General features: G+C 39.3%; 7 protein-coding genes across 11 annotated transcripts; 3 read left to right on the top strand and 4 right to left on the bottom strand.

Annotated features, from left to right (window-relative positions):
* Positions 1-8,485: 8,485 nt before the first annotated feature.
* On the bottom strand, positions 8,486-13,701 carry LOC109402583 (uncharacterized). Its single transcript, XM_019675277.3, has 2 exons — positions 13,214-13,701; positions 8,486-9,506 (listed from the first exon to the last, which is right to left on the bottom strand). The coding sequence occupies exons 1-2, from the start codon at positions 13,559-13,561 to the stop codon at positions 8,574-8,576; spliced, it is 1,281 nt and encodes a 426-aa protein (XP_019530822.2). The 5' UTR covers positions 13,562-13,701; the 3' UTR covers positions 8,486-8,573.
* Positions 13,702-13,718: 17 nt separating this feature from the next.
* On the top strand, positions 13,719-16,727 carry LOC109402578 (pre-mRNA-processing factor 40 homolog A). The gene is made up of 3 exons (XM_019675264.3): positions 13,719-15,907; positions 15,977-16,228; positions 16,297-16,727. Exons 1-3 carry the CDS (start codon positions 13,877-13,879, stop codon positions 16,516-16,518), a joined length of 2,505 nt encoding a protein of 834 aa, XP_019530809.2. The 5' UTR covers positions 13,719-13,876; the 3' UTR covers positions 16,519-16,727.
* A 7,821-nt stretch (positions 16,728-24,548) lies between these two features.
* On the bottom strand, positions 24,549-26,844 carry LOC109402575 (uncharacterized). Its single transcript, XM_019675249.3, has 2 exons — positions 26,559-26,844; positions 24,549-26,121 (listed from the first exon to the last, which is right to left on the bottom strand). The coding sequence occupies exons 1-2, from the start codon at positions 26,679-26,681 to the stop codon at positions 24,691-24,693; spliced, it is 1,554 nt and encodes a 517-aa protein (XP_019530794.2). The 5' UTR covers positions 26,682-26,844; the 3' UTR covers positions 24,549-24,690.
* A 9,657-nt stretch (positions 26,845-36,501) lies between these two features.
* Positions 36,502-69,919, top strand: LOC109416792 (palmitoyltransferase ZDHHC23-B). 4 transcript variants are annotated; one of them, XM_029864178.2, is made up of 5 exons: positions 36,502-36,921; positions 53,052-53,300; positions 59,323-59,892; positions 68,487-68,562; positions 68,634-69,919. In XM_029864178.2, exons 1-5 carry the CDS (start codon positions 36,749-36,751, stop codon positions 68,739-68,741), a joined length of 1,176 nt encoding a protein of 391 aa, XP_029720038.1. In that variant the 5' UTR covers positions 36,502-36,748; the 3' UTR covers positions 68,742-69,919. The 4 variants fall into 4 exon arrangements, with proteins under 4 accessions (XP_029720038.1, XP_029720039.1, XP_029720040.1 ...); XM_029864179.2 differs by having other exon boundaries at positions 36,503-36,649; XM_029864180.2 differs by lacking the exon at positions 36,502-36,921 and adding an exon at positions 42,289-42,686.
* An 884-nt stretch (positions 69,920-70,803) lies between these two features.
* Positions 70,804-77,832, bottom strand: LOC109416793 (E3 ubiquitin-protein ligase siah-1). Its single transcript, XM_019690853.3, has 3 exons — positions 77,691-77,832; positions 77,197-77,384; positions 70,804-71,472 (listed from the first exon to the last, which is right to left on the bottom strand). Exons 1-3 carry the CDS (start codon positions 77,814-77,816, stop codon positions 70,833-70,835), a joined length of 954 nt encoding a protein of 317 aa, XP_019546398.2. The 5' UTR covers positions 77,817-77,832; the 3' UTR covers positions 70,804-70,832.
* Positions 77,833-78,003: 171 nt separating this feature from the next.
* On the top strand, positions 78,004-94,163 carry LOC109402527 (calponin homology domain-containing protein DDB_G0272472). 2 transcript variants are annotated; one of them, XM_062849364.1, is made up of 4 exons: positions 78,004-78,127; positions 89,866-91,885; positions 91,946-92,100; positions 92,168-94,163. In XM_062849364.1, exons 2-4 carry the CDS (start codon positions 89,873-89,875, stop codon positions 92,313-92,315), a joined length of 2,316 nt encoding a protein of 771 aa, XP_062705348.1. In that variant the 5' UTR covers positions 78,004-78,127; positions 89,866-89,872; the 3' UTR covers positions 92,316-94,163. The 2 variants fall into 2 exon arrangements, with proteins under 2 accessions (XP_062705348.1, XP_019530771.2); XM_019675226.3 differs by lacking the exon at positions 78,004-78,127 and adding an exon at positions 84,407-84,914.
* A 1,717-nt stretch (positions 94,164-95,880) lies between these two features.
* LOC109402519 (lactosylceramide 4-alpha-galactosyltransferase) lies at positions 95,881-107,795 on the bottom strand. The gene is made up of 2 exons (XM_029864182.2): positions 106,669-107,795; positions 95,881-98,334 (listed from the first exon to the last, which is right to left on the bottom strand). The coding sequence occupies exons 1-2, from the start codon at positions 107,367-107,369 to the stop codon at positions 97,971-97,973; spliced, it is 1,065 nt and encodes a 354-aa protein (XP_029720042.1). The 5' UTR covers positions 107,370-107,795; the 3' UTR covers positions 95,881-97,970.
* Positions 107,796-135,827: the final 28,032 nt, after the last annotated feature.

The raw sequence follows: 135,827 nt of genomic DNA on the forward strand, positions 1-135,827 counted from the left end.
TCAAGCAGCTGTACCATAACCGTGACAATTTGGCAAGTATAGATCAAATTTCATAGTGCTGAGTTGCAAAAAGATATTTAAAATCCACGTGCGTCGTGTTTTCGGCAGTTTTGTGCTCTTCGTCACGGGAGGTTTTTAGAAACCTATTGAACTCAAAGTTGGCCTCAAATCCTTCCAAAGTAAGCTGAATGTTATGGCAATGTTTCAGGCATTTTGGCCGATAAAAACCCCCCACGACGGAGATGACAAACCTACCAATAATATCCAACGTCACCCTATTAGGTATTCAAAATAAGTCATGTTTAGAAGTGCACCACGAATGAAACTTTTTATATTTAGAATTATGAGTCAAAATGTTTAATATTCGATGGGCTAAACGTGCTTTGAACTAAGTTTTCATAAGAAATCAGTGAATAAAAAAGTATTAGAGAAAGTAGGCCTCGCCGCGATCGAACGTGAATTTGTTTTGTCTGTCACGGTTTTTCGCTCTCCCGTTTTTTGTGGTTTTTGTGATAATTTGGCTAGAGCTACGCCATTCGGAAGTTTTAAGCATATGATTTCCGGAATCCGTTTGGCACATTTGTTGTGTTGCAGTTTTGAAGATCTTACCGTCAAATTGAAGATTTTCGTGTTGTAATTGTGGCCGGAAATACTTGATATCGTTATTCCGCTAGTGACTGATTTGGTTAAACGTCGCGAACAAGCGGACACCCACTTTTCATGCCGCATCGTGTGCTTTTGCCAATGCTGTTAAGCTTTATATTCTTGGTGTTGAAATTTTAATTCAGAACAGTGTGTTAGTGCAATGACTTGTAGTCTTGTGCTATCCAGAAAACATTGAGAACATTCTTGCAACAACTATGTGTGCGGGTGTTGATCGTTTTTATGGCGTGACATTTTTCAAGCAGTTAGCAGCATACCGCATCAAGAGGAACCTGGCTCAGACGATCATCATATGGATATAAAACGACAAACTTGGTGAGGACGTTTCATGCTTCATTTTTATTCTATTGTATATTGTATATGGGTCATTCCACACCAAGTGTACACACCGCGTGTTATCGACCATCACGGATTTTGACCAAATTTTGTTGGAATGTTTGTTCAAATGGAGGAAGAAAAAATCCAAATTTTGGTGCCGATCGGATCACCCCTCGGCCCGTGGCAGCACCCCTCGTCTTTGCCAATACAAGAAAAATCCAAGTTTTCCCTTCCTTTTCTCAATTTTTAGCTTTGAAACTATAACATATACACATTTGTGACCTTCGGCTTTTTTGAAGAAAATTGTTGGAGGAATCCAGGAAAAATATTATTTTTTCGATACAGTGTTGCCAAACATATTATTTTTCAATTTTAAAATTTAAAATCGATTTTTCGTCGAATGAGTATATTTTGATTTAAAAAAATTTGATTCCATCGTGTTTATCAGACATTTTCCAATCGAAAAAGCTTAACTCCCCGAGGTCTTTTTGGCCGTTCTAGAGATACAGCGTTTTTAAGCTTGAAAACCGTTTTTCTCTAATATATAAAATAAGTCAAATTTACAAGTTTCGCTAAGAAAACATTATTCGACACAATTTAAAGGTGATTTGGGCTGTTATAGACCAAAGAGAATAGAAAACCATGTCAAAATAATAATATGACAGTGTTGCCAGTTTATCAATTATGGATTTATTAAAATGGATAACAATAAATTGCTAGTCATGTATGACAGTGTTGCCAGTTCATCAATATGGGTATGTTCTGATAAAATAATTAAACTCTGGAAGCGCATATTCAAAACGATTGAGTCATTACATTTATTTAATCGAAAAATTCTTGTTTCAGATATTCAAACCATGCCCTCTGATTTCTTCCCTTTACGCACAGATTTCTTCACAGTCTTCACAGTCTTGTTCCGCTGCACCTTGTGTGTGTTTTTTCTCGCTACTATTCTGAAAGTTGACTCCGAAGCTGTGCTGGAAACTGTTTTCATTACGATTGAATCGGCACCAGAAGGAGCTGCGGCATGCATAGCTCTTATACCAGGAATAGGTAATGCTGCTTCAAAACGTTCCTTCAATATCTCCTTCTCTTCCTTGCATTCCGCAGCAGTAACAAACATAACATTTAGTCGGCAATTCTCTAATGCCCAATCGTAAAGTTGTTTGGGCGTCTGGATAGTTACACCTTGCAAGCTCGCCCGCGTTGCTAGCCTCTTCAACGTGCCACCCAATCCGTCGCTCGGTCCTTTTCCATGTGCAGTAGCGAAATAATGCCACTCTGCGGGAACTTCAAAATCCTTCTCGTGAAACAGCAAATTGATCATGTTGAATCTATTTTTATACTGCGACACAGCACCATCGGAAAAGTAAATAATTTTTGTCAACTTCGGAATTTGTCGTTTAACGAACTGGATGAAGTAACGCTGAAACACGTGCTATGTGGTGGTGTTATGCTCCAGTGTATCGGATATGATGACACAGTTAAGAGGTACAACAATTCCATCCTGCAACATATAAGCCGCAAACGGATGTATGGTAGCTTGGCTATTATTGTAGTGTACTGATTGTACGCTGTCTTGATAAACAAACGAAAAATTTTCTGAAAAATCTGCAACAACCAATAGTTCACCTTCGGAAAGGTGGTCTCGCTTGTTTTTGAAAAATTGTGATTGCAGTTTTGATACATAGTCGTGTTTGCGAACATCGGAAATACTGTCGAAAAACTCATCTACAAAAGGTTCTATGTCCGAAACCAAGGTCTCCAGACTGCACCTCTCTTGTTGCGACCAGTGTTTGTAATTGACCTCACTGATTCCATTGTCATCCATACAGTAATGGCCAAAATTATAGGCAGTGATGGTGATACGATGTTTAGGTTGATAAATCTCCCTTTGAAATAGCTTTATTCAAATGCAATAATTTTGGTATTATTGTTTATTGATCACAAAATATAATTGCAATGTTTTCAACATGAGATGAAACTTAACGAAAGAGAACGAATTTAAATCTTGAATTTGGTCGAAAATTGTCTGGCCAAAATTATAGGCACTTAAGACCTTCTTAAGAAAGTTTGATGTTCTATCTCAGACGTTAATAATAAAAATCATCAGGATTCTCAAATATTCTGTTTAGCAGAACTGTTAGTACGGTTTAGAATCGAGATCACTAATTTATGAGTTTATTTTTTGGTGTGTTTTATAAAATGTCCATGACAGGTATATCGAGATTCTTGTGATTTCTAGTTTATACATTTGAAGTTAACAGTAAACGTCCTCCAACCGTGTCTAAATGATTTTAAGTTTGGATAAGTGGGCAACCCATCCAGAATTGGGACTCCTAGGCTTTGTAATGGATTAGTTTTGATTGTGTGGCATTAAAATTTATTATTTTGAATAGTGAGGCGAAGCGTTGGCTTGTTCGAAATACCTGTAGCCATCATTACGACCAAAGTTTTAATTGAGATATTTCTTGCGAACATTGAAAATAATTCTGACATACCAAATGGCATTCAGTCTACCTTTCTATGAAACGGGCAGTCCAGCTTTTATTGAAGAATTGCAGTCTTACACACTGTTAGTATCCAGTCCACCTTGTCGTTGTAAGTTTTACAGCTACTCAAAAAAGCGGTGTCCAGTTCGATACAGCAAACAAATTACCATCGCCTCGAATGGAGCCAAAAACATGTCTATTGGAACAAAATACAATGGTATCATGTTGTTTGATTGATTGATTTTATTGCTTTTGAGGAAATTCACTGGAATATGGGGTGTCTGTTAGTTGGCGAGTAGAATAACGCCATATACCACTTAGCATCCAAACACGATTGCAAAGAGGTGGAGTAGTAATAGTGTGTGGGGATATATTTTCTGCACAAGATATTGATCCCCTGAATTTATATAAGGGTATGCTGAATGCCAAACGATATATCATCACCCTATCTATTGTCTAGGATAAACATTTTGATGAAAACTTTAGTTATAATGGTGATAAATGGTACTTCCAGCAAGACAATGATTCATATAACAAGTTGAAATATCAATTCTTTAGTTTCAAAGCTATGAATTTCCTGTCTCAGCTTAATCGCCAACTAGCCTAGACAACAACCGTATTGAGAACATATGAAGAATATTGATCATCAGTTGTAAAATTATCAAACTAAAAATTGCCAGGTACTCGTTGGAGCATTCATAGGTATTTGATCAAAATACACCAAACGCCAATGGCCTAAACTAGTGATCCCGATTCCAAACCGTGTCAAAAGAACATTGAAAGCTCGTGGAAGTATTATGACCTCGATTTTAAGTAGTTACAGAAATAAGATATCACACTGTCTTTAGCAGGTTCACATAGTGCCTATAATTTTGGCCAGGTAGTTTTTGACCAATTTCAATATTTTGATTTTATTTTCTTCATTGATAATCGTTCGAAGTAAGAAACGTTGTATTGTTATTACGTAGTCAATAAACAATAATACAAAAATTATTGCATTTGAATAAAGCTATCTCAAAGGGAGATTCATCAACCTAAAAATCGTATCATCACCACTGCCTATAATTTTGGCCAGTACTGTATATGACCAAATAAGGTCCTTCAAAGAACTGGTATCACCACATGACGGGATTTCGCATTTGTTTAAGAAGCATGCTTCTACCGGCGGATCGCAAAGACAGCGCTTCAGCATGTCTCTATAGGATTCAAACAATCTGACTCCATCAATCTCTATCTGATCAAAGTGCCCCCCAACAAATTTTAATCTGAAATTTTCGTGAATCACACACACGCACACCGTGTGTGTGCCTGCTGCACCCGCCAACACGCACTCTGGTGGTCGGAGCTCCGCAAATTTGGAAAACCCAATTTTATCTTCCGGAAACTTTTCTTTGAAGAGAGCAAACACTTCCTTCAAATTTGCCAGGATCAAACGCTTCTGCTTCAAAACGCGAGCTCCTTGTCCTCGAACACTTACGCAATCCTTCTTTCCGGCCAACTCTTTGCTGATATCCGCTTCCCGATAAAAGGTTTGCACTTTTTCTATAACCTCAGTAGATATTCGATTCCCTCTCCTTAAATCTGGCGAACAGAGAATTCCCTTTTCTTTCACGCAACTTTTCATATTGCGAACTAATCGTTCTGAACAGTTGAACTCACCTGTAAATAAGTAAAACTTATAACATAAAGGACATTTTATCGGACGTTAAACAGTATGGCATACTTTGAATTTTCCTGACACTCCATGACTGAGGCAACACCGATAAAATTCGCATCTTCTCATTAGGATCGTTGCTCAACTCGAATTTCTCCTTTAGTTGATGTATGATTTCGTTGCCAGGGTCTTCATGAAGGTCTGATTCGTCAAATGTGTTGCTTTGTGGCTTCACAACTGAATCAAACAGGTCTTTCAGTGCACATTGCGCTCGAGAGAACAAATCTTCTGGAAATTTCTTCAATCGAAGAACGTTGTTTTTCTTAATGGGTGTTTGATTAAGCAAGCTCAGCACACTATTTAATTTTCGAAGATTTTCTTCTAGATTTATATTATAGTCATTTCCGGAATTATCAGTTGGCTCTCTTGTATCAGCTTTGTAATGAAAAATCAATAACAAGATCAATAAACAGGAAAACATGTTTTGATTATCCAGAACCAGCAATATGTAGTATTTAGTATCTTACCTGTTTCGGGGAATCGTGTCGACAAATTTGCAGCCATTTTTTTCACAGATTCATAACATTTGAGGCATAGTTTGCGACCTTCAACCACTTTTGGAGCAAACAAATTGTACTGATCGTGAAACGATGCTGTAACTGTTTTCAGTAGCTTTCGACGAACTTTGGAGTGTAAATCCAATGGATTGCAGCAAACCTTTTCTGATAATGAATACAATCTGCCGTACTGATCAGCGTGGCGTTTACAAACATTCTTCAAATCTGTTACACCAGAACGTAGCTTAAAGAGAGTCCATTGACGAGAAGAAAAATGCTTAAATGTACTTAATATTTTTCCTACGCACTGTTGATTCGAAAACACTCCTATTGAACAGCTCATTTTCACAGCAATCCACGCGATTGGCAAACACCTCTTAACGCAGCCAAGGTTAACACCGGGAAGGATAAACAAACACGAAAAATGGCCTACTGAGATTTCACTGTCAGGAACTGTCAATGTAAACACACTGAAAACAAAAGAAACTAAAATTAAGTACTTTTAAACTCACTTGAGGAGTTCTCTTTTGCATTCTCTCTCATTCGCTCTCTTCTTGTTGTCAGAGAGAAAAGAGCAAAACAACCAACTTTGACAGTTTGATGCGACAGATGCGATTATTATTATAATTAATTGTTTTCAATTTCTACAATGCCAGTTTTGTCAAAAGAAAAAAAACATGCACACCATATGATAACTAACGAGGCTCAGTGTTTCCACATTTAATAAAATTCTAATAAATCCATAACTGATGAACTGGCAACACTGTCGTATTTTGTTTGCATAGTTTTTTTTATTTTCCTTGGTCTAAATCAGCCCAAATTACCTTTAATTTGCTTCAAATTTTGTTTTCTTCGAGAAATTTGTAAATTACACGTGGTTTTATAAAAAAAAAACAGCTTTTAAAATCTTAAAATCGCTGTATCTCTGGAACGGCCAAAAAGACCTCGGGGAGTTAAGCTTTTTCGATTGGAAAATGTCTGATAAACACGATGGAATCAAAATTTTTGAAATCAAAATATACTCATTCGACGAAAAATTGGTTTCAAATTTTAAAATTGAAAAATAACATGTTTGGCAACACTGTTTCGAAAAAATAATATTTTTCCTGGATTCCTCCAACAATTTTCTTCAAAAAAGCCGAAGGTCACAAATGTGTATATGTTATAGTTTCAAAGCTATAAATTAAGAAAAGGAAGGAAAAACTTGGATTTTTCTTGTATTGGCAAAGACGAGGGGTGCTGCCACGGGCCGAGGGGTGATCCGATCGGCACCAAAATTTGGATTTTTTCTTCCTCCATTTGAACAAATATTCCAACAAAATTTGGTCAAAACCCGTGATGGTCGATAACACGTTTCCACTTTTTCTCTGTCACTTCATATGGAATGACCCATATTGAACCATATAATTTAAAATATCTCGGAGCGTTTGGTACGGTATGTCCACGCATCCTTCCTCCCCTGTAGATTCGAGAAGTCATTCGATGTTAAACGAAAGTTTATTATAGTCGAAGAATTTCAAAGAATCATCTTTGCGGTAAACGCTACGCAGTAGGCCTGGCCGCTTTGACGCTTGTGTCATATTTTTGATATGCTGCAAGCATCAATACTGACAAGAAAAATAATTGGGCGTAATCTAACCCGATTATTTTCCAGGATGCTTTCTTGTACTGGCTGCGTATGCGTTAGATTAGATTAGATTAGATTAGAAATCAGTGAATAAAAAAGTATTAGAAGATTTTTTTGAGTGTTTGTTTGTAAATCTTTTCCATCCGTGATCAAACTTTTTTTTACAATTTTATCGTTCCTGTACATGTTTCTTAAAAAATATTTTCTGCCGTTTCAAAGATTTATTTATGAAGCATGTGAAGAAACCCAAACTCTGCAATTTGCGGCTTAAGCCTGGCTTAGCGCTGCTAAGCCACCTCAGAGCACCGCTTAAAATAAGCCACACTTAACGTAAACCGTAGCTTTATTAAACCGGGTTCAGTGGTTAAGCCGAGGTGAAGAAATTGAAAAAAAGTTAAGCCCGGCTTAAAATTTTGCTAAGCCTGGTTTAAAATTTAAGCCCGGGTGAAGAAATCGGCCCTAAGTGATAAAGCCCTTTTATCTGAATGTTCATTAGAATATGAGTGCCTCTTGGGCTATCGATTAGAATCAGACGCGCCAACTTGGTCAAATTATTGGGGGGGCAAAGCCTGTTTTTTCCGATTTTTTGTATGAGAAAATTAAAAATTCGTCAAATATTGGGGGGGGGGCAAACCTATGCTTGCCCCCCCCTAAGTTGGCGCCTATGATTAGAATGCTGTGCAATATAGATTAGTGATTAGTTCATACTCGAGCCTTCAACTGTATAGACGGTGTTCTTTTATTATCCGAAACCTTAAACATTTCAATTTGTATGCGTGCCCCCCTTTTCAGACATGAGAGAGATCTCACACCCTACTAAGAACTTTCCCCGGCCCCATAAACCCCATAAAGTTTCCGAGTCAGACAGACAGAAATTCATTTTTATATAGATACTATTATAGATTGCAAACCACAGGTCAGACTCCATTCTCTGAAAATTAAAACATTGAAATGCTAACGGTGAGCGAGCAGATCGACGAGAGTGCATCAGAACTGTTCAGTGGTTCTCAACAAAAATGGCAAACGCTTGCTGTTGAATAGTTTGCAATGCGAAGGGCGATGCAAAGTCTGAATCAGTAACTCTGAACAGAATAATATTGCTTGTTCTTGGGTAAAGTATAAAATTTAAGAAAATTATATTTTTGGCTTTCGAATGAAAATAATAAAATCTACATGCCATATGTGAATTTATTTGCATTTTCTTCACTAGCGTAACAAATAGACAAACAGATACGTACCAGAGATACCAGATGGCTCCATCTTTAAGACACAGTCTCGTCATTTTCCGTCGCAATTGCTACATCCATCGGTTCCAGATCGATAGGTTCTGTTTTCACTTCTGTAGTCTTAACCAGTGATGAATCGATTGTTTGGTCGGCCGGAGACCGAGTAGCACTATTCGGTTCATCACTAGTCTTAACTTTCAATTTTCGTCGTCTTCTCGCCGGTCCTCTTTGGGCCACCGTGCTCCCCAGTACTTCTCCGATACTGTAGGCCTCCTGGGGTTCTGTTATGCCCACCATGTGCTCCCTCAATGTGCTGGTTCTGGTGTGGTTCATAGTGTTCTGATGGCGTACGAAGTTGAATTTTATATAATTCTTATAGCCACAGTCCTCGCACGTATACAGGGTTCTGGGTTTTCTTCTACGTCGAGTCGACGGATTCGGTGCGGGCGGTTCAATGTACTGTAGTATTTGTTTCACTACATGCAACGGTCGCTTGGAAATTGTTTTACTAAACTCGGTGTGATTTTTAGTTCGTTGATGTCGTTTAAAGTTGAACCACGCCTGTGACATGTACCCGCAATCTTTACAGGTATATATAGAAGCTGTAGAAGATTTGTGGCGCCCTTTTCGCGATTTGACGACTCTTTTATTTGAATGTTCTACTGGTAATAAAGAATCCACCAGAAAGGCCGGCAGGGTAGCTTCCACGAACGGGGCTTCTAATTGCAGTACTTCTTCCTTAATAGCGACGTCCGGAAGGATGGATTCTTCCGGAGCTAAAACTTGAGGATCGATACTGTTTTCCAGTGGGTCTTCCGGGTTGTGATAGTGGCTAGTTAAGCTACTTTCGATCATTTGACGAAACTCGCTCTCCGATTGGTAAGTCAATTTACGGAAAAGAAATGCCGAAGTGAGGGATGTGAAACACAAATCACATATCTGCTGCGGAAGACTATCTCCGATTGATACCTGAAGGAACAGTGAGATATCCATATGTATGTAGAAATTAGAGGATTCAGAAATTGATTTCAATAATAATATGTAGTAAGTGATACTAGGTAGTAGTAAAGGGTAGAAGCAAAAACCACATCTTGAAAATTTTATAGAATACAGGGGAAATTACCTATTCTCGGCTGTTTTGTTCTCTTCGTCTTGGGGGGTTTTTTGAACCCTATTGAACTCAGAGTTGGCTTCAAATCCTTCCCAACTAAGCTGAATGATATGGCGAAGTTTCAGGCAATTTGGTTGACAAAAACCCCCCATGACAAAGAGAACAAACCTGCCGATAATACCCAATGTCATCCTAGGTAGCTTATAAAATTTCCTTTCAAAAAACATTTTTTTTTGGAATTTTTCCGGACTTAGGGGAACGGGGGGTAAGACGCCCACGTTAAGGAAGAGTCCAATTTTGACCACGAAACACTTCATTATACACACTTTTTTGACACAAGTATGAAGCATCAACATGTTTCCTTCCAAGTGGAAGAAATCATGAACCAGTTTTATGTTTTACTACTCAAAAATTGAAATTTGAAAAAAAAGTTTGATTTTCAGCATTTTAGTTTTAATGCGGGGTAAAACGCGCCACTAGCTACAGCTATCGCCAGGATGCCAAATTGTGCACACATACTTGCGAGCATGGTTTATTGTCGAGTTTTGATGTTCGTGAACGGTATACAGTAGGCCTGTCCAGCTTTTCAAAAATGTTCTCTGATTCTCAAGTCCACCCCCATATTTTGATTGGCATCCTAGAAGAAGTAACTGGTCAAAATTTCAGCCAAATCCATTGAAATTAAAAGGTGCATCAAATCAATTTTGTGTTTTTCGACTATTTTTGAACTTCAAAAAATCATAACTACACTAAAACTTGTCAAAACTTAATTCTTTAGGCAGAAATTGAAAGCTATACTTGTTTACTACATTTTCTCCAAACAACGTGTGCCAATAAAATTGAAGGAAACATATGTAATTATCACATTTGTAATCAGAAAAACCTTAAAAAGTTGATTTTTTGACAGATTTCGTTCTAGAACACCCTAATATACGTAATAAGTTGGATTTTTCAAAACGGCATCATATTCTCCAATGTTTTTTGGTTATTTGCTTCTTTGATTTTAATGCTGTAGAAGTTGAGCAAAAAAATATTAAAATTCGGGAACTACAACTACAACTACAAAATGTGGCCTAAAAACTAGCTTTTCGGGGGCAATCACGCTTTGGCGCGAAATTGTACTGAACGTAGTAGCTTTGCTTCCTTGTACAGGGGATACTCAAAATAACTGGGACAGGCAAAATTTTCACTTTTCAAAAAATGTTCAACTCGCTGTAACTTTTCGAAAAGGGCATCAAATATTCCCAAATTTTTACTGAAAGCTCATCAACTAGTTGTGTATCAGTGGTCAAAATTTGGGAAGGATCTTTCTACACAAAGTTATAAAGGTTCTAGAAAAAGGTATAATTATCCGATAGCCAATTTTGAGCTGCTATATCTCCAGATTCAATAAACCGAATGCAATGAAATTTTGATCATTTATGACTTAAATAATGAACTTTGAAAAACAGTTGACTTAATTTGAAATGATTAATAAGAAAAAAAAAAAGTTATGGCGATTTCATTTATTCCATGGTTTTTCAGTAAATTTATCTATTTTTCATATGCATCCCATTACTTTTTCAATTTAATGAAGGCTATTTGGTTGCTTTTCTTTGAAACATAAATACATTCAATTCAATTTGAGGGAATTTGAATGAACGATAATTACTATCTCGAATTTTGAAACGATGATGAAGTTTTGGAAAATTTGGTGTTATATTAGAAAAATAATCTAATCGAAATAATTTTCTTTCGTGTACAGAATTTTAAAATTTTCATGTAAACAAATCAAATTACATTTGGTAAAAAGCAATATTTTGCATGAGTCGTTGAAATGGATGTTAATTGACCAATTTACCTTTTGATTGCTCGAAAAAAATATTTCCATGCTTAATGGCTGACAGTCAAGAAAGCCCAAAATCGCATATTTTGCCCTATAAATAGAGGTATAGCTCAAAATTGTGACGTGCTGGAGCAAATCTGAGCTCGGATTCGGATTCAGCGGCCCAAAATCTGTCAGAGACACATAAGTTTGCTCTTGAGACAAAAAAATGTTGTGCTGTGTAATTGATTTTTGAATAGGTTCCCAGGCACCAAAATTCATGAAAATTTGGATTTCGGCTCAGTTTGCATGCAGATTCAGAATATGGGATTACCGCTAAAAAGCCAATACTGGCTGTGTTGTGCAAGCACTAAGAATAGAATAGAATATAGAGGCTTGCATCAAAAACATAACCTCATCGAATTCCCATACGATTTGTAAACATTGCCCTCAAATTTTTTTTGAGGGCAAGGACGGCTTTATGGACCGACGCCGAAGGAAAGAAAGAGAAGGAGACAGTGATGACGTCAGCGTGCAAGCGCTCATTTAGATATATATGTGAACGCTACCTATGAAAAAAAAAAATCAATCATTCTAAGAATCTTCGTACCAATTTGTACAATAATAATAAAAATCCACTAATCATAAACTCTCGCGTTTAGTATCTAGGCGTATCTACAATTGATTGATGCACCAAGCGGTAAGAAGAAGAATTTTGACATCCAAGCGGTGTGCCGTTTACATCCATCGACCAATCAGCGACGAGGATCTAATCGACGGCACACCGCTTGGATGTCAAAACTTCTTCTTCTTTTCGCTTGGTGCATCAATCAATGATCGATTTCTCTTCATCAATTCTAGATTGAGTTTAAATAAGGGCGAAAGTAACATGAGAGAGTTCTCCTCATCGACTCTCTCTTCTGCAAATTAAAGTGACAAGATTATTTTTTCTTTGGATTATTCCGGGAAATACGACCAATGATCTTTCAGTGTTTTTTTTGTGAAGGACGATTAGGACCAGCACCTAAAACAACAAAAATGGTTTTCCGGCCAAGGGAACGTTCAAAAATTACGTCCAACATTTGGGGGAGGGGGGGGGGTCTAGAAAAGTGTGACAGTACGTGTATTGGGTATAGGGAAATTGCGTGACAGAGGGGGGAGGGGGGGTCTAGAAATCCCGAAAAACGATGGACGTAATTTTTGAATCTTCCCCAAGTAATAATTCGACACTGATTTTTCATTTGGGCCTAACTAACATTTTCGAGTTTTCTTCATCGATCCTCTCTTTGTGTTATCACAGAATGTGTATTGAGTTTTCCAAAGATTTTATGGTTGAAATGCGAAGAAGACGACTACATGTTGCTATAGAAACGAAAAGAATAATGATTTTGTTTGTTTTGATCAAGTTATGAGCGAAAGAGAGAGTCGACGAAGAGAAATCGATCAAGTCAGTTAGGCCCTTATGAAAAATCATTGTCGAATTATTACCCAAAGAGAAAATCGATGAAGAGAAATCGATCATTGATTATTAAATAAATACAGTTACTGTAAAATAAGCAGCCAAGTGCATAATAAGAGGCCCGTATCCCCTATTGATATGTTTACTTCTACCCAAATGAAGTACTAGAACACCCCAATGATTTTGCTTCGAGCATCAAGTAAATATTTTATAAAATGGTATTTCTTTGAAATTTTCTAGATTTCTCTGTGTCGGTATCTAGTAATAATAATAATATTAAACATTTTTCACATTTCACTCACCTCCTGTTGGGTACAATAAACGATCATATCGTCTATGCGGACGCTACTGATCTGGGAGACAGCCGAGAGTTCGAACTTTAGGAACTCTCCCGACCGTGAGCAAATTCGACAGAAATCTTCCATCCTGGTAGATCCGATGTCCATTTTTCTGTTACCTATGGGTACGGTCCACACTTCTAGCTTCGTCTTGATGCCTACAAGTTGTTGAAGTACAATATTTTCCACTAATTTAATCACTAATTTTTTTTGCAAAGCACTTCTACCACTGTTCACGTGAAAATAAAACTTACGCGTTTGCAAACAAAACATTCGTGCGAGATCTGTCATTTTCGGATGCTCGCATAACATTTGAAATAAACCAAAATGTGAAAAGTGCCCAATGAAAGTGCGGTGTAATCCGATGAAATCTAGTACCTCGCCAAGGGGAAAGATACCGGGTACCTAAAATCGAGTCACTCTCGTGACAGCAAACCGACGCGAGTGAAAAGCAAAACGTCACAAACGTCAAACCGCCGCGCATCCACACACTGCTTGCTTGCTTGCTTGTGTCGCGCTTGGTGGAAAAGTAGTGAAAAAATCGGTCCGACGCGTTTTAGGGAGATTTTTCCTTCTATTTTTCGGCGGAAAATTGCAGCCAAAAGTGGCATTAGTTAGTCGGTCGTAATGTCGGTTCCGCCGGTTGCCGGAATGCAGCACTTTCCGCCGGCGATGGTACCGTTCAGTGTTCCACCGCCCGGGTTCGGTGCCCCTGATGGGGCTGCAGCGGTGGCGGCGGCTCTACCCGCGATGATTCCGCTGGTTGCCGCCGGAGGGATGATCAGTGAGTGGACCGAGCACAAGGCTCCGGACGGTCGAGTGTACTACTACAACAGTGTGACCAAGCAGAGTTTGTGGGAAAAACCGGACGAACTGAAATCTCCGGCGGAAAAGCTGTTGTCCCAGTGCCCCTGGAAGGAACATCGATCGGATCAGGGTAAGGTCTACTACCACAATATCAACACGAAGGAATCGCAATGGGTGGCGCCGCCGGAGTACTTGGAGCTGAAGGAGAAAGTGGATGCGGAAAAGGCGGCCGCCGATGCGGCGAAGGCAGCTGCTTTGAAGACGGTGGCGGCGGTATCAGGAGGAATACCGATGATGATTCCACCGGTGGTAATGCCGGCAGTGATGTCTCCAGCGCTGGCGGCCAGCGAATCGGTTACTTCACTGGCATCGCTTACGGGAGTTACTCCCGGATCGGCGGAGAATTCCTCATCGGCGCTGGACCAGGCAATGGCGGCGACGTTAGCCGCGATAGAAGTTCCAGAAGATCCCGAGCCAAAGAAGGAGGAAGCGGAGGAGGAGAAGCCACCGGTTGAAGAGGAACCAGTTATTGAGTTTAAAGACAAGAAGGAGGCCATTGAGGCGTTCAAGGAGTTCCTCAAAGAGAAGAACATCCCCTCCAGTGCGAACTGGGAACAATGCGTGAAGATTGTTCAGAAAGATCCCAAGTTCAACGTGTTCAAGAAGCTGCAGGAGAAAAAGCAAGCATTTAACGCCTATAAAACGCAGAAGCAAAAGGACGAAAAGGAGGAACAGCGTCTGAAGGTGAAAAAGTCCAAGGAGGAATTGGAAAAGTTCCTCATGTCCTCGGACAAAATGAACTCTACTCTGAAATACTACCGCTGCGATGAGCTGTTTGCCAATCTGGACGTGTGGAAAACAGTTCCGGAGCAGGATCGCCGGGACATCTACGAGGATTGCATATTCAACCTGTCGAAACGAGAGAAGGAAGAAGCAAGAGTTCTCAAGAAGCGAAATATGCGTGTTTTGGGCGAGCTCCTGGAAGCGATGACTTCGGTCACCTATCAAACAACTTGGTCCGAAGCGCAGGTGATGCTCCTGGAGAATTCGTCTTTTAAAAATGACGTCAACTTGCTCGGCATGGACAAGGAAGACGCCCTCATAGTATTCGAAGAACACATTCGCACCTTAGAGCGCGAAGAAGACGAAGAGAAGGAACGGGAGAAAAAGCGTCTCAAGCGACAGCAGCGCAAGAACCGGGATCAATTCCTCGCCCTCCTAGACACCTTGCATGAGGAAGGTAAATTGACTTCCATGTCCCTTTGGGTGGAACTCTATCCGATCATCTCCGCGGATTTGCGATTTTCCGCCATGCTCGGCCAGATCGGTTCCACCCCGCTCGATTTGTTCAAATTCTACGTGGAGAATCTGAAAGCTCGCTTCCACGACGAAAAGAAGATCATCAAGGAGATCCTCAAGGAAAAGGAGTTCTTCGTGCAATCCATTACGACGTTCGAAGATTTTGCCACCGTCGTGTGCGAGGACAAGCGCTCGGCCACCCTGGATGCCGGCAACGTCAAGCTCACGTACAACTCCCTGCTGGAAAAGGCCGAAGCGGCCGAGAAGGAACGCCTCAAAGAGGAAACCCGTCGCATCCGGAAGATGGAGAACGAACTCAAAGGCATTTGGATCGAGGCTGGTCTCTCCGCGGTGGACAGTTGGGAAACGGCTCAGAAGTTGGTGCTCGATCTGGAGGTGTACGATGCCTATGAGAAGGAAGACAAGGTGGAACGACTGTGGGAGGAATTCATCAAGGAGGCGGAAGACTCCTGCAGCCATCACCATTCGCGGTCGAAGAAGTCCAAGAAAAACCGGAAGCACAAGAAGAAGTCCCGATCGTCTTCAAAATCGGTAAGTTTATAGGCACGTCAAAATCGAATTTTAGTCTGGTCATTCTACAATATCATGTTTCCCCTCCAGGAATCGGACGCTTCGGAGCCGGAATATGAGAAACCCTCGAAGAAAAAGCGCAAGTCCAGATCCCGATCACGCACCAAGACGTCGGAATCGGAAAGCGACCAACAAAGTGAGCGCGAGCGGAAGCGCAAGAAGAAGAAAAAGCACCGCAAGCATTCGCCTTCGCCGTCCTACGACGAGGGTGCCCTTGTGGAAGCCAAGAACGGTCGCGGAACTCCTTCACGTTCTCCTTCGCCGGAGGTCGAACGGAAGAAGGTAAGCCGGTTTAGCTAGTTGTCCCAGTGTCAGTGTCCCATATTCTAGTTCTTCCTCCCTTCCCGCAGAAAAAGAAAGACAAAAAGAAGAAGGAAAAACGCCGGTCCCGCTCGGTAAGCAGTAACCGCCATCGGACGCCGGAGAATGGTGGTGGCGGCGGCGGCGGCCGTAACGGTGGTGCATCCGCTTCGCCCAAGATTTCCGACGACGCAGCCCTGTCCGAATCGGAGCTGGAATCGCAACGGGCAGCCCTTTTGGCCCAGCTGAACGAACAGATGATAGACGAGTGATCCTTGTGGGACCCGGTCGGTGCGTTCCGGACCGGACTGGGCAGAGGTGGACGATGAACGATTCTTCAATTGTATCAGAACAGCTTTGATGGATGAATAATTATGGAGCGAGCTGCTGCTGAAGCAACGCAAGTAGCAAGTAAGTGTATCTCTATGATCCTAGCCAATAGAAAGGGATTACGATTATAAGGATATTATTGAAGGTAAGAGCAGAAATGCGTTTGGACTTTGGCTGAAACAATCCGAACGTTCGTTATTTGTATTGATAATTGTGTAGAATATAACAAAATCCAGAAAATCAAAGCTGTAAATTTCATATAGTTTTGGTCTTCTATTTGGCATATAAAATAAGCGTCGGCAATCGAGCAGTTATGGGTTGAACTGAAGTCCAGTGACTATACTTTGTTTGATTCATTGTCATGAATTACTTCACGCATTTCTCTAACGGATAAAATATTAATACTAGGCGACTTCAATTTTAGTTCAGTTGCATGGTGCTACAGCTCTTCGGGTTATTTCTACCCCAACCTTAGTCGATCCTTGCAGAATCCTCTTCAGAAACAGCTCTGGGATGACTTTAGCACAGCTGAACTTAAGCTTTGTATTGCTCCTTAGTGCGTTTCATTGTTGAATATGCAGCTGTCGTTTTGGACCCTTATTACAGGTGTAGCGTTCTTCAAATCGAAAGAATCCAACGTAAATTCGTTCGATTTGCGCTCCGCAACATACCATGGAATGACCCATTGAATCTTCCTAGATACGAAGATCGCTGCCTGTTAATAGGTCTCCCACTATTGGAAACTAGGCTTGTTTTATTGCAGATGTCTTACAGTTTCGTATAGATTGTCCCTTTGTATTAATTTTTTTTGAATATTGATATCCGTCGTCGTTGTCTGCGTTCATACCAGTTTCTTCGTCTACCTGCTTCACGTACCAATTACGCTTATAATAAGCCTATCGATAGTATATCTCGTATGTTCAACCGAAGTTTCCATGTTTTCGATTTTACTCTGTCTCGTTCAACAACTAAAAGGCTCTTTAGTGATGTTTTTCGTGCTAGTTTGTTTGTTAGGCTGTTTGAATAGTTTAAGTAATTTATAATGTTAATGTTAAGTTAGGTCATTTTTTGTTCATCATTTGGATTGTATTTTTTCTATTGATGAGAAAAGATGAGGAGGTTTTGCGTCCATTTGAGAATGACGCATGATTGCTCTACTCTTCAGCCCGTTTTTCCTGCTCCTAAATAAAGTCTAAACCTAAAGTAAAGTCTAAATGTCCTACCAGCCAGCCGTAAAAAAATGTAACGGAAAATCAGCAACATAATAATACGAACCGAGACCAAAAGCAACGACCCCAGCGAACAAAAAGGACTTGCGATTGGAAACTCGGTACGTGCAACTGCCGATATCTCAACTTCATTAGGAGCACCAGCATACTCACCGATCTACTAAAGGATCGCGGGTTCTGCATCGTAACGCTGTAGGAGGTGTGTTGGACAGGATTCATGGTGCGAACGTTTAGAGGTAATCATACCATACCGCTACACAGAAAAAAAATATGTAATTAAAATTCAGCGAGAAATCATGCACATTAAGGGAATGCTAGAGTTAGTACACTTTTACATGAGAAATAATGTAAAATTACATTACCATCGTGTAAATTTCCGCCAACCATCGTGTAAACCATCATGGACTCCAACGGGTTACGCGACTATTAGCGGAAATTTACACGATCGTAACGTAATTTTACATGATAGATCATGTAAATATGCAATAACTCTAGCATTCCCTTTATGTGCATGATTTCTCGCTGAATTTTACATGAATATTTTTTTTTCTGTGTACCAGAGCAGCGGCATCACACGCGAGCTGGGAACAGCTTTCATCATGATGGGCAATATGCAGAGGCGCGTGATCGGTTGGTGGCCGATCGGCGAAAGAATGTGCAGGTTGAGGATCAAAGACCGATTCTTCAACTTCAGCATAATAAACGTGCACAGCCCACACTCCGGAAGCACTGATGATGACAAGGACGCATTTTACGCACAGCTCGAACGCGAGTACGACCGCTGCACAAGCCACGACGTCAAGATCATCATAAGAGATTTAAACGCTGAGGTAGGCCAGGAGGAGGAATTCAGACCGACGATTGGAAAGTTAAGCGCCCACCAGCATACGAACGAAAACGGCCTACGACTCATCGATTTCGCCGCTTCCAAAAACATGGCGGCCATACGTAGCAGCTTTTTGCCTTTCTCGTACACCAAAGTGTACTGTTCATATGTATATGTTCACTCTAAAAACGAATTTGCGATAGAAGGCTCGGAGGGTCAAGCCACATAAACCAATCAACTCAGTTCGACGAATTGGGATGATATCTGTATGTGTATGTATGTATGTGTGTGCGCAAAATATGTTCACTCACTTTTAAGGCAGTTTCTATTGGACGATTTTTTCGGATTATAGCTCGAATCGAACCGGAATTTTACCGCATTGTTTGCTATTGAAAATGGTACGGATCGGTCAAGGCGTTCCGGAGTAATGGCCATTTCAGTGATCGGGACCAGCACCGGTAGAACTGGCCATATATAAAACTGAATCAAGCCCCATCAAACTGCGGCAATTTTTGTGGCCTTTAGCATGGTTGACAAATTAAGTGCGGAAATCAAAACTGAAGACCAGAAATTTCACGATGTCGGCCCAAACATTAAGATGGCAGCATAATATTCAAGATGGCGGCTGTTTTATAGAATTTTAGCTCTAAAACCAGGCAATATGGGGTATATTTGGCATGGCGAAGATGTCTGGAGTTGGCGACCAGAGTATCCAAGATGGCGGTCTAAAACCCAAGATGGCGGCTCCAAATTGAAGTTGGCCCCTGTTGAATTGTGTTTTAGGGAAGATGCCTAGAGTCCAGAAACGACGATCAAGATGGCCAAGATGGCGATCTAAACTCCAAGATGGCGGTTCAAAATTCAACATGACGGCCGTTTAATGGTGTTTAGGCCCTTTGGTGTGGGAATTGGGGTAGATGTCTGGAGTCCAAAACGAAATAATGACCAAAATATCAAAGATGACGGTCTTAAAACCAAATTGTAGAAGGAGGCTGTTTAATTGAGTTGTAGGCCCTAAAACCTTGTAATATGTTTTTTTTTTTTGGTTTGCTGAAGGCCGAAGATGTCCTATTTCCAAAGATGGTGACCAAAATATCTCCAAGATGGCGGTCTAAAATCTATGATAACGGCTCAAAACTCAAGATGGCGGCAGTTTAATTGAGGTTTATGCCCTAAAATCATGCAATATGGGTATATTTGGTATACGGAGGATGTCCGGAGTCCAAAAATAATGACCAGAATATCCAAGATGGTGGTCTGGAATCCAAAATGACTGCTCTAAATTCAAAATAGCAGCTGTTTAACGGTGTTTAGGCTCTTAAGCTATGCAATATGGGTATATTTGGTACGGGGAAGATGTCTAGAGTTCAGAAATGCCGGCCAATATATCCAAGATGGTGGTCTAAAATCCAAGATAATTAAAAAAATGGCGACTGTTTAATGGTGTTTTACCTTCCAAAACCATGCAATATGGGTATATTTGGTATGAGGAAAATGTCTGGATTTCGAAGTTGGCAACCAGAATATTCAAGATGGCGGTCTAAAATAGAAAATGGCGGGTTAAAAATTCAAGAAGGCGGCTGTTGAATGGAGTTGTAGGCTCTAAAGCCATTCAATATGGCTATATTTGGTATGGAGAAGATGCCCGAAGCTCAAAAATGTCGACCAGAATATCCAAGAAGGCGCTCATAATTCAAGAGGCGGCTGTTTAATGAAGCTCTAAAAACATGAAATATGGGTATATTTGATAATATGTAGAAAATGTCTGGAGGAGTGTACGCAGAACATGGCACCGCAAGCGAATAATAGGCAGCAAAGAAGGCACGGCAACAACGCTTTGTTTTTTCGTTAGCAGATAATGACAAAGATCGCTCCCGAGTTTGTTTGCAACAAAAACGGTAGGAATATTTGTCTCGTTCTGTTCACATCGTGATTTTCGCATTGTTTTACAACTGAAAGTCGAATTTATGGTTTGCAAGAGTCTTAATTCGTCCAAATGCTTATGAATTCGATGATGTGAGTCGAAAATGATGTCTGCAGAAAAGCCAAAATATCAGCACACGAACGGCAAGCGATTTTTGTTTTATTGCTCTCATCGCCTGACATGCGTTTGTTGCGGAGCGCCTTTGTTACCAACAAGCTCCGCTTAGGACAAAGCGTTTGTTTTTCAGCGTGATCCGTTTTTCATACCCTGGTCTGGAGTTCAAAAATGCCGACCGGAATATCCGAAATGGCGGCTGTTTAATGGGGTTTAAGCCACTAGAACCTTTCAATATGGGTATATCTGGTATGGGAAAGAAGTCTGGAATCCAAAATGACAACCAGAATATCTAAGATGGCGGACTTAAATCCAAAATGGCGGCTGCAAATTCAAGCTTGCGCCTTTTTTAACCCTCTCTTTCCCATGGTAGCACAGGTGATCCACTACTTTGCACTGTTCATACAAATACAGGATAAGTTAGATCATTCCCATTTTTTCGTCAGATGTTTGTATATGTTTAATGAACTATTATGCCAAGTTTGGTCAAAATTTCTCTGCTCTTTTTTGTTCTGGAGCTAAATGATTAAGCGGAATTCTGTATTTTTTCTATTTTAATTCAAATAATATTTGAATATTCAATATTCCGAAACATGAACATTATTTTCAACGGAAAAAAATACTAGCATGCCCTACAGTATGTATATTAGCACAATAAAATACCGTTTGACAAACAAGTTGACGATAAAACACTAATTTTATGAACAAACATGTGGATCATCAGTGATCCATTGGGAACATAACGACATTTTTATCCTTCCTGATCTAACCTGTTCCTTGTTAGCATGTTTGTTTGCATTCAAGATATTTTTCATTATTAATAGGGTTTCATGTAAAAATGTCATTATTTCATATAATGCAATCTATATAGCGCCGGCAATAAGTCGTAGATGAATCCAGGAGGGTTTATAAGGACTGTATCGGAAATTAACTATAAACATTCAAAATGCTCTATCTCGACGCACGGTTGGTCTTTTCATTCCGGTTCTTCTATGAAATCTTCACAATATAGTTAAGTTTAGAATAGCTTGAAGAAATTTGGAAAATGTTTAGTATTATTGAAAATATGGGTCTATGAGTATACCACACAAAATAACAATCTGTACAAACAGTTTTTATTTTAAATTTTCTCAAAGTTTCAAACATTTGTAGCGAAAAAAAAATGTACGGGGAAAAATCTGGAAAATAATGGTTATTACTAGCAGTTATGTACACATAATATATCACTCAAAACCGACTTTTAAAATTCTTATTTTGGATAGAAAAACCTCCAACATTAAGAATATGGTCTATCCCAAAGGAACTCCTACTTTTTGGTCGAACTTTGACGCTCTGTTTTAAATATCTTTAGAGGTTATAAAATTCCGTTCTCTGGTAGAACTACCTCTTCAATAGATTTAAATACATACCCAATCGAAAAAAAATGCAAATTTTCAGCTTAATGTATTTCACGGAGAAAAATCAAGTTGGTTTGAAATAACAAACTAGTTTGTTGATTTTTAAACTGATAGATTTGTTATTTCAAATTCAACATTTGTTGTTTTCAAAATAAAATTGGCAGTTGAAATGACCTCGTTTATTTGTTGTTTCTAATATTGGTAAGTGATATACGGTCCAGTAAAAACGAACTAAAATGTTTGTAATTTACAACAAAATCCATGGTTTGTTTTTACTAATGTTTGGGTTGTCAATTACGTTTGTAATTCGAGAAAAACAAACCAAAACTTTGATTTGTTTCAACAAACTGTCCATGTACAATCAAACCAACATGTTAGTTAGAGAAAATTCAACTGGAATTCCAGTTCATAACAAACCAGATTATTAGTTTGTTTGATTTTGATCAGGAGTACCCGGTTCGTACGACCATTTTACAGAAGATTATTGAAACGCCTCGTGGATCGCAGCAGGAACTGAGTGTAAAGAATTGCGGTTCGTTGCGTTTATTTATTTTTTGTTGAACTTCGAACTTACTTCAGAATCTCAGGTAAGCTTCTATATTTCAACCTGATTTCAACATTCATAGTGTGAAGTATAAATTCATAATATTTTTAGGCACGTTTAAAATCGTGGGCTTCCCTGCCATGTTTCGTACGGAACTTGACCGCCGTATTCTTGTGTTAACGCAGAGTGAATTCACCTAGGAATTCACGATGAATAGTGCATTGTATCATTTTTTGGAACAAACTGACGTGAAATTGAATCGGAGCAAGAAACGAATTGTGCTCAACGGTGGAGTTTTGCTAGGATACTTGTCGTGATACTTTGTGATGAGGAAATGCTGAATCGCTGAGAAGGACTAAACATGAATAAAATTACTATTTTTCAGCGAATGTGAATGTTGTTAGTAGCGAAATAAATAAAACTAGTTGCATGCTTTATAACAAATTATTTTATTGAAAACAAGAGAAAAAGAAAAACAAGAGCAACAAACAATTAAAAAACAACTAATTCATTAGTTAATTCAAACGACACGTTGGTTCAGAACAAACTAGTTTCCGGTATATTCAAACGCATATTTTTGGTTTGAAACAACTGATCGCGGTGGTTGTTTCTGAAGCTGTCATACGAAACAACCATCACGTTTGTTATTTCAACCAATGTTTTGTTCCTTTTACCCGCAAGCTCAGAAACACAACAACAAACTATGTTAGTTAGTTTCAACCGGCGTTGGTTGTTGAAAGCAACTAAAATATTGGTTGTGCCATAATCTACCTTGAATTCCGGTTAAAACAAACTAAATCCTGTTTGTAATTACAAACATTTTTTCTCCGTGTTTTTATTTGCGTAATCGTTCTCTGAAGACGCATAAAAAAAGTGTTCCTCGAAAAATGGCCTTTTTTTCATTTTTAAGAATTGCCCTAAACTGCGCAGGGAATTTTTCTTGATAAAAATAATTTTCCTATATCATGAGCGTTCTGGAAAAGAATATATTTGCCCAAAAATAAGAGAAAAAAAATAATATTTTCCCACAGTTTTCGCAATTTTAAATTTTTAGGAGGTGTCCAAAATTTTAAAAACATTTGCGCAATCTTTGAGATAAAAGTCCAATTTAAATGATTATTTTTTGAAAATCAGAACTGCCATTCTTTATTTAAGAGATTTATATAGTATCTCCAAAAATAAAGTTATGTTTATTTCGAACAGATTATTTTTCAGGCAATTGTGAACGTTTATAGTTAATTTCCGATACAGTCCTTATGGTACGATGAGAGAATCCATAGATTCGAAGCGAATCATGTCCGAATAACTACTTATGATAACTGCAAGAAGTCCGACAAGTTTCATTAAGTTTTACAGAAGGGCTAGATAAGAATCTCGAGATGAATTAAAGATTTAATAGACGATTTATAAATATAGTTTTGAAAAAAAAAAAACAATATACAAATAAAAAACAAAATTTATATATGTGAATTCAGTGCATCCATCTTCCCAATGGATCACAGGTGATCCATCCAAAAAATCAAATTTTTCATTTCTAACGATATTTTGGAGTAAAACTATACATCTTTTGTTCTGGTGATTTTTTCAGAAACCATTTTATCTATTTTTAAATGTCAAAAAACTTTGTGGGAAAGAAAGGGTTAAGAGTTTAAGGCTCAAACATCAAAAGCCAGATAAACTATATAATTTCTGGTATCATGAAATGGATTTTTATTAAACGTATGAAAGCACGATATTCATCAACATGTTACTTGAGTTTTGCCGAAAATGGGGTTTCGAAGGCACGAGAAAGGCACCATCACCGCTAGGTGAATTAATTAGGGTTTTTCGACACAGCCTCCCTTATCGTTACACCTGGAGATTATCACAGCAGATGGAATCGCAAATCGACCACGTTCTGATTGACGGACGACATTCTCACCATCCTGACGAGTAGTGTTATAGTTTTTGTTTAATTTTATTGGATTTAATATCATACAAATCAAAAAAGATGATGAGGAAATTTACCTTCCTCAGTTTAGCTTCAATGAATACAAACTAAATCATAACGACCTAGGTATATACTGAATCCGCAAAAGGATTAGTTGATAATTTCTTCGCTATTGTCGACTTCAAACTTCAGTTCGATTTGCTCCTGCTGCTGATCATCATCATCCGACTCAAACGATTGCGACGATTCTTTGACGGGCTTGGGAGCACGACGAGGGTACTTTCGTTTCCGTCCACGCAGCACTCGACACCATTTGGCCATGTGCAGCTCAAGATTGGCCCGCTGCACGCCGCAATGGGGACAGGTGGGGAACTTCTCCAGGATCCGGTTCACTTCGACGTCCTTCGTGGTGAAGGCTGTATGTTTCCACATCCGCTGGTGTCGAGTCAAATTGATGCGCACAAACGTTTGGAAGCTGCACTCCGCGCAGCACTGCAGCTTCTTGATGGCCTTACGAGGCGCCTTATCACTGGGAATGGTAACCCTGAAGCCAGTGTGTTGCCTGTGCTGATGATGTCGCATTACGTTACCCTTGAAAGAAGATCTGTAGTCGCACTGCTCGCATTCAAATACCTTGGAGAGGTACTTTTCTACCACAACGGGTTTTTCGGCAAGCTCTTTCAGCAGTTCCTCCGATAATTGGGTATCTTGTGCAGTGACCGTTGGCAAAGGTTGTTCGATTACAGGTTTAATGTCGACACTCTGATCTACACCGATCGACGTGATGTTCTTGAGTGCAGGTTTCCTACGGCGCTTGGGAGGTGGAGGAGGTTTCTTTTGTTTCTTTACGCGCTTGCCTCGGCACCACTTTGCTATGTGTCTCTCGAGATTAGCCCGCTGTACGCCACAATGCGGACAAGTGGGGAACTTCTCCAAAACCTTGTCCACTTCAACATCCCTCGAACTGCTGGTCGTGTGCTTCCAGATCTGCTGATGTTGCGTAAAGTTAGCGGTCACAAACGTCTGGAAACCACATTCCCCGCAGCAGTGAAGCTTTCTGATGGTCTTTTGAGGGGCCATATCGTTAAGACCGGAGATCCGCATGCCAGTGTGTTTCTTACTTTCATGATGTCGAAAAAGGTTGGCTTTGAACGAGGCCTTGTAGTCGCACTGCTCACATTCGAATACCCTCGAAAGGTACCTTTCAACCACAACAAGTTTCTCCTCGCCAAGCTCGTGTTCATCCGGTTTATCTATGGTAGCCTCTTCCGGTGGAAGAATATCCTGCTCCTCGTTGGGTTCCTCCGGTAAGGCTTCATCCACTTCGGCTGCAGGTAGGGAAACCTGTGATTCTGTATCAGAGCTATCGGCTTGGTTATTTTGTTCAGTTAGCAAGGGATCCTTAAGATTTGGATCAGGCTCTATGTTTGCAACTGCGAAATGTTCCGGTGGGGCATATTTGAGCATCTTCTTCAATTCGGCGTCCGAGTAGTCGCAATGTTTGCGAAATCGATACATAGAGTTTAGGGTACACAGACAAGCCTCGCATATGGTCTGTGGCAGCATGTCGTAAGGGGATACCTGGAGGGAGAAATAAAACGTTTGAACATTATGAAAACTGCTGCACAGGTCTGCCAGATCTGGGCCAGAAGTTCAATCGTTCGCTCGGAGGCTTTGTGCCACAAGTCGACGTACTTCGAGACAATAACGGGAATCCTCACGAACGAGAGTGAGGTGGTTTCAAGTATGTTGAAGGTGACGCATTAACAAATTTTTGAATCCAGGAGGAGGACGAGATTTTTGGAATGAGCAGATTAACTATCAAGCTAAGTCCTAAAATACAGTGGAGATGTACTGATGAGAGTTGGCCACCACCACGCTAATGCTGAGTACAAAAAGCGCAATTTTTTCAACGTGTTGTACAAAATACAATAGCGCGATCGCTCGAGGGTTAATATGCGAATGGACCACCCAATGAACATCAAAGCATGCACGCACAAATAATCGATTTATCTTACCTCTATCTGCAGGCAGTAGCTCAGCATATATCCTACGCGCACGTCGGTTACCTGTGACACGGTACCGACATCAAACTTCCGGTCCGCATTGGTACGATAGCAAGTGCGGCAATACGCGTCCATTTTTCACGCCAAAATGTTCCAATTTCACTGATTTCACTTTCGATTATTCAGCAGTATCACTGTGATGTGAACAAACGAGACTGATGGAACTTTCACAGGTCTTTCGCTAAATGTAAACAAATAAAACCACCCCTCGATTGGAGGGTGAAATTTTACCTGACACGCACACATGCATACAGAGTACTCTAGTACTGCCTTTTCGACGTTTCTTTCAGTGATGCCACACGGAACCGCCAAACTACCCAAAATAGGACAGATCGGTGAAGTACTAGATTTGTAGTAATGAGCTGAATTTTAGTATAGAGCTTGCTGACGTTTACTCACCTTTCTCTTTCAAACATGCAAGCGGAATAGGATTTGTTGTCATCAGGAAAGGTTTCCCGATGAAAACAAATCCTATCCCGCCTGCAAGCTTGAAAGAGAGAGGTGAATAAACGTTAGCAAGCTCTATGGTGAGAAGGTCAATGGGGCACGTTCGGTGTAGTACTAGATTTGTAGTAATGAGCTGAATTTTTGTATGGTGAGAAGGTCAATTCTCCGTTTCTGCAATGAAATGGTGCAAAAAGCGTGGGTATTATGATTCCTTGCCTAATTTGATGCTACTTGAGCAAAACTTTGGATAACTGTGTTGTTTATGTTGCAAGAAATGGAGAAAACAACAACACAGTTGCCCAAAGTTTTGCTCAAACAGCATCAAATTCAGGCCTCTGACACGGCCTATATCAATGCATTGGAATCATGGTAGACAGGATGTCCTGGGCGCTAATAAATAGCGCCTACTGTCAAATGTGAAAACATCAACATTTTTTTGTTTAACGTTTATTTTGGGTTGTTGATCAGTTTTTGGAATCATTTTTTCCACCTGTTATGATCACAAAACACGTCAAACTCGCTTTAATATTAATGTACGGTAAGAGGAGCTTGCGATTAGTTGAATAAAGCAACCCAACAAACACGCATTGTGAATGTGATTTCGTGTATGGCTCACAACATCAAACAAAAACTGCGTTTGTTGATTACACGCTCGTTTTAATTTGCACGAATATGAGTATAAGGCAGTTAGATGTTGGCTACGATATATTTCATTCATGCCAGGGGCCTGATCAAATTAGACAAGGAATCATAATACCCACGCTTTTTGCATCATTTCATTGCAGAAATGGAGAATTGACCTTCTCACCATACTAAAATTCAGCTCATTACTACAAATCTAGTACTTCACCGATCTGTCCTATAGGAGGCAATCAGTGAAGTACTAGATTGAAAGTAGTGAGCTGGATTTTTGTATGGTGAGATGTTCAATTCTCCATTTCTGCAATGAAATGGTTCAAACAACGTGGGTATTATGATTTCTTGACTAATTTGATGCTGTTTGCACCAATTCATTGCAAAAATGGAGAATTGAACATCTCACCATACAAAAATCCAGCTCACTACTTTCAATCTAGTACTTCACTGATTGCCTCCTATTCTCCGTTTCTGCAATGAAATGGTGCAAAAAGCGTGGGTATTATGATTCCTTGCCTAATTTGATGCTGTTTGAGCAAAACTTTGGGCAACAGTGTTGTTGTTTTCTCCATTTCTTGCAACATAAACAACATAGTTATCCAAAGTTTTGCTCAAACAGCATCAAATTAGGCAAGGAATCATAATACCCACGCTTTATGCACCATTTCATTGCAGAAACGGAGAATTGACCTTCTCACCATACTAAAATTCAGCTCATTACTACAAATCTAGTACTACACCGAACGTGCCCCATTGAGTTCTTTTGACGCAATCCCATAGTTCCGCCCAATAAGCCAAATTTGAGTAAATCGATTAAACTCACACTAGGTAAATGGGGCACGTTCGGTGTAGTAATAGATTTGTAGTAATGAGCTAAATTTTAGTATGGTGAGAAGGTCAATAGGACAGATCGATGAAGTACTAGATTTGTAGTAATGAGCTGAATTTTAGTATGGTGAGAAGGTCAATTCTCCGTTTCTGCAGTAAAATGGTGCAAAAAGCGTGGGTATTATGATTCCTTGTCTAATTTGATGCTGTTTGAGCAACACTTTGGGTAACAGTGTTGTTGTTTTTTCCATTTCTTGCAACATAAACAACATAGTTATGCAAAGTTTTGCTCAAACAGCATCAAATTAGGCAAGCAATCATAATACCCACGCTTTTTGCACCATTTTATTGCAGAAACGGAGAATTGACCTTCTCACCATACTAAAATTCAGCTCATTACTACAAATCTAGTACTACACCGAACGTGCCCCATTCTCCGTTTCTGCAATGAAATGGTGCAAAAAGCGTGGGTATTATGATTCCTTGTCTAATTTGATGCTGTTTGAGCAAAACTTTGGATAACTATATTGTTTATGTTGCAAGAAATGAAGAAAACAACAACACTGTTGTCCAAAGTTTTGCTCAAACAACATCAAATTAGGCAAGGAGTCATAATACCCACGCTTTTTGCACCATTTCATTGCAGAAACGGAGAATGGGGGGCACGTTCGGTGTAGTACTAGAATTGTAGTAATGAGCTGAATTTTAGTATGGTGAGAAGGTCAATGGGGCACGTTCGGTGAGTACTAGATTTGTAGTAATGAGCTGAATTTTAGTATGGTGAGAAGGTCAATTCTCCGTTTCTGCAGTGAAATGGTACAAAAAGCGTGGGTATTATGATTCCTTGCCTAATTTGATGCTGTTTGAGCAAAACTTTGGGCAACAGTGTTGTTGTTTTCTCCATTTCTTGCAACATAAACAACATAGTTATCCAAAGTTTTGCTCAAACAGCGTCAAATTAGGCAAGTAATCATAATACCCACGCTTTTTGTACCATTTTATTGCAGAAACAGAGAATAGGACAGATCGATGAAGTACTAGATTTGTAGTAACGAGCTGAATTTTAGTATGGTGAGAAGGTCAATTCTCCGTTTCTGCAATAAAATGGTGCAAAAAGCTTGGGTATTATGATTCCTTGCCTAATTTGATGCTGTTTGAGCAAAACTTTGGGCAACAGTGTTGTTGTTTTCTCCATTTCTTGCAACATAAACAACATAGTTATCCAAAGTTTTGCTCAAACAGCATCAAATTAGACAAGGAATCATAATACCCACGCTTTTTGCAGCATTTTATTGCAGAAACGAAGAATTGACCTTCTCACCATACAAAAATTCAGCTCATTACTACAAATCTAGTACTACAGTCGACTCTCTACATCTCGATATTGAAGGGACCATCGAGATAGGGAGAGATTGAAATGCAGAACCAATTTGTAATGCACACTAGATTGAAAAACTCTCCGTAACTAGGAAAAACCGTCAACAAACAGATGTCACTTCGCATTCCCAGAATGTTTGCACCCACGGCAGCTCTCGAAGTTCTCTTTGACGTTGCCCCACTACACATTCATCTCAAACAAGAAGCACTTTCTTGCACTTACCGCCTATGGGTACTCGGTTTACTAGAGGAAACTCCTGTGAACCGCAGTTTAACACACACCTCGTTGTTTCCACTTTTGGTGAATTGGGACAAAGTTGTCCTTGCTCCAAGTGATCTTACAATTGCTTGTAATTTTCCATATAGGACATTTTCCACGAAATTCCCTTCCAGGGAAGAGTGGACATCTGGTTATCTGGAGAGAAGTATTTCAGACGGCATCGTATGTTACACTGATGGCTCCCTTCTCGAAGGTCGAGCAGGTGCTGGTGTTTATTCTCGTGAGCTAAGACTGTATCAGTCTTATTCACTTGGCAGACACTGCACCGTTTTTCAGGCCGAAATCTTTGCTCTTATGTGCGGAGTGCAATCAGCACTTCAGCAGCACGTAATGGGCAAAGTAATATACTTCTGTTCAGATAGCCAGGCTGCTATTAAAGCACTTGCTTCGGCCAACTCCAGGTCGAAGATAGTTATCGCTTGTCGAACTCAAATTGAGGAGCTGAATTCAGCAAACGCTGTTCACCTTGTATGGGTACCTGGCCATTCTTCCATCGCTGGAAATGAATTGGCTGATGAGTTAGCTCGCACTGGAGCATCACATGACTTCATTGGCCCTGAGCCAGCTATTCCGGTATCCAAGTGTTGGGTGAAGCTTCGGATTGACACGTGGGCTGCCACTCAGCACAAACAATACTGGAATAGTTTGGAGTCATGTCGTCAAACAAAATTGTATTGTACTGAGCCATCTCTAGGGGTGGCAAAGTATCTAACAAATCTGTCAAAGCAAAATTGCAGCATGCTGGTCAAAGCATTGACTGGCCACTGCCGACTCAGTTATCACATGGCGAATATTCAGCAAGCTGATTCATTTGCATGTGATAGCTGTGAATCCGATTATGGAACTTCGTATCATTTAATATGTAACTGTCCAGTTTTTGCGCAATTGCGTTTCCGAGTACTCGGGAAACACTTATTAAGTGAAACTGACTTCAGAAACCTGAATCTTCAGGACGTTCTGTTGTTCTTGACCCGCTGTGGTAAAGAGCTATAGGCTCTCTTTACGCTTTATGCATTATCACAGTGCCCTTTTCAGGGCGCTGTTCGAACCCATTGTGGCACGCTTATGCGTTATTACAGTGTCCTTTTCAGGACGCTATGTGAACCCATTGTGGTACGCTTTTGCGAGTATGACGATCCTATTCCCTTACCTGTCCTTTCCCATGTCCTATCCTTTTTCCTTCCCTTCTCCGTCAGGTAAATGATGAATAGGCTCGTGTTCATGGCGATGGCACAAATTTCCCGAATGGAGGAGAACGTGCCTCTAGAGCCGACCTACTGATACCTGATACCCACAATATGAAATCTAGCAACCTGTGAATATGGGCATATCGACATATGGAGAGAAAATCTAGAGCAAAAACGAACGAGATTACATCGAGATAGGGAGATATCGAGATAAGGAGATATCGACATACAGATAGGTAAAATGTATGCAGATCGAAGGGTCCGATCAAACCATCGAGATAGGGAAAGATATCGAGATGTAGAACATCGATATGTAGAGAGTCGACTGTACACCGAACGTGCCCCATTGACCTTCTCACCATACTAAAATTCAGCTCATTACTACAAATCTAGTACTTCACCGATCTGTCCTATTGCCTTTACCTCCAGCAAAAAAATATACTTAAGAGTAGGTAAATTCAACCCAAGACCCCCCCCCCTCATTCAACCCAAATTTGAGTATACCTACATTTACTCAAAATTGGCTTATTGGGCTCAAGGACCCCCATTGAGTAGATGCATCTCTGTTTGTTTTTGACAACATCGGTGGGGGAAAGAGGGAAAACAACCTAATTTTGGGTAACTAGTTTATTCGATATACTCAGCTTTGAGTAAAATCGACCCAAAAATTAGGTAGTTTGATTTCTCCGTGCAGATTGGTTTTCACTTATAATGGGGCACGTTCGGTGTAGTACTAGATTTGTAGTTATGAGCTGAATTTTAGTATGGTGAGAAGGTCAATGGGGCACGTTCGGTGTAGTACTAGATTTGAAGTAATGAGCTGAATTTTTGTATGGTGATAAGGTCAATTCTCCGTTTCTGCAAAGAAATGGTGCAAAAAGCGTGGGTATTATGATTGCTTGCCTAATGGGGCACGTTCGGTGTAGTACTAGATTTGTAGTAATGAGCTGAATTTTAGTATGGTGAGAAGGTCCATTCTCCGTTTCTGCAATGAAATGGCGCAAAAAGCGTGGGTATTATGATTCCTTGCCTAATTTGATGCTGTTTGAGCAAAACTTTGGATAACTATGTTGTTTATGTTGCAAGAAATGGAGAAAACAACAACACTGTTCCCCAAAGTTTTGCTCAAACAGCATCAAATTAGGCAAGGAATACCCACGCTTTTTTCACCATTTCATTGCAGAAACGGAGAATTGACCTTCTCACCATACTAAAATTCAGCTCATTACTACAAATCTAGTACTTCACCGATCTGTCCTATTTAATGCTGTTTGAGCAAAACTTTGGATAACTATGTTGTTTATATTGCAAGAAATGGAGAAAAGAACAACACTGTTGTCTAAAGTTTTGCTCAAACAGCATCAAATTAGGCAAGGAATCATAATACCCACGCTTTTTTAATCATTTCATTGCAGAAACGGAGAATTGACCTTCTCACCATACTAAAATTCAGCTCATTACTACAAATCTAGTACTTCACCGATCTGTCCTATTCTCTGTTTCTGCAATGAAATGGTGCGAAAAGCGTGGGTATTATGATTCCTTACCTAATTTGATGCTGTTTGAGCAAAACTTTGGATAACTATGTTGTTTATGTTGCAAGAAATGGAGAAAATAACAACACTGTTGCCCAAAGTTTTGCTCAAACAGCATTAAATTATGCCAGGAATCATAATACCTACGCTTTTTGCACTATTTTATTGCAGAAACGGAGAATTTACCTTCTCACCATACTAAAATTCAGCTCATTACTACAAATCTAGTACTTCACCGATCTGTCCTATAGGAGGCAATCAGTGAAGTACTAGATTGAAAGTAGTGAGCTGGATTTTTGTATGGTGAGATGATCAATTCTCCATTTCTGCAATGAAATGGTGCAAACAGCGTAGGTTATATGATTTATTGGCTAATTTGATGCTGTTTGAGCAAAAATATAAATAAGTGTGTTGTTGTATTATTTTTTCCTGCAACTTCAACAACACAGTTATCCAAACTTTTGCTCAAACAGCATCAAATTAGTCAATAAATAATATAACCCACGCTGTTTGCACCATTTCATTGCAGAAATGGAGAATTGATCATCTCACCATACAAAAATCCAGCTCACTACTTTCAATCTAGTACTTCACTGATTGCCTCCTATAGTAAGGGAAGATTCAAATATTACGTCCATCAATTTTTGGGATTTCTAGACCCCCCCTCCCCCCTCTGTCACGCATTTTCCCTATACCTAATACACGTAGTGTCACACTTTTGTATACCCCCCCCCCTCCCCCAAATGTTGGACGTAATTTTTGAACGTTCCCTAATTTATGTAACGAGTTGCAAAAAGTTGATTTTTTCAGCACGAGTCGTACATTTCATACAAAATTTCAAGCAATGATTTTTTCATAATGTAACTCATTTGGGTTGCATAATGTTCATAATGCAATTCAAATGAGTTGCATTATGAAAATTATGCAACTATTTTTCATTATGCAACTCATTTCAGTTGCATTATGAATCAGTTCGGAAAAGTTGATCATTGTGATATCAAAATGAGTTATATAAAATAGAAAATAAAATTTTTTTTTTACGAATAATAAGACTTAACGAAATGAGCCATTTTACGAGACGTTTCGGATCAGCTGATCGCTCATTTCATGAATGAAAATTTGACAGGAGGTTGCGCCCAAGCCCGTGAGTGTTAATATCAATATCAACACTGTTGTCGTTTCGTAAAATAGACTATAGGCTAACCAGTAGGGATGTACACTGAAAAAATAAATCACATATCACATGGAAAATTTCCATTAGTTTGGCTATATAACTGTTATTGGATTTTCCGATGAAAATTTCTTTGGAAATTTCACATGAAATCAATACGGTATATGGAAAACATTAGGAAATCACATAACTTCTAATGAAAAATCACATAACTTCGCAAAATCTATGTGATATTCCCATATAATTTAATGGATACGCGTATAGAAACAGTCCATGTGAAAATCAGATGAAAACAATGTGAAAACTTTTTTCAGTGTAGTACCGGTAGTACCGGTACCGAAAATGCCGGTATTGCCGACCAATTTCCGGTACTGAAATACCGGTACTGACTGAGCCTTGGTACCGGTACTTTCGGTACCGTGAAATCGCTCCCGAAGTGCTGAAATCTGGTTATTAGTACATATAGCCAATATGCAATGGAAATAAACGAAAACATAAACCAAGTAATTTGACAAACAAACATTTTATTTATGCAACTTTTCTGTAAATCCAGGATATCAAAGCAATGATTGGTTTAATGAACGTTGAATTTATTTATTAGCTATAATTTTATTAGCTTAGAATAAAACTTGTTAGGTTAGGGTTTCTTATTATTTTTTCAGTTTTAGAATCCGTTGCATCATTTGAGAAAAAAGAGAGGTTAAATCTTCTTCTGTTTACACCTTGCAGTTATCTATCTGATTTTGGTACATGTAAGGTTGTTCCTGTTTAATTTTAGACTGACCAAGATACTGCCTGTGAAACTGCGCAGAAGCTAAACAAAAGCTCCAAAAATTTATTCATACAACTCATTTCTATCTATTTTTTTAGCTATCTATATTTTCTGTTTAATTTAGTATTTTCTGATAAGCTTTAATGACATCCCTCAAAACCAAAATTCACAAATGCCTGGTGAATTGCAGGTTGTTGGTGCAAAATAGATTACTCTTCATTTTAGTGAAAAATTTCCTAGTACCGGTATTTTACCGGTACTACCGGTACTGTCAGCCCAAGTACCGAAATACAGGTACTCACCAAAAGTGGTCGGTACTGCGACCCCTACTAACCAGATACCCCCCAGGAAGATTCAAATATTACGTCCTTCGTTTTTTGGGATTTCTAGACCCCCCTCCCCCCTCTGTCACGCACTTTTCCTATACCCAATACACGTACTGTCACACTTTTCTAGACACCCCCCCCCTCCCCCAAATGTTGGACGTAATTTTCGAACGTTCCCCAATTGTAGAGGCGCTTAGTGAGATAAGGAGCAAATCGTTTGTTTACATAAAAAGGTCAATTTGTTGTCGTCAAATTTTACTCATTTTTTGCTCTAGAAGTTGCTATTTTCCATTTGCAATGGCTTCCATTATTGACGGTTTTCCCCCTTATCGAACGCGACGATTTGAATCCGTCGCGGATGAAACCGTCGCCAGAGTCGTCGCAGCCAATCAGCAGGCAGGAGTCTGACGTTTATCCGATCTCACTAACACAAACAGCATCAAAGGTGGTGCTTGATTCGTTGCGATGATTGAGAAATGCCGACTGGAAGTTGGCAGCGCGTTTTGTTATGAAAGCAACATACAATATCATCATTCTTGATGCCCACGCCGACAGATACCGGATTGGCCAGCCATCAAAAAATCCGGAAGATCGCCCGCCGGAGGCATAGCAAGAGCTCCTCAAATTACATGAACATTAGGGACAATGGAAATTCGCGGCAAAATTTCTCAAATTTCGCGGACTACTGTAAATTTCGCGGCACTGTCGTGGTCCCATATTTTTGACCATTTTGCTGAAGAAAACTCTAATTTTGCATGCCAAATAAATAATTCACTTGGTTTTTAGAGGTCTTATCATGAACTCATCGAGAAAGTAACAAATTTGATGAAAAATTAGAAAAGAAGTATACACTGAATATACAGTAAACTTTTATTATGCGATACAGAATCGTGTATAACTTACTATTGTCTAAAGATATCATCAGTTAATTTATGTTTAGTAAGTTGAAATTGATGGAAATTTATAAGGTATGTTCACAATTTTGTCAATTTTCACGGCATTTCGCGGGATTTCTCACATTTCGCGGTCAAAGGCAAATTTCCATTGTCCCTAATGAACATTATACAACTATTTTTCATTATGCAACTCATTTCAGTTGCATAAAGAACCAGTTCGAAAAAAATGGCCACTATGGTACTGAAATGAGTTATATAAAATTGAAATTATGATACTGAATTGCATAAAAATCTTTTTGTAACCTTTCGCAATATTTTTTTAAATGAGCAGATGTCAATGATGCTGGCCACACTGTGCTGAGTTCAGTACCACCCCATCAGTCATGATTGTTTGTGGTGGGGTGTGGGTTGAGTGGGAGTGATTGTGGTGCGGTTTGTTTACAAGTTCTGCTGCTGCCTTGACTGCGCCTCGGTCGGTCGGTCGGTCGTGATCGTGAGATTCGTGCGTGTAAGGCCGCGCAGTGGCCATCAGTGAGTGATAAAAAAGACCCTACTGAAAAGCCATCAATCATTCTTTCACTGAAAAAGGTACATGTGAAAATTATTGTGGCAAGCAAAATAGGTTGTTCGGTTTCAGTAATTTCCACAGTTGTTGAGAGGTGAAAAAGTCATGGTGTTTCTTCTGCTATGAGTTCCTATGCCGATGCCCGGGATTACTATTCTTACTCTGCGTCGTCGTTCGGGGATGAAGTGGACACAGATCCGCTGTGCTGTTGTGAATATTTCGATCGGAACGACGAGCGTAATCACATTCTAGCTTGCTGCTGCAATTGCGTGGACTTTGACGAATCCTGTGACAGGTTTGTGTGCCTAGTTATTTTTGCGAAAGCAAAGGTTTTCGGCCGGCCGCCACTTCTCCCCCCGAAAGGAATTATTGATAGGGAGGCGAGGCAGCTCATTGCCATACATCCATCCAACCACACGGATGGTTTGGTACGGGTGATTGATGCGATTGGCCCTGCTAGTGCTCGGTCGGAAGTTTTGATGCATAGGATTTTTTGTGTGCTTCATTCATGATTTAGATCCCGAAGTAGTATGGAGCTTTGTATATAGCAGCAGACGTTCCCAATTCACTCAAGCAACATCCCTGTTATTCACTATTCATCACTCACTTTTCATCGTTAGAACAGTTCAAGAGGTCCGTGTTCCTCCCTTTTGACCGTTCACAAATTTGTGTTCATTTGTTCGTTTTAAATTTTTCTTCTTGATGTATAGCATACTAGTTATACCGTTTTACCTACACATATAAAGGCTACATTTATCTATTACGTAATAACAAAATCGGCATTTTTTTTGTTTTTTTTTTTTTAAATATTTCAAATATAAAAAAAAACATACTTGAGATCTTTCGCCCATTTACACACAAACAGGCGTTACACTCTTCAAAAGAGCTTGGTACACGAATTCAACGATAGATTTGAATTTCATTGGATTTTGATTCCTACGAGTGAAGGGATCTAGAATTTGTGCCAAGGAATAATCTCAGAACACCATCAGAACAATATCACTAGTTCATCAAAACATGTTCAGGCAGTTTCAACACCTATTGTACATTGTATATAGTATTGTAACAATTGTTTTTTTATCAATAAATTTTGCTTAGAATTTATTAAGATAATAGATTGATACATAGTTACTTCTGGGAAAAAAATAACTCATTACTACATAAGAATTAAAAAAATGGGTTTAAAACCTTATTCTAAAAACAAATCTGTACAACGCGAAAAAATCAGTAAACCTAACAAATAAACTAAGATTTAGGGTGGGGCGGGGCAAGATGGGTCACCTAAGGATGGATCACCATAACTTTGTAAATTCAAATCGTATTGGTTTGTAGTCGTCCGTTACTCTTTAATACACTAGTTAGCTATGCTAAAAGTCGATAAAAAGTTCATTAAATACAAAATTTAATGTTAAAGGGTAGTACGCACCTGATAAGTACAGTGGAAAAAGATAGGCCAAGGAACGGTCAAGAAATGATTTCGCTGTTAAAATTTCTTGAGCGGTCCGCAGTTGGAAAGAAATGAAAATTGTGTAACGGTCGTAACGCCTGCCGGGCAAATCAAATGGAGCTGTCACTTTTCCTTGCGGAAAAATATTCCGCTCAATTATTCCTCAAGGAAAAGTGACATTTCTTCCCATACTAATCAGATGTCAAAATTCCTTTGGTAATTAGAGGGTTTTTTTCTGGAGTGCTTTTCTTATCAGGTGCGTACTAGACTTAAACAAGCAGTTTTAAAAAGTGATCGATTTTGCGCCGTGAAAAAAGTGCGGGGCAAGATGGGTCACCTTTTTTAAGTAATTCACATTTTCTCAACGAAAAACGTCAAAATATAAGATTTGCTCCGCATTCATATATGCTCCATATCCATACTGAGTAAACAAGAGCTACTAGTAAACATTTTATAAATTTATTTGGAATATATAAAACTTTACGATTTGAGCGGTGCTAAGGCGACTTAAAAATCGATGTTTTCACTAAAAAATTGTCATAATTTTAAGTTATAATTTTGAGCGTTCATCCCGCTTGATTGAAGTCATTTATGAGATAGTCTTGCAATAAAAAATAAATTACATTTGAATGCTCCTGAAATACGTTCAAAAATGAAGGTGACCCATCTGCCCGCGGCCGTTTATATGGAGATTATATGGAATGTATCGCATACCCTACTAATTTCGTTTAGGTGATTCAAAGACGATTTTAACAAGATCATTTAGAAACTCTACATATACCGTGACCGCGCCTAATTCCAATCAGCTCCTAATTCCGTTCACTATAATCAAAACGACAAGTATTAGCCGAAATTGTCGCAAATCTCTTACAAATAGGGTCCTAAAATTAAAGACGAAATCTCGCTTATATTGAATAATACGATCAAGCATGGTATTCTAATCGGAATTGTTCTTTACTCGAACTTGAAAAACAAAGGAATAATGAGAAAATTCGAAATAAGAAAAATGGTAAATAGTTCTACTTTGACATTTGAGGTCAACCTTGTGTGACTGAGCTCGACATTTTTCGCACTGGGATTTCAAAAATGTTCCTATCTGACATACACGGTGAAAAAAAATCACTCAAAGGATGTGTTATAAGCTAGGGACGAGACAAAATGCTAAAAAAATAAAAATTATATATTTTCAAGTACGGTTAATAAAAACGTCAAAAAATGAGTAAATATGTACTCTTGAACCATATATTGTGGTTTAAAACAAGAATCCCGCTAGGACTTTAGGAGCCTATTGTTTTTAAAATTTTCCATAATTATGTCCACGCCAGACTATAATTTAAATTTGAATGATTGTTTATGTATTATTGTGAAAATACATTAAATGTTATTTATCATCCAATTGGCCGCCATACTACTTTTTTTCTTTTCGGGACCTGCGGATTACATCAATTTATATATTAATTGTATTTCCAATTAAATACTAACAAAATAAATCAAACAAGTGCCAAAGCAAAACAGTAAAGGACATATTTTTATAAATTCAACATCAAAAAATTTTTTCGTCGACGACTCATGATGCTGGAAATGAAAAAGGTACATGACCGGAATTAGGATACTAGAGGTTGTACCTGCTCCTAATTCCAATCAACATATGGATGCGAAGGAATTATGAAAAAATGCAGTACAATCGGAACAACCAACTCCAGCACCAGTCAAGGCACTAAGGACTGTTCAATTTATAAAACGGACAACTTGCTTGTGCGATATCTTTTTTATTTTTCAATAAAATCATTATCAATTTTTTTGCATAACTTTCTATAGCTATTCTCAAATGTAGGAAAAATATAGCATTAAGCAAAATGTTCTTTATCTTTTACTGAAGCGGTTTTCGTAAAACATCAATAAAAACCCATTTCTCAAAATTCGACAAAACTTTCCACATACTTAATATGCACATTTTCATGAGGTTTTCAATGTATTGGAATCTTATACTCTTCTACTAAAGGTAAAGCTTAATAGTTGATCAGTAATAATGCACCAAGCAGTCTCCGGCTTGATATAGTGAGTTACCTTATTTTCATAGAAATTATGAAAAAATGTTTATTTAAGTCCTGTGCTGCAATAACATCACGGATTCGGCTAAAAATTTGTCCAGAGTAGTAGAATATTGCTCTCTGAATGATACAGAAGAAAAATTTACTTATAATTGCATTTTTCATCAAAAATTTAGTACATAAAGATGGCCATATTAAAAAATTTCATACTTGTTGCTCCATTGATGCAGATTTTCGACTCTAGCGAATCTTGTTATTATATTTTTTTTCAGCAAAGTTGGTCCCATGTTATTGTACACCTTATTTAATAATAATCGGATGCAAAGTTTCCATTTCCAACATTATTGTTACGCAAAATTTGCATTAGGCTGCATTGTTATTTGTAAGAACCTTCAAAGAACGAAACCGTTTTGATTACTGTGTCTGCATTAGCGCACAATAACCAAACCAGCAATGCTATTGAGAAGCAGTTTTCTGCATTTAAAACCACATTATTCTCACTTTCGACTGGATTCGTAAAAAAATTGATTATTTAATATTTTCATGCCCTTTTTGCTTTACAATTGAATTTTATTGAAAAAAATCGAACCTTACTTGAGACTATAATATCTCAACACTTAATTTTCCCATTGAGTTTAAATTTTGCCAGAATGTTTATTACTCATGCTGCTGCAGCATGGCACATACTTTTCTGGTATTAAAAACGATATACCATACGTGAACAGTAATTTTATATATATTTTCAATTTTCAGCAATCGAAAAATTCACCTTATTTAACACCTGGCCGATTTTCTATAAAATAAAACTATTTTTATTCCATTCAAAAATGATCACTATAATGACAGATGATGTACTGAACAACGAAACAAGGGTGGTTAAATTTGAACTACGCGTCTTCTTTTTATAGCCTTGTAAAGTTGTCCGTTTTATAAATTGAACAGTCCTTATGACGATAGATGACCGGTACATATCATTCATTGCTAACCAGCTAGCAAGCATAAATTGTTTAAATATTTATTCGCGTAGGTTCAAAGATTGATTCGTCAAAGATGACGTCAAACCCGACATGAACCTATCATTGACCTGTTTTTATTTTGGCCTCCAAACCCAACATAGACGCAACAGTTCTGCGATGTGGGCCCAACAGTGGTCCAACATTCGGTAAAAAAATACCCGACTTTGACGCGACATTCGATTTTTTTTCAGTCTGGCAGAATTTTGCAGTGTTTTTCGTGTTTCGTGCTCAGCTAATCATTTGAGTGACAATTTATTCAAATAAAAAGAAATTGATTTTCAATTGGTGGGTGCTCTGATTTAAATCATGTATGTAGTGAGAAGCAAAAATGACGGAGAAATTTTTTGAATGAATGGGATCATTGAAAATTGATAAAACTATCTAAGGGGCGATTTCTTCACCCTGGCTTAAGCGTAAGCCAGGGTAAGCCTGGCTTACCGGTTAAGCCGAGGTGAAGAAATCGGCCCTAAGAATAAAAAAAACCTTAAAAATGCAACAACATTGAAAAAATCCAATATTATTCCTTTAAATTATTATAAAACTAACACATTTTTAAGCAGAAATAAATGTATTTTACACAAAAAATATAACTATTACTTTAACAAACAATAACAATATGATTATTTTGTCAACATGATAATTACTTGGAGTGACCGGAATTAGGAACACAAGTGAACGGAGTTAGGAGCATACTGATTGGAATTACGAACAAAAACTTGTTTTAATTGGCGACCATTTTCAAAATAAGTGGAGTACTTGCAACCTTGATTATATTTTCCTAGCAATATAGAGGCATAATGAAACAGTGTTGCACAATTACAGCCATTAAATGCAGAAGATGTGTTTTCTACAGCTGTTAGACTTAGTGCATCGCTTTAAGTGAACGGAATTAGGTACGGTCACGGTACTTGAAATTTCTCAAGTATGACAAAATAAATCACATTTCTAATGTCCTACTGAGATCTCCGCTAGCTTACCTAGAAAAAAATCAAAAAATCTTGAGACTGTCTTCTTTCAATTGCATCAAAATTGCTCAAATTTTTCACGAGATTTCAGCAAGCAACTTCCTGAAAAACTCTACTCTAACAAGCACCAATAAACAATGAATTGAGAACCTCTTGAAAATTCTGGAATGACGATGGACGACGAGGGGTTGCAAGCGCGCGTAGGCAAACGTGTCTATATCTGACGTAGTGCTGAAAAATTGATTTGTAAATAGATTGAATTTTTTCGACAGCTCCCAATCTGGGCTACTTCCGTCTGCACGACGTCTTCTACCTTGGCGTTGATAATACACTTCCTCGTAGGAAATTACCTTAGCACTCCGGTTTTTACTTTATGCCATTCTCCCAGCACAGAGTTCAGTAGCTGTTCTCCACCAGCTGATAACACAACAACCCGGTCGTGTCTGTGTTTTTTGCAAGAAAAGTACCGGAAGTGCTCCAGATAAACCCCCGGACTCAAATGGGGCCAGCGCCCCATTTGTAGATAGGTATCACTCATAATTGCAAAAAAAAATCAGCATAGCATTCCTCGCATAGAAAGGGTAAATATTTTTCTTTGATTTTTTTCTTCACATTCGTGCTTTCTTCTATAAATGTGAAATGCAGTGTGTGAACGACTGTATGTGTGATTTATGTTGTTTGCCTAACAAGAATTAGTGCTATCCTTGTGGATGGTAGGGATGTGCATTCAAGTTCAGGCTTTGTTCATAATGTAATTAAACATTACAGAACATCAGCATTCATACACTTATGTGATTCATATGTATGGTAAGTGGGGGCAGGATGGGTCACCTAAGAAATGGATCCCTATAACTTTCTGAATATAAATCGCATTTCTCTGTATTCTACCACGACTCTCAGATACACTAGTCAGCTATGATATAAGAGTATAAAAAGGTTATAAAGTTTGAAACCTGCGTCGTGACAAACAATTTTCAAAACATGACCCATCTTGCCCCACCTCATTTTAACGGGGGCAAGATGGGTCAGCTATAAGAAAACTCGATTTTCCTCCAACAAAAAATACTATATCTTCTAGTTTTTCTCTATACATCTAAGCTTCATAGACGTACAGATTACATGAAGAAAGTGTTGAAACATATCGGTAGATTATTCTCAGAACTAGAAGATTTTTGTTCGGGTAGCCATAAACGGACTTTGAAAACCTATATTTTTTGAAGGAAAATTTAAAAAATATGTTCTCAAATTTTCAGTGCTCTCATCGCTTCGATAATGTAGGTCACAGAATAGCATTTCCACGAAAAAATAAAACATTTTCAAAAACTATGCAAACATACCGAAAAATTAGGGTGACCCATCTTGCCCCGTCTACACAATACACGTTGTCATATGGAATGTATAGCATAAGGAGTTTAACGAAAAAATATTTTATTTTTTTATGTGCGAGGAACGTATAGAATTTTCAAAATAATATACCACTTTTTTGTGTATCCCCGTCGTTCATCTGGGAAAATTATTGAAAGATTCAAAACTTATATTGTGCGATTGAAAACGGTACTGACCCATCTTGCCCCCTGACCCATCTTGCCCCCACATACCATATATGAAAAAAGAAACAGCTAATGGTTGGTAGTAAGTTGGTATAAGCTTTTGGTAAAATTATTCTAGATGTGGCATCTGTGTGTCTATGAAGCAACGCTTCATTTATGCTCGTCTTAATGAAGTTATTAAGTTTGTGTCCCTGTTGGTGTAATGTGTCTATTACCTGGACAAACATATATTGCACTATTACAGCTACAGAGTTCTTGATGAGACGTCGTAATCAGCGTCGTAATCAGCATTATATTTTCAATTTCAATTTGATTTATTTTTCCAGAATCCAACTTTCTTATATCTACTATTCACATTACACTAGATTTGGTTTACCTTTCAACTGAGAAAACAATTCAAATTCATTATATGAGACATGCATACACAGAACAAAAATTACCAGCTACGTTTGGCTATTTTAGGGAAAAGAGTGCAAAAAAAAAACACCCTAGATCTCAGATTATATTTTAATGACGATTATATTTGAAATTCTTACACTTTGATGTGTCTGTTGTCTATGCTATTACGTTATCGGCCTCTGACTGATTGCTTATCGAGATAACAACATTCGAATATTTCCTATCGTCAAAGCTACGTAACTTTCATTTATGACCAAATGAGTGATAAGACTCAACGAAACTAATTCAGCTCAACAGACGTCTCACTTGATTGTTGTCGTTCAGCATCATAACGGTTATGCCATAGACAAACAGATGTAATATTGAAAAAAAAATACATCGACCACGCCACAGACAAACAGACGTAACACTTGCGAAATTTCCATCGGCCACGCTTTTAACGATCATTTTAAATTTTCATAGTTGTGGCTTCCACAACCAGAGGCGCGCGCATCGTTTTCCTATGCGTTTGACGTTTCACACTAGCGCCTTCTGTTGACAATATTGCACAACACAGTGATTCGTGCAACTTTTCCACCAGGTGATGGTAGCATGGTAGTGTGAACTGTGCGACGGATTTCCATGAAAATCGTTCAAGGTGTTACGTCTGTTTGTCTGTGACCACGCTTTAAAAAAAAAAAACTAATATATATGTATCTTGGAAAAGCAATCTTTATATTGAAAAGACACGGACAACGTCTTCAGCTTTCGGCTGTACAGACTGTTTTAAACTTAACATTAGACAACGGACAACGGAGCATGCACCAGTGGAAACGGGGAAGAAACTATTCTCACGAACTATTCTCACGAAAAGTTTCAACGCCCGAAGCGGGAATCGAACCCTCACCCCATAGCATGGTGCGATTATAAGCTTGGTGACCCTAACCGCACGGCTACGAAGCTCCACAACGATCATTTGCATTTCAAATCTTCTAAGTTGTGACTTCACAACCAGAGGCGCTTTGCTTGCTTTGGGGTAGTAGGGGCAATATGAGCCACCCTGAATTTGGCCTTATTATTTCTTCGCATCACCAAATCAAAGTCGTCGCTTGAAACACAGGCGATGTTGCAGCTGCGAAGCAAATTTGAATCCATTTTTGCTGTTGCGCATCATTGAGCTAATTAAGAGCTGCAATATGCACGAGTGAGACAAGAGTTTCTTTTGCAGTTTTTGAACTCAATTCCAATTATTTCATTCGGGTATCAAGGTTGTTCAAAACCTTTTAGAGGAGTGTTCAAACTTAGTCTCAAATGAAAGACTAACTTAGCGATACTGATTTTTTTTTTTTCGATAACGTTTTTTTGTCCCAGAAACCGTGGTGAAATCATAATATTGAGTAATGAATTTTCTGTATTCACATAAATTATCCCGGCTAGGCGACATATTTTTCTGATAAAACTCTGTGTTCCTGATGATTCCTCCAATACCCTCCTGAGGTGGTCATAACTAGGTCATGATAGAACTAGCGGTTTTATCACAGCATTTTTTGGTCTTACGGCCACGAAATCTTTTGTAGATTGTATGCATTGCCTCACAGTTTTGTGTATTTGTTTACAAAAAAATCTCCGACAACAATTGCAAATGCAAGGCTTACTGAAATGGTATATAATAAGTGATAAAACCAATTCATGACTATTTGCAAGTCTTTTACTGAAGATGTTTATAGCAGAAGTTATATGATAGTTTTATGGAACGCAAAAGGTGCAAAGTAAAAACTACCACATACAACTAATTTAGAACAACTAGCTTTTTCACATGCTCGTATAAAACCAGAATAAAACATGAAAAACCTTCAAGGCATGCTGATTGTTACTTGGGTATGTCTTCTGATTTGGGGAATGTCTTCAATCTGTGTTCATTTGTATCTGCTTCTTGACATTCATCACACACATCACTCATTCGCCGGATTCCGTAATCTACTAATTTCTTTTTGTTTGGAATTAAATCATTTACTAGCTCAAACATTTTTGATCGATCTTCAGAATGCAAAAAGGAGTTGCTGATGTTGTTCCAAATATTTTCCCAATCAATTTCCCGGAAAAATGTATTCAAATTTGTGTTGATAAGTTTCTTTTTCCAAAATGTACGTGTAAAAAATTTTACATGTTTCTATGTTGTAACTATGCACAACAAACCGTCCTTCTTCCAACCACTCTTTCATTTCTAGTCAACCTAGACTGTTGTTTAAGGTTCAAAAGATAATATTCATCATCAGTATCTTGAAAAACGAAGCTTTTACACTTGGCCTCTGGATCTTGCAGTCCTAGCCCTCCCTTTTCAAAAGCTTAAAAGTGTTGCTTTCTGTCAACTTTGAATACATTGTTATGCCACACGCACATACAGTTGATTTTATTTCAGCTAGATGAATATTCTTTGGTGGAGTACCATAATTTGGACAATACAAATGTATTTACAAACCACACTCGCTGAATCAAGTTTAATTTTCGAAATTTATTCAGATTCAATCTATACTTTATATATCGTTAATTAATTTTTCGAAATAACGATCAATGCTTTCACTCCAGGATTTTTTGAACACCACTCCTAGTATTTTCAATTCATCCGCTTCTCGGATGAACTGAGTTCCCTACGGACAGACGTTGATCCTCAGAAACTTTGATTTAGTTATATTCAACTCGATTCTCGCGAAGCATGCAAAAGAAGAGATGATTTTCAAAATTAAATCAAATTCTTCATCAGTTCGTATGAATACGTTCAAATCATCTGCGTACCTATGCAATTACTTTAAGGATATTATTGTAGAGAAAAATTCCAGAAGCATTCGCATAAATATTTCTTATAAGAGGTTTAATATACAGGGTGTTAGGTTCCTGAGTGCAAACTTTTTAAAGGGTGATAGAGGACCATAAATGGTAAAAAAAATGTTCTAAGCATATGGTTAAATCTCAACCGTTACGTAGTTATTGAACTTTCCTTGTTTTTGATTATTATTGCGTTAACTGGCTATAACTTCAAAATGGTCAAACTAATCGCTGTTTTTTCACCCTTATTCGAAAGATTAATGAATTCAAATCAAATGGCCTTTTTGAATCGATTGGTTTAGTTAAATAACTAAGTTTTCTAGATCAAATAGCTCGAAAGTACACACTTAGAAAAAATCATGTAAATTTCCGTCACTCTGAATGCACATATTCAAGCAACACATAACGTAAATTCGAGCATGAGCATGAGCATGATTGACCGCCCGCGGTTGCTCCTCTGTTATTGCAAGGACAACTGCATTTACACAAAGAACCAACAGATGATGCTTGGGATTAGCTTTCTCTTCATTGTGTAAATGCTGCAATCCCAATACTTTTCAATAAGCAATACCAGCGCCGGCCGCGTCCGAATGCAGGTCAATTGAGGATAGGGAAGGAAATGATGACGTGATTCTCGCTTAGGCCAATAACCGAGGAATTCTCTGCGTTACTACGAGAAATCACTAGGAGTTTGGACAGGGGAAATGGAGATGTGTTGAGGATTTCGACGTGGTAAACGAATGTAATGTTTTGATTCGCGATTAATAATGCGCTCGCGAAGAAATACCCTTCTAAACCTTGGACGACGAACGCGATCTATTGTGCCTCAAAACTCACCCTACATAAGTTATTCATTCGCAACTAAGGAGAACACAATGCTAAACACCGACGCATCTGTAGTTTGCGTTTCCGCGCGAGACAATGCTGAACGCGATCGATTCACAAGTATTAACAAAATAACACGGGATAAATAAATCAGAAAGATCTTACCGCATGGTTCGCCGTCTATCTTTTACCGACCCTCTCTTTTTTCCAGAAATTCATGCAACGTTTATTTGAGTCAAAACATTTATTCATTTGGGCTAAAATATTACAAATGTCGACACCGAAGATGACGAACCATTCAAAATTTTTGTGTACATGCAAAAAATGAAAGAAAAATATTTATTACCAACTAAATGTGCATTTGGAACTAGCGCCGACACATGACGTGACGAACTTTTCAATATTTGTTAGATAAATACACAAAACCCAGTGCTGAATTTTATACATCCTATAGCATTAATTATTGTGATAAAATGGAACGAGCTCACCAATAAACATCCTTCGAAGTGTCCAGTGCGTATGTGCTGCAGCATCTTCCACAAACTGGCCTCGAAATCACACTGAACCGCTACAACAACACACGGGTACGACCACGACGATGTGCACATTCAAATTGTCGACGACGACGCGGCTGATCCGAATGAAAAAAGCGGCACTTCCACTTTGCCTCCAAAAACACACTTAACCGCCCCGTACGAAGACGAGCACGCACGCAGGACGACGCCGCGATGCTTGAGCTTGAGCTTGAGCTTGATTGACCGCCCGCAGTTGCAACTCCAGTATCGCCAGACCAGCTACACTCACACAAGGAACCAATGAGATAGCTGCTTGGGACTAACAGGCATCTTCAGTGTGTGAGCGTTGGTGGTCTTGTATTTAGGCGACAATGGCGCCTGCTGCGTCAGGTTGCAGGTCAATGGGGAAGGGGAGGGAAGTGATGATTGCAATCGCTTGCCCACATCAGGCCGTTGAGTCCTCTGCGCCTGCACAAGGTCATGCGGATGTTGGTGTGTTGGTGGGAAATGTTTATTTTTGGCACATGGATCATGCATTGGTGCAAGGGTGCCAGGCGGAAAGCGATAGAATGTGTGAAAGTTACTATGAAGCGGCACAGTCCGCTTGGTTGCATAACTTGTAGGCGTTATATGATAGATTGACACTGTGCTGTAATGAAAGTTGGAAGGAAGGGAAACGGCTTTTTTTTTTTTTAATCCGTTTCTGGTTCTAGCGATCGCTACGAACGAATATACATGAGATGTATATGTAGGAGAGAGAGAGAGAGTGAGAGAGAAAGTAGATAGAAAGATTCAAAGTAGGAGGAAAGGGACGAGCCAGGGATTGAACCCAGGACCTTCTGCATATGAATCAGAAGCGGTAGCCACTAGACCACCAAGCTCGTCTACACGCAGGACGACGCCGCGATGCAACGACGAACCAAGACAGACTGAAGCAACACATAACGTAAATTCACAGACAAACAGACGTAACACTCTTCTTAACGGCATGGCACATGCATTTAACGATCAATTCAAATTTCATTTGATTTGCGCGATTGTTCCACCAGATGCGCTAGTGTTCGATCGCTTTGACGTTTGCCAGTGTACACGGTGCTGAATGATGCAAACGAAAATTACAGGCAATTTGTGTAGTAGTGTGCGTGTCAGCAAAACGTCAAATCGAAATTCATCATGGCCGACAGTGTCGCGCGCGGTTCTACCAACAGGTGGCAGTGTACTCATGAAAATGACACCGGGCAAAAATTGTTGATGAATTTCCTCTAAGAGTTACGTCTGTTTGTCTGTGGTTAATTTAAACGCACAAGTGACGTAATTTTCTGTCACATTTAACTGAATATTAAGTCATATGAAACGTAATGATGTACGATTCACAAACTGTTTACGTCACATTGAACTCAATTTTACAATAATGACGTATTATTAAGTCAGACGACTCGTAAATTTACGTCATTAAATTGTTTACGTTCTGTGTAATAAATTTACGTCACGAGTAAATTTGATTTTTTCGTAGTGTGTAGTGTGTTTGCTCCAATTTGCTTTTGTCAATTATCTTTGAAAAATGCGTAATCATTTAAAATTCTTTCTTAATCAAAATTGTTTCATTCTACAATTCGTTCTTTGACATCAAACTATCTCTTATCGTTTTCTTGCAATTTCGATTTAAACATCGCATTTCAGATCATAAATTTGCAACTGTCAAGGTAATCACTTTTTTGCGCACTGTGCCGCACATTTAAATCGAAATTGCAAGAAAACGATTAGTGCTAGAAGTTTGGTGTCAAGAAACGAATTGTAGAGTGGAACTGGGACCACAACTTTGCCTAAGAAATAATTTTAAATTTTTCAAAGATAGGTAATTGACAAAACAAATTAAAATACACTACTTTTGAGCTATTTGCTCTAGAAAATTTAGTTGTTTAATTGAACCAATCGATCAAAAGAGGTCATTTGATAGAAAATTCGATAATCTTTCGAATAAGGGTGAAAAAAAAACTGCGATAAGTTTAAACATTTTAAAGTTGTAGCCAGTTAAGGTAATAAAAATCAAAAACATGGAAAGTTCAATAACTACGTAAGGGTTGAGATTTGAACATATGCTTAAAACAATTTTTTTCACTATTTATGGTCCTCTATCACCCCTCAAAAAGTTTGCACTGAGGAACCTAACACCCTGTATAAAACAAACATTATCATGCTGAGAGGGCAACCTTGCCGAACTGAAGATTTGATACGAAATTCTCGACTTAAGAAACCATTATATAAAATTTATAACAGATAGTACATTGGAACCTTATAAATGCACATTTTATTTTCCGTATCGGGCCCCACGTCTGAGAACTTAGATACGAAAAACAAAATGGAACGTTACAAATGTACAAAACACAAACATGCAACACATGACATAAATTTGTGCCCAGTCATCCACATGGATAACGAACTCCGAACGGATGACGAGGTTTCATTATTGTTCTTGGTCCATCAGTCATCCTAGAAATGTATTTTGTTTGGCAGTTCGCCTTTTAGTTCGCAGCATCTGTTGCTGCATTCATAGCTTGTTTTGGTCTAGGAATTTCTAATCCTAAGGGGCATGCTGATTTGGGCAACAATACCGTCACACAAGACCGTCTACAATTTGATGTCCGTGTTAGGGGACGGCTTGCGTGTTTTATACTGGATCGCTCCTGAAATGTTTGGAGCGCTGCAAATGCACATTAAATTTGGGACAGTTTCACAAGTCAGAGTATAACATACGATACAAAAATACGACTAAATGCAAACGTAACACACTCCATGCAACAATCGAAGAATTCTCCATGAATTGGAGAATGCAATTCATGAAAAATTCTTATAACTATTTTACAAACGTAACAAATTCTAGAAGTAGCCTGAGAGTACAATCTTTTTATGCAATCGATCAATTGGTCTGGAAAATTACATTTGCGTAAAGTTTTCCAAAGAAACGGATGATGAACTCTGTCAAATGCCTTCTCAAGATCTACACTGACTACGAAACCCTTGATACGTTTTGTTTCGATCGACTTGGTGAATATTTTCCTCAACTTGTCTAGGCTGTCTATGCATGACTTGTCTTTCATGCAGGCACTTTGACCGAGCAAACCATTTAAAAACGGTTGAATTCTGTAAGCCACCATTTTTGAAAATAACTTCTAATCCGCGTTAAGCAACGTTATTGGCCTGTAATTTGCTAGAAGTGTCAGATCGCCTCGTTTCGGAATCAGTGTTACAATTCTATCTGTGAAATATTTAGTGGATTCATGGATTCTGTTAGGTATCCATTAGAAAGCCTACACATATCATCTTTCATAATATGAAAATGCTTCAAATAAAATTCATATGTTAACCCATCAACTGTTATGCGTTCAGACAGTAATATTGCCTCTTCCGGTTCTACACACGATGTTATGTAATTTAAAGGGTTTTCATCTGGGTTCTGAAGATCTGCTTCTGTGTCCTTACGAAACATATCTTAAAAAATAGCATTATTCATACTTTCGACTTGATGCATTGAAAACATTGTAAATTTAATATTTTCATATCTCTGTAATAACAGGTTTCAGCGCTATTCAGCGACCGGCTAGTAACCTATTCATTGAATCCGAATAAAACAGTTTAAAATATCTCTTAGATCATTATACATTTTTACCAGAATTGCTCTGATTTCAGTCTGCATGTCTGATTTATTTTTTGTCTGAGTTATAGCGTCCAAATGGCCCAACACCCAATGTTTTTGTTCAAAAGAATGTTATATTTTACAACATTGGGCGGCGCATCCTGTAAGTTATTTTTTGCAACTTCTCATTGTAATAGGCCATTTTACCTGACGCAAATCTGACAAAAAAAGGCCTACTTTCCCACACCAAATTAACAGTGCTGTAATGGTTCATTACAGCACTGATTTGCGTTGCGTAATGAACCATTACAGCACTGTTTTAAGTTTTGATCAACTTATTGATGCTTTCTGGACGCAGGTTTGAAAAATTGTGACAACTGCACAGTATAACCTGCTATGATCCGACTTCCTTAATCATGGCTATAAACATCAGTGTGCAGTCTGATGAAAAAGTTTAGTTAAAAACTATCCTCAAGTGGTAATTTATGAAGGTGCAAAAAACGTTGTACGCAACTCGGTGCAGAACTCGATTTTTACAGCACTCGTCGTAATTATCCAACTCGGCAAGCCTCGTTGGATAAATGTACGACTCGTGCTGTAAAAATCTTCATTCTGCACCTTGTTGCGTAAACTACTATTGTATCATAAATCCTTATGAAACAATCCATTATATTGCAAAATGAAATGGTCATTGGCTTTTTTATATGTATCCTAAAACGTTCAACAATGTTCTACCATGCGTCTCCACTCTGCTGTTTTGATTGATAAAGCGTAGAACAGAATTTGAAATGCAAGAGCGCATGGTGTTTGATACCCAATAATGGGACCCAATTTGACATAATTAGCGTTGAAGATTAAATAATTGATAAATAAATAATGACTCTTTTTTTTTACAAATATTAGTGTCGTTGCGTGTACTTGTTCAAGCACTAATGTATCAGTACGCAAACAGCATGTCCCACCTAATCCTGAGAATGAAAGTGTTGAAAGTGAACACCTCTCCGTTTGCCGCATAGCTCAGGCGGCTTCTGCTCCTTCTGCTGGGGTGGTTGGGTTGAGTTGGGTTGGTTGGTGAAAAGTTGACCGCATTTGTTATTGATTTTTCCCTTTCACTGTGTGTCGTCTGTTCTGTTGTGCTGCTGTCGTCGACTGTCGGCCGCGGTCGTGGACTGACTGGTTGTTGTTGGTGGTCGTCGTTGTCGTCGTCGTCGGTGGCCGCAGATTTTTCTCCTGTCGGCCGATCCCGGTGGACAAGCAGCGTGGCATGCTGCTGACCTTCCAGGACCGTCTCCGTATACCCTGGCGGGGCGGGGCCAAGCAGGTCACCGTGGACAATGTCCTGCCGGTCGTGCTGCTCGTCAGTTTGCAGCTGCTCGCTGCCCTGGATCTGTACTGCAGTTTGGTCATCTTTACGCTGATTCCACTGCTGCTGGCGTATCTGAAGCGGTTCCTGGGACGAGTGCTACCAAAGTAAGTACAGATTTTATATAGCAGTTCAGTGAACATTTATTTAGTGACTCAAGTTTATGCTTGTTTAGAAGGTAGTTTTGGATCAGACAGTCGATAATTTATCAAATTGGGAATCTATTTAAATTATGGAAGGTTTTGTAAAAAAAACGTTCTGCATATTTTCAACCATATCCTAATACATATTAATTACAGCATGTCATTGATGTATCTAAGCAATTAAACTTGGAAAGAGGTGTTGGGATTATAAGTTTCATGACTCCAAGGCACCCTGCTTGACTTCCTTGGACATAGTGTATCTTCGTGTCAGCCATAGGGGTCATACGACGTCCATCGTTGAAGAGGGGGGAGGTGTCTGAGAAAGTGTGATACTCCATGTATTAGGTATACAAAAAGGGGGGAAGAGGGGGGGTCTAAAATTCCCAAAAATGATGGACGTCATATTTAGTGATCACCCCATTCACATCAATTCACATGATTCACATGAAAAATATTCATTATCATGGCAGCTTAAACTCTTAGTTATTTACTGTAGTAGCTCATAGAATAATAAGTTACATTATTTACTGTAGTAGCTCATAGAATAACAAGTTGAGAAACTAGCTTCGCCCCAGTTGGGATGTTAGGTCAAAATGAAGAAGGGTAATACTCCAACGTATTTTAAGTGAAATGTGTGTTCACTCGGTAGCCACTTAACATATTTAGTAGAAATTGAGTTGTGTAATGTATGACAAAACATGAAGATGTAAAAATACATCAAACATATATCTTTCTTTTTCCTGAAGGAGTTCAAAGTGGACTCTTTAAAAGAATTACTAATGAATTTCGTATAAGTCTTTCAGTATTAATTTCTAAGATAACTACAATTAAATCTCCACAGGATTTGTAAATAAAATATACAGGGGATAGACAAAATGATCGGGACAAGCAAAATTTTCACTTCTCAAAAAATGTTCAACCGGCTGTAACTTTTCGAAAAGTACAACAAATATTCTCAAATTTTCACTGTGAGTACATCAACTAGTTGTGCATCAGTGGTTCAAATTTGAAAAAGATCGGGCCATTCTTCACGAAGTTACAAAGATTCTTGAAAAAGGTAAAATTATCCGATAGCCAACTTTGAGCTGTTATATCTCCGGATTCAATGAACCGATTGAAATGAAAGTTTGATCATTTATGACTTATATAATGAACTCTGGAAAACATTTGAGTTAACTTGAAATTTTTAACAAGAGACACAATCATAGCGATTTTAATTTTTTCACGATTTTTAAGTAAATTGGTCTATTTTTAATATGCATCTATAACTTTTTCAATTTATTGGTGGCTATGTTGTTACTTTTCTTCAAAATAAATTTATATATAAGTCAATTAGAGGGAAATTAAATGAACTATAATTTGCTTCTTAAATTTTGAAACGATGTTGATATTTTGAAAAAATTGGTGTTTTATTAGAAAAATAATCTAGTCGTTATAATTTTCTTCCGTGTTAAAAATATTAAGTTAAGTCAATGGTTTTTCATAGCTTCTTATATAAGTCATAAATGGTCAAAATTTCATTTCAATCGGTTCATTGAATCCGGAGATATAACAGCTCAAAGTTGGCTATCGGATAATTTTACCTTTTTCAAGAATCTTTATAAATTCGTGGAGAATGGCCCGATCTTTTCTAATTTTGGACCACTGATACACATCTAGTTGATGAATTTACAGTAAAAATTTGAGAATATTTGATGCACTTTTCGAAAAGTTACAGCTAGTTGAACACTTTTTGAAAAGTGAAAATTTTGCCTGTCCCGATCATTTTGTCTATCCCCTGTAGATGAAATTTCAGGCATGGCATAATTAATGGGCACCTTTTCGTAACATCCACTGAGCTCTACAAAAATCATAAGAACTTATAACAAAACGCAGGGAAAAATCCGTAAAAAATAGTGAAAAAATCTGAAAATTCTTGAAGAATTTCGGCATTGCATATTAGAATGGAAATTCTGGATAAATATGTCACGCTTTGTAGAATTTCTATTGAAATTGTATGAACAAAGTGCATATTTTCAGAAAAAAAATGGAATTTCTGGTGAAAATCGCGAAGAATGTCCTCCGGCACGGTTGTTGTTAGAATTCAAAAATGGCCGTCACAATGGCCCTGCTTTTCATTGCAACTATCAAGAGCACAAATCTTATTAGCAGGCCAACAAGACTGAAAATGCTACTTGATGCTTGCTCACTCGCAAAGAAGATTCAGTTACATTTTAACCCCCTTCGTTTGGTGGATCTCTAGATTTGTGTTTGCAAAATCATGAGACAAAATACGAATGCAAGGGACCTTCACCTTAATTTTTGTTCTTTAGAATGTGGTTTTGGAGTCGCAAGCAATACTATTTACTTTCAGTCCCCAGCAGCACACATGGTGGTGCAGAGAGCCGAATCGAAAGATCTCCATGCTGGGCGATTGCCCGCTCTTGCCTTTACCTATGGCCAGGTCAAATTTCTGTCGACTTGCTTGATTTCGTTGTTGAGGCTGCGCCGCCATGAGCCTCTGGGTCTGCCTCTACTGCGATGTCTAATCTAACGCTTGTTTGCAGATTTTGTTCCCGCTCCTGCGTAGAGTGTGGCAAACCCATCTCTTTTTTCCCTCTCGAATTTCTTCGATGCTTTTGATGACATCTACGATGGAGCTCCACGTTGGAGATCCTATTGTGAGGCCACCATGTACGAGTTATATACGCAGGCATCTATTGATGAATACCTGCAGCCGATGAGTGTTTTCCGCTGATACACATCAAGTTTCACTTGCGTACCGCAGCACAGATTTCACGTTTGAGTTGAAAATTCGGATTTAGGTGCGTCGACTAATCTGATTGTTTTTCCGTACATTTCTTAAACTCGCGAAGGTAGCCCTCGCTTCCTTGATCCGTGAACCTATGTCGATCTTGGTACCGCCAACGGCCGCCATTTGGCTACCAAGATATTGGAAGCTTTCAACATTCTCCACTGATTGCCCGGCTATCGTAAAGCTGGAAGGGTTGACCGTGTTTACATCCAACGATTTGGTCTTGTTGACGTTGATGGTGATATCTGCAGGCGAGGAGCGATCGGAAAGATCATTGAGCTTACTCTGCATATCAGAGCGCCGTTGTGCTAAGAGAGCAACGTCATCAGCCAGTTCGATGTCATTTAGGTGATCCATGGTAATGGGCTGCCACAGCAATTCACGAGTTGGTTCACGGTCAATCACACCTACCAGGATCTCGTCGGTTACTATGAGGAGCAATAGCGATTATAGGATACATCCTCGCCTCACTCCAGCAACAACCCGGATGGGACCGGACAAGACACCGTTGTACAGTACTCTGCACGAAAATGCCCTGTACTGTGCTTCAATGAGGCCGATGTTTTTCTCAGGGACACCCTTGCGCCTGAGGGCTCCCACATGTTTTCATGATTCAGACGGTCGAAAGCTTTTTCGTAATCAATGAACACTAGGTAGAGAGATTCTAGGAATTCATTGATTTGCTCCAAGATGATACGGAGCGTGACAATATGGTCCGCACATGATCGTTCGGCACGGAAGATGCGTAAATCTTCTCCTGTGTCCAGTTGAGGATCACTTTGTAGAAGACTTTGAGAACGATACATAGCAACATGATACCCCGCCAATTATCGCATACAGTCAGCGTCAGGTAACCCTTTTTGGGCACCTTTACTAATACGCCTTGCATCCAGTCGACCGAAAATGTCGCGGTTTCCTATATTTTGCAGAATAAATTATGCAGAAATTGTACAGATACTACGGGGTCAGCTTTGAACATCTCGGCTCATATGCAATCGACAGCCAGGCCTGTTCAATTTCATGCTACGGTGCGACATTGCCATTATTGTTGCGAAATGGTTGAATTTTGGTTTACTAGTCCCGCCTACATGAGCGCTTCACTTCCTTCTCGAGAGCCGAATAGCGCTCACGTTCCTTCACCCCTCTACTTTTCACCCAGGTGTCATCTGTGACCCATTGCTTTCTCTGGGTGCGTAGCTCACCCAGTACGCTTCCGCATTTCGGAATATTCGCAGCACGGATCTCTAGCGTTCTCTATAGCAGAATTCGACCGGACCCCAATATGTGTTCTCTGGCCAACGGACTTCGCTCAGTCCTAGGATCTCAAGCCTCATGCATCATTGACTAGTTGTGCCAGTTTACCCTGCTAGGCTAGGGTTTCTATATACCAAGTTCCAATTCTTGTCCGTTGTTTCACGCTAAAAGTCGTTGCCGTTGAATCAGGTCGTAATCTTTCATTTTCGGTTTCTGGGTTTCGAGAACAGTAGGTTGTTGGCCCTATCCACCGTGGTGGAGCTTCCACCTTAAGTATAGCTTCCGGTGGAGGAGCATTTCATACTCAGCCGCTGGATGCCAGAACAGACGCTATTTGAGCCGTAAGTGTTGTACAAAATACAACAGCGCAATCACTCGAGGGTTAATATTTGTATTATTGCACGCAGGGCCTAGATCGCAATCTAGCGGCAAAAACAAATTACTCCGAAACGAAGCATTTCCGGCTCATCGTGTCTTCGACATTTTTTTTTTGTCATGATAGTCAAGAACGTTTGTCATCAATTGTCTGTCAAGAACGTTGTAGGTGGCGCCACAATCTAACTTAGTTAGTCCGTTAGTCCTAGAAACAGGGCGTCTATGCATGACAAAGCTGTTCATTTTGATAAAATAAACAACTGTTTTTGAACCTGTAAATTCCAGTTATTTTAAAAATATAATTGCATTATCAAAAATCAATGTTATGAACTTATTTTGAAATTTTTACTAGAAACCGTGTGAGTTCAAAATATTTCCTGAGGCAGATATGTCGAAAGATAAACTTTGTATAGAAGTTGGTGCAATATTGACATTTAAAATTATAGGAAAAAAAAACTTGAAAACTTGTGAATATGAACAACTTTTTCGAAAGAACCAACTCTCCCAAATGTCAACATATTGTCGGGCCGCCACCAAACCGGACTTCGCACAATCAAGTCGCGACGCGACCCAACTCGCGACGTTTTTTAATCATGTCAAATGTAGTGCGCATCCTTCCCGTTGTTGTCAGCAACACAGCGCACTAGATGCGAAACAGTTGCGACACTTGTGGACCAAGAAAATTGCAATTTTTGATTGAATGTCGGTCTTGATTCCAACCGGATAGACAATATTAAAATATACCTCTCCCAATTTTTGACAATATGTTCGCCTACCTAGTATTGCTTTGTATTTTCTGAAAATTTTAAGTTGCGATTTTTGCGGTATGGGAGATATTTAAATATGAACGTTACATGATTTTTTTTTTCAATTTTCAATTTCTCAGATTTTTAATGTTAATGTTTCACCAACTACACATAAACTTCTATTATATGACATGTAATTTAGATTAGCATGATTCATGATTATAAGATAGCATATAACACAAATTTACATGATAATATGATGTAAATCACCATAGCTGTAAATTTACATGACGCATGACATGTAATCCTCATTACTTTTATCTGTGTAGGCAAAGAGTCAGCCTTTTGTCAGATGATTGAAGACATCCTTGATTAAAAACATTTTTAGGTGGCTTCAGATATCGCTGATGCTTTGGAAATTTGCGAAATTTGTCTCTCATGCCTTGATTACATTGATTGATTTGTCTTTATTTAAAAGACTTTCAGGCCTTGTTGCATTACATGTTTGAATAAAACTGGATGAATTCTGATATTTATGCACTTATATTATTAGACCATTGCAAATTCATTCATAAATAAGGCCTGGCCATACTGTAGAACGATGTGGATGGCACAAGACAGCGCCTGTGATGTGAAGTTACAGAACAGTCTCACATACTTAGATTTATATATGTATGAAAGTAGTGAAATCAGCTCTGACTTGCATACATTAGTTTGATATCCTGTTTGGTTGTACTAATAAAAAATTGAGTCACTATACCCAGTGCTGCTTGACATTTATGAGTTAAACTCCAACTAATGTTCCACCCATTTGCAGGACAAAATTCTTCGCCCTATGGCTATTTTGGAGTGGCGTCTACCTGGTGGTGCTGTTCGAATCAACCGTCCCCCTGCTGGAGCTGCTGCCGGAGGAGAACATTGCTTTCGTCGCCCTGATGTCCCTGTCGTTCTTCTGCTTCTATAAAACAAACGTTCGTGCACCGTTGAATCACATCAATCAACCGCAGTACAACAAGGACGACCCGCTAGGCAATGGGGGGGATTCGCAAACGGCAATCCTCATATCGGACCGCGAGGACTCGGACGAAAGCGACGGGCGGCTGGCATGCCAAACGTGCCGAAAGTATGTCCCACCGCGGACCTATCACTGCAAGGTGTGCGCCACGTGCGTTATCAAACAGGACCAGCACAGCGTGTGGCTGAATTGCTGCATAGGGCGGTCGAACCATCGGTTCTTTCTGCTCGGGTGCGTTTCGGCGCTGCTGGCCTTGTGGCTGTTTGCTAATCTCTCGCTGACGTCCGTGTGCCACCCGACGCCGATCTTTACCCTGTTTGGGGTAACCGTCATGCTGCCGGACGACTGCACCGATATCTACTTCCAGTACGAGTGAGTATCGAATTATGATTTTTTATGGTGATGAATGGGTTGTATAATTTCACATAGAATGGATTTAAAATGTTAATCAGAGTCATACGGGTATATTGTTATAACCCATTCTATTTATTGCTGGCAAGGATTTATTCCATGCGTTGAAATAATCACAAGTTGGATTTAGTTCGCCCCCCAAAGTGGATCTAATTTGCATAATTTCCCGATTCAGCCGAGGATCGATGGGAAAACAGCTATCTTGCATAAAAAAACGGTTGGGAGAAAAAGATATTTGTTTTCACGTTGCTTTTATATTTGGGTAATCTCTATTTTCGAAACTTTTGGAACTTCTTCTTCTTCTTCTTGATGGCATAACGTCCCCAATGAAAATAAGACTTCTAAGCTTAATGTTCCTTGAGCAATTCCACTATTTTAATTATTTTAATACGTCACGCCAAAATTGGGAATTTTCGAACCCCCCTCCACCCTTCGTACGAGGTTTCCCTATACTTAGTACATTTCTTGTCACACTTGCACAAAACCACCCCACTCCCCCAAGGACCGTGACGTACTTAATGGATGGCCTCATAGATTTATTGTGAATGAAATTCGGCGTTGAATTCATTCTACAAGTATTTAACATAAAACATAAATTATAGCTAAACCATTTTTTTCTTCATCTGTAGAGCCATTTAACAATGGACGCAATTGTTGATGAATATTGTGGTATGACCCATAAATTTTATTTGATTGATTATAACAGAATAACAGAATGACCCATACATTTTATATGATGCAAGTCAAATATCCTGTCACAATTGAGCTGTGATGGATAATGGTTGATGTAACACCTAATTCCAACTAGGCACAACTCGTTTTATAAAATTTATTACCCTGTTGGGAATACTTCCCCAAATTTCCAAGGGTTCTAGAAACACTTTACCAAATACCGCCAATCTGTGATGGGATAGCACTCCGCAATTGCAGAGTAAATGTTTGGCAGTTTCGTTTTCCGTTTGACAGAAACGACACTCGGAAGATTGGATTTTCCCAATCATACTTAGATGATATTTACTCGGGCAGTATGGCCAGTCATCAGACCAGTAATTACCCTGAGATCTCTTTTGTTTAGATTCAATATGGGCCTGGCTTATTCTGCACTGCTGTGCACTCGGTTTTATGAACCGTTTTTGCTGGAACTCCACAGAAAGCTTCAGGGCCTTCAAAGCTACCCTGTCTGGCTAAATTGTCGGCGTTTTCATTTCCAATGACCGGGAACCCAGTAGAAAGTTACCTTGTTCCCATTGGCCAAATGCTTCAGAGAAATAATGCATTCCCACACAAGTATTGTTTGACAAGTGAAAGCTCTTAGCGCATTTAGAGTAGCCTGACTGTCCGAAAAAATACAGTACAGATCTTGGCAAACTTATAATTTCTTTTCAGACAAATGTTGGCACACTCTAGAATGGCTTGAACTTCCGCTTGAAATACAGTGGGACTGCATCCCATTGGTATAGCCTTACTGATACCAGGGCCAAAACACCAGCTCCAGTATTTTCTCCCATCTTGGACCCATCAGTATAGAATACAATAGACCTGGACGTAAACTTGGCCCAACAGCATCCCAAACATGGTGACATGGTTTCACCGATTCTATAACATTCCCTAGAAAACCATTCCCCAGAAAACCAATCCCCAGAATTCCATTCCCCAGAATGTACCATTCCCCAGAAAACCATTCCCCAGAATGTACCATTCCCCAGAAAGAAAATAAAAATATTGTTTTATTTCTGAATGGTTTATATTAATCGCTAAAAATCAAATATTGTATCGTAAAAAATCACCGGAAGAAACATCCTGGCAAAAATTCTTATTTGGCAAGAAAAACTTTGGAAATAAGCATGATTTGCCTTTACAATTTAGGCTATTGGTATAATTATTGGCATCGCAACTGCTTACTTTTTCAACATACATTTTTCCTTCTTTTCTGCACTGCCCATAACTGCATAATTGTAACATTTGCAGTTTTTGCCAATATTGAGTTAAAACCGGGGATCATCTCCTAATCATCAGTACTTTCAACCACCCAAATAACCTTTATGAGTTTGTTCTACAAAATGTGAAACAAATACCAAGTCGTTTTGTCTCATTGGCTAATATTAATGAATGTAACCGCATAACAGTCACACTGGAAATACACACTGGCATCATAGCGTACCATCAACCATATTTTGGTCTGTTTTTTCAATATTCGTCCAGCATACAAGAAGGGCTGTAGAAAATTTTATTGCAAAAGGATAAATTTTAAATTATTGTAAAATTTTTGAAATTTCGTTTCGTTTCCATACTAGCGCATGTTGCAAATTTTGAACTCCGTTTTCTCCAATGCCTACTTTTGTCGAATGTGACTGTTATGCAGGTAATTATCGGCATTACAAGCACAGGTGATTAGAAATTTGAAAAAAAATATTAAATAAATATTTTAGCAATTTTAACACCGGTGGAGGCTGTAATGTCCATAATTTCCCGAAAAATGCAATTCGAAAGAACAGCCTATGCAAAAAAGAAGGGAGAATCTATGTTAAAAAAGTAAGCAGTTGCAATGCCGATAATTTCCTGAAAAGTGCAACTTGAAAGAACAGCCTATGCAAAAGAAAGGAAAATTGTTGATGAACATATAAGCAGTTGTAATGCCAACAATTCTTATAACGACTCAAACATTTTTTTTAACGAAGAAGGAAACGTAACACTCTGATAATTGCCATCGTACATCGATTTAACGGTTTATTTGAGGGTTACCAACTGCCAATCCACGGCGCTCCCATCGTTTTTGTTCGAGTTTGACACTACTGCCACCTATTTGATGGTTGGCCAAATTCAGTCCTTTTAGAATTAAGCAAACCTGTTTCCGAGACTAAAATTTGAATCGAAAAATGTTCGAAGTGTTACGTCTGTTTGTCTGTGGTGACATTGTTTTCCTTTCAGCAGCATTCAAAAACCCAACACTGTTCCTTTTTTTAAACAAGCTTTTTTTTAGAATTTAGGCAATTGGTACAATTATTGGAATTATAACTGCTTTCATTTTCAACATAGATTTTTCCTTCTTTGCTGCATAGGCTGTTCTTTCGAATTGCACTTTTCAGGAAATTATCGGCATCACAACTGCTTACTTTTTCAACATAGATTTTCCCTTCTTTTCTACATAGGCTGTTCTTTCGAGTTACAATGTTTAGGTAATTATCGGCACCACAAGCACAGGTGTTTAGAAATTTGAAAAAATATATAATAAATAAAACAGCAATTTAACACCGGTGGTTGTAATAATGCCCATAATTTCCTGAAAAGTGCAATTCGAAAGAACAGCTTATGTCGAAAAGAAGGGAGAATCTATGTTGAAAATGTAAGCAGTTATAATTTTAAAAATTTTACTAATTGCCTTAATTCTAAGAAAAATATTGTTTAAAAAGAAGGAACATTGTTGGGTTTTTGAATACCAAAAGGAAAACAATGATACTTTTTTCCTTCTTCATTAAAAATATTAATTGTTGGAATTAAAACTGCTTATATGTTCACTTTTTCTATTCCATAGTATTGGAACAATGATAAAAGCCCTTCTCATACCGTATGAATGAAGGGCCTTTGAAGCGAATAATTAGGAACAGCCGTTGGGATGGATTCCTCCAAGCATTGCGTAGAAAAACGTGGTCAGTTGAGTCTTTCTGAGTATCTCAAAGTTTTCGACAATAAAATCTTTTTAATATAAACCGACCATAAACTGGTCCATTAGCATCTTGTACCTAGTCTTGTACACTGAACAACATCAGAAGAAAATGCGTTTCTCTGTAAATTTTGCACATCACTTTTAAAACTTTATTTATCGTGAAACAAGTGCTGCACAATTTTCACAAATCTGTCAAAAACAAAACATTTTATAGCAACGCAATTGGAATGATGCCAGTTTGTGAACTTTCAAGATAGGTTTAAAGATCAACATGCAACTGTGTACAATGGTAATTAAACGTTTGAACCATTGTAGAATATTTTTATGTATATACCGTATAAGAAATAGATGTTTGCGCGTAATAACACTATAATGTTAAAATCCTTGCCTATAACATATTATTATGATCAACATTGTACTGTTTGTGTATCGAATTAAACTTTTTAGCCGAGTATATTAAGCTTTTCTGGGGAATGGTACATTCTGGGGAATGGATTTCTGGGGAATAAATTTCTGGGAAATGGTACATTCTGGGGAATGGTACATTCTGGGAAATGGTTTTCTGGGGAATGGAATTCTGGGGATTGGTATTCTGGGGAATGGTTTTCTGGGGAATGTTATAGAATCGGTTTCACCACTTTGAAGGGAACATCATAGTTGGTCTTCGTTATCATCCAATCTTCTACTGTTTTTATGCCCATGTTTAATTTGAAGTCTTTGATGATCCTCAAATGTCCAACAAGATCCCCGTCTAGGACTTTATTGTAATGTATAAACTGCAGGGCACTTTTTGCAGCTTGTAGTTTAACAAATTAATGCAATGGCAGTATATTGAGAAGGGCATCCAAAACAACTGATGGAGTGCTCCTCATTGCTCCTGTCATAGATATAAAAGCAAGTCTTTGTAGCTTACTTAGCTTCTTTTGAGAGGTTACCTCATTTGTTTTGGGCCACCAAACAAGTGAAGCATAAGTAATCTTAGGCCGGACTATTGCAGCATAAATCTAGTGAAACATGTTAGGTCTGAGACCCCAGGTTTTTCCTAAGCCTTTGCTGCAGACCCAAAGGGCATTTAGTCCCTTGGCTAAAAAATTGTTTAAATGGTAATTCCAATTCAGTCTTTTGTCCAAAGTTATCCCAAGATGTTTAAATTCTTCCGAGAACTGAATTTGAACTCCATCTAAAGAAGGTTCAGTAAGATTTATTTTTAACCTTCTAGTATAAGGTACAATTACCTACAGTTTTTGAAGGGTTTACGTTTAATCTCTCCTCTCGGCACAATTTGAGGGTAATATTCAACGCAGATGTAGTTGGCTGGATATCGTGTCGTCATATTTTCCACGTATCAGAAATGCTACATCATATGCGTATCCAATAACCTCAAAGCCTTGATTTATGAGCTTTTTAAGGAGTTCGTCCACTATCAAAGACCATAATAAGGACGATAGTACTCCTCCTTGATGACAGCGTTTCACAGATCTCCCCAGTCAACCAGTAATCGTATAAGATGTTGCATAAGATGATAAATTGGAGGCCATGTAAAATGTACACATTTAGGCGCATGTAAAATGTACACATATCGCCTCCATTTTAACATCTTATGCAACATCTTATACGATCACTGGTTGACTGGGTTACTGATAGTTGCGCACCTCCAAGAACGGTGAGATCTCTCGATATTATCCATTCGATAATGCATTTATCCAAGCTCCTTGCTTCCATTGCTGAACCCATTGAGCTGTATGATGCGTTATCGAATGCTGATTCAATGTCGAGAAAAGCAACCACGGCTACCTATTTCCTTGGCTTGAAACGATTTCTCAATTTTGCTGACTAGCGACTGCAGCGCTGTTATGGTAGATTTATCTGTTTGGTAAGCAAATTGAAATTTGCTTAGAGGCATTTCTACTAAGCTGGTAGTAGACTTGACAAAGTCATCCACTATTTTCTCCATGGTCTTTAAGGACAAGGTATTTGGAGTACATAGCTCAAAATTTCTAGAGCACCGTGTTTTAGAACCGTTGAACGGATTTGGATGAAAATGCATCACGCTAATTGTTCGGTGGTTGTCAACAGCGTGATGCATTTTAATCCAAATCCGTTCAACGGTTCTAAAAAACGGTGCTCTAGTAGTTTTGAGCAATGTACTCCAAATACCTTGTCCTTAACGGAACACAAGAAACGCTTATGGGTCTGAAGGCTTTTGGAGCTGTTTTGTCCCGTTTGCCAGCTTTTGGGATAAAAACAACACGAACACTACGCCACGCTATAGGTATGTAAGCTAAAGTAATACTGGCTCTAAATATTTCGGTTAAAAGCGGACAAATCGCCTCCCTTCCGATGTTGAAGTAAAGCCGGGAAATTCCATCTTTCCCGGCAGTTTGAAAGGTTGAAAAGAATTTAATGCCCATTCGACTCTGGACGGTGTGAAGATTCCACAAGCTTTTTGATAGCCATTGGGCGACCATGCATGTCTTGCCTTATCTGAGTCCTGTTCTTCATCCGAATAAGGAATCGACCCTGGGAAATGAGATCTCATCATTATTGGAAGTAATCAACAGTAAAACTGCCATCTTCTTTTTTAAGACTTCCAAGACCATTTCAATGGTCTTTCGAAAGGACTTTATGAAGCCTTTATGAACGTTATTGATGTCTTCACATACCCGTCTCCAGTCCTTCCGTTTGGCTAGCCTCAATTCTCTGTTGTATTCTGTAAGGGCTTGTTTTTACCCAATCAGATGTAAATTTGGCTCTATTGAACAACCTTCTAGATTTCTTTCTCAGTTCTGCCAGCTTATCATTCCACCAAGGGACACCTCTGTCGGATTAGGCAGCTAGCATGATATTGGGTTTCTTATTGATGTTTAGACTACTGTGATAATTTGAGAATCCACTGAATCATTATTTCCCAGCGACATTTCACACTAATCAAACTGATTTTGTTTACCTGTTGTGCATCCGACGCCCCTGTCATGAACTCAACGGAACTTGTGTATGCCAGCCGCTGTGAAGTCGTGTGCGAAATTCGACTGTGATGATAATGAATTTCGTCCGAGTCTAAATGGGTGCAAATGTCGCAATATGTATGATGAGATCGTTTTATCAGTAATCTCATCAGAGGCATTTTCCAACTGTGAAACAGACAAGATCTGCTCACTCTTAGAAATTCCATTCATTAAATAAAAGCGTGGGCTGAAAGTCTCTTAAATAAAGACAATTCAATCAATCAAAATAAAAGCGTTAGATGTCCCAGTTAGTTAGGGACTGTCCATTAATTACGTAAGGGTTTATGGTGGTAGGGGGGGTTTAAAAAATCTTACGCGCCATACAAAAAATTTTGGGTTCTCATACAAAATATCTTACAAGGGGGGGAGGGGGTATCGAAAAATCGCTAAAATTCCCTTACGTAATTAATGGACAGCCCCTTATCTTTGGGTTTCTATAGCTTTCATTTAAATTTGATTTGGCTTTATAATCGAACCTGATATGATGATTCCTCATCAGAAACATGCCAGTTCGCGATCCTATCTGATAGCAGATAGCTGCAATGTGTAACATCTGAAACTTCCTGTCGAAAAGCAATAATAAAAGTTGGAGAATCCCCTTTATTGCATATGAATATGTTATTAGAGGAAATGTAATTCAAGAGATCCTCACCTCTTTTACTAATATCTGTACTGCTCCATATGGTATGATGGGCATTTGCATCGCACCCTATTACAAATTGGGCGTTTATTTTGTTTGCAATACATAATTAACAAAACTTACGACCCCATCTTTGGCACATCATCAAAGTCTTCTGGAAAATATATAGAAGCAATGCATACCTCAGTTTTTCCTGGATTGTTGGGACCTTCATTTTAATCGCAACAATGTCTCTTGTAATAAATTCAGTAATAGGAAGCAATCAGTGAAGTACTAGATTGAAAGTAGTGAGCTGGATTTTTGTATGGTGAGATGATCAATTCTCCGTTTCTGCAATGAAATGGTGCAAACAGCTTGGGTTATTTGATTTCTTGCCTAATTTGATGCTGTTTGAGCAAAAGTTTGGGTAACTGTGTTGTTGTATTATTTATTTCTTGCAACTTCAACAACACAGTTACCCAAAGTTTTGCTCAAACAGCATCAAATTAGACAAGAAATCATATAACCCACGCTGTTTGCAGCATTTCTTTGCAGAAACGGAGAATTGATCATCTCACCATACAAAAATCCAGCTCACTACTTTCAATCTAGTACTTCACTGATTGCTTCCTATTGATAATTGATAATTCTTGGATTAGATCGATTTTCGTCGTACAAGATTCTACACTTCTGCGAAGAGCAACACATTACCCTTCCATTATTTATCCAGGACTCTTGAATTAATCCCTCATCTGAGCACAGCTGAAGCACCCTTCGCGTGGTGAAGATTTGTTTGAATAATTTTCATGGTAGGTACTCATTTTTTTACTATTTATAGGAGAAAACTAAGGTCCACTGCGTCATTAGATAGGTAATAGAAGTTTTCTTCACCTGGGCTTAACTCGAAATTCGGGTGACTTAGGGTATTTTCAGCAGGTTTGTTCTCTTCATCATGAAGGGTTTTGTCGATCAAATTGCCTGAAACTTGGCCATATAATTCAGTTTTGTTGGGAAGCATTTGAGGCCAACTCTGGGTTCTACAGGTTTCAAAAAACCCCTTATGGCGAAGAGAACAAAACTGCCGAAAATACGTAAATTCCCCTAGTCAAAGCAGGTATAACGTTTTAGATTCTGTATGTTACCAAATATTTAGCGTGAAATGTGCTATTAGATCAGATTAACCGGAATTTCAACAAAACATATCACACCATGTTCTTCTAAGATATGCTCAATCTAACTTATGCATTACTCTTCTCCTATCTTCCAGTATTGCTCTTTGCTTCACTGGCGCTGTGTATGCCCTACTGATGTCACTGTTTATCCTTATATCACTACTAAAACAGGTGAGATGCGTTGTAACATCAAGTTTACAAATTAATTTTATACAATTGCTTCATGCGTTTGTTCATTGTAGACTTGTCTGATTTCGCGCGGCTACACCGGAACCGAGTGGCAACGAGGCGAGCATATCAACCGGCGAAATTGTCTCGTAAACTGGAAGATGTTCTGTCTGGGACAATAAATATAGGCCATCCCTCTGATGGCCTGGCGACAAGGCATGATCAAAAGTATGAGCATTATTCTATTATTATTATTATTATCGTTAATATCCGATACACCTAAGTACGTATTTTTAACCATTTTAAAACATTCATCCTTACATTCATACCAATACCATACCCAAGAAAAGAATTCTCGCGTTCGAATTGAAATACCTTGTGAAGGTATTACCAACAGCAAACCAATGAAATACAGTTGAGTTTTCTGTTTCATGTTTTTCCTGCTCCCGTACGATTACGATTGATTATGAAGAACAGATAATAATTAAGGCAAACATATTACATTGAATTATCACTTAAGTCCAACAAAACTAGTTTTAAGTAGTAACATCTAAAATAATCCGGTTTTGCTCGTACAAAATAAAAAGGTAGAGCGAAACAGTACCCAAAAGAACACTTGTTCAATCTATTATCTACATATTACAATGTAAGAATACTAAAAGTATCATCATTTCATTAGTTCAAACTCAATGATAGATCGGATGCTCCTATTCTAGATGGATTCAAATGAGCGTGTGCTGCGATAAGCTCTAGCACAGTGCTGAAATGTAGACTGATAAAATCTAGCGAAAGATATAAAACAAATTTGGCTTTATAGTATTTATTCTACTAACACTCGTAAAACCATCTGTCAAGCCCAAATGAGAGATACTTAATCAAATTTCGAAGTCCGAAAAAATATACTCTATGCAAAGCAGTACATTAATATACGTATTACAGCACTCGACCCCAGACCCACTATGTTTGGAGTTCATTTAGGACGAATACGTGCTCTTATATTGGTCAGTTGATATTTTATGAACTCTAGGTTCGGAAGTGATTGCATTTATCACTTTATGTAATCCCATAGCATTCGTTGCACGCGTACAATTTCTTTATCCTTCTAAATACATAGTACCGAAAGCGTACAGTTAGCAAGTGCACAATTTAGTATCGAGTTTCTCCACATTGTTAATCGTATAACTTCTATCACACACAAACAACTATCCAACAAAAATAGGAGAAGAAGCATAACCCGCGATTCTTCGATCATACACCGTGTGAAAGGTTCACGGTGTTGCATCGGATTCCTTTTACCAATGGAATTTAAGTCATAGTTATCAATAATAAGTTACGTGCCCATTTATCACACACTCTAGAAGCGATCCGTCTGTTGCTGTTATGATTATTCAACGAGATATCACAGCTCCATGATCTCTGTCGCGTTTATTGGCCAGTGTTGGGAATACTCACTTGCGAAAAGTTATACTCACTTGCTTCTATCTCAGTCCAGAAGCATGCTATCCAAAAATGATGTTTGAAGGGCTTTTAGATTGTAATTTAATCTAAAAGTTTGCCGAATAAAGAAAAGGTTGCAGACGCATACCAAAACCGTGAGAGAGCTGTGAGCACAAGGTGAGTATAAATTACCTACACGAATTTTACTCACCTCGTACTCACAGCTCTCTCACAACTTTGGTATGCGTATGCGGCCTTAACTTTATTCGGCAAACTTTTGTATTAAACTACAATCTAAAAGCCCTTCAAACATCATTTTTGGATAGCATGCTTCAGGACTGAGCTAGAAGCAAGTGAGTATCACTCTTGCAAGTGAGTATTCCCAACACTGTTATTGGCATAGTACAATTCTCTTTTTATGCACTGGAGCTGAGAGTGCATTGAATCAGTGCGCGAACGTTGGACTGTTAGGACTGCCCTGTCCCATTTGACTTTTCACCATTATCAATAGTGCTGAATTTTCAATATTGATGCTATGTATTGAGGAATAAGTCGATCTGTGGAAGTTTTGAGACGATTGAAATATGTTTCAGGTTTTTCAAAGTTTTATATGGCAAGAGTTTTCAAAATTCAAATGTCGTTTTCTCAATTCTTATTTTCTACAGATGGAACTATTATGCGAGAGAGGGCAGTACAGGTTTTACTCTTGAGGGTTTGAGATAAGGCCAAATGTGTTTCTAGGACAGTATCTGAAGAAGTTGAGGGGAAAGCCGCTCTAATGTAAGAAATTGAACATAACACGAACACTTTTGTACTCGAAAAATGTGTCTTTATTCTCAAAAAATCGGATACTCATAATTCGTCGATTCCGCTCGCAACGGTGGATCTTCAAGTGATGATCCAGATGTATATCTACGTCTTTCCTTCGTTCCCTTATTCTCCGGCGAGGGTTTGCTTCCTTGATCAGAGATACTGCGCTCTCGAGCCGCCGCCGCCACCACCGCCTTATTCGCGTCTTTTTCCGCTTTTTTCACGATGAATCGAAACGACAGCGCATTCCCTTCGCCCAGATAGTGTTTGATGGTATTGAACGAAATGGCGACGCAGTTGCTTTCCTGTTCCATCATTTGTTCGAAGTCTTCGCAGTCGGCCACACACTGCTGGACGAACTTCATGCGAGGAACGCCGGTTTTCGTCGGGGATCGGATATCCAACTCGTAATAGTACTGCTGAGCTTCAACGCGTCGACCAAAGTAGATGATCATGAAACAGAGCGTGCGTCTTTCAAGACACGCCCGATAGAAGAAGAGGAAATCTTTGCTGAAAGCATCAATCAGTTTGACAACGGATTTGGGTTTGTTCGCGATGAAGGCGATCTTGACTGCTTCTTGGAAGTAGCTGAAAGGCGTTCCTAGTTCCCGATGGTCCTTCTCCAGATGTTCTTCCACTTCGTGCTGTTGTCCAGTCCAGTTGCATCTGGCATTAGATAGATCAAATGATATAATTCGACACTGATTTTTCATTTGGGCCTAACTGACATTTTCGAATTCTCTTCATCGATCCTCTCTTTGTGTTATCACAGAATGTGTATTGAGTTTTTCAAATATTTTTTGGTTGAAATGCGAAGAAGACGACTACAGGTTGCTATAGAACCAAAAAGAATAATGATTTTGTTTGTTTTGATCAAGTTATTAGCGAAAGAGAGAGTCGACGAAGAGAAATCGATCAAGTCAGTTAGGCCCTTATGAAAAATCATTGTCGAATTGACAAAATTTGAACAAACAGAAGATCAATCATGATCATCAACGCTAATATTGTGGTGAAGTTAATGTTAATGTTAATTAGGGGCATAGAAGCATAGTTCCTAAAATTGTGGTTTAAAATTGACTGAGTTATAGCAGAAAAGTTCCCAAAAAGAAGCCTTGCTGAGCTAGTTCCACTTCCCTATTTAGATTCAATAGTTTTCATATACCTACCAATTGATTTATACATATTACTAGGGTGCGGGTACCGGTTTTGGCCAGTCTTAGGGAAATCATTTTTATGAAAATAACCAATAATCCAATGAAAATTACCAATGTGTCAAATGAAAGGTTTCGATCTATACTTTATAAGAAAAATGCAGAAATCAAGCTAATACTTGATTATTGTATTAAAAGTGGCACTGGCCACTGGCGTTGTCGCAGTTTCGGCCACTGGCCATTGTCGCAGTTTCGGCCATATTTTCAACTTTGGTTTATATTTTGGCCAATCACGTGTATTTCTTATGGGACTGGAGTGGCCGAAAAGGAAGCACCCTGGCCAAAATAGACATATGGGAGCGGTTTTTTTATGGAAATTTTTTTTTTCTTACAGTTTTTAATCAAAATGTATGGTTTTCACAGCTGTAATCATCATATCATATTAGAATCTACTAGTAAAGAATAAATTTATGCCGACTAAGATCGTAACAGGCTGAATACCGCACTGGTGGGTACAAATCGGCATAGCCGTTTTGAAGAGTTAAAATGACTGTTTTAGATTTATTCCTTGTTCCGTAAACTATATGGGTTGAATAATTCCTCCAGGAATTGTTCTAAAGCTTGCTGCAGTGATTCCATCATGGATTCCTCCAAAAATTCCTTCAAGAATGCATCTAGGGATTCCACCAGACTTTTCTTTGGGAATTTCGATGTTCCTCCAGTGATTGTTCCAGTGCTGTTTTCGCGGTTTCGTTCAGGAGTTTCTCCAGAGATCCAGAGATTTCTTCAGGGATTTCTCCACTAGAGATTGCTGCAATAATTCCATCTTGAATTATTCGAAGAAATGCTTTCAGAAAATTTTACTAGAGATTATCTAAAAACAATCCAGGAATTGCCTAAAAGTTTTATACACAAAATCCTTTAGGGGTCCATTCCAGTCTTGTAAACATTCGACACTTTTCACTTCCTTCATTTCGTTGCCGCAGTCGTGTGTCAGATTGCTTTGTTACATTCATGCGCTACCGTTACCTCTTACACAACACGAGCGGTAGAACGAAGATCAATAAACATAAGAAAGAGTCAAATCAATGTCGTATGACACGATGACATTTGCCGAATTCTAGCTTTTCGCATAGATTTTCAACCAATTTCGATTATGAATGTTAATATTTGTTTATTCTTGCATGTTGCATTTAATACGACACACATATGGCCAACACAGTTCTCATAATCGAAGAAGACAGGAATAACAAAAACCGAACCGTCTCATGAAGACGCAATCGTGGTGAAGTGCATTCGTTTGGCATTTTTGTTTCGTACGGTAGTTTAATTGCGTGTGTTGCGAATGTCGGAGTCAAAGGAGGTCGAATATCGACGAAAAGGTTCGAATGACTGTGATCTCTAACAAGACTGGTCCATTCCATTATTCCTTAAAAAATTCGTCTAGAAATAACTGCAGATATGGATTTCATCATGTTTTTTATCCAGGGATTATTACACAAATTCTTCCAAGAATATGCTAAGAAAACTCTCCTGTGATTCCTCATGGGATTGCTTCCGGGATTCCTCATGGGGTTCCGTCAGAAATTACTCCAAGAATTCTTCCAGGGATTCACCTGAGAATTATTTTAAAAATGCCTCCAAGCACTCCTGTTTGGACTCCTTCAGGAATTTCTCCTGGTATTCTTTCAGAAACTCCTCCACGAACTGTTTAGAGATTACCTTACGAATTCCTCTGGGGTTTCTTCAGAAACTCCTCCAGAGGTTCGTTCAGTAACTGCTACAGGGATTCCTCCAAGGGTTCCTCTACGTACTCTTATTAGGATTTCTTCAGGATTTACTAAAGTATTTCAGCAATTTCTTCAATACTTTCTCCGGGGATTATTCAAAAAATCCTTCTGGAATTCACTCAGAAAATAATCCTTGGATTTCTTCCTGGAATTTTCAAAAGATTCCTCTAGAAAATCCTTCAGGAATTGCTCCAGGACTCCTTTGTGAATTCCTTCAGGGATTTTTCCAGGAAGTCTTTCAGAGCTTCCTCCAGGTATTCGTCTAGAAAAACTCTTGAGATTTCACCTGGGATTCCTCCACGAATTCTTTCATGGATTCCTCCAGTGATTCTTCAAAAAAAACCCCCAGGGATTTCTCCACGCATTGCTCATGGAATTCCTCATCGAATTTATGCAGGGATTATTTCAGGAGTTCCTCTGGAGATTTCTCAAGAATTCCTTTAGGAACTTCTCTAGAGATTCTACCACGGATTCCTCCAGGAATTCATTCTGGGATTCCTACAGGAATTTACCCAGAGATTCCTTCAGGAATCCCTCCAGAGATTCTATCTGAAAATTCTCCAGTGATTCAAGAAAACCTTCCGGAAATTCCTCCAGGAATTTCTCCAAGGATTCCTTTCAGGCATTCCTCATGAAATTCATGCAGGGATTCCTCCAAGAGTTCCTTTGAAGATTTCTCAAGAATTTCTCGCGGATTTCCTCCAGGCATTTCTCTAGAGATACATCAAGGTATTCATCTAGAGATTCTACCAGGGATTCGTCCAGGATTTCCTCCAGGGAATCTATCTGAAGGAAAATCAGGATCAAGAAAATCCTCCAGAAATTCCTAGAGGGATTTCTCTACGGATTCCTCCAAAAATTACTCCAGGAGTTCCTCTGGAGATTTCACCAGGAATTTCTCTAGAGATTTCTTCAGGAATTCCTACAGGAATGGTTCCAGGGGTTCCTCCAGGCATTCCTTCACGAGCTCCTTTAAAGAATCCTTCAGGAATTCCTCCAGGAATTCTTTTGGTAATACCTCCTGGCATTTCTCCGGGAGTTTCTCCAGGGATTTCTCCAGGCATTCATCCATGATTTCATTCATGGACTCCGCCAGGGATACCTTTAAGAATTCCACCATGAATCACCCCAAGAGTTCCTGCTGGATTTTTTCCAGCGATTCATCCGAAAATTCTTCCAGGGTTTCTTCCAGGAATATATTCAGGAACTTCTCCACCAGGAATTCCTTCAGGAATTCCTCTAAAGTTTCTTCCAGAGATTCCTACGATGATTCCTCAATATTCCTCCAAGAATTCCTCTGGGAATCCTTCTAGGAATTTCTCTAGAATTTTTTTCGGAAATTTCTCCAGGGATGCATCTAGAATTTTTCTAGAGATTACTCCAGAATTTTATTCAGAGTTTCCTCCAGAAATTCTTCCAGGTATAGTTCTTCAGAAGTTCTTCAAGAATTCCTATAGGGATTTCTCCAGGAATTCCGCCAGAAATTTGTCCAGAAGTTCCTCAAGGCATTCCTTCTCGAAAAATTGTTTAAGGGATTTCTTCATTGATTCATCCAGTAATCCCTCCTGGGATTTTTCCAACAATAACCATTTGATTCTTCCAAGAATTTCTCCAGAAATTTCTCTAAGGATTCCTCCCGGAATTTCTCAAGAGGTTTTTTTTTCAGAAATTTCTCCATAGATTCCTCTATGGAATACTCCAGGAATTCTTCCAAGAATTTCTGCAGGAAGTCCCCAGGAATTTCTCCTGAAATTCCTCCAGGGATTCTAGAGTTCCCTCCAGATATTGCTTCAGAAATTCCTTCAAAAGTTTCTCCAAGAACTCCTCTAGCTTTTTCCTCCGGTATACTTTCAGAAATTTCTCCAAGAATATCTGCAGGGATTCCGCCAGAAATTTGTCCAGACGTTCCTCCAGGACTTTCTCCGGAGAATCCTCTAGAAATTGCTTTGAGGATTTTTCTAGAAATTCCTCCAGGGATTACTCCAAGAATTCCTTTAGAAATTCCACCAGGAATTTGCCCAACAATTCCTTCAAGGATTCCTCCAGAAATTTGTCTAGGAATTTCTCCCGGTATTCTTCAAGCGATTTCTTCCGAAATTTCTCCAAGGATTCCTCCCATATTTACTCTAAGGAGTTTTTCAGGAATTCCTCCAGGTATACTTTAAGAAATTCCTCAAGGGATTCCTACAGGGTTTACTCCAGGAATACCTGCAGGAATTTCTCTAGGGATTTCTTCAAGAGTTCCTTTAAAGATTGCTTAAGGAGTGCTTCCATGGATTCGTTCAGAAATTCCTCTCTGGATCTTTTCAAAAAATACCTGAAGAATTTTTTGGCCAGATAATGGTTGATTTCGACCGTCTATATTATTAATTTGCACAAAATTGGTCATAACGCAGGAACGAAGAAAAACCACCATCTTGAAAATTTTACAGAATATAGCTGCCAAAATATTTGTTGTGGGAATTTTTCCGAACTTCGAAAATAGTTTTTCTGACTTTCCCAAACAATTTTCCTTAATTGTGGAAAACAAATTGCATTTTGTATTTTTTTTTTCAATTGCTGAGAAAATTAACTTACGATTTCACAAAAAAAAAAAACATTGTGTCAATGATGCTTCCTTCTTAAGTTATGATTTTTCAAAGAAAACGGCTCATATAGCACATCTGGCCAATTCCACAAAATTGGCCTTAATTCAGGAACAAAGAAAAACCACATCTTGAAAATTTTACAGAATATAGCTTATCAAATTTCCTTTCGAATTTTTATTTTATTTTTCGGGACTTCGAAATAGTTAATTATGCAACAAGTTGCAAAATGATGATTTTTTCAGCACGAGTCGTACATTTATCCAACGAGGCTTGCCGAGTAAGTAAAAAGTGCGAACGAGCAAAAGTGCCGAAAAGTGCTACTTTTCAGCACTCTTAAGAGTGCCGAAAAGTAGTACTTTTCGGCACACTTGCATTAGGGGTGAAAAGTAGGCCATTTCAGCATACTTCAGCCAACTAATGTTCAACTTTTCACCACACAACGTAATTGCAAAAATAGTTCTTCCGATTTTCTAACCGATTTTCCTCAACAGTGGAAAATTATGTGGGAAACAAGTTTTATTTTGTATTTTTTTGAATTACTGAGAAATTTTGCTTATGATTTCTCAAAAAAATGTGTATACGATGCTTCATTTTTGAGTAGTTGGTGTCTGTGGAAAATGATTGCTCTCCGGAAAATTAGGGCACCTAGATTTTTTCAATTAAGTTTTTGTTTATATATTTATATATGAACCCCACCTATGACAAAAACTTCATCAAATTCTGACAACCTTTGTATCAATTTGTACGATAATAAAAATATCATTGTAATAGGATTTGTAAGCAAATGATCTCATCCTCGGTGTAGTTGGTTTGCCATGCATTTCCAGAAGCAAAAGAAAGAAAAACAGAAATCATTCTTACGGTTTTACGTCCAGCTCATCGAGAATGCACCGATACGGACGAAATTTACACTCTTCCAAATGGTTGTCCAACTGGGATGCTTCGAACAGCCAAGTGCATCCGGACTCCTTGAAATCGCAAGGAATTTTAGTTTGCTTTTCCAACTTCTCGATTGGATTCTGCTTCCTGCGGTTGAACGGTCGACAACACTGGAACGACGAAATATCAAAATTAGCCATGCATATATGTTGCGAAGAGCGCACTCCTGCTCATTCTTATCGCTCGTCTGTTTGTGTGGTCAGCACTCTACGACTATCGGAAATTCAACAGGCACTACTGATTGTTCTTTTATGGAAAAACTGTCTATAGGTAGTGTTTGTTTACTTGTGATAATCTGTCTGATTGTAGCAACTTCGATAAACAGTTAAAAAGCTTTAAGAAATGTTCCAGGATTCAGCAGTTCTGTTTTATATCAATGAATCCTGGACAATTCTGCGAGATAGATGAATACGTACCACGCAAGGTCGTCCACGCTTATCGTTTACGCAGAGTAAACATCCTACGTGACGATTACTGCATTCGTATATATCCCCCGTGGGATACTTTTTGCACAAAATGCACTTCAATTTACTGGACTCCATCCGCTACGTCTAAATATGTGGACAATGCTACTCACTCAATCTATCATTGACTGCAATATGACTGAACTGCACAACGAGAACTGTGAGACTGGCGGACCTGCCTCAACGATTGAGGGTGCTAGTTGCGCGACAAGAGTGAGTCATAAAGCAAACAACTTTGGAAAACCGAGATAGAAACGAAGAAAATTGGGACCTTATCTAACTGAGATGCAATAGATATGCAGATCTAGGGATGGATTTGCTTGACTACCTCAAAGCAAGTGCCAAGAAATGACGCATTCTTGGTGAAAATGATCGCTGATAAGAACTGTGTAAGTGCTATTAAGCTAATAGAACTCTAAGTAATCCAGAAGCTGAGTTTAATCTAGTTGAGAGGGATGTATCGATAAGAAAGGGGCTGTTCATAAACCTCGTAGATCTAATTTTGATTATATTAGACCCCTCTCTTCCTCCGCGTAGGCTTTTGTCTATACAAAATTGAAAATTGTATGGAGCGTAGACTTTGGCCAGAAGAATGTCGTCTTAGTTTCACCAGGAACAGTTACAAATTTCTCCATGATTTCAACGTAAAAATTTTCAGTAACGATTCTCCATTAGATTCGCCAGATTTTTATAAAGAATGTTTTTCTAAGCAATAATGAAAATATACCTATTTCACATAAGTTTAACATGTGAAATAGTGATATAAAATCGGAATTTAAACCGTGATTTTAGATAAAACTTATATTTATCAATGAGTTATTCAGTAAAACATTTGTCTATCAACATTCTTATTTCAATTTCATGTAAAAAGTATATGTAAAAATTTCATATCAACCAAACAATCGCAAAATTGTTACAAGAATACTAAGTAATGTCAAGTCTTGTCAAATATGCATAATAAATCCTCCTGATTTTCCTCTAGAAAAACGCCTCAAGACAAAAAAAAAACGGTCAAAGATAGTCATGTACTGTAAAGATTTCCTTGGTACACCCTATTAAAAAGCTGATCCAACCCAAGCTCAAGTTGTGATTGAATATTCTGCCTTGCCAGCATTTTAGATCTATTTGGGTGCGGGTGGAAGCGATCATACCCATGCTCCACACATTGTCTATGTTTGGTTAGAAGACCACTTGAAGTTTTATTCGTTTTGGAATAATACAGCGCATTCAAATTGCAGGCACAATGCATTCTCAGCTGCTAGGTAGTGTAAACATACGGATGCCAAATGCATTGATCTTCGAGCTAAAACAGCAACATTTTCTTAATATACACATGGAATCGTGACCATTATTAGTAACAACAATGGATATAATTAAAGAGGCTGGAGCTGCCTTATAACAATAGTACAGATCGAAAGTCACTTAGCAAGTTTGGCAAATATGGCGTAATTTGTAATTTTGAAAACCAACTTTTCGAACATCGCATTCTCTGATATCTGCTATGGTTTTTTTTTCTGGGCAGTCTGCTATGTCACGAGAAAAATCCGTTTCCACAATCATGACGAAATCCTACTCTACGAAAGATCACCGCTATTGCTTTCTGAAAGCAACACGGAGAACAACTTCGTTCGTTTGAAACAAAAATATTCATGTTTATTCGGTAAACTGATAAAATATTTAAAACTAAAATATTAATTTTTAAAACAAACTCAATTACATATTGATTTCTACAATACCCATTGAAGAGCCCCCCGTTCCGCCGTCGAGAACATAAACAAAACTCTCAAGTTCCAGCTGCATCACCAAACAAGTTTTCCTCTTGCAAAAAAGGCAAGTTTCACCAAAAGTTTCCACGAAATCCCATTGATTTCGGGAGCGTATGTTATCTACATGATGTTGGCATTGAAAGTGCCACGCGGGAAGTGGATTTTCCTAGAGAAGAAAATAGTTTTGTAAATTTAATTGGAAAACAAATATTTCCGTAGGGCCGACCTGCCACAAAAAAGCAAAAATTACCAGCAAACATAACCAGTCAGAAGATACATGTTTGTTTCAAAAATGCTCCAAACAGTTTTATTTTTGTTGCCAGAACAAATTGACAATTTATTTGAGTTTACCTGAAATATTTTTGATTTTACCATGCTTTTTTCTGCGTGAATGCTGCCATTATTCTGATCGTAACATTACTGGCCAGACGAATCCGGCCGTGTTCGGTTCCGCCTACCAGCATGTGGTACTTTGTTTTTGAGGCATTCACCAAAAGTCCGATCTTTGCTGGTTCGCGTTTCAGGCGGGTGTACAGCTCTGCCACCGTTCCAAATATTCTGGAGATAATGTCCATGTCGTTCGCAAAGCACACAAAATGACCGGATTCTGCGAAAATCGTTCCCCAGCTGTTGAGCCCGGCTCGTCGCATCACACCTTCCAGAGCAATGTTGAAGAGTAGGCATATGAGAGTCCGTCATCTTGTCGCAGTCTCCAGCGAGATTCGAATAAACTGGATAGTTCACCCGAAACCCTTACGCAGTTTTGCATACCGTCCATCGTTGCTTTAATCAGTCTAGTTTAGCTTCCCAGGAAAGCCGTTTTCGTCCATGATTCTCCATAGCTCTGTGCGGTCAATACTGTCAAGCATTAAGGATTCCTTCTCTTTCTGCGAATATGTGAACTCCCTAGAACTGCCACAAGGATACATCCTGGTATCGTTCGACGTGGTAGCACTGTTCACATCCATACCCAAGAGCCTAGTCAAACGAACCATTTTTCGACACTGGGACGAGATAAAGGAAAACACCCCCATTTGTCTCGACCTTTTCTGGGAAGTTACGGAGTTTTGCATCGATTCCAGCTACTTTGTTTTCGACGGGCAATTCTATCAGCAAATCTTTGGCATGGCGATGGGGAACCCTCTATCGCCGATAATCGCCGAATACGTGATGGAAGACCTGCTGGAAAATGCTCTTGCTAAGACCTCTGTGGCCATTCCGTTCTTGAAGAAATATGTTGACGATCTGTTTCTAGCCCTTCCTGCAGAAAAGATACGTGAAGTGTTCGCGTAATAAACAGAGTGGTTGAAAGCCAGAACCATGAACAAGCTATGGAGGTGAGCAATAATGACGAAAACCAACAACAAACAGCATATTGCTCACTCACGAATATACATGGACTGACACAAACCGTCACAAAAATCCTTCGACGGGAATACCCCGATACAAAAATAGCATGTAAACAACACAAAAACATAGGCTCGCTTCTTCCACTGGTCAAAGACAAAACCCCAATGGAAGAACGCAGTAACGTTGTTTACCAAATAGACTGCGAAAACTGCAATGCGTGCTATATCGGGATGACCACACAAAAATTGAAGGCAAGGGTATCCAAACACAAGTCTAGCATGAAAAAACTCCACACACTCCAACAGGCGGGACATACACCCAGAGATGCGGCGATGATGGAAATAATGGAGACGACTGCTCTAGTCAACCATGCAGCCAGAGAGAGCCACAAGTTCAAGCTGGACCAGACGAAAATCCTAGACACAACAAACAGGGGGAGAAACCTATCGATACTCGAGAGCTGCCACATCAACAACACGCCGAACACGATCAACAAACGAACGGACACGGACAACCTGCATGTCGCGTATGCCGGGGTTCTGCATTGGCTCCGAAACAACCAACAGAGCCGAAGAAGTAGAAACGAATGAGCAAAACAAACGAGCAAAACAAATTGTAAACACACACACACTGTAGGGAAATTATTAGTCACTTACACCACCAAAACACGACAGTCCACACGAACACCACAAAGATACACGGAAAGCAATGGTGATCGTTTGCGAAGTAGGTTCTAAATTCCAGAGTGCTAATTTTCGGAACGAGTTTCCCCCGATAGGGCATCCAATTTGGCTGCGATTGTGCGGGAGTAAGTACACCGAGACAAATTGCGTGGGTGAAAATTAAAATTATGCACCACTTTTTGTATCCGACAGAAATTCGAACCAAATCGACAGTTACAGGTTCTACCGAACCACACTGGACGAGAACACTGTAACTATTGGTAAAAATTGAAAGTTTTCTCGAATATTAAAAAATGTTACAACTAATAAATAAACATTTCCAGAGTCCCTGAAGAAGGTCCCAAACGGACCGAAACGTCGGACAAAATAACATAAATAGTGTTTTATTTTTGTCAAGACTGACAAGCCACCACAAAACAGTTTCGTAAAACAGTCGAACACACCAACGATATAATACTGTCGTATGCCGTTTTAAAGTCGATGAACAGATGATGCGTTGGGACCTGGTATCCACGACATTGGAGCGGACCTGGTGTGATGGTTAGAACGTTTGACTATCACGCTGAGGACCTGGGATCGAATCCTACTCCCGACAAACTCGCAAAATGTGAGTTCTTCCTTCGGAAGGGTAGTGAAGCGTGGGTCCCGAGATGAACTAGCCTAGGGCTAAAAATCTCGTTAATACAGATAAAAAAAAATCCGCGGCATTTCTGGTCCGTTGTCGACCGGCCGTCGATGAAGCCGGCTCGATAGCTTCCCACGAACTCATTTGTTTTAGCTGACAGACAACGGCAGATGATCTGGGATAGCACTTTGTAGACAGCATTCAAAATAGTGATCGCTCTGAAGTTCTCACATTCCAAATGGTCACCTTTCTTGTGAATGGGGCAGATAACCCCTTCCTTTCACTCCTCCGGTAGCTGTTCGGTTTCCCAGATCCTGAATATCAACCGTTGCAGACAGATGGCCAACTTTTCTGTGCCCATTTTGACGAGTTCAGCTGCGATACCATCCTTACCAGCTTCTAAAAAGATGACTTGCCTCCGGAACAAATTGCTTGTTAATTATTTTTCACGATGCGCTTTACAATAGGGTTTAGATATGATTTTTTCAAAATCATATTTTTTGCAAAGGACTCTAAGCACGACAGTGTTTTCATTTAAAATTTTCACATTTATAATAAACTAGCTGTCCCGGCAAACGTCGTACTGCCTGCCTACTGTGTTTTTTGACATGCAGCTCCATAGGGACGTCCCCCGCGAAGTCATCTGTATGGGAGCCCCCCGTTCCAGAGACCGGAGAGGTCTCACACCAGGCTAAGAACCTTCCCCGGTCCCAAACCTACCTGCATACAAAATTTGAAGCCGATCGGTTCAGTAGTTTCCGAATCCATAGCGGTCAGACAGACAGACAGACAGACAGACAGACAGACAGACAGACAGAAATTCATTTTTATATAGATAGATAGATTGTAGGTACCAATAAATAGATCAAATAAAGGTCCAATGAATACGAACATTATTAAAATTAATTAGAGGAAATGACGCCCTTGGCAGCTTCTCTACCCATTATCGTCAGGAGGGTAAATGAAGCTGTTTCTCTTTCCCATTTCAAAACTTTGATATACAGTATGCGGCAGGAAAAAATGCGAAAGTGTTTTTCAACTTCAAACCTCATTTTCGTCCATTTGACATTAACCAATCTATGTTTCAACGTTCCATGATCTATAATAGGCTAGTTTTCTGAAAAGTTAATTAAAAAATTTCACATTTTGGTCACTAACCTTTACAGGGCGGTGCCTGAAGATGAAGACAACCAGAATTTTCAAACCGCAGAAAATCGCACAGGTCGCTAAATTTCGCATCTGATAAAACAAAATTTTTGATTTTCTCTACAATATCCAGTGATGGAAAAAAGTGAGGAATGCAGCTGAGTAGACACAAACGCAAAGCTATCCTACTCGTGAACAGCAGAAGCCAGAACATATTCGCACTTCCTTCACTCGCGAGCTAACGAAGCTGGTCGCACTCGTGATTGATTCGCGAAGCAGCTCTGAACATTTTTCAATTTTGTGAAAAAACGAATTTACACGGCCGACAGATTAACTTTTCAGGAATAATAAAGCACAAAACACTACTATCTGATGGATAATTACTTGTTTTGCTATTAAAACCGCACTAAAATGCAATTCCCGCATCTCCACTTGTTCTTCGCGAATAAAAATTCATGAGTGTTTTTGTTTTTGTTTTGCTTCATACTCGTGAAGCAAGCGGGTGCGAATAAACTTACACACGGCTTACTCTCGGCACCGTGAGTAAACCGTTTGTTGCTTTTACACTCGCGAGTTGATTCACGATGAGAGTGTTTCCATCTCTGACAATATCATCAAATATATATACTTATTTCATCTGGAATGTGAAACTACATGGCTCTGGATCAGTGTTATAGTCATTTTGTTTAATGACCATTGGGCGCGCAGTTTATTGATATCCGCTTATTAGGCCTACATTATCACATGTTAAGCATCAAATATGTTCATTTCCATTTTTCAGTGCTAGAATATAGACATTGACTGATACACTGTCATGAAAAAATAGTTATACATATCCCATATTTAGCGTGTAATAGTGCCTTGAACTTTTCGCATTTTTTCCTGCCGCACCCTGTATGATGCATGAAAAATGATCTCAACGATGTTAATTATACACTGTCTAATATCTAAAAACCCTAAAAACGTTACCTAGTGTCTGTTCTTGTCCTGCAACAGACTGTCGCTATCCTTTTCCGTTTATGCTTTTATTAACGCCACCCCTGCTATAAATGTGACCGACTGCAAGGCTCCTTGCCATTCCAACGCCACCCTTCGAAACATAATTCCTTCTATCAACTGCAGGCAGCATAGAGTCCTGGATAAGGAACATGCCGATAAGGAGGACCGGGTGGGTGTTTCCTCGAACGGTTGGCACGCGGTCACCCCGGGCAACCGCGTGCTTTGTTTACGCCAACATTAAAAAAATCCATCATTTACTAGAATCGGCAGTGAAAAAATTTACTTTCCAAACAAAAATGGATAACCGAACGAATTTAACGGTAAACGGTCATTGCAATGGAATACCAAAGGATCCACCGGCCGCGCCGGGTCCAAGCCCAAGTTCGGCTCAGCTGTTGGAGCGCCTGCTGAGCAAATCGCAACCACCGAAGGAAAATCGATGGGATCGAATCCGACGGAAGCACCTGAACAACATTACCGTCACGTCCAAGACGGTGAAGCGATTTTTCAACATGGATTTCATCGACGAAAATCAGATGCGGATTTTGAACGGCGACGGCCAGCAACAGCGGACGGTCCTGAATCCGGTGCTGGTGATGGATATCAGGTTGGTTCACAGATTCACAGCTAATAGGATGGGGTGGTCGGTGCAAAATGCACATGTGAGGTGAAACGGTAAAACGATTCACATGGATAGTTACATAGATTTTTGATGGAGTGTTATCAAGTTTAAACACTTTACGATGCTTGATCATTAAGCCGAATGGTAATTAGGCCGAAGATAGCATATAAAAAAATCTTTAATTTCAAGTTTTTAGGAACTTTTTTAACCTTCCGTTAATCGCGCTGTTGTACTTTGTACAACACATGAGAATAATATTTCAAAGTAATAGTCGATAATTATTATCGACTATTACTTTGAAACCATCTTTTCTATCGATGTCAACCCCAAATGTATTCTATAGGAATCTTATTTGGAATATTATAGGATCTTTTTTGAAATCAGTATAACTCCTTATAATGCGGAAAATTGAAAATCGCAATATTAAGAACGTACTATATTTAAGATAAGATAGACAGTTGAATGTGAATTAGTGTATTTCAAAATCTAAATGATCTAGAAATATGGTGTCTTCGGCAAAGTTACTTGGGATATCAAGAGCCTTCGCGAGGTGATCTGAGAAATTCAGATTTCAACCGATAGGCGGCGCTAGTGAGCATGTAATTTTTCTATCCCATATAACCAGTGTGTGGATTTTTATCGCGAACCACTGAATGGTCCATGCTCAGCAAGTGATACATTCGCGATTGAAACATTTCGTGAACCGACATGCTCGGGAACGCTCCTCGAAATGCTGTTCATTCTCTTGTCCGGTTCGATACGATAGCGCAATCAAGAGAGAAGATGCTCGATGACGCTAATGAAAGCGATGCATTCGGTTAGAATATTTTATTGCCATAATTATTTTTTTTATTGTGACTACACAACCTGCAACGTCATGAATACAGTCAAATTAAATAGTAGTTCACGTTTTTAAAGCGAAAACGCATTAAATACTGATGAAAATAACGATTATTCACAGTTGCCCCAAGCCAACGATGAGAGATCATCGGTAAGTGTTACACTGCTGCTTTTATAAGAATTTCTGTTGAATCGCTCCAAAAAGGTTTGCTGGATTTTCTCCTGAAATTTCTTGTAGAGTTGCTCCACAAGGTTTTCGAAAAATTTCTTGAAGTTTCTTTGAGTTTTTCTAGAATTCTCTTGGAACACCTCTTAGGTTTGCCTTTGGAACTGCCCTGAAGTTACTTCAGGAATTCCTCATTAATCGTTTACAAGAATTTCTCCTAGAATTTCTCCGAAAATTTTCCAGGAGTTTCTTGTAGATTTTAGTAAATTCTTTCCATAAGCCTCTTCTAAAGTTGATGAAATACTTCATCATTTCTTCAAAAATAAGATTTTTAACAATTGTTCCCGAAAGTTTCTTCAACATTATCTTCTAAATTTGCTGCATAAGTTGCTTCAAATTTATTGTTCAAATTTTCCTCATGCGTTCTAGGCATCTTCTGTGTCCTGATGCAGTTGATCCTGGAATCTTGTTTGTAGTTACTCTAGAAAATTCTGTTTTTGTTGTTCGAGGAATTTAATCTAAAGTTGTTTTAGAAATTCCTGTTAGAGTGGCACCAGAACATTTTTCTAAGAGATGCTCCTATAATTTCCAAGCAGTATCGCCACAACTTTGTCATTGAGTTTCTTCAGGTTTATTTTCTCCAGGATGATTTGAGTTTCTCCATATATTTCGCTTAGAGTTGCTTAAAATTTTTCTCCAATAATGTTTCCTGGAGTTTCTCCAAAAATGTATCCAAAAGTTTCTCCAAAAGGGCACAGGAGACGCTTTATGAATCTCGCCTGAGATTTTTTTTCTTTAAGTTTGTTCAGGAGTTTCGCTTGGACAATTCAAATTGGATTCTTAAGATTTGTTTCGAAAAATGTGAGTCTTATAATAGACATTTAAACAAGCAGTGAAAATTTAACAATATTGGCAACCAAATTGAGATTCGTTAAGAGTTTTGTCAAAAACTTCGTGCTTTGTGTTTTTATGTTCTTTGGAAAGGCGAAATGTGAAATATTTGCTCAGCGTTGCATTGACTGCGCTTAAAAACTGCAACTAATTATTAAATGATTCAAGATTGCATTTTTAACAAACTTTCATTTTATTCGTACCACTTATAAATAACTATAAGCTGGCTTCGTAGCTTAGCTGAAATGCCGAAATATCTTACCATAACGGATTGTTCTTTTTGTTTATTTATCATTTAATTTGTGTTCAACACTGTAAAAATTGATCAGCATTTTTTTGTGTGGGTGCACGCATTATAAATTTAACGAGTTATTTCAAATAATCGTTCAAAAATTTCGATTCGTCCTAAAGTACTCCGCGGGCCGCAGGATGAGCACCACTGACTTAGAAAGATGATGTCTTCAGCCAAGTTGTTTAGTAGATCGAACACTAACTGATGGAGAGCCGTATGATTTGAAACTCCACATCTAGGTGGCGCTAGTGGGTATTCAAATTTTATAACTCATGTGTCTCAGGACCCTGATTACTTAGAAAGATGGTGTCTTCTGAAAAGTTGTTTAGTAGATCAAACACTAACTGATGAAGACAAATATGACGTGCAATTTCACATCCAGATGGCACTAGTAAGCATTCCCATTTTGTACCTCATATATCTCAAGATCCTGATTACTTAGAAAGATGATGTCTTCGACATTGTTGTTTGATGGATAAAGGATGGATGTACTTATCCCGTGACATTGATAACCTTAAGATAGAGTATATTGAAATACGACGGTCAGATATTAAATATTTAACTAAGCGCTTTAACTTAATGTAAAATTAATCAATCAAATGCAAATTTAAACAAATTATAATCAACTAGTTGTGTAATTTTCAAATTTTGAAAACATTCGGAAGTATAAAAATTTACAGCTCGTTGATTTTTTTTTCTAGATCAATAATAACACGTTCATGCTTTTGCAAATTTATAACTAGCGTCTTCTGGTGGCAGAAGCACGAATCAAATGGTCAATCAACTGAAAGCCCTTGATCTACCAACCAACCTTGCCAAAGATATCAACTTCCCAGGTAATCAGACTCGGAGATATATAAGATATATAATTTGCATACTCATTAGCACCACTTACTTTCGAAATAACGACCCATCAACCAAATGCACTTAACCTATTTGACAACTTTGCCGAAACCACCATCTCTCTTCTAGTAACCAGGATCCTGAGAACTATTGCATATCCATTTTTTATATTCACTAGCGTCATCTAGTGGTGAAATTACGATGCAAACGGACAACTATCTGTAAGTTTTCGATCTTTTAGAAGGTCGGCACGAGAGGTAACTTTTCCTCCATTTGGTCTTTGATCTACCAAACAACTTTGCCGAAGACACCATCTTTCTGAGTAAAGTGGAGCTTCGTGGCCGTTCCGTTAGCGTTACCAAGCGTGTAACCGCACCATGCTATCCACTGGTGCATGTAATGTATGCCGTGGTCCATGGTCTAGTGTTAAGTTCTGTTCAGTCTGTACAGCCTCTGGCTGAAGACGGTATCCCGTGCCTTTTTAATCGGAATCCTGAGCTACATGAGAATAAAAATTTACGTGCTCACTAGCGCAACTGTCACTCATCTATAAGCCCTTGATATACCAAACATCTTTGCCGAAGACACTATCTTTCTAAGTAATAAGGGTCCAGAGATACATAATATATAATATTTACGTTGTCACTAGCGCCGCCAAGTGATGAAATTTCTAAGCGGTGGAATTTCCAATTAAACGGCAAATAATCTGTAAGCCGTTTACCTACCAAACAACTTTGCCGAAGACACCATCTTTCTAAGACATCAGGATCCTGAGATCTATACATATAAAAATGAATTTCTGTCTGTCTGTCTGTCTGTCTGACCACTATGGATTCGGAAACTATTGAACCGATCGGTTTCAAATTTTGTATGCAGAGGGGTTTTGGACCGGGGAAGGTTCTTAGCCTGGTGTGAGACCTTTCCGGTCTCTGGAACGGGGGGCTCCCATACAGATGACTTCACGGGGGACGTCCCTATGGAGCTGCATGTCAAAAACACAGTAGGCGCAGTACGACGTTTGCCGGGACAGCTAGTATAAGATATAACAGGATATTGCTCACTAGCGCCGCCTAGTGGACGTATTACGAATCAAGTTTGTCAGCATCAAGTAGCCCATGAAATTTACAACAACTTTGCCAAAGACAGTCCTCCTCTAAACAATCAGGATCCTCAGATATTTCAGTATGTATGGGTGTTGTACTGCTCGCGTTACAAAAATTGGCGCGAGTACTGAAAGGTTAAGATTATTTTTACAAATTAGAAAAATTACAATAAATCGGAGTAAATTGGGTCCATTTTGAAACTCCATACATTTTGTATGGGATGAAAAATTTATGAAATAAATTTTTCATCATTTACTCGAAAGTGGTTTTTTGTCACACCCCTTTACTTCTAACCCCCTCAATTCTTAGCTACTTCTTCTATAAATACAATAGTAATGTGGGTATTATGATTCCATGCCTAATTTGATGCCGTTCAAGCAAAACTTTGGATTACTGTGTTGCTGTAATTCTCATTTCTTGCCTATTCAACAACACAATTAGGCTATCAGTACACGCGTTGCCAAATGTGTATTTTTTCCCAGCGCATAAACCAAGCCAAGCATCCGCTTGACATTTAATTTTACCGAAAAAGATTTTCTTAGGAACTCCATCAGAAGTTCTACCAAACATTCATCAAAATATCTCGGATAATTTATTAGACATTAAGGATACTTCCAAAACTGTCAAACTTCCTTTGGAAACTCCATCATGATTTCATGAAAATTACGAATGCTTTAGAGAAATTCTAAAAAACAAAGAAATCAACGTGGCTTCATAATAAATTATACGACAAATCTAATTTAATACAATAATCCATAAAACATAACATTACCCATACAATGTACCCATAACATTTTCTAGGCATGAGATGATCAAACGTAAACCGAAGGAGACACGCCGCAAAACGGCACCAGATCCGGTTCGAGCGTACCAACAAGAAGTTCTGGACAACCACAACCGATCTATCGAGTCGACCCTATTCGAAAACGAGCTGAACAAATTTCGCAAAGAAGTCTCCCGGAATGGAGCCAACGTGAAGAAGAACCTTGTCAGCGAACAGAAGAAAAGTTTTTTGCTAATTGATTTGCCCAAGATCGACAACAGTTTCATCTACGAGAGTTTGGAGGAATGCGAAAAGTTTACTAACGATTTTTATGAAAGTGCAATTCGTGGTACGGATAGTTTCATCGAAGAGCTACGTCAGGAGAAGCTGATGATGTTCAAGGAGCCGGCCACAATCGAGGAAATCAGAGAGGAAACGGATGCTTTGCAGAAGAAGTATCTTGGAAGGAACGGGGAAGATGTTGATAACGGCATCGATCAGAACGGGGATAGTTTGGTGGATGAAGAGGAAGATGAGAATAAGATCGTTCGCTTCGGAGATACGCAAGTGATTACATATCCAGCCGAAGAATCTTCGTTTTCAATGGATGGGTCGGATTATGATTTTGATGACAACGAGTTATTCCTGGAGTCACTGGACTCTGACCTTGATGAGTTTGACGAAACGGAATTCTTATCTACAGAGAGTGCTTCCGAACCGACCCAGGATGAACCGGTGCAAACGGCTTTCCATACTGATTCTAGTGATGATTGTTTCACGGTAACTCGAATTGAGGATTCTGGTGGATCGTCCAAAGATGATAGCGCTGATTTCGGGAAGGTGAAACTCACCTACAATTATGATGACCCAGAAGTCGTTGAAGAACCGATCGTTCCACTAGAGGAAGGCGGCTTGATACTGGTCAAGCGTTGCGAAATGGAAGAGAAAGACTACAGCAAGCTGAGAGTCACGAACTATCGCCCGGGAGAAACCCCTCCGATTGATGACAAAATAGAAATATCGGAGGAGTCGCGGAAGGTGATTAGCGCAGCACTAAAGGAAGGTTTCATGCAAAACTACGATCGGGCTCTTCTGAAGCAATATTTCTTCAAATGGTTGCAGTTCACCATTCTTGAGAAAATCTCCAAGGGAGCCGGAGTTACATCAACACGCGAGCAGAAATTAAAAAGGATTAACGAATTCATCAACAACATTCGCGCCAATAAGAAAAAGACTTCCAAACCTAACGCGACTGTTACACAGGTAACCACCGTCAAGAAAGACTACGAACACCGTTTGAAGGTCCAACAAGACATCATAGAACTGCAGAAGCTCAAACTGGAACGTCAAGAGCGTATCATTACCGAGCTAAAGCTATCAAAGTTCTCCGAAGGTGCAAAGATATCCAAGATGGAAATACAAAGCGAACTACACAAGGCGATGCGTACCGGGCACGTGCGGTTGCGCGCCAAAGCAAAGTGTATCCAGATAGTGGGCAATATGAAGAATGACACCAGCGAAGAGGACGAAATGCGCAAGTTGCAAGCGCAAGGACTGATGATACCGAAGTTCTTGGCGAAAATGCAAGAAAGAGCGATGGAGCGCAGTCAGCGACACGTGGAAGCCAAGGAACGACGGATGCGTCTAGAGAAGGAACGTGAAGAGTCGAAAATGGCAGCCGAAGAGGCCAAACGCTTGGAGGACGAGGAAGCCCGCAAGAAACGTTACCGGGAGATGCGCGAAAAGCGAAAGCTGGAGAAACTGCAGAAGATCATTCGCGAACAGGAACGTCAGGCGTGGATTGCAAACAACCAGATAGCGAAGGAGTTCAGGCTGTTGAAGTTGAAACGGTTGGGAATTTTAGCGTTTAAACTGTTGCTGGGAATACGAAGGGACAACGAAAGACGTGCAATGGTGGCGCGGAAGCGGTTCTACAAAAAGAAATACTTCCGCAAGTGGTGGAAGCTAACCAACTCGGTGTGGGAGGACAAGAAGCTGATGGCCGACGAGTTGGCGAACAGGAAGTTGATGAGGCATGGAATGAACGGTTGGAAAGAGGTAAGAGTGACTTGAGTTGTGAATGATGAAGATTTCGAGTGACGATTTTTTCTCTTTCAGTACTGTCACGAACAACGCAAGAAAATGCAAGTGGCTATGGATTGGTGGGAAGTTCGTCAGACGGAGAAGGTCATTTCAGTGTGGATAGGGCGTACCAAACAGTCGCTGCTGATTCTACAGGGCAAGATGTCTCATGCTGCCGCACATTATGAATGGTAAAGAATAAGATTTATTACAGAAATAGGAATGTGAAGTCACGATGCATGTTTTTTTTTCTAACAGGCAACTCAAATGGAAAGTGTTTGAACGTTGGCAACGGCTGCACATTATACTGAAAATCGAGAAGGAGACGGAACAGCGCCGTCAGCGATGGCGCATGAAGATCTGGGAACTGCTGCCAGATTACAAACCAATCGAGGAGGAAATCTAAAAAGTCTGCACCTTTATATAATTGCTCTGAAACTTGAGATACGTTATCTTCCGCATATTTGAAAATTGAACTTTAAACGATTTGAATTTTTTGGTTAGTGTTGCATACTAGCAAAACGCGTAACATACGAATTACAAACTAACATACTAAAATGATTTATTTACAATACTAGTATATACACATTAAAATAATACATAAAATGAAATATAAACATTTACAAACGGACTGGACGAACTGTGCAAGTGGCCATCTTGCATGTTGACAACTGGCTTGATTGTTGTCAACATCTATTGCGTCACTACAGTGACACTCCGGTTGTCACTGGTGAGCCCACAGTTGACTTGACGTAGACTGATGTAAACTGTGGAGCGGAGCAGTGTTGCCAGGATGTTTTTCCATTGATCCCAACATCTCCGCCTTGAATTGATGATGATAATTGTGTTGTGGAGAACATTCTACGAATCGGTCTTCACACGAAGAGCGTCGTGAATGATCGTTTATGCTTGACCAACGTACTGATGATGCTGTTGGTCAGTGTTGTTCGTCTCTGGATGATAATGAAACGCGTAGGCCCGGAACTTGTGTGGAAGCTGCTTGCATGCCGTATGAATGAATGATGTTGCTTGATGCTGATGCAAACATCATGGCTGCTGAGTGCTTCTCACAGTGCTCCGGATGACGTCACTGTAACGAACCCTTGATGTGATGGGTTCAGAGGACATGACTTGATTTGTCCTCATGCACTTACAGCAACTAGTAGCACACTGTGTGATGGGTGCAATTGTTGACGGATGGTGATTGATCCAGTCCCAAGTGTAGTGCTCTTTGATAAGCCGTGATTGGATTTGATGATGGTGAATCCGTAGGGAAAACTTTTGGAAAACTCCATTTTACGACTTCTTCCCTTGCGTGGATTTGTTTCCGGGGTCTTTAGGACCCACTTTCTCGTCGCCACTGTTGCATACTAGCAAAACGCGTAACATACGAATTACAAACTAACATACTAAAATGATTTATTTACAATACTAGTATATACACATTAAAATAATACATAAAATGAAATATAAACATTTACAAACGGACTGGACGAACTGTGCAAGTGGCCATCTTGCATGTTGACAACTGGCTTGATTGTTGTCAACATCTATTGCGTCACTACAGTGACACTCCGGTTGTCACTGGTGAGCCCACAGTTGACTTGACGTAGACTGATGTAAACTGTGGAGCGGAGCAGTGTTGCCAGGATGTTTTTCCATTGATCCCAACAGTTAGGAATATTCATCATTCACTTAGAACCTTTGCACACAGACAAACAGACGTAACACTCTTCAAAACAGCTTGGCACATGCATTTAACGATCAATTCAAATTTCATTTGATTTGCGCGATTGTTCCACCAGAGGTGCTAGTGTTCGATCGCTTTGACGTTTGCCAGTGTACACGTTGCTGAATGATGCAAACGAAAATTACAGGCAATTTGTGTAGTAGTGTGCGTGTTAGCAAAACGTCAAATCGAAATCCATCATGGCCGACAGTGTCGCGCGCGGTTCTACCAACAGGTGGCAGTGTGCTCAGAAAAATGACACAGGACAAAAGTTTTTGATGAATTTCCTATAAGAGTTACGTCTGTTTGTCTGTGTTTGCAGTTTACTCCCGGAAGCAGATCACCATTTAGTGGTTCAAAACAGTTAGAATTGATATAACAGAGTGGACAAACAAGAAGTCTATTATACTACTATAAGTCTGATTTTACGTAGGTTGAACATAGTAGATTTTGGAAGTTTTAAAAACATTTTTTCTTGATGCATTTGCAATAAAAATTATAAAAACGTCATAAGCATCTGATTTATCTTTAATGTACAAATCCGAATAGTCTAGAAATTGTTGGTGGGTGACAAGGGTTTTCAATATACAAATGTACAAGAACTACACATCTCTATCCCAATAAAATTGTCATATCGGAGGTTGCCGAAGAATTCGCGTCTGAAGATGAGAACTCTGGAAGGTTTTCCGCAAAAATCTTTAAAAGAAACTCCAGGAGAAAACCAACGAGGAACTTCAAGAGAAATCTCAGAAAATTATTTGAAGAAAATTCTGTTAGAAACTCCGAAAAAAAATGTGCAGAAATCCCAGGAGAACAACTGGCAAATAATTTGGAAGAAACTTCTATAAAAATAACTGGGTAAATTTTAAGAAGAATCCCCCGAAAATTTCTGAGTGAAATCCAGGGATAAACTTCTGGAGAAAACTCGAAAGGATCTCTGGTAGAAATCACGAGAATAACACTAGGATTTCCCAGCAAAACTCGATGATCCCCAGAAGAAGCTTCGAGAAAATTCCATAAGTAGCACCGCGTGAAATTACGCAATAAACTCCACGAGCGATTCCAGGAAAATACCAAGAGAGATCTGGTAGAAATCCTAGAAGAACCTAAGGAAAGGAACCAGAAGAGGAATCATGAGATTCATTCAAGATAAAGCTCCGGGAGATAAAGGATCTCAAAGGATTTCGGGAAATCCGCGGATGAATTCCGTGAGGAACCGCAGGAGGATCCTAACTAACGTTTTCAGCGCTATAAGCTTCAGTCATTAGCTATCTGTTGTGTAACAATCGATTTAAAGCAGTCATCGCTGAATAGAAGGGAAGCTAGTCAAATATAAACCATAAGCTTCAAAATAAGCACCATACAACTACCAAACTCGGTTTTCTGAAGTCAGTCATTCGTTACTGGGGCTGCCTTTACTTCACTCTATTCCAACTGCGGGAGATTTCCCGGAAGATGTGAACAAATCGAATAGGAGTCACCACTAACAGAACAGCTGCTATTATACAGTACAATTCGTATTACTGACAATTCCACAAATCAGCAGCGCTTTGATGGCTGTTAGTGTTATGCAATATCATTACAAGAAGCTGTAATAAAGAAACTGTTGGCATACCAACACGGCTTATCGGATGTAAACAAACTTTACGCGGGATCGGTTAAAATAAACTTTAAGCGGGATATAAGCTAATACACAAACACTTTATAGCTTTCCATCTCTTTGCTGTGAAACTCCGGAAGATTTGCCGGAAGATGTGCAAATCGAATAAGAGTCCCAACCAATAAAACAGCTGCTTTTATACAGTACGTTTTGTATTGTTGCCAAATACACAAAACAGAAGCGCTTCGTAGCTGTTTAAAGAACACTCTTTCAGCTAGAAGCTGTGACGAAGAACCTGTTGGCACAACCACACAGCTTCTCAATGTAAACAATGGAATATTCCAACGAGGAATCGCGATGGAAATTCAAGAAGGTATTTCAAATGTATTGAAGAAGGTATCTTGGTTTAATTTTCGTGATAAATCCTTGAAGGAATTTCGGAAGGAGTTCTGAATAGATTTCGTAGCAAATCTTTGATTTAATTTTTCGGGAAAATCTCAACCTCTCCTGGAGGAGTTCTTGTGATCGCATGTTCCCACAGGACCGATGTTGGACAGCTTTGGAAAAAATAACTATATTAATCAAGTCCATTATTTGTTAACGTCTCATGGATTGTTTCGGATAAAATCACACTCACGTTGCTTGATTGGCATTATTTGGCCTTTGTATTTGGTTACAGATTCTAATTTTGTTACGATAAACAACGAATAAAGAATAAACAAAAGCAAATAGGTATGTGAAAAAAAAAAACAGATGCACCATCACATTACTTAACCTAACCTATATTGGTATTAAATGTTTGAGTAATTACACCGACATGTTTGGAATATAGATATACAAATGTTTAACAATAGAATAAATTAGCAAAACCGGCATAGTAACATATTAGGGAGATACGTATTATTTGCGAGCAATCATTAATGATCTTGAAGTTACACGGAGCACATTTTATCTTTTTTTTAATCTAAATAATACGGTTTTTGTTTTGTAAAACCCCTCAAACAGCCATTCGTACTTTCTTTCTTTTGCTAGCAAATTGATTAATAATATTAAACAGTCAAAAAATTACGTTATAGGTACTAAATAGTGAATTGGAACAGAGTTTTGCTCATCTCTTACTTTTTTCGGAAAAAAAAATACTCTAATCTCTAATTCATGTATGGAGCGTCATAAAGCATTCCGTGCCTATTCGAGATTGATACTTTTTAGAGAACTTTTTTTAGATATAGAACATTTCTTACGTTATGCCGAATAAACTTGCGCTGTCCGTTTCCCGTAACTAGATAGTAAAACTAAATTAGGTAGTGATCAAAAATATCGATAGCTTTAACTTAGTATGCATAAATATAAATAAATTACGTGCAGTCATATGTGATGTGTGATTGCGGAATCTAATGATTGAAAAAACGTTTATATGAACTTCAGTGATGTTTAGTTCTATTGATTTTGTTTTTCAATCTTACGTACAACACGTAGCCTCTTTGTGATGTGTTTGTATTTTAAGTTTCATGTATATTCGAGGTTATGATTTCCCACGTTAAGTCACTGTTTATTGTGCTTGTGTACATTAACAAAAACCAGTTTAGATCAACCCAGTTTACCTAAGCATTCAGTTTCCTTTATAGCAAAACTTTGAAGATTCTGAGAGGATTTTGGTTTTGATGGAACAAAAAAAAAATCTTTGTTGGAACAGGGTGCCAGTATGAGTGATCCAATCATTGCTGAAAATCTCATTTCGACATATCTAGATTCAACCACTTACAGTTCATTTCAGAAGCTGAATCTGAAAATATGGTATATGAGAAACTTATGCATGCGGCCAGACCAGTTCTACAAAAAATCCGAATTTCTACTAGATTGATAATATGTGTGTATGTCTGGGGCAAACAAAAACCTTAAGCTGTTGGTTAACTTATAATGAAACAAAGCAGTTATTTCCATGAGAAAGACACAATACCTGGTGACAGAAAAGTAGGTGATTTTTTTGTGGTAACATCCGTGATGTTACAAGCCAAGAGTCAAGTTTTTACTTAAAGGTTCCCGATTCTGAAGTATGTAGGTATACAGGAGAGGAAACATTTATCATTAGGGGGGTCCACTTAACAGCGTAAACCGCTGATTAAAGTTTATTCTGATTAAACGTCGCGATCACCAAGGCAATCTTTGATTATTTCATTCGCTATTTCATGAAACATTTCAAATAAACGAAATTCATGGCTTACGCTGCAATTTAAACTGTTTAGTGAGTCCCCTTGTTGTGATTTTTGTGAATAAGTCGACAAATGTTGAATAATGTTGTAACGATGAAAAGATTCACTCTTTTAATAATTGCTTTTGTTTTTTTTGTAAGTGATGTTAATTTGATGCAAAAAATGTACGACTTCTTAAATGCGAGACCAACGAAACGAAGCTCACGCTAAGTGATGTGTGACATATTTCCCATTTTTAAAATAACCCTAGATTACTGACTAAAAAATAGCGTAAATGTGCTCAAATACCAAAAAAACGTGGATTCTACATTTTGTCCCAGTGCACTTATCACACTTCGAAATATCAGCACTGTGCATAGTTTCATTTGAACGAATACCACTAAACTTCCTTTAAAATGCAACATTTTACGCTTCGTAGGAATTCTGTTTTCTAATACTTCTCCCTTACACCATTAACTTAATATATAAATAACTTCACACGCGTTCCCATTCACTCAGAAATTCCCATATACAAATAAAAAACTAGAAAAACTCACCGCTCGCTTTGTAGACCCGCGGACAGTACTGCTCCGCCAGCACCCCGTACGCCACCCGAGAGCCCACCCGTACCTTGTGATCCTTGCTGAACTTGTTCCACACATGCACCACGATCGACCGGTTGACGGTGGCCAGCGCCTGCTCCAGCCAGCGTTCCTCGAAGAACTGCAGATAGTCATCGAAGTTGATCGCATAGAAGGCCTCCGGTGGATAGACGGTGAAGTGGCGGCACCGCTCCCGGGTCATCATCAGTGGCGCCTGGGTTTCGCAGATACGCTTCAGCACCCGGGTGATGACGCCCGGGCCGTTGTTGCCCCAGTCCTGGCCGTTGAAGTTCATCAGTAGGTCCCTGTTGGGAGAGATGACAAGGGGAAGCTTTTTTTAGGATATCTGTTTACTCAACTAAGAAAATGAAATCGCCAGATATTTCCAGGTTTTTGCAGGTTCTATAAGAATTCTAAGTACATACAAAAAAACTTTCAATTTTTTCATTACATTACGTAGTATACAGCATTTTTCACCTCGGAAATCAATTTTGTTCCAGTTTTAAGAAAAGTGGCTCACATCAGACATCTCCTTCTCGTCTCCATTCACAACTTTCGTCAATCTGTCTTTTTTGTAGCACGATTGCAAAATCAGCACGAGAATATTGCATGACAAATTTTGGTTATGATTCATGATTTTCGTTTTATTTGGTAAACAAAACTATTTCAACTTATTTCATTTGCATAATGAACCAGTTCAGAAAAAATAGCTATTATGCTATCAAAATGAGTTACATAAAATAGAAATTATGATGATGAATTGCATAGTTAACTCATAAAAAGTACTGTAAAACTGCTATACGAAATTTGGTGGACGCCTGCTTTGTTTCTCTGGTTTAATTTTTTGTAATTCATTCACTCCCTGGAGTACCCCTGGGGGCACATAGGGCCAACGTAAAATATCTCCATCCTAGGCGGCTGCTCGCTCTAGCTTTGATCTGGGCCTACATCAGATTCCTATCGACTTCCCTGATTTCCGCCACGAACCCCTGGGTTTGCTTCTGCTGCGATGTCCTGCCGGATTCCAATCCAGCGCTTGCAGATTTCGTCTCCACCATTTCGTTAGTGTGTATCCAACCCACCTCCATTTATGTTCTCGAATTTCAGTTGATATTGGTTGCTGATGGCATCGTCGATTGGGGTTCGGGATCCTGTTGTTAGGCCACCGGGCCACCATGTTCCGCTGGCTTACAGCAACACGATGGAACTAGAAACTCAAATTTTGGTGCGTTGATTGATCTGATTAATCATTATTAAGATCGATCTCCATATATTCCGTTAACTCGCAAAGTCGCATCTATATTCTCCCGTAGGGTGCGGGCACCGGTTTTAGCCAGTCTAAGAGAAATCATTTTTATAAAAATAACCAACAATCCTATGAAAACAACCAATGCGTCAAATGAGAGGTTTACTTTATAAAAAATGCAGAAATCAAGCTAATACTTGATTTTTGTATTAAAAATGGCACTGGCCAAAATAGAAGTATTGTCGCAGTTTTGGCCATATTCTCAACTTTGGTTTATATTTTGGCCAATCACGTGTACTTCTTATTGGAGTGGCTAAATTAGAAGCACCCTGGCCAAAATAGACATATGAGAGCTGATTTTTAAGATTTTTTTTTATTCTAATTTTTAATCAAAATGTATGGTTTTCACAGCTTTAATTATTATATTACATTAGAATCTACTAATGAAAAATAAATATATGCCGATTTAGATCGTAACAGGCTGAATACCGCACTATGACCAAAACTCCGGGCTGGCCAAAACTGAAGCTTCTACCCTATGGGATTTAGAAACACTGTAACTGTTCGCAGTTCAGTGTGGACAGTACGACGTTTGCCGGGACAGCTACTCATTTATAAAAAGGACGAAAATGAGCGGTCCAAGGTGGCTGCCTTGTGGAACTCCTGGCGGTATATCAAAGATATTGGATTTAGCACCATGTACGCGAAGTCACGGAAGATTTTAGATACTGGATGATCCAATGAGGCAATCCAAGGCGATTTAGTTTATCTGGTATCCTCTGTAAGGTATACCGGGGCAAGTTGAAAAACGAAGTTTTGAAATAGATTTCAATACAATTTGGAAATTTATCCTCCGCTAAAAGATGGTTTCAATCAAAAACTATGTGTTATGACGATCAAACTATTTGCTATCATTAGAAAACATCATGTTAACCCGCTGTTTCATCTGGCCCCACGCGTTTCAACTTGCCCCGGTGTACCTTACATTTATACTAGGGTGCGGGCACCGGTTTAAGCCAGTCTAAGGGAAATCATTTTTATAAAAATAATCAATAACCCAAGAAACAATTTTTGCTTTAAACATTTCCTCAAAGCAACGTTATTAAACTGGAAGTCGTATTATATTTGAATAATTTTGAAATAAAACTGTTCTTCAACTCTTGTTCGCCCAAAAATTCAACGTCAACTGTTCTATAAGCACGATGAAATTAATGTTTATCCAATGATCGTACATCTGTTGTGAAACTCTTGTTCAACGTTAGAACCATCAGCAGTTTACACAAATATCATAAACTTTTCTTCACAGTTTTTCAAACGATGTTGTATGATGCTATTTGTTTACTCATTTAAGAATGGTTTTAGAAACCGTTATTGTGCACTAGAAGCATATCGCATAATAACAAGTTTTCTTCGATATTTATTCCACCATAATACAATCTAAACATGCTGGAGCCGTGATACAACTTACGAAATTTATTTCTATTTATAGATATGATTTTATAATTGCTACAAAAACGATTCTTAAACGTTTCTTCAACATCATGTTACATCATGTAACAATAAAATGAGAAAATGATTTAACTTTCAACATTTCTGCATTTGTGTCTGGAATAGCTCTCTCTGATTATGTACCGCCAACATCTTTATTTTAATTAATTTTATGGGACAAATCACATCAATAGAAAGACTCGAACTCTGGATCTTTGGGTTCACACTCGTCTGCATCCGCTCTGCTTCAATCCGAATTACATGAATCTGCAGATTTAAAGCAGTATATAAATACTCAATTTCTGAGTCCAATGCATTACCGTACATATGCTGCTTAAACATTGCTTACATATTTTATTCAACTAATTGTCTTCATAAACATTGAAGTTGATCAATGTTTGAATAATTGTAACCGCAACGTTTAATAATAAGGCATGCATGCTAATTATTTTGCTAGTCTGTCAGTAATTCACGGTGTTGTGTTGTAAGATTGGTATCGCTTCGAACTTTTTTTTTTTATTTGAACGTTCAAATAAGTGAACTTTATTTATTTTCACTGCTCCTGTTTTGTGTCGGGAGGAGAATGTGTAAAACTTCGGGAGGAGAATGTGTATATCTCCAGGCAGCTTTAAGATATGGACATAAGGAAGATAAGCCCGGTTTGACCGGTGGCAACAAAGTGGATAGAGTAGATTGTCAATACCAAACAGAGGAGCCGCCCAGAAGCCGCCCAGGATCCACTTCAGCTGCTTTTTCTGGTGTTTTTGTTACCGATTTTGCTGCCGTGAGCGTGTAGTGTAAAAGGTAAGTCAGAATGTTTTTAAAAGTGTGAAGAGTGTGATATTTAGAGCTGCTGCAAGAAGTTTGTTTGGTCTTCAAGCTTGTAGCCGCGTTTGCTCTCTTTAGCAGGGTGGCCACTCAACTCGGTAAAATAAATTCCCGGTTATTTCCCGGTTTTTCCCGGTACCTAAAAAAAATTTCCCGGTTTTCTAGAAATTGATTTATATGGTTAAATCGGAACACTGATATTGCTATTTTCTATTTTCTCACTTTTCTGATTTTGTAAACAGTTTAACCTTACTGGAAGCGCCCAAGTGAAGTAGACTTTTGGCTCAATTGATCGCGTTCTAGGAGGTTGACAGTTTATGGCGGCTATAATAAATTTTACATTTATATATTTTTTTGAATTCCCCAACAACATAACACCATAACTGTTCAATTTTATGCTTTAAGCTTGAACTGTTTAACGCTCAAAATTACATAAAAACACTTGAATGCGATTTTTTTGTACCAGAAGTTCTTTTGTTATGTGCAAGTTATCAACATTCAAAATTCAGAAAACGTTAGTAAAATCTCGAACAAAGCGAAAACTAAATCATGCCTAACAATTAGAAGCGAATGAGCCCTGCTATTAGAGCATCTTTGGTAGAAAAACAAAATCCAATATAGGCCACATTTAGTAAGAAGCCCATATTTTCTCTAGTCTTAAAAACTTAAAATATTTCTCAAGATAGTATTTTCGGAATTTTATACATATTAGATATGCTCTATTCAAAGTTAGGGTAGAAATTTCTAATAGAAATCTCAAATGAAATTAAAAAAAAATCCAATCAATTTCTCGAGAATCTAATGGAGTAATCCCTGGGAGATTATTCGAAAAATCCCTTGAAGAAACTTATAAAGATAATCTGGAATGTAAAAACTGTTTGTGGAATCTCTGGAATAATTATTAAAGGATTCTTTGATAATGTTCACTGTTGAGATGCTTGACAGTGTACTAATGAAAGAGGGACTCCTGAAGAAATCCATGGGAGGATTCAAATAGGTAAAATATAGTTGGAATTCCCAAATAAATTACTCCAACAGTATTTGACGAAAAGCATGTAAAATCTTTAAGAACGTCTTTAGAAATTATTTATAATTTTACAAATAATTTTCTTGAAAAAAAGGAAAATATTGGTAAAATTGCTTGATATGGTTGAATTGTTTTGGAAAAGTTACTTGTAAGACGTTTCAAGAAATCCCTGGGAAAATATCTTGCTAAATCTCTTAATGAATGTTTGGAGAAATCTATAGGAGAATCTGCGAAGAAAACCTTGGTTTATCATCAAGAGAAATGTTAGGCAATCTGAAAGAATCGATTGTATACTATCTAAAGAACATGTCCAACATGGAATACTGGGAAAAATGTTATGAAATTCTTGAAGACGATCGATTTAACAGAATTTCTTATATTTAATATGGCAATATTTTTTCTGTAATGATACAATACACTGACTGTCCTACCTGTAGGACTAGTATACTACACTACCCAGGACACATTATTTAAAGTTTTCCATTTATACCTTAGTTTTTTCAAAAACAATTGAAATTCTCTACAACAGTTTCATTAATAAAGTCCAAGATTCAAAATCAAAATTTAAGAAAAATCTAAAATAAATCTTATGATTAAGTTTTGAACTCTGCATCTAGTATCTGCGATATAGTATCTTTAGATTACAAAAATATTAATCATGTTTAAGAAAAAATAATGATTCTCATGTAGATGCAATAGAAATTATTATCCTGGACCTTCAATTTTAAGGGTGGTTTATGTTCTAAGCAAATTCCCGATTTTTTCCCGGTTTTTCCCGGTTGTTTGCGATTCCCGGGTAATTCCCGGTTTTCCCGGAATTCCCGGTTGAGTGGCCACCCTGTCTTTAGGCTCCTAATCAGCAATCGTGTTTACAAAAAGGGGCAGGGTGAACAACGATAATTAAGTGACACAGTACCACTGCTAATCAACATTGCTTGAATAAAAGTGTAACATTTGTATTAAAGAAACATGGTAATATCTTGTTGTTAAGCTATATCAGTGTAGTTGAATAAAATGATCAAGCAAAAGTTGTTTAACTTTAAATAGGCTACTTGTTTAATTGAAGATCTTATGTGGAATAACGGCATCTAATACGTTGGAAGCAGCTTGTATTCTATCATTATTAGAGCACTATTGAACAGATGATGTGAATACTTAAGCAACTGTTTTTAAACTTTTATACCATTGGTTATTCAAGGAGCAGAAATATGTTTAACTAACGTGCAGTTTCCACTGCATGAAACATTCATTCGCCATTTTGTTAAACATAAACTCTTGTACAACTGTCGGCGCCTTTGTAGCACATTTAATCAACTGACATGCTTATTAATGATTTTGAATTGTTACTTGGGCAGTGACGAAAACTTTTTATTACCCGTTGTCGTTAGTGATTCTGCTTCAAGCTCAGCTGACTATTAACAAACCTGCTTCCAGAACACTTTTGGGACGCTTCCAAATCCCTACTAGATTTCTTCCAGAATTCTTTTGGGATGCTTCCAGAATGCTTCTGTGATGTTTTTAGAATCCTTCTTACAGATGCTTACAGTTTTTTTTCCTTTGGAATGCTTCCCAAGTTCTTATGGTATACTTCCAGATTCCATCTAGGATACTTTAAAAATCATTATGAGTTACTTTCAGAATTGATCTAGGCTACTCCAAGAATCATCCTGGGATGCTTCCCGATTTATTTTGGAACGCTTCCACAATTCTTCTGGGATTATTTTAGAATCCTTCTGGAATGCTTGCAGATTCCTTAAGGTATGCTTCAAGAATCCATCAGGGATGCTTCCTCAATTCTTCCAGGATACCTCCAGATTCTTTCTGGGATGCTCCCAGAATCCTTCTGAGTTGCTTTCGGAATTCTTTCAGGTTGCTCCCAGAATCTTTCTGGAATGTATAGTTTCCTTTTGGGACACTTCCCGAGTTTTTCGGGGATATTACCAGATTCCTTATTGAATGCTTCCAGAATTCTTCTGGGATGCTTGCAGATTTCTTCAGGTATGGTTCCAGAATCTATCCGGAATGCTTTCTGAATTATTCAAGGTTACTCGTAGCATTTTTCAGGGATGCTTCCAGATTTCTTTTGGGAGGCTTCCCGAGTTCTTCAGGGATACTTTCATATTCTTCCTGAGGTGTTTCCAGTATTTTTCTGGAATTATTACAGATTTTTTTCTGGGATGCTTCTAGGTTCCTCCAGAATCTTTCTGAGTTGCTTTTAGAATCTTTCTAGGATGCTTCCAGTTTTTAAATAATGCTTCCTGAGTTCTTCTGGGATTCTTCCAGATTCCTTCTGGGATGCTTTCCAAATTTTTCTGGGATGCTTCCAGATTTCTTTTGGGATGCTTGTGCAATCCCTATAGGATGCAGATAAGTTCTAAAAAACTTTCTGGAATGCTTCCAGAATACTTCAGAATCCTTCTGGGATTCTTGCAAAATACTTCTGGGATGCTTTCAGAATACTTCTAGCGTATTCTGTAATCCTTTTTTTTTAATTTCTTTTTATTCGTGAATTTTAACTTAGGCTAATTCTTCACACTTCTGTAATCCTAATTTATTTTATTATTTTTGAGTTAGGGGAAATTGTGTATTTTCGGCAGTTTTGTTCTTTTCGTCATGGGGGGTTTATTGGAAGCTGTTGAACTCAGAGATGGCCACAAATCCTTCCCAACCAAGCTGAATTATATGACCAAGTTTCAGGAAATTTGGCCGACAAAAACCCCTCCTGACGAAGAGAACAAACTTGCCGATAATACGTTCGTTATTAGGACATTTGGCATAAGGACTTTTGCTTTAAAGCTGGTTTTAGTTAATAATGAGCTACATGAAGTCAGGTATCAGGTATCAGTAGGTCGGTTCCAGAGGCACGTTCTCCTCCATTTGGGAAATTTGTGCTATCGCCATGAACACGAGCCTATTTATCATTTACCTGAGGGAGAAGGAATGGACGAGACGGTATTAAAGAATGTTAATCCGATAATACACTATGCATCAGTGTTAAACATCTCGTGTTGGTAATGTTCAGTCTGTGCAGCCTCTGGCTGAAGACGGTGTAATGACTTTATTTTTTAATTTCTCGCGATACAATAAACATATAAGGGGATGATCTTCTGGAAAGAATCATTTCCTGAAACTGCAGTGCTTGCCTCGATGAAGAACAGTCTACGTACAAAAGAAGGCAAATTCCTCTTTCGGAAAATATCAAATTTTACGCTGTTTCGGGCCTAATATAACACACCACTAAGCGTGCCTTCTTTTCATTGAAGGCTGTTCTTCAATCTTTTCTTAGGAGAATATGTAGTTATATCAAATTTGCATTATGCAAACGTACCAGACCCGTATTTTCCTCATTCAAGAAATATGTTGCAAAATATTTATCGAATAAATTACGGTCAAATACCAATTGGAAGCAATAACCCTTGCTGCGATAACAACTATGTTAGTAGCCACGACATTAATTTTGGGTTCGTGTTCTTCTAATTGAGAAGCGCTCCCTTGTGTTGGAATGTGGGTAAATGTCGATATGTTTTGTGGCCAAATCTAATGGGATTTATCCACCACATTTACTACGACACAGGTAAGATGAACTGAACAAATGAAAAAATAATGTGAAAGAATTTTTTTTTAACCCCAGGTGGGCCCGTGTATACCTAATAAAAATTGAAAACTAACCAATCATTTGAAGCGAGTGCTCATGTGAAAGATTATCGCCTTCTTATCGGTATGCATTAGGCAATTGCTATAAATTGTACATTGTCAAGAGTTATATGAACCCCTTCGACTTATACGGTGTGGATAAGATAACCAAAGTTAAGATGTACCAAATAGCAACACATAATGCCGTAATATCACTTGAACGGTAATTGAAATGCTTGAAAACGCGTCGCTCATGGTAGCTAACAAATATGAGTCCTCATGCTGTACTGAAAACAAGTGGGCTAATAATAGAGAATTCCAGCTGTATGCTTTGAACATAGTTTGAAAAGCTTTAATAGCTTCAACATTCTTTTCGTACCACCCGATTGCTAAAAAAGGTTCAATATTTCCACCTACCTGACGCACATTTCCGCCAGCTCGTGCCCCCGTCCGTCGGGCTCAAAATTCATGACTCCGGCTGCCACCCATCGTGCCGATTCCGCCCCGGCATAGTTCGGTTCCATGTCGTTAAACGATTTCAGTACCACCACGTCCAGATCCAGATAGGTACCGCCGTACTTGAACAGCGTCAGATAGCGCATTATGTCCGACAGGTGCGAGTTCATGTACTTGGACCGGAAGATTTCACCGCTTCGCATCCAATCCTCCAGCGGCGTATGCTGGGCGTAGGTGGACAGGTTCACGTACCTCAAGTTGATGTTTGGGTATGCGTGCAGAGCGTCCAACAGCGGGAGGGCACTCCTGTTCCGGAATCCTACCGGGGAGGCAAACAGGACGAACGCATTCCAGTCCGGATTCATCCGGGCAGCCGATTCGATGGCACAAGCTTGGCGGGCGTTTAGCTTGATCACGCCATCCGCCGAACAGGACGTTTCGTGGAAGAAGATATTCCGTCCGTGTTTCGGCTGTTTGTGCGACTTTTGGACGTCTTCCAGCACCCGGAACGGATCTGGGAACTCCCGGGCGAAGCAGTTCTCGTGTGGACGCTGACTTTCGATCGAGTACATTATGTACAGCATGGCAATCAGCAGGCCAAGCGATATGTATACCCGCCGTCGAATTTTGCCACTGGCATGGAACGGATTGATGGAAACCATTTTCCGAGAGCTTCATCAACCAACTAAAGCAGCTTAAAATGTAGAACGTGGGGGATAAGCAACGAACTTATACGCGGTCCGTTTATGAGATTCGCAAAAGAGAGATAAGATAATCGAATGCTGAGCTGTGCTGTGCGTTGGTTCCGGCAGCGGATTGGGCGGCAGCCAGAGTTCGGGTACTAACACTGACGACGAATTACGTCGACGGCGACGACGTCGGATGATTTATCGCCCTTATCAGCACCGTTGGTTAACACTAGCATGATAGTTGCACTTATGGGTGACGGAGTAGATTAACGTAGCTGGCACATACACTGAAAGATCTGATAAAACTGATAAGAACGCGTTATCTGTAGGAACCACCAAGCACGAGATCAATGTTTGTATGCAAAGTTTGAGAATCTGCTGTTTATTTTTTGTAGAGCTATGTTTATTGTTTACATTTTATTTGTCAAAAGAGAGGTGAATAAAAAGGTGAGTATACTGATTTGGCTGCGGTAACATTGGTGGTGAGTATGGATTATAATGGTTCGTGTCGGAGATGCAAGTTCGCAGCCAACGACACACATAAAAAAAGTTGCACTACACTCATGCCGTTTTTCTTTATTATCCAGTTCCAACCTGGGTTGGAACTGGATCAGATCACAGTTTCAACCCCAACCCGACTTCGGTTTCGCTTGTACTAAAGTTTGTTTGACGTTGTTTGTTTATACATTTCCCGCCAATCCAGTTCCAACCCAGGTTAAAAAAGAAAAACGGCATCAGAAATAAAAGTATACACGGAATTACTATTATTTATGCATTTTGTATCCGCATCTCTCTCACTCTCTTTTTGTTTTCATACTATCTGCCGTTTAGCCTGGGTTGAAGAGAAAGTGTTTCGTCAACCCAGGCGAAGCACCAGATAGCATCAAAACAGAAAGAGAGTGAGAGAGATGCGGATACAAAATGCATAAATAATAGTAATTCCACAGAGAACAGACATCCAACTCCTGTTCTAAAACTGTGTAAGGAATTTAACGGTCTTTTGAAATCGGCAACACAAGTGGCAATAGCGTGGCGCTGCAATTTCCCATACTAATTTTATTCACCACTTGAAATGTTTCAATTCACCACTGACTGTGGCAATATGGTGTTTGGCGGCGTTAGTGTTGTCATCGTGCATTGGTTTGTAACCTCACTCAAGTGAAGATTCAAATCCTTACACAACTTTCTGGATGAAATTTGTTCTTGCCTGGATGTCTGTTCTCTGTGGTAATTCCGTGTATACTTTTATTTCTGAGTGTACTTTTGAGTTATTATCCTAGCACAGAGAACACACATCCATAGACAAACAGACGTAACACTTGCGAAATTTCCATCGACCACGTTTTTAACGATCATTTTAAATTTTCATAGTTGTGGCTTTCACAACCAGAGGCGCGCGCATCGTTTATCCACAGACAAACAGACGTAGCACTTGGATCAAATTGCGATAAAAATCATCGTCACGAAAACATAATCGCCCTATGCTAACCAGGCTGTGTTACGCAAAGCACTCAGTAGGTGGCAGTAGTGAGCAAACGTCAAACAGGAGCAATAACGATGCGAGCACCGTGACCGAGCGATTTGCGAACTACAAAATATTTGAACTAACCGTTAAAAAGGGTAACGATGAGAAGTGAGTAGAGTGAGACGTCTGTTTGTCTGTGGTTTATCTATGCGTTTGACTTTTCACACTAGTGCCTTCTGTTGACGATATTGCACAACACAGTGATTCGTGCAACTTTTCCACCAGGTGATGGTAGTGTGAACCACAGAGAACAGACATCCAAGTCCAATTCCGAAGCTGTGTAAGGAATTTAACGGCCATTTGAAATCGGCAACACAAGTGGCAATAGCGTGGCGCTGCAATCGGTTAACTTCCCATATTAATTTAATTCACCACTTGAAATGTTCACCACTGACTGTGGCAATATGGTGTTTGGTGGCGTTAGTGTTGTCATCGTGTATTGGTTTGCAACCTTACTCAAGTAAAGATTCAAATCCTTACACAACTTTCCGATTGAAATTTGTTCTAGCCTGGATGTCTGTTCTCTGTGAATAAACTATGGTCCACTGCACGAATTTCTGCTGGCCGGCTTATTCCCACAGAAAATTTGACGTTTGAGCGGTGCCGACACCGCTCAAACGTTAAATTTCGTGTGACAGTAAGCAGGTCAGCAGAAATTCGTGCAGTGATCCATAGAGGACGAAAACGTGCCGGGTATCTATCTGTCAAACTACATACTTTTTCGCGTTGACACTTATATCCCTGCCTATCTCCGCCAGCAAGAGATGTCGCGGCGGCGACGCCAGCGACATTCTTCCTCTATAGTTTTTTAGCTCTAAAAATTGTTCAAATCAATCTTTTTAGAATTTTCTTGACACTCTCCGTACCGTTGTATGTACGTGTCTGTCTGGGTTAAGGAATTTAACGATCATTTGAAATAGCAACACAAATAGCAACATGATGATGGCGCTGTTTATTCACCACTGACTAGCAACATGCTGCTTAGGCACAGAGAATAGACATCCAGGCTATAGATAGTAGAGTAAACCACAGAGAACAGACATCCAAGTCTAGTTCCGAAGCTGTGTAAGGAATTTAACGGCCATTTGAAATCGGCAACACAAGTGGCAATAGCATGGCGCTGCAATCGGTTGATTTCCCATACTAATTTAATTCACCACTTGAAATGTTTCAATTCACCACTGACTGTGGCAATATGGTGTTTGGCGGCGTTAGTGTTATCATCGCGTATTGGTTTGCAACCTTACTCAAGTAAAGATTCAAATCCTTACACAACTTTCCGAATGAAATTTGTTCTAGCCTGGGTGTCTGTTCTCTGTGTTAGTACACGCTAAGATCAGTTTACCTATTCTTCTAAAATATGGGTAAATTTTATTCAAATTTGCGTCAGCTTTACGCAAATATGGGTAAATAAAGCTCATATTTTGGAAAAGTGCACAACCGCATTTATAGGTAATATTAACCCATATTTGGGTGACAATTACTCATATTTGTGTCCACATTACCCATATTTGAGTTCTGTTTACCTATATTTGAGTATCATTCACGCATATTTGCGGTTGTGCACTTCTTGGAAAAAAGGTAAAATGATCTTAGCGTGTACTCTCTTCGTGTATTGGTTTGCAACCTTACTCAAGTAAAGATTCAAATCCTTACACAGCTTTCCAAATGAAATTTGTTCTAGCCTGGATGTCTGTTCTCTGTGGTCTGGGTTAAGGAATTATTTAACGATCATTTGAAATAGCAATACAAGTAGCAACATGGTCACCACTGACTAGCAACATGCTGCTTAGGCACAGAGAACAGACATCCAGGCTAGAACAAATTTCATTCAAAAGGTTATGTAAGGATGTGAATCTTCACTTGAGTAAGGTTGCAAACCAATACACGATGAAAACACTAACGCCGCCAAATATCATATTGCCACAGTCAGAAGTGAATTGAAACATTTCAAGTGGTGAATTCAATTAGTATGAGAAATTAACCGATTGCAGCGACATGGTATTGCCACTTGTGTTGCCGATTTTAAATGGCCGTTAAATTCCTTACACAGTTTCAGAACCAGACTTGGATGTCTGTTCTCTGTAGCTTAGGTGGCGCTAGTGTTCTTAACGCTAAAAAAAATGATTCCTTACACAGCTTTCGGAAGATTTTTTGTCTAACTTGAATGTCTGTTCTCTGTGATATGCGCACTTCACCACTGATTAACGCAACATGCTGTATGACAGCGCTAGTGTTGTTCATGTTGAAATAATTTGAATTCTTACCCAGATTTCGAAAGAAAATTTTGTTATTGTTTGGATGTTATTTCTCTGTATATTAATCACAGAGCACAAACATCCAATCCCAGAGTCTATAATAAAATCAACTAACAAGCAAAATTGTAAGTTCAAGACGAACAACTGTCTCACCGTTAAGACCAAAAAACATCCTAACAACACAGAGAACAGACATTCAGGCAAGAACAAATTTAATTCGGAAAAATTCAGGCAAGAACAAATTTAATTCGGAAAATTGTGTAGGGATTTGAATCTTTACTTGAATAAGGTTGCAAACCAATACACGATGACAGCACTAACGCCACCAAACACCATATTGCCACAGTCAGTGGTGAATTGAAACATTTCAAGTGGTGAATTAAATTAGTATGGGAAATTAACCGATTGCAGCGCCACGCTATTGCAACTTGTGTTGCCGATTTCAAATGGCCGTTAAATTCCTTACACAGTTTCGGAACTGGACTTGGATGTCTGTTCTCTGTGTCTTTACTTGAGTAAGGTTGCAAACCAATACACGATGACAACACTAACGCCACCAAACACCATATTGCCACAGTCAGTGGTGAATTGAAACATTTCAAGTGGTGAATTAAATAAGTATGGGAAATTAACCGATTGCAGCGCCACGCTATTGCCACTTGTGTTGCCGATTTTAAATGACCGTTAAAATCCTTACACAGTATCGGAACTGGACTTGGATGTATGTTCTCTGTGATAACATCACAGAGAAACAGACGTCACACTCTGCTCGCTACCCATCGATCACCTTTTCAACGGTTGATTCAAATATTTAGTAGTAGGTCCATTAGCCACTCGCGGCGCTGGCATCGTTTTTGCTCCTGTTTGACGTTTGCTCACTACCGCCACCTAGTGGTGGCCCGGCCAAGCACAGTATATTTTGCATTGGGCGTTTCTCTGTTGTCTTTGGAATTACCTAACGCTAGAAAACAGCGTTTAAATTTAAAAATAACTGTAATGGTGTGATTACTTCAAGTGCTAGTGCTGAACATTATCGCGCATACACAATCATAACATTAAAACGTGCCAAATATTTTCGGTACTTTAGCTTTAATAAGCCTCTCCAATCATCCCCCACATTGTATTATTGTTCACACAAAATTTACATTGCTTACCTATGTACCCACAATGTGATTCACCGCCACCATCCTGGAGCTTAGAACGAACATTTAGGAAACGCAAACATCATGAACCGCAAACAAGCATTCGCTTCGTTCTAGCTGCGCATACCTACCTAACCACCGCCAGAACATCCATATTTGAAATGAATGCAAAATTTGAACATCAATGATGGCCGGAACTGGGAGATCGGGTGATGTAGGTTCAGTGCCAGCTTTTGATGCGTAGCGTGGCAAGTGGTAGTCTGTTAATGCGCCCACATGATACGCAGCTGTGCCAAAACATATTTTAAAGTGTTTTATTGACTGTGGAGATTAGATTAGAAACAAGAAACAAGAAGCACAAGAAATACAAGAAACACAAGAAAAACAAGAAACACAAGAAACACAAGAAACACAAGAAACACAAGAAACACTAGAAATACAAAAAAACACAAGAAACACAAGAAACACAATAAACACAATAAACACAAGAAACACAAGAAACACAAGAGACACAAGAAACACAAGAAACACAAGAAACACAAGAAACACAAGAAACACAAGAAACACTAGAAATACAAAAAAACACAAGAAACACAAGAAACACAATAAACACAATAAACACAAGAAACACAAGAAACACAAGAGACACAAGAAACACAAGAAACACAAGAAACACAAGAAACACAAGAAACACAAGAAACACAAGAAACACAAGAAACACAAGAAACACAAGAAACACAAGAAACACAAGAAACACAAGAAACACAAGAAACACAAGAAACACAAGAAACACAAGAAACACAAGAAACACAAGAAACACAAGAAACACAAGAAACACAAGAAACACAAGAAACACAAGAAACACAAGAAACACAAGAAACACAAGAAACACAAGAAACACAAGAAACACAAGAAACACAAGAAACACAAGAAACACAAGAAACACAAGAAACACAAGAAACACAAGAAACACAAGAAACACAGGAAACACAGGAAACACAAGAAACACAAGAAACACAAGAAACACAAGAAACACAAGAAACACAAGAAACACAAGAAACACAAGAAACACAAGAAACACAAGAAACACAAGAAACACAAGAAACACAAGAAACACAAGAAACACAAGAAACACAAGAAACACAAGAAACACAAGAAACACAAGAAACACAAGAAACACAAGAAAAACAAGAAACACAAGAAACACAAGAAACACAAGAAACACAAGAAACACAGAAAACACAAGAAACACAATAAACACAAGAAACACAAGAAACACAAGAAACACAAGAAACACAAGAAACACAAGAAACACAAGAAACACAAGAAACACAAGAAATACAAGAAACACAAGAAACACAAGAAACACAAGAAACACAAGAAACACAAGAAACACAAGAAATACAAGAAACACAAGAAACACAAGAAACACAAGAAACACAAGAAACACAAGAAACACAAGAAACACAAGAAACACAAGAAACACAAGAAACACAAGAAACACAAGAAACACAAGAAACACAAGACACAATGTACAAGAACAAGAACCTGTTACCAGAAGGTAGCTAGTACTCTTTCGAATGACGTGTCGCAAAACCCATTTGCCGAGGAAAATCGGCATGAATGCATGAACGACTCCGAGAATGAATCAATGCAATGAAAATATCCGTTCAACAACGAGAGGACCCTGTCTGCGGCGGGATGTGCGTTGCACGGGAAGTTTGGAATTTCTGGATAGGCAGGGGAACGGGGGAACTGCGGACCCTGAATAAGGAAACTTAATTTGAATCGTTCAAATTGTTCTCGGCTTCGGCCACGGCCTGCCGACCTAGTGCCTTTTCGGAGTGCAATGTGTACCTATTGGTGGTTAAGCTCAGTAATCGGCTCTGAAAAGCTGCTGCTGCTGTTTGAAGGGAATTACATACTGCATGCAGGAATATTTGGAATTTTTCCAACGCTTTGCTTTCAGCAGGTGGAAAATGAGGTAATCTCAGCCGCTTGGGATGCACGCATCAGCCGAGAGGGATTGGATGGGATTATTATCTCATAATTGATTCAATTCTATAATCAAACTATTCAATAAAATTATAATGCTAAACCACGCTAAAGGCTGGATATGCTTTGTGATCAATTTGAAAAGATTTATGATTGAAAAGATTCGCTGAAACTAACAAAGTAGAGAAGTAAGCAGTGAAGAGAATTGTCAGACAAAAGAGGCACAAAACAAGCAACAAAGAAGGTGCGACGATTACTCTTTATGCCTACTGGTAACAGATAATGACATGATCTCGAAATTTTTTGTTGCAGACAAAACGGAAGCTGAATTTGTTGCGTACTTTTCAACTCGTGAATAATCAATTATTGCTAACCCAAAGTCGAAACTGTTTGATGATTAACCCAAAGTCGAAACTGTTTGATGATAGAGCTTCACCAGAGTTGCAGTGTTTACCGACTCGAAGTTACCGTTCGAAAATCGCAATGCAAGGCTTAAAAATCTCTAAACTCGTGGTGTACGATGTTAATCCCATTATTTTCAAGTTGGGACAAACTTATGTCGCATGGGTTTGTTTGTCGCAACAAATACAGGTTGCGACATTGTCCTCCTTGACACTTGTGGGGGCGCCGGTGAGTCGCTGGCCTTTCATAAAGTAGGTGTCATATCATCACATCCTTTCCTTTCCTCGTAACGGAGAAGATGGGCGTGGCCGGCAATGGAAGTTTTCATGTCTTTTTTACTTCAACCTCTGATTGGATAGCTGTTTCTTCCCAAATAGCATTCCATAAGCAATTAGAATAGGAGTATTAAAGTTTTAACATGACAACTTTCAGTATGCAATCTACGAATTACTCCGTTACAACGCAACGCAACGCAACGCAACGCAAATACAGGTTGCGACATTGTCATTATTGTTGCGCGATGGTTGAATTTTGATTCACTGGAAGTAAGTGATAACGTATTTCAAGAATTCAAAAATACAAAGTCATTGGTCATTATATATAGTAACAGTAATTGATCATTTAGATTTGGCCTAGACCGAGATAGCCAATATCCAAATACTAGACGTATTCAGGTCGATATCAGTTAAATAGTCTCTGAAATTATATTCAATTCGCCTAACAGATTGCTACAGTCTGATTCGTCTCGTTCGAGGTATCAAACCAGTACAGCCCTTGGGGCAATAATAAGCATCATATCATTCGATGTCAAATAGGTCTGATTGAGATTCTTCAGTAACAATTTCATGAAAACCATCATGCTTCTGCAACCGCATAACAGCTCGTTGCACTCTGCAGTTACCGAGTTCTAATTAATTCTATCAAAATTCAATTATCATTATCGACGTTCTATGCTTCTGACGCTGTGTGCTCCGAGCGAACTGGAAGAACTGATTTTAGTTATAAATTTTATATTTTATCGCTCTTTCGCCTTATGTGTGGATTCATTCCTTTCAGCATTTCTGCACTTGATAGAGAGAAGATGTTTCCTCTTTGCCAGAATTGGAGCTTTGATCGTTTTAGTTGAGATTGGATTTTAACTTGGGGGATAATAGTAGACAATTTAAGGTGATATAGTGCATCATAGCAATCATTGACTTTTTGCTTTTCAATGATTGTTTGCCTCGCATTTTTGATGTGATAAAAACAAACAATTCTACAGCCACGCAGCTGAAAATGTATCATTACAAAGGGTAAAGAAGTATTCCTATTAAGTTGGACACATCAGTAACTTGGAAAAGGATAGGCTTCATTTGGTGGCTCCAGAGAGGAAATTCTGCCACCAACAAGTGTAATCAGTTTTCGAAAATGGTATATTTTCAAGACAGCGGCCAAAATTAATATGGCAGACCCACATTCTTATAACTGCAAAAAGTATCTCTATTTTACCTCCGTCCAACAATATTTCGTTTTGAAGTGGTTTCTGGAGAAACTTTCGAGTTATAATGGTTTAAATGAGCCAACAATTGGCCAAAATCGAAGGGTCCGCAAAAATAGTTGTGGTACTCTAGGAAAGGGGGGTCCATCAATATGAGCAGCCAAATACGTTTTCCCACAGAGAACAGACATCCAAGTCCAGTTCCGAAACTGTGTAAGAATAAGAAATTTAAGGGTCATTTGAAATGGCAACACAAGTGGCAATGCCGTTGTCAGTGGTGAATATGAAACTTATCTAGATATGTATACTCACTCACCACTGTAGTGGCAACTTGCTGTATGGTGACGCTACCCGAGCAGAAGAGCATACCTTACAAATACCATGCGAAGAGCAACATGTGCTCTAATACCTAAAATTGTTATTGCTGCGTTATTCTACAAAATGTTATGAGAACATCATAATAACATTTGGAGGTATTTGAGCAGAGTTTGGTATTGATGTAGTATTTGTTGGTTTAGCAGTGAAAGTAACCGAATATCAGGATTTGCTATTGCATCATGAAGTCATCGAATGAATGAAACATTTAATAACAAGAAATGTTATTAGTATGCTATTCAATAACTTTGCGATAACAATTACAGCACTTGAAATTTTAGGTATGCATTCATTATTGAAATAACAAGACTTGTTATTTTCTAGGTGTTATTTATACAAAATTTTGGTATTCGTTTTTGTTATTTTGCCTCTTATTACCACCTAATGAAGGGCATATCAAGGTATGGTAGTATTTAAGATAAATACCTTGATATGTTATTCTCTTGTTATTTTCTTCTGCTCGTGCTGTCAACGCTAAAAATATTTGAGTTCTTACACAGATTCGAGATAAAATTTGTTCTAGCTTAGATGTCTGTTCTCTGTGGTTTTCCTTACTTTTTTGGGGACGAATTTCAGAAAATGCCCACCTTAAACATTTTTGAAGAGAAGGTGTAAATAGTGGGCCGGCCTCAGCGAGAGTTACTTAAGTTTCGAAAACTAATTTCAATTGTAAATTGTGAATATTGTTTTAAATGCCTGTCTATCGGTTAGTGGTATAAAGAACATTTAAAGAGACTTTCTTTTTTTTTACTTCTACCAATGTTTCACAGAGAGCAGACATCCAAGCTAGAACAATTTTCCTTTAAAAGCTGTGTAAGAACTCAAATATTTTTAGCGTTGACAACACTAGCGCCATCATACAGAAAACTGCCACAATCAGTGGTGAGTATACATATCTAGAAGAAAATCAACGCTTTTCTTTGACTGAAAGCAGAAATCTCCAGAGATAAAAAACATATCTAGATAAGTTTCATATTATTGTCGGGCCGCCACCAAACCGGACGTCGCACAATCAAGTCGCGATGCGACCTAACTCGTGAATCATGTCAAAAGTAGTGCGCATCCTTCCCGTTGTTGTCAGCAACACAGCGCACTAGATGCGACACAGTTGCGACACTTGTGGATCAAGAAAATGGCACTTTTTGATTGAATGTCTGTCTAGATTCCAACCGGATAGACAATAACCATTGAAAATAGAGTTCTCCAAATTTTATCTCACGAAACCTATCACAAGCCTATCCATATACGGAAGAACAAAAGATGTTTACAAAGTTCTTACAGTTTTCTTACACACGGGAAATTTGAACACAAATCACTACCACAGAGGCTTTTGGATTGGTCAATGGCATGGGAACTTTGCGATAGTAGCGCCTCCACGAATTGCCACTTGTGTTGCCATTTCAAATGACCGTTAAATTCCTTACACAGTTTCGGAACTGGACTTGGATGTCTGTTTTCTGTGCCAACGTCTATCAACTTCTACGGACGGACAGACGGACAGACGGACAGACAGACAGACAGACAGACAGACAGACAGACAGACAGACAGACAGACAGACAGACAGACAGACAGACAGACAGACAGACAGACAGACAGACAGACAGACAGACAGACAGACAGACAGACAGACAGACAGACAGACAGACAGACAGACAGACAGACAGACAGACAGACAGACAGACAGACAGACAGACAGACAGACAGACAGACAGACAGACAGACAGACAGACAGACAGACAGACAGACAGACAGACAGACAGACAGACAGACAGACAGACAGACAGACAGACAGACAGACAGACAGACAGACAGACAGACAGACAGACAGACAGACAGACAGACAGACAGACAGACAGACAGACAGACAGACAGACAGACAGACAGACAGACAGACAGACAGACAGACAGACAGACAGACAGACAGACAGACAGACAGACAGACAGACAGACAGACAGACAGACAGACAGACAGACAGACAGACAGACAGACAGACAGACAGACAGACAGACAGACAGACAGACAGACAGACAGACAGACAGACAGACAGACAGACAGACAGACAGACAGACAGACAGACAGACAGACAGACAGACAGACAGACAGACAGACAGACAGACAGACAGACAGACAGACAGACAGACAGACAGACAGACAGACAGACAGACAGACAGACAGACAGACAGACAGACAGACAGACAGACAGACAGACAGACAGACAGACAGACAGACAGACAGACAGACAGACAGACAGACAGACAGACAGACAGACAGACAGACAGACAGACAGACAGACAGACAGACAGACAGACAGACAGACAGACAGACAGACAGACAGACAGACAGACAGACAGACAGACAGACAGACAGACAGACAGACAGACAGACAGACAGACAGACAGACAGACAGACAGACAGACAGACAGACAGACAGACAGACAGACAGACAGACAGACAGACAGACAGACAGACAGACAGACAGACAGACAGACAGACAGACAAATATAACCAAGTTACATTTCCACGCCTTGATTTCTTTCCTTTCCGGTCAACATTCTTGCATGGGATTTTCATAATTTGGTCGTCCCTGCAAAGTTATTTTGATTCTGTTTCCGTTAACCCTTCAAAATTAGTACAGGTGGTCATCGGGATCGTGCAAAATATGTATGGTAGGCGTAATTCTGTACAAGCACAATCGAATCATGTAGCTAGAAATTGTTCAAATTCAGGAAATCCCGATTCAATTTTCTTCTGTGCAAACACATAAAACCATGTACCCGCGAAAGATCATTCTAGAGTTCTTGCCGCTCATATATTCATGTTAATTAATACACGTACCAAATGCATCAGATGTGTATTCGAAATGAGAACCACTATTTAATCATCCTTCAGGAAAGATCATGAGCAATTTTTGGTAGGCCCTGCCTAGGTAGGAAGATCAAAAAGACGGCTGTCAGTTTTGTTCAGGACTCCTGACTGGATACCTCCTATTTAAGTGTTATTTAACTACTAGAAAGGCCTTAATGCTATCACACACGATTTAGACGTATCGATTATAACTATTCTCCTCCTTGTACTCTCTACCCCGAGTGAGAACTACTATCGATGTTTGAAAGTAATTGGCTTTGATGGCACCAAAAATGCACTCACTCCAATGGAAAATCCCATTTGTATCTGTCACCGTGTGCGACAAGAAGTATAAACAAATGTGTTTTGTTTCTTTTTTTCTCACGTTTGCCATACGACTCCCGCTAGGCGGCAGCACTGCGGCGGCGCCGTCAAGGTCTATGCGTTCCGTCTAGTCGGTTGGTTGATAAAACGACTGTGTGTTTCATCACTCTGATCATCGTCGATTAATTATCCCGATAGCTGTGGACCAGAGTGCTGCTGGAATCAGTGAGTATTTGGTCTAGTCTCACCGCAAAAGGAACACCATACCAATCTCGCTGCCAATTGGAAGATTGCGCTGACACCAACAATTGGTGGCTCCAGAGAGGAACTACTATGTACCACCAACAAGTTTAACCAGTTTTCGATGAGGGTATTCTGCTTAGAAGGTTCGAAAGGCCGGTACAAGATCTTACAGTTGAGGTCGAAATACGTCCCGAATAGAAATTGTAATGTAGAAAACATCAGCATGAATATATAAAACCTTAAAATTTAAAGTATATCATTGCTCTCTTAATGTACTCAGATTTCAATAAAACATACAAGTACACAGTAATACATAAGATTTTCACAGATACGTATCTCTATAAGGATGCAAATGCTTAATGGAATTAAAAGACCAGTTTTTTTAGCTACTGGTATTCCACTAACACGCCCAGGTTCATCATCATTGAGTATTTGAGTAGACAATGAACAATCTCTACGGCTGTTCGGGTTCGTTTGGAAGTTGACCATCAATGTTAACTTCTTTTCCCGATCAGCCTAGATAGCTGTGTAGTGTCGGTAGCGGTTGTCTCAATTGGCTAAGAATAACACTACGGATCGCCTGATCCAGTGGTAAGAGTCCACTAAACAGGTGACCCCTAATTCATGGTGTTATGCGGCTTTATGCTTACCGTGCCAAAGAATGAATGGTTAGGGGGGTCTAATAAAAACCTAACCACAAACGGAGCCTGTGGAGAGTTAGGGCGTCCTCCACAGTATTACGCCCTTACTGCGCTAACCGGAGCAATGGTGCAGTGGATCTTGCCTTTCTCCGAGATAATCAGTTGCCCTTCTTAAGTCTCAAATTTGAGGCTAAATAAAGGCGGGGTTATTCAAATGTTGTTAATTAGCTTACATTACTACCTATATGGGTTCGCTTATTGCGTTTTCGCCATTGGCGTTTTTCAATTGACACCGATTTGGTTCGTCGTTGATGTTTCCTTTTTGTGCTGTGATTGTGAAGAGTGTAATCCTGTCCAGTTTGGGTAGTGGCTACGGCAAGGAAACGTCAGATCAATTTTCAGCGTAAAAAGCGTATGTAGCCCAAGTGGATCTACTTCAAAAAGTTGATTTTCGTAGGGTAACTTCTGTATAGGTTACCTTGTGAACCCAGCTTTGCTTTTTTCATTATAGATGAAGTGTCGTGCTTTGAGCATGCTATATTTTAGAATAATGTTAACAGTATGTTTCAACCTTTCCTTGTGGATGCCTTCAAGCAAGCCTTGTTTTCAGCATCTTTTCGCTGATATTTGGCATCTGAAGTAGCTCAAACATTGATTTGAGATGCTTCAGTTTGATGGAATACTTAGGTAGTACAGTTCATGGTTAACTTAACATAGAATTGCACCTAACTCAACTCTGCATGAGCAGAATTTGTCATGAGTTGACTGATTGGCATGTGTCAGATGAGGAATCTCCATTTGACATTCTTTGCACTTTTGAGTGTTCCTTCGCAAACTTTGCGTATTCAGGCGTCCCTGCTCAACAAACTAGGGAACCTAATTGCACAGACAAACAGACGTAACACTCTGATATTTTGCATCGTTCACCGATTTAACGGTCTATTTGAAAATTTGATAGTAGGCCAACTGACCACCCGTGGCGCTCGCATCGTTTTTGCTCGAGTTTGACGTTTGCCCACTACCGCCACCTAGTTGATGGTCGGCCAAACTCAGTCCTTTTAGCATTGGGCGAACATGTTTCCGTGACTATGATTTGATTCGAAAAATGTTCGAAGTGTTACGTCTGTTTGTCTGTGCTAATTGGTTGCGATCATATTTTATGGATAACTCGCTTCCATTACTACTCCAAGAGAGTTTCATTGTGGTTTTGTTATTAAAACGCCCTTCATTGTGGTATACTATAACTACTGCTTTGAAAGAAGCTTGTCCTCTGCGGTTTGTGCGGACCGCAAGAGGTATTCCTGAATGGAACTCGGACCTGTTCAAGTTCTAAATATCTTCGGATAAACCAGTCTTTTGTATAGCTACGAACCTTTGCTTCTACCCCGAGAATTGTAGCTATAGAATCGAATTAGTGTGTACTAGAAAGCTCTGCTTACTTCAAATCTCCTGGACCAAATGGGGGTTTGTCCTATTTTTCTCCAGAGGGATTTGAGTTTTTCAAACATGTTTTGAACTCTTGTAGTTTTCTACTGGGTATTTTCATGGCGTGAAATTACTCTGTAGTTTTATCCCGAAAGGGTGCGTGCGTTGTAAAAAGAAGGAATAAGTTCCAGATTCATCTGGTTACCTCGTTCTTTCTGAAATGCTTGAAACGCATTGTCGATTAGCACATCTGTGATGTTCGTCTGGCTAGCATGCCTGTTCATGTGAACTCACATGTCTCCCAATTTGGGATGTCCACAGTGACTCTTTTACACAAAGTTGTATACGTTTTCAAGAAAGCACTCGCTCAAACGTAGTTTTTGCTTGGGTGATTTCTTGAATATTGAGGATGCTTTTGATGACGTGCCTTTCTATGTCATATTGAAAGTCGCATGACGTCGCAAGCTACCTCCAATGAGCTATAGGCTCTTTTTACGCTTATGCGTTTTACAGTGTCCTTTTCAGGGCATTGATTAACCCCGTTGAGGTATGGGCTATGAGCTCTCGTTGCGCTTAGGCGTTCATTCCCTCTTCTAGGGCACCCCTTCCTATTTCATCACCTTTCCCTTTCCCAATTCCCATCCCTTGTCCCAATCTCCCTCAGGTAAATGATGAAATTGGCTCATATGTATGGCGATGGCACAAATGTCCCAAATGGAGGATAACGTGCCTCTGGAGCCGGCCTTCTGATACCTGATACCTGACAATGACCGCTAAAGCCATCCAAGTTTTAAATATGTTTTCTCTTTCTGGTAGCGAAATGACCAGTTATAAGCCAATCCAAATGCCTGTGTGGTAGTGATTTGTGTTCAAATACCCCGTGTTAGGAATTTGTAAGAACTTTGTAAACATCTTCTGTTTCCCGTATATGGATAGGCTTGCAATAGGTTTCGTGAGATTTGGAGAACTCAATCTCTGTCTAGTGCAGACGTGGGGTTAATGTGAAGAGGGATCAGGCAGCTATGCACATGTTAACAGTTTTAACATCGAGTAAGTTTAAGTTACATTTTGCTCAAATACGGAAATCGTTACTATCAGTAGTAATATGTCCCCTTTTACCCATACATGCCTTCATCGTCATCCAGAGAATGTACTTACTTCGAATAAAGAGAAAAGATTGTCTTAGCGTTAGGTACTGATAACGTCCGATAAATGTTCATCGTTCAATTTTGCTTCGCCTGTAGTTATGCCATGTACGACGACAAACTGGAACTCGGACTGACTGGTCGGACGCAAGCTGTAGGGCTTTATTACATATCCTCGTATCGAAATGGAGTAATTTTGGTTCCGTACTAACCAGATTGTCTTCCCGTTCTCTGCTGCTGGATTCTGCTGCTGCTGATATTTGCCCCGTGGGTTGAGTGTCGGAACAAAGTTGAACAAATGGTTGATGATGATAGAGGAAATTGTCGCTTGCTATGCATGGGGCCACGGAAAGAGTTGCATACATGTTGCATTTTTGCCTGCAGGCTCAAATGATACAGTTTTCCGGTCAGTGCACTCTGGGCCGATGTTCTGCGGAAATAGAGTGTTGATAGGAAACTTACGAGGATGGAAAGTGTATGGATTACTGATAATGGATTTTATTTCAATCTTAATATGCTTAAAGCAAGAAATGCTCCAGGAAACACAGTAGTCTTAAGATGGAAAAAATATGACATAGTATAGTAGATAGTAGTAGATAGTACATATGAGTACAGTCCAGCTTATTCATAAAACTCTTATTTCAATTACATACCTTCACAGGCACATCTCATTCACTGTGTGAAACCATGCAACGACGGAAATATTTCAAACTTAACCAGCAAATCAATTCGCCTAAATGTATGCCAAGAGAGACAGATCAAGCAAATTGATCTGACTCGATTGAATTTTCTTCTCGATTGATTCTCACGATTAGAATCCTAATGGATGTTGTTGATGGTTTTAGGGCCTATCGACCGATGGGTTCCCAATTACTGTAACACCGCGAATCCGGACGGAACCACAATGGTCAATCGAGAATCAATTATGATTCACCCGCACCGGACCAAAAAGCACACTATGCATTCTGCGCTGTCGAATGATTAGTTTGCATTCATGCAGGCGCAAACCGATCCTGTTCTGAAAGTTAGTCAGCCACATTTCAACAATGCTACTGACCGTTTAAATGGCGGCATACCTACCTCCGTTTGTAACCGGGATGCTGCACACAGTTTTCGTTCGACATTTGGAACCACCGCCGCATCTGTCCACGCTGAACTGAGCAGTTGAACTGGGAGGACGACGCGTTGAATTATTCAAATCAGTTTCCCTATTCTATCCACCAACGGACGAGCAGAGAGAGAGAGGGAGGATGGCAGTGTGTGGCGTCGGCGTCTATTGCATTTGCGTCAGGATCATGGTAACAAATCAAATCATGATTATTCATACCAATGGAAATTAGTTCCAACAGGAGCAATTGAGGCGAGCCGGTAGTTTGTCTTCACCGTGCCGCTGAAACGGTGGTTGAGACTGCTTTTGGGGAGGCTGGATGACGAGAGCTTTAATGAGCACTATCAGCTAATCTCTATCATTACATGGGAACTATTATGCTTCTGCTCTCGTTGACTGGATGACTTTCGGCCGGATTGCAGGCTGGAAGGTACGCCGACAGCCAGACAATCACGGTCGTCAGATCGAATGGGATGGAAACTTGACGAATTTGCCACGGGACGGATGTATTTATGGGCGTCGTGCACTAATTCGGTTATAAAGTGATACCACTAGCTATAGGCGGCGAGGAGCGAATGTAATGCTAGTTGCTGTAGGTGATGTGTGCTCGATTAGGGAATGATGGCAGTGCTGTGCGTAGGGCATGCAGATGAGATACTTTTCAGTTAATATTGTTTTTTTTCGGCCTGGTAGAATCACCGCATACCCACAATGGATAAAAGGTGGAACTTGCACTTCGATGAACACTCGAATGTCGTATTTTCTACATCGTACCTTACCGTACTTACCGATCAGGCTAAGGCCGGGGTGGCCTCTGCTGTACATAGTAGCCGTCTCCATTCCACTCGGTCCATGGCTGTTAGTCTCCAGTTCCGCACTCTGCGTAGGGTCCGCAGATCCACTTGGTCGACCCACCTAGCTCGCTGCGCTCCACGTCTTCTTGTACCGGTCGGATAACTCTCGAGAACCATTTTAGTCGGGTTTATTTATTTATTGTCGTCAATCAAACGTAGACCAGTTTCAATACAATTCATGCTTAATATCTATTTATACATTTTTTATATTTATAATTGTTATTAGCTCATTTTTTTATCATTCTACATATAAAGGCCACATCTTTCTGCTATTTTATTTAGCTTCTACGATTTCGAACGTTTTGAAAATGTTTCTTCAACTGCGTTCTAGTCATATTTAGGTCAATAATTTCACAATGCCGATTATAAGTGTACATCATTTGATTTAACGGTCCATATTTTGCATAATCAGCATGATGACGTTCCGCTGTAAACAAATTTCTCTCACGTAGATGCCGGCTGGGAGCATAAAAATTCAATTTGGACAATAATACAGGTGAATCAGTACGCTGTGAGACAATATCAGTAACAAACGAAACCATAGCGTAGTCACGTCGTTCTTTCAATGTCTGAATGTTGATCAGCAAACAACGTGCTTCGTATGAAGGCAGAGGAAATACTGTCCATCCTAACTTACGTAGTGCGTACAATAGAAACTGCTTCTGAATTGACTCTATGCGTTCTTCATGTTTTTTCATGTGAGGAGACCAAACAACGCTGCAATACTCTAATATTGATCTCACATACGCAATGTATAATGTTTTTATAGTGTATGGATCTTGAAAGTTATAACCAAAACGTTTTATAAACGATAACATATTATATGCTCTATGGATAATTGTATTATAATGTTCTACAAACGTTAATTTTGTGTCTAAAATTATACCCAAATCTCTTATTTATTCAAATTTTTCAACAATTTGACTGCCTAGCTTTATTGAGACATCTGATGGACATCGTTTTCTACTGTACGTTATATGATTGCACTTTTTTACATTTAATTCCAATAAACTTTTAGAGCACCATACATGGAAAATTTGAATTTCATTCTTAAGTACATCGGCGTCATGTTTATTTCTAATTTCTAGGAACAGCTTCATGTCATCAGCATATATAAGAACATTTAGTTTTTTTAGTATAAAAGAGATATCGTTGACGTATAAAATAAAAGAAGAGGCCCCAAGTGTGAACCTTGAGGAACTCCAGATGTGACCTTAATTGGTTTTGATTTTTTCTCATTGAATCGCACTATTTGTTGACAATCAGTTAGATAAGACTTGATCCAGCTGAGGAGCCCCGTTGCAATTCCCATCTTTTCAAGTTTGTAAATCAACATAGGAATGTCCAGTCTATCGAATGCTTTGCTGAAGTCAGTGTAGAGAGCTTCTACATGATTACCATTTTCCATTGCATTCAAAGAGTAATTGACAAACTCAAGCAGGTTAGTGGCTGTTGAACGGCCTTTGAAGAAGCCATGTTGAGAATTAGTTATTCTATTTTTAATCTGAACGAAAACATTTCTGTTGATGATTGATTCAAATAGTTTTGGTATGCATGAAATAATAGCAATCCCACGATAATTTCGAACATCACATTTTTTACCAGACTTATAAACGGGTATTAGGAAAGATTTTTTCTATTCCATCGGGAATTTTCCAGATTCCAGCGACATGTTAAATAACCAAAATAATGGAGTTGTAAGTTCAACTGCCAATGGTTGCTATCCCCGACATCCTGATGACGTGACCCGCCCACCGTAGCCTCCCGATTTTCGCGGTATGGACGATGGATGGTTCTCTTAGCAGCTGATGCAGCTCGTGGTTCATTCGCCTTCTCCAAGTTCCGTAGATGGTACGCAACACCTTGGGTTCGAAAACTCCAAGGGTGCGTTGGTCCTCTGTACGTAGGGTCCATGTTTCGTGCCCATATAGAGGACGACCGGTCTAATCAGCGTTTTGTAGATAGTTAACTTCGTGGTTTTGTTCTTTGTTCTATCACTCACAAAAAGAATACCATTATTGCATTAGTCGATAGAGCCATTAAATTAAGTGACGCAAATGTTAGACCTAATTCACTTGACACAGTTAGACAAATTTTATACAATAATAACTACCGTAAAACGGGGTATCTTTGATAATGCGGGTAACTTTGATAGTGCGACAGGCATTGTATAGTTTATCTTATAACTATGATTCCTTCAACCAGTTAAGAAAAAGACAAACGTGAATCAATTTCGCTTTTCATATGTATAGAAAGTTCATCTTAGACGTATTTTCATTAAAACCTAGTTTATATACAACTTTTTAGACAAATAATAAAAATTGTTGATATTTTTGTAATTTGTCAACCCCTTCAAACAATCTGCTATATGACTTCGTTTCAACTTTTTTTTCAATGAATAGACTCTTATTCTCGATAGATTCATCATAGTAGATTCCAAATCTGGCCTTCAATCTCTCAACGAAGTGTGTTTTTACGAAATGGAAGCAATTTTGTAAATTATGATATAAATTTCCATACATTGATAAACGCCTAAAAGTATGCAATGCCCTTGTAATTTCATGTAGATAAATCTGTGTTGTTCAAAATTTGTTAATAAAACATTAAAAAAACTACCCAAAAAAAAAAAGAAAACTCACCATGAATAGCATGTTATCATATGTTGATGTACCGTTAAGCATATATTATTACCCAAATAATGATTGTTGATAGCTAAATCCACTGTGTTTTCCACTCAGTACTCCACAAACCAATTTTTATATGTACTATTTAGTAAAAAATCAATGTTTTAATATGAAAATTGTATCTGATATTTTCCGCAAAGTTCTCTTATCATGTCCATACACCTAAGCTTTCAATCTGTGATTATTTTTTAAGATTTGACGTGTTTTTCAGGGCATTATCAAAGTTACTCCAAAATGAAAATCTGATTCTCGCTAATATGAAAAACTAAAAGTTAACCAAAATATTTCAAATTATGGAATCTTTCAATTGCAATTGATAACTGATACCCCAGTACTTGTTTTAAAAATATAAAAGTCGGGGAAATACTGTTACATGGAAAAATATTGAGAAAATTCGCTGAAAAACTATCAAAGTTACCCCGTTTTACGGTACCCAAAACTATTAGTAGAACGAATGATTAGAGAAAGAACACATCACATGTACAACTCGCTGCAAAAAGAGGAAACACTACAAGAACACAAATATATATCGACACCATATGCACCAGGACTAGGGGAAAAATTAGCTAAATATTTAAAACAATACAATATAAAACTTGCTTTTAAACCAATAGATAGATTTAAGGATAAAGTATTTACAAAACTAAAGGATAAGGTCGAAAAATTAAAACGAACAAATGTAGTGTACGAAATACCATGTGGTGTCTGTGAAAGCAAAACATACATTGGTCAAACCAGTCAATTTTTAAGCAAAAGATTGAAACAACACAAATATGATGTAAAAACTAAAAAAATAGGTAGCACTGGGTTAGTACAACATACAATTAATGAAGGTCATTGTTTTAACTTTGATAAAACTAATATCTTAGATGAATTATCTAGAACAGACACTCGTCTAATAGCTGAAACATATTATATAAAAATCAAAGGGGACGACGACACTGTAAATTTTCAAAGAGACTCTATTAAGTTCAGGTCCGCATACAACGGCCTGATCGAAAAACTAAAAACACAAAGCCATAGCACCAATATAACACCGAACGAATGAACAGAAAACAGAAGTAAACAAATGGGCAATGGTTATAGTTCTGCCCCATAGCATGTAAGTTTTTGATAATATTTTATATAAATTACTGATTAAATAAACATTTAAGGAACCGCTGAGGATGACCGAAAACAGTAGTAGGTCGAAACGTTCGGGAAATGCTGAATTTTATTCATTTTCACCGAAAAAAGCCGATGAACAAACCCGCAACATAACTTCTTGGTTACGGCGAACTTTATTCGATCGTAGAGTTCTGCGGAGTCCAAAGTAAGTACGATTCCCTGCCACAATGCGCCTCTGAATTTCTCTGCTGGTGTCGTTGTCGGCGGTCACCAGTGAGCCCAAGTACACGAATTCTTCAACCGCCTCGATTTCATCACCGTCGATATAAATTCGGGGTGGCGGGCGCGGTGATTCCTCCCTGGAGCCCTTTGCCATCATGTACTTTGTCTTCGACACATTAATGACTAATCCAATTCGCCTGGCTTCACTCTTTAGTCGGATGTACGTTTCCGCCATCGTCTCAAATTTGCGAGCTATAATATCAATATCATCAGCGAACCCAAGCAGCTGAACGGACTTCGTGAAAATCGTCCCACTCGTGTTTATCCCCGCTCTTCTTATTACACCCTCCACAGCAATGTTGAACAGCAAGCACGAAAGACCATCACCTTGCCGTAACCCTCTGCGAGATTCGAAAGGACTCGAGAGTGTCCCTGATACTCGAACTACGCACATCACTCGATCCATCGTCGCCTTGATCAACCGTATCAGTTTATCCGGGAATCCGTATTCGTGCATAATCTACCATAGCTGTTCTCGATCGATTGTATCATACGTCGATTTGAAATCGATGAACAAGTGCAATGTGGGCACGTTGTATTCGCGGCATTTCTGCAACACCTGGCGGATGGCGAACATCTGGTCCGTTGTAGCGCGTTCACCCATAAATCCAGTCTGATATTGCCCCACGAACTCTCTTGGAATTAGTGATAGACGGCTGCATGAAATTTGAGAGAATATCTTGTAGGCAGCGCTCAGTAGTGTGATCGCGCGGTAATTCCCGCAATCCAACTTGTCGCCCTTTTTGTAGATGGGACACACGATACCTTCCATCTATTCCTCCGGTAATACTTCGCCCTCCCAAATCGTGGTAATGACCCAGTGTAGTGCTCTCACCAGTGCTTCGCCACCGTATTTTAGAAGCTCGCTTGGTAGTTGATCTGCTCCAGCGGCTTTGTTGTTTTTCAACCGGCTAACCTCCTACTCAATCTCTTGGAGGTCAGGGGCCGGAAGTCTTTCGTCCTGAAAGTCTTTCGTCCTCCTAGACCTGTTACCACGCCACCTTCGGTACTTGCAAAGTCGCCATTGAGGTGCTCATCGTAATGCTGCCGTCACCTCTCTCGACCACCTCACGCGCGCTCGTGAGAATATTCCCGTGATTATCTCGGCACATGCCGGCTTGTGGCAAAAAGCCTCTGCACGAGCGGTTCAGCTTCTCGTAGAACTTTCGTGTGTCCTTAGCGCGGTACAGCTCTTCCATCGCTTCGCGATCTCGTTCTTCTTGCTGGCGCTTCTTCATCCGGAAGACTGAGTTTTGCCTGTTCCGCGCCTGTCTGTAACGTGCCTCATTCGCTCTCGTACGGTGTTGCAGCATTCTCGCCCATGCTGCATTCTTCTCGTTTTTCAACTGTTCACATTCGCCGTCGTACCAGTCGTTTCTGTGATTCGGAGTCGCGAAGCCTAGTGCTGTAGCCGAGATACTACCTATGGCGGATCGGATGTCCCTCCAGTCATCTTCAAGTGTAGCTGCACCAAGCTGCTCTTGCGTTGGTAGGGCCACTGCTAATTGCTGCTCGTAGTCTTGGGCCACTTCTACGTTACGCAACTGCTCGATGTTGAGCCGCGGCGTTCGACTTCGACGCGTGGTGATAACTGTGGAAAGTTTTGAGCGCATGCATAAGCGACTAAGTAGTGATCCGAATCTATTTTCGCACTGCGGTATGTGCGGACATTGGTTATATTCGAGAAGAATTTACCGTCGATTAGAACGTGGGCGATTTGGTTTTCTGTCATGGTTGAGTGATCTCCAGCTGGCTTTGTGGATATCTTTGCGAGCGAAGAAGGTGCTTCGGACTACCATACCACGGGAAGCTGCAAAGTTTACGCATCGCTGGCCGTTATTATTCGATACGGCGTGCAGGTTGCTTCCTCGATTACCGATCTGTACATTTCCTTCCTTCCTACCTGCGCGTTCATGTCGCCGACAACGATTTTTACGTTACGCGGCAACCAACCATCGTATGTTTGCTCTAACTGCGTGGAGAACGCTTCTTTCTCGTCATCGGGTCTCCCTTCATGATTCCGTGACGGCAAGGAACGCGAATTCTAACGTCGATCCGAAAGGACCCTAGTCTCGAAGTGCCGATATTCAGTGCGCGGGTATGCTTCAAGTCCATCTTTCGGAAGAAATCGGTCGGTGGTGAAATCTACCACGAATTGCACACTGCTAGCAAGATATCTCTCGGCGAAGGACAACCAATTTTCGTCGAGACTCGCTTCGGATGGACTGTGTCGGGAAAAGTATCCATCGAATCTCCGCAAATCCCAAGAATCTGTCATCTTACCACTGTGGACCGGAACCTAGAACAAGCGCTGCAGAAGTTCTGGAAACTAGAGGCCGTTGATATGTGCTCCAATTTCACGACCGAAGAAAATATCTGTGAAGAACTGTATGCCACTACAACCACTCGCGAATCGTCGGGTCGTTACGTCGTTTCCTTACCATTCACCCATGATCCGCTCCTTAGTCTCGGTGAATCTCGATCAACTGCCGAACGCCGCTTTCTCAGCCTTGAAAAACGACTTGAGCGAGATCCAACCACCACGGAGGCCTACTGTCGCTTCATGGAAGAATACGAAGCCCTCAACCACATGGTGAAGCTCGTGGATCCAATAGACGACACCCTGCCGCATTGCTACCTTCCGCACCATCCAATGTTCAAAGAATCCAGCATTACTACGACGGTACGAGTCGTTTTTGATGCCTCGTGTAAGACAGCGTCTGGATTCTCCGTGAACGACTTACAACTAGTTGGACCGGTCGTTCAGGATGATCCGTCGAATCTAACTTCCGAACTCCTGTTCAGCCGATTCTCTAGGTTCAGCAAGCTTCGATGTTCCGTCGCATACTGGATGCGATACTTCCGTGCCTTGAAGGCAGCCACGCAGAAGACTTCCATCATGTGAAAGAAAAGGTCACGAAGTCTACCCATACGGAGGCCTTCACTTTCGCAGGTAGTCCATAGGGTGTGGTGGATGCGACTGCTCGTGATAAGCACTCGCAGAAGCGGGTAAGGCAGCCGTCAGGTGAGGAGCTGTCTGGCGGTGCCCGCAAGGCTAGGCGTATACTAATCCCGAAGGTCGACAGTAATGCCGACAAGTCGGACCCCAGCCAGGTGTGCCGGAAAGCTGGGAAGGGTGGGCATAAAAAGGCTGAACTGTCTCGGAAGTATGGAAACAAGGGATTGCGACCGTTAGTAGGCCCTCAGCAACCACAGAGTAGGACGAACCCGAAGGTCGAGTGGAAGAAGTAAAAGATAAAGCTGCAGGTAGATGCAGGTAGCTAAGGACGACAAACCAAGGCGTAAAAGAGTAGGTGCCAAGCGCAAGCGTACCGTATCACACGATGCGCTCTGCGTCATAACTGGGGACCCATACGTTGATGCGGGCATGCGGGTTCTCCCGAATCTACCTATCTCTATCTCACATGATGTAGTCTGATTGCGGTTGTCAGTCATCGGTGAACTTACCGTTACCGAAAGTCTGAAACAGCTGGGGGAGGGGGGTATTGCGGACAGTACTTCCAGTGTCCGTCACACCGGTGCTCCCGTGTAAATTTGGAGATTTGAAGTTACACGTATACCGAGATTCCAATCGCAAGTCCGCTGGGGTCGTTACCATTGGTCTCGGTTGGTATTAATGTTTTGATGACTTTCCGTTGCAATCATTTTTTCCGCAACTTCCATATGGTTCAAAACATAATAACAAATCTAACATTTCAAAAATACGAATAACTCCTTTCAAATACCCTTTATACGATCCTGTTCATTCCACTTATCTACATGTAGGCTCATTTGCTGATCCCACACGCTTCCCTGATACGCCTACGATCGTCCTATCATCCAAATGCTCGCAGCTCCAACCTGATGGGTATTTATCAGAATCTGATTTCGTTGATGAATCTCGGCGGTTCGGGGGAAATTAGTTTTTAATTAGCAGTAAATTGTTGCACGAAGCCCAAGTCATCAACAACAGGTTGGCTGCCAAATCCCTGTTTAGCTGGTGGGTGACATTTCTGTATGATAGGCAGGCATTCATTGTAGGTATGTATTTTAGTCTGACGCCAGCCTATCACGGTTGATGCGGTAATTGGGTGATGTTCGTCTGCTGTGAATTATGATAATTAGAGGCTGATATCTCTGGCAGTCAGTAGCTCTCTGGTGACAAACGGTTCAAGGGTGTAGTTCGCTTGTCAGGTTTTGCAGAATTATCTGAATAATTAGGAAATGTATCCTGACTCTTGATTCATAATACAAATTCTGTTATTTTTAATAACATCCCTTCATTCATATTATCTCATATTCCTGCGTTGCAGGTTGGCTCTGTAATTATCCTGTTCCTGTTAGGTAGCTTATTCAACATATTGAAATAAAACGGAACAATCAGTTGTAGGGTAAACCCACATTCTAAGGTGGAAAATTCTCTCGCCAACCTGTTGCTGCAAGCGTTCAACCAAGTATATTTGAGCACACAGTTGGCCTGATGATGGGAGAAGCAGCTTTATAATTAAATATTTGAGAATCTGATGAAAACTGCATGACTTCGTCGTACCTAAGTGCTTGAATGGAATATGGCAATAACAAAAGACTGGTTCACCAAGAGAGAAAATAATCTGATTCACTTCTAGTTATTTGTCAAACAGTTGGAGCCGTGTCGGGCAACAGGAGCTGGAGTAATCATGCTAGAAAATATTTACCCACAGGATGATGGCGAGGGCGAACGACGGTCAAGTCACAGACAAACAGACGTAACTCTTAAAGGAAATTCATCAGAAACTTTTACCCGGTGTATTTTTCATGAGCACACTGCCACCTGTTGGTATAACCGCGCGAGACACTGTCGGCCATGATGGATTTCGGTTTGACGTTTACTAACACGCACACTACTACACCAATCGCCAGTAATTTTCGTTTGCATCATTCAGCAACGCGTACACTGGCAAACGTCAAAGCGATCGAACACTAGCGCCTCTGGTGGAAGGATCGCGCAAATCAAATCAAATTTGAATTGATCGTTAAATGCATGTGCCAAGCTGTTTTGAAGAGTGTTACGTCTGTTTGTCTGTGGTCAAGTGAAGTGAAATTCCCAAATGCCTATTTTACTATCAACTGGTGGGAGGCAAGTAAGGGAATAGTAATGTGTTGAAATAGGAGCGGTATTGTTCGTTCTCATTGACTGGCTGAAGCGAGTACTTGGAGTACTTAGTAAGTAATTGTAAGGGGGTTTTGAAGAAACCGAATGAGTTTGTCAATGCTTCAAGTCTTCATTGTCCAACTAATGATATAAGATACCAGTCTTATACCACAAAGTATCATTAGATTCATTACACAATTTTTGTCGGTAACTAAAGTAAGGCCAACTTCCTCCTCTTAAAACGACGATAAATCTTCCGGTTATCGCACTTTTTTGTTCCTATTGGGATAGGATTTGCAATGTCCTTGTGCATGTGGGTGTGTTAGTCTGAATCGCCGGAGGAGTGTGAACCACAAGTAAAAATTCCCCAATGCTTCGATTCTATTGCCAATGGAGGGAATGCATCGCAAAAGCATAACAACATTAACTCTATCTACAAGTGCTTTCGAACTTCTTGTGAGGACACATCTCCTCGACGAGTGTTAACTGTGAATGTGGTGAAGCTACGTTGGTATCGTCGAATTATCCGAAGGAAAAATGTGGATGATTCGTAAAAAAAAGATACTTAGTCGTTTTCATTTTGTTTTCTACATAGGAGTTTAGCACAGAATCTGAGCGAAAATTAAATAGTTGCTTGCTAATATTTACCAAAATGCACTAAAAGCCGGGATCGCAATCTAGCGGGACAAAATTAGTTACTCAGTGTAATTAGTGCATTTCCGGCAAATGGTGTCTTCGACAAAGTCTTGTAATAATCAGACGCATTAATTGCCAAGAATTTAGTAGTTCACAATTTATCCGCATAGGTGGCGCCTTTTTTGTTTACGTCCTAGAGACTTCGCGTTTTCGGCAAAGTTGTTCATTTTGGCAAAATAAACAACTCTTCCATAGACGTCAAAACTTATTAGCCGGAAGGAAATATTTTAAGAATAAATTTCAATAGTCAAAAATCAGTTTTTAGTGTGAATTCAAAATATTTTCTGCTGCAGATGCGTCAAATATTAACTTTTGGACAGAAGCTGGTGGACTGTTTACCCTAGTCGGTTCATTAGGATCATTATGACCCCATTACATGTACTACGTCAGCGGGGTGACCGCTGGCTAATGCACGAAGAAGGTTAATATTAAATCCACATTTCACCACTGATTGACACGACTGGTTGGTGGGAGCAGAGATGCCAGATTATATCACGGAGACAAATTTCGTTCGTTTGAAACAAAACTATTCATGTTTATTCGGTAAACTGATAAAATGTTTAAAACTAAAATTTTAATTTTTAAAACTCACTCAATTACACATTTTACATTGTACTATGAATTGAGATAAATAAATTAAGAAAAAACATTCATTTCGACAATACCCATTGAGGAGCCCCCCGTTCCGCCGTCGAGAATATAAACAAAACTCACAAGTTCCAGCTGCAACATCAAACAAGATTTCCTTCTGCAAAAAAGGCAATGTTCACC

Source organism: Aedes albopictus, chromosome 2 (assembly GCF_035046485.1).
Source record: "Aedes albopictus strain Foshan chromosome 2, AalbF5, whole genome shotgun sequence".
Taxonomy (NCBI): Eukaryota; Metazoa; Arthropoda; class Insecta; order Diptera; family Culicidae; genus Aedes; species Aedes albopictus.

Excerpts from the sequence above, each read along its gene's own strand:
- LOC109402583 (XM_019675277.3), bottom strand. The coding sequence starts at position 13,561 with ATGTTATGCGAGCATCCGAAAATGACAGATCTCGCACGAATGTTTTGT. Across the intron at positions 9,507-13,213 it reads TTTATTGTACCCAACAGGAG|GTATCAATCGGAGATAGTCT; the intron begins GTGAGTGAAATG and ends CTGTTCCTTCAG.
- LOC109402519 (XM_029864182.2), bottom strand. The coding sequence starts at position 107,369 with ATGGTTTCCATCAATCCGTTCCATGCCAGTGGCAAAATTCGACGGCGG. Across the intron at positions 98,335-106,668 it reads CTGGCGGAAATGTGCGTCAG|GGACCTACTGATGAACTTCA; the intron begins GTAGGTGGAAAT and ends CTCTCCCAACAG.
- LOC109416792 (XM_029864178.2), top strand. The coding sequence starts at position 36,749 with ATGAGTTCCTATGCCGATGCCCGGGATTACTATTCTTACTCTGCGTCG. Across the intron at positions 53,301-59,322 it reads CTGGGACGAGTGCTACCAAA|GACAAAATTCTTCGCCCTAT; the intron begins GTAAGTACAGAT and ends ACCCATTTGCAG. Across the intron at positions 68,563-68,633 it reads TTATATCACTACTAAAACAG|ACTTGTCTGATTTCGCGCGG; the intron begins GTGAGATGCGTT and ends TGTTCATTGTAG.
- LOC109416793 (XM_019690853.3), bottom strand. The coding sequence starts at position 77,816 with ATGGAGTCCAGTAAATTGAAGTGCATTTTGTGCAAAAAGTATCCCACG. Across the intron at positions 77,385-77,690 it reads AGCGTGGACGACCTTGCGTG|TGTTGTCGACCGTTCAACCG; the intron begins GTACGTATTCAT and ends TCGTCGTTCCAG. Across the intron at positions 71,473-77,196 it reads GATGAGCTGGACGTAAAACC|ATGCAACTGGACTGGACAAC; the intron begins GTAAGAATGATT and ends ATCTAATGCCAG.
- LOC109402575 (XM_019675249.3), bottom strand. The coding sequence starts at position 26,681 with ATGGACGCGTATTGCCGCACTTGCTATCGTACCAATGCGGACCGGAAG. Across the intron at positions 26,122-26,558 it reads GCTACTGCCTGCAGATAGAG|GTATCCCCTTACGACATGCT; the intron begins GTAAGATAAATC and ends TTCTCCCTCCAG.
- LOC109402527 (XM_019675226.3), top strand. The coding sequence starts at position 84,457 with ATGCCGATAAGGAGGACCGGGTGGGTGTTTCCTCGAACGGTTGGCACG. Across the intron at positions 91,886-91,945 it reads GAATGAACGGTTGGAAAGAG|TACTGTCACGAACAACGCAA; the intron begins GTAAGAGTGACT and ends TTTCTCTTTCAG. Across the intron at positions 92,101-92,167 it reads GCTGCCGCACATTATGAATG|GCAACTCAAATGGAAAGTGT; the intron begins GTAAAGAATAAG and ends TTTTTCTAACAG.
- LOC109402578 (XM_019675264.3), top strand. The coding sequence starts at position 13,877 with ATGTCGGTTCCGCCGGTTGCCGGAATGCAGCACTTTCCGCCGGCGATG. Across the intron at positions 15,908-15,976 it reads CCCGATCGTCTTCAAAATCG|GAATCGGACGCTTCGGAGCC; the intron begins GTAAGTTTATAG and ends TTTCCCCTCCAG. Across the intron at positions 16,229-16,296 it reads CGGAGGTCGAACGGAAGAAG|AAAAAGAAAGACAAAAAGAA; the intron begins GTAAGCCGGTTT and ends CCCTTCCCGCAG.